We start from the raw sequence: 144,179 nt of genomic DNA on the forward strand, positions 1-144,179 counted from the left end.
GCATTCACTCATCTTCAAATGAAACTCCACTTGATAAAGCTGGTCCAATTACAAGAAGTAGAGCTAAACAATTGGAGAAGGAAATTCATTCTTAGGTGAACGCTAACCTTATGTTTAATAATCAGTTTATGTTGAATGAGCCTATGCTTTTGAGTTCTTGTTCCAATGTCCTTAGGAATGATGGAGTGTATGAACCAGCATGGGATGAAGATGGATTCAAGCCTCTGGACATTTGAACCAAGAAGCCTATGGTGTGCAAGAATAAAATGGTGGTTCATCACCTTTACATGGAAATGCAACCAGAAGCTAGATGACTGATACATGGTACGAATTCCAAGCATCACCGCGGACAGAATACAAGGAGTTAGACGGTGTTCTATATGTGGATGGAAGCGTCTTCAAGTCTACTTTCCAGCCCATCAAACGGCTCATTATTTGGACTTCCCAATAAAGAGTTATGCTCATTTTAGTAACTGCTATCAGAAGCTGAAAGACGCGCGAACCAGCCACGAAATCCACTGGTGCATGCGCATGCTGCCATTTACTCCAAGCTGAACGTCCCTATCCCTATATATATCTTGTACTAGACAATGAAAGGTCAGACCTTGATTAGCTGAATTCAGAATACACAAACTCGTGGAGTTTTGTTTATGCGTGAGTCTTGAGAGGCTTGCAAACTTGTTCTTTCGATTCCTGAGGGAGTTGTAGAACGCCGAACTGCGGTTCACCTAGTTCGTGCCTTCACGTCTATAGGGCGTGATTGCGTGGGCTGTTTCGTCGGTACGTGGAAGGGTGATTGTCTCGGTAGTTCGTCGCGTGGACAGCCTCGCGGTGCACTGCCTCTTCACCAGGTCACGCAGCGACAAGTTATCAAGTTCGCGGATCCTACGAGAAGATCGGGCCACAAAACTTGCTACACGCGTTGCATAGGCGTGTGCACATCAATCTCTCTTCTTTCCGTTTGGAGACCATGTTAGTGTCGGTGCAAGATAGGTGCATGGTTCAAGCTAGACATACCATAGGCTTAGAAATCGTTTTGGATGCACCCGATGGTACCACTAGGTGACGAGGCTCAAGTGGAAGCTCATTTTGGTCCATTTGGAGATAGTGCTAATCTTGACGCAAGATAGTTGCACGGTTTGCGTTGAATATACCATAGGCTCGGAAATTGTTTTGGACGCACCCGATGGAACTCCTAGGTGATGTGGGTCCTTTGGAATCTCACTTCTTTCTGTTTGAAGACACTGTTAGTTTCGGTGCAAGATAGGTGCATGGTTTGCGGTAGACATACCATAGGCTCAGAAATCATTTTGGACGCACACGATGGTACAACTAGGTGACGAGGCTCAAGTAGAAGCTCGTTTCGGTCCGTTTGGACATAGTGCTAATCTTGAAGCAAGATTGGAGCACGGTTTGCGTCGAACAGACCATAGGCTCGGAAATCATTTTGGACGCACCTTATGGCACTCCTAGGTGACGTGGGTCATATGGAATCTCCGTTCTTTCTGTTTGGAGATAGTGTTAGTGTTGGTGCAAGATAGGTGCACGCTTTGTGCCAAACGTACCAGAGGCTCAGAAATCGTTTTGGACGCACTCGATGGTACCACTAGGTGACGAGGCTCAAGTGGAAGCTCGTTTCGGTCTGTTTCGATATAGTGCTAATCTTGAGGCAAGATAGGTGCACCATTTGTGTCGAACATACCATTTGCTCAGAAAACATTTTGGATGGACATGACGGAACTCCTAGGTGACATGGGTCATATGGAATCTCTCCTCTTTTCTGTTTGGAGACAGTGTTAGTGTCGGTGCAAGATAGATGCATGGTTTACGCTAGACGTACCATAGGCTCATAAATCATTTTGGACGCACCCAATGGCAACACTAGGTTACAAGGATCAAGTGGAAGCTCATTTTGGTCCATTTGGAGATAGTGCTAATCTTGACGCAAGATAGGAGCACGGTTTGCGTCGAATGTACCATAGGCTCGGAAATCATTTTGGACACACTCGATGGAACTCTTAGGTGACGTGGGTCATTTGGAATCACGCTTCTTTCCATTTGGAGACAGTGTTAGTGTTGGTGCAAGATAGGTGTATGGTTCACGCTAGACATACCACTAGCTTAGAAAATGTTTTGGATGCACCCGATGGTACCACTAGGTGACGAGGCTCAATTGGAAGCTCGTTTCGGTCCGTTTGAAGATAATGCTAATCTTAACGCAAGATAGGAGCATGGTTTGCGTTGAATGTACCATAGGCTCATAAATAGTTTTGGACGCACCCGATGTAACTCCTAGGTGACGTGGGTCATTTGGAATCTCGCTTCTTTCCGTTTGGAGACAATGTTAGTGTCGGTGCTAGATAGTTGCATGGTTTACGCTAGACGTACCATTGGCTCATAAATCATTTTGGACGCACCCAATGGTAACAATAGGTTACAATGCTCAAGTGGAACCTCATTTCGGTCCATTTGGAGATAGTGCTAATCTTGATGTAAGATAGGAGCACGGTTTGCGTCTAACGTACCATAGGCTCGGAAATCATTTTGGACACACTTGATGGAACTCTTAGGTTGCGTGGGTCATTTGGAATCCCGCTTCTTTCCATTTGGAGACGGTGTTAGTGTCGGTGCAAGATAGGTGCATGGTTCACACTAGACATACCACTGGCTTAGAAATGATTTTGGATGCACACGATGGTACCACTAGGTGATGAGGCTCAAGTGGAAGCTAGTTTTGGTCCTTTCGAACATAGTGCAAATCATGAAGCAAGATAGGAGCACGGTTTGCGTCGAACGTACTATAGGCTCAGAAATCATTTTGGACGCACCCGATGGAACTCCTAGGTGACGTGGGTCATTTGGAATCTCGCTTCTTTCCATTTGGAGACAGTGTTAGTGTCGGTGCAAGATAGGAGCATGGTTTGCACTAGACGTACCATAGGCTCAGAAATTGTTTTGTACGCACTTGATGGTACCACTTGGTGACGAGGTTCTAGTGGAAGCTCGTTTCGCTCTATTTGAACATCGTGCTAATCTTGACGCAAGATAGGTGCACGGTTTGTGTCAAACGTACCATAGGCTCAGAAATCATTTTGACTCACTCGATGTAACTCCTAGGTGACGTGGGCCATGTGGAATCTCACTTCTTTCTCTTTAGAGACAGTGTTAGTTTTGGTGCAAGATAAGTGCACGCTTTGTGCCAAACATACCAGAGGCTCAGAAATCGTTTTGGACGCACTCGATGGTACCACCAGGTGACGAGGCTCAAGTGGAATCTCGCTTCAGTCCTTTCGGACATAGTGTTAATCTTGACACAAGATAGGTGCACGGTTTGCGTCAATCGTACCATACGCTCGAAAATCATTTTGGACGCACCCGATGGAAATCCTAGGTGACATGGGTCATGTGGAATCTCACTTCTGTCTCTTTGGAGATAGTGTTAGTGTCAGTGCAAGATAGGTGCACGGTTTGTGCCAAACGTACCATCGACTCAGAAACCATTTTAGATGCACCCGATGGTACCACTAGGTGACGAAGCTCAAGTGGAAGCTCATTTTGGTCCGTTTGGAGATAGTGCTAATCTTGATGCAAGAAAGGTGCACCATTTACGTCAAACATACCATAGGCTCAGAAATCGTTTTGGATGGACCTGATGGAACTCCTAGGTGATGTGAGTCATATGGAATCGCTCTTCTTTCTATTTGGAGACAGTGTTAGTGTCTGTGCAAGATAGGTCCATGGTTTATGCTTGACGTACCATTGGCTCATAAATCATTTTGGATGCACCCAATGGTAACACTAGGTTACAAGGCTCAAGTGGAAGCTCATTTCGGTCCGTTTGGAGATAGTGCTAATCTTGACGCAAGATAGGAGCACGGTTTGTGTCTAACGTACCATAGGCTCAAAAATCGTTTTGGACATAATTGATGGAACACTTAGGTGACGTGGGTCATTTGGAATCTCGCTTCTTTTCGTGTGGAGACGGTGTTAGTGTCGGTGCAAGATAGGTGTGTGGTTCAAGCTAGACATACCACAGGCTTAGAAATCATTTTGGATACACCCGATGGTACCACTAGGTGACGAGGCTCAAGTGGAAGCTCGTTTTGGTCCTTTCAAACATAGTGCTAATCTTGATGCAAGATAGGTGCACGGTTTGCGTCGGGCGTACCATTGGCTCAGAAATCATTTTGGACGCTCCCGATGTAACTCCTAGGTGACGTGGATCAAGTGGAATCTCACTTCTTTCTCTTTGGAGATAGTGTTAGTGTCGGTGCAAGATAGGTCCACGGTTTGCGCCAAATGTACCATCGACTCATAAATCATTTTGGACGCACCCGATGGTACCACTATCTGACAAGGCTCAAGTGGAAGCTCATTTCGGTCCATTTAGAGATAGTGCTAATCTTGATGCAAGATAGGAGCACGATTTCCGTTGACTGTAGCATAGGCTCGTCAATCGTTTTAGATGCACCAAATGGAACTCCTAGGTGATGTGGGTCATTTGGAATCTCACTTCTTTCCAATTGCATACACTATTAGTGTCAGTGCAATATAGGTGCATGGTTTCCGGTAGACGTACCATAGGCTAAAGAAATCATTTTGGACGCACTCGATGGTACCACAAGGTGACGAGGCTCAAGGGAAGCTCATTTCGGTCTATTTGGAGATAGTGTTAATCTTGACGCAAGATAGGTGCACGGTTTACGTCGAACGTACCATAGGCTCGAAAATTGTTTTGATTGCACCCGATGGAACTCCTAGGTGACGTGGGTCATGTGGAATCTCACTTCTTTTCATTTGGAGACAGTGTTAGTGTCGGTGCAAGATAGGTGCTTGGTTTGCGCTAGACGTACCATAGGCTCAGAAATTGTTTTTGACGCACCCGATGGTTCCACTAGGTGATGAGGCTCAAGTGGAAGCTTGTTTTGGCCCTTTCGGACATAGTGCTAATCTTGACGCAAGATAGGAGCATGGTTTGTGTGGAACGTACCATAGGCTTAGAAATTGTTTGGGACACACGCGATAGAACTCCTAGTTGACATGGGTCATATGGAATCTCTCTTCTTTCCATTTGGAGACCATGTTAGTGTCGGTGCAAGATAGGTGCATGGTTCAAGCTAGACATACCATAGGCATAGAAATCGTTTTGGATGCACCCAATGGTACCACTAGGTGACGAGGCTCAAGTGGAAGCTCGTTTCGATCCGTTTGGAGATAGTGCTAATCTTGACGCAAGATTGTTGCACGGTTTGCGTTGAACGTACCATAGGCTTAGAAATTGTTTTGGACGCACCCGATGGAACTCCTAGGTGACATGGGTCCTTTGGAATCTCGCTTCTTTCTGTTTGAAGACACTGTTAGTTTCGGTGCAAGATAGGTGTATGGTTTGCGGTAGACATACCATAGGCTCAGAAATCATTTTGGACGCACATGATGGTACCACTAGGTGACGAGGCTCAAGTGGAAGCTCGTTTTGGTCCTTTCAAACATAGTGCTAATCTCGACGCAAGATAGGTGCACGGTTTGCGTCGGGCGTACCATAGGCTCAGAAATCATTTTGGACGCTCCCGATGTAACTCCTAGGTGACGTGGATCAAGTGGAATCTCGCTTCTTTCTCTTTGGAGATAGTGTTAGTGTCGGTGCAAGATAGGTGCACGGTTTGCGCCAAATGTACCATCGACTCAGAAATCATTTTAGACGCACCCGATGGTACCACTATGTGACGAGGCTCAAGTGGAAGCTCGTTTCGGTCTGTTTTGAGATAGTGCTAATCTTGAGGCATGATAGGTGCACCGTTTGTGTCGAACATACCATTTGCTCAGAAATCATTTTGGATGGACATGATGGAACTCCTAGGTGACGTGGGTTATATGGAATCTCTCTTCTTTTCTGTTTGGAGACAGTGTTAGTGTCGGTGCAAGATAGGTGCATGGTTTATGCTAGACATACCATAGGCTCATAAATCATTTTGGACGCACCCAATGGCAACACTAGGTTACAAGGCTCAAGTGGAAGCTCATTTTGGTCCATTTGGAGATAGTGCTAATCTTGACGCAAGATAGGAGCACGGTTTGCGTCGAATGTACCATAGGCTCAGAAATCGTTTTGGACACACTCAATGGAACTCTTAGGTGACATGGGTCATTTGGAATCACGCTTCTTTCCATTTGGAGACAATGTTAGTGTTGGTGCAAGAAAGGTGTATGGTTCACGCTAGACATACCACTGGCTTAGAAATGATTTTGGATGCACCCGATGGTACCACTAGGTGACGAGGCTCAATTGGAAGCTCGTTTTGGTCCTTTTGAACATAGTGCAAATCTTGAAGCAAGATAGGAGCACGGTTTGCGTCGAACGTACCATAGACTCATAAATAGTTTTGGACGCACCCGATGGAACTCCTAGGTGACGTGGGTCATTTGGAATCTCGCTTCTTTCCATTTGGAGACAGTGTTAGTGTCAGTGCAAGATAGGTGCATGGTTTGCACTAGACGTACCATAGGCTCAGGAATTGTGTTTGGACGTACTTGATAGTACCACTTGGTGACGAGGTTCTAGTGGAAGCTCGTTTTGCTCCGTTTGAACATCGTGCTAATCTTGACGCAAGATAGGTGCACGGTTTGCGTCAAACGTACCATAGGCTCGGAAATCATTTTGACGCACCCGATGTAACTTCTAGGTGACATGGGCCATGTGGAATCTCACTTCTTTCTCTTTAGAGACAGTGTTAGTTTTGGTGCAAGATAAGTGCACGCTTTGTGCCAAACGTACCAGAGGCTCAGAAATCGTTTTGGACACACTCGATGGTACCACCAGGTGACAAGGCTCAAGTGGAATCTCGCTTTAGTTCTTTCGGACATAGTGTTAATCTTGACACAAGATAGGTGCACGGTTTGCGTCGGGCATACCATAGGCTCAGAAATCATTTTGGACGCTCCCGATGTAACTCCTAGGTTACGTGGATCAAGTGGAATCTTGCTTCTTTCTCTTTGGAGATAGTGTTAGTGTCGGTGCAAGATAGGTGCACGGTTTGCGCCAAATGTACCATCGACTCAGAAATCATTTTAGACGCACCCGATGGTACCACTATGTGACGAGGCTCAAGTGGAAGCTCGTTTCGGTCTGTTTCGAGATAGTGCTAATCTTGAGGCATGATAGGTGCACCGTTTGTGTCGAACATACCATTTGCTCAGAAATCATTTTGGATGGGCATGATGGAACTCCTAGGTGACATGGGTCATATGGAATCTCTCTTCTTTTCTGTTTGGAGACAGTGTTAGTGTCGGTGCAAGATAGGTGCATGGTTTATGCTAGACGTACCATAGGCTCATAAATCATTTTGGATGCACCCAATGGCAACACAAGGTTACAAGGCTCAAGTGGAAGCTCATTTCGGTCCATTTGGAGATAGTGCTAATCTTGACGCAAGATAGGAGCACGGTTTGCGTCTAACATACCATAGGCTCGAAAATCGTTTTGGACACAATTGATGGAACTCTTAGGTGATGTGGGTCATTTGGAATCTCGCTTCTTTTCGTTTGGAGACGGTGTTAGTGTCGGTGCAAGATAGGTGCGTGGTTCAAGCTAGACATACCACAGGCTTAGAAATCATTTTGGATGCACCCGATGGTACCACTAGGTGACGAGGCTCAAGTGGAAGCTCGTTTTGGTCCTTTCAAACATAGTGCTAATCTTGACGCAAGATAGGTGCACGGTTTGCGTCGGGCATACCATAGGCTCAGAAATCATTTTGGACGCTCCCGATGTAACTCCTAGGTGACGTGGATCAAGTGGAATCTTGCTTCTTTCTCTTTGGAGATAGTGTTAGTGTCGGTGCAAGATAGGTGCAAGGTTTGTGCCAAATGTACCATCGACTTAGAAATCATTTTAGACGCACCCGATGGTACCACTATGTGACGAGGCTCAAGTGGAAGCTCGTTTCGGTCTGTTTTGAGATAGTGCTAATCTTTAGGCATGATAGGTGCACCGTTTGTGTCGAACATACCATTTGCTCAGAAATCATTTTGGATGGGCATGATGGAACTCCTAGGTGACATGGGTCATATGGAATCTCTCTTCTTTTCTGTTTGGAGACAGTGTTAGTGTCGGTGCAAGATAGGTGCATGGTTTATGCTAGACATACCATAGGCTCATAAATCATTTTGGATGCACCCAATGGCAACACTAGGTTACAAGGCTCAAGTGGAAGCTCATTTTGGTCCATTTGGAGATAGTGCTAATCTTGACGCAAGATAGGAGCACGGTTTGCGTCTAACATACCATAGGCTCAAAAATCGTTTTGGACACAATTGATGGAACTCTTAGGTGATGTGGGTCATTTGGAATCTCGCTTCTTTTCGTTTGGAGACGGTGTTAGTGTCGGTGCAAGATAGGTGCGTGGTTCAAGCTAGACATACCACAGGTTTAGAAATCATTTTGGATGCACCCGATGGTACCACTAGGTGACGAGGCTCAAGTGGAAGCTCGTTTTGGTCCTTTCAAACATAGTGCTAATCTTGACGCAAGATAGGTGCACGGTTTGCGTCGGGCGTACCATAGGCTCAGAAATCATTTTGGACGCTCCCGATGTAACTCCTAGGTGACGTGGATCAAGTGGAATCTTGCTTCTTTCTCTTTGGAGATAGTGTTAGTGTCGGTGCAAGATAGGTGCAAGGTTTGCGCCAAATGTACCATCGACTCAGAAATCATTTTAGATGCACCCGATGGTACCACTATGTGACGAGGCTCAAGTGGAAGCTCGTTTCGGTCTGTTTCAAGATAGTGCTAATCTTGAGGCATGATAGGTGCACCGTTTGTGTCGAACATACCATTTGCTCAGAAATCATTTTGGATGGGCATGATGGAACTCCTAGGTGACATGGGTCATATGGAATCTCTCTTCTTTTCTGTTTGGAGACAGTGTTAGTGTCGGTGCAAGATAGGTGCATGGTTTATGCTAGACGTACCATAGGCTCATAAATCATTTTGGATGCACCCAATGGCAACACTAGGTTACAAGGCTCAAGTGGAAGCTCATTTTGGTCCATTTGGAGATAGTGCTAATCTTGACGCAAGATAGGAGCACGGTTTGCGTCGAATGTACCATAGGCTCAGAAATCGTTTTGGACACACTCAATGGAACTCTTAGGTGACGTGGGTCATTTGGAATCATGCTTCTTTCCATTTGGAGACAATGTTAGTGTTGGTGCAAGAAAGGTGTATGGTTCATGCTAGACATACCACTGGCTTAGAAATGATTTTGGATGCACCCGATGGTACCACTAGGTGACGAGGCTCAATTGGAAGCTCATTTTGGTCCTTTTGAACATAGTGCAAATCTTGAAGCAAGATAGGAGCACGGTTTGCGTCGAACGTACCATAGACTCATAAATAGTTTTGGACGCACCCGATGGAACTCCTAGGTGACTTGGGTCATTTGGAATCTCGCTTCTTTCCATTTGGAGACAGTGTTAGTGTCGGTGCAAGATAGGTGCATGGTTTGCACTAGACGTACCATAGGCTCAGAAATTGTTTTGGACGCACTTGATGGTACCACTTGGTGACGAGGTTCTAGTGGAAGCTCGTTTCGCTCTATTTGAACATCGTGCTAATCTTGACGCAAGATAGGTGCACGGTTTGCGTCAAACGTACCATAGGCTCAGAAATCATTTTGACGCACCTGATGTAACTCCTAGGTGATGTGGGCCATGTGGAATCTCACTTCTTTCTCTTTAGAGACAGTGTTAGTTTTGGTGCAAGATAAGTGCACGCTTTGTGCCAAACATACCAGAGGCTTAGAAATCATTTTGGACACACTCGATGGTACCACCAGGTGACAAGGCTCAAGTGGAATCTCGCTTCAGTTCTTTCGGACATAGTGTTAATCTTGACGCAAGATAGGTGCACGGTTTGTGTCAATCGTACCATACGCTCGGAAATCATTTTGGACGCACCCGATGGAAATCCTAGGTGACATGGGTCTTGTGGAATCTCACTTCTGTCTCTTTGGAGATAGTGTTAGTGTCAGTGCAAGATAGGTGCACGGTTTGTGCCAAACATACCATCGACTCATGATCATTTTAGACGCACCCGATGGTACCACTATGTGACGAGGCTCAAGTGGAAGCTCGTTTTGGTCCGTTTGGATTAGTGCTAATCTTGATGCAAGATAGGTGCACCATTTACGTCGAACATACCATAGGCTCAGAAATCGTTTTGGATGGACCTGATGGAACTCCTAGGTGACGTGAGTCATATGGAATCTCTCTTCTTTCTGTTTGGAGACAGTGTTAGTGTCTGTGCAAGATAGGTGCATGGTTTACGCTTGACGTACCATTGGCTCATAAATCATTTTGGATGCACCCAATGGTAACACTAGGTTACAAGGCTCAAGTGGAAGCTCATTTTGGTCCGTTTGGAGATAGTGGTAATCTTGACGCAAGATAGGAGCACGGTTTGCGTCTAACGTACCATAGGCTCGAAAATCGTTTTGGACACAATTGATGGAACTCTTAGGTGATGTGGGTCATTTGGAATCTCGCTTCTTTTTGTTTGGAGATGGTGTTAGTGTTGGTGCAAGATAGGTGCGTGGTTCAAGCTAGACATACCACAGGCTTAGAAATCATTTTGGATGCACCCGATGGTACCACTAGGTGACGAGGCTGAAGTGGAAGCTCATTTTGGCCTTTTCAAACATAGTGCTAATCTTGACGCAAGATAGGTGCACGGTTTGCGTCGGGCGTACCATAGGCTCAGAAATCATTTTGGACGCTCCCGATGTAACTCCTAGGTGACGTGGATCAAGTGGAATCTCACTTCTTTCTCTTTGGAGATAGTGTTAGTGTCGGTGCAAGATAGGTGCACGGTTTGCGCCAAATGTACCATCGACTCAGAAATCATTTTAGACGCACCCGATGGTACCACTATGTGACGAGGCTCAAGTGGAAGCTCGTTTCGGTCTGTTTCGAGATAGTGCTAATCTTGAGGCATGATAGGTGCACCGTTTGTGTCGAACATACCATTTGCTCAGAAATCATTTTGGATGGGCATGATGGAACTCCTAGGTGACATGGGTCATATGGAATTTCTCTTCTTTTCTGTTTGGAGACAGTGTTAGTGTTGGTGCAAGATAGGTGCATGGTTTATGCTAGACGTACCATAGGCTCATAAATCATTTTGGTCGCACCCAATTGCAACACTAGGTTACAAGGCTCAAGTGGAAGCTCATTTTGGTCCATTTGGAGATAGTGCTAATCTTGACGCAAGATAGGAGCACGGTTTGCGTCGAATGTACCATAGGCTTAGAAATCGTTTTGGACACACTCAATGGAACTCTTAGGTGACGTGGGTCATTTGGAATCATGCTTCTTTCCATTTGGAGACAATGTTAGTGTTGGTGCAAGAAAGGTGTATGGTTCATGCTAGACATACCACTGGCTTAGAAATGATTTTGGATGCACCCGATGGTACCACTAGGTGACGAGGCTCAATTGGAAGCTCGTTTTGGTCCTTTTGAACATAGTGCAAATCTTGAAGCAAGATAGGAGCACGGTTTGCGTCGAACGTACTATAGACTCATAAATAGTTTTGGACGCACCCGATGGAACTCCTAGGTGACTTGGGTCATTTGGAATCTTGCTTCTTTCCATTTGGAGATAGTGTTAGTGTTGGTGCAAGATAGGTGCATGGTTTGCACTAGACGTACCATAGGCTCAGAAATTGTTTTGGACGCACTGATGGTACCACTTGGTGACGAGGTTCTAGTGGAAGCTCGTTTCGCTCTGTTTGAACATCGTGCTAATGTTGACGCAAGATAGGTGCACGGTTTGCGTCAAACGTACCATAGGCTCGGAAATCATTTTGACGCACCCGATGTAACTCCTAGGTGACGTGGGCCATATGGAATCTCACTTCTTTCTCTTTAGAGACAGTGTTAGTTTTGGTGCAAGATAAGTGCACGCTATGTGCCAAACGTACCAGAGGCTCAGAAATCGTTTTGGACACACTCGATGGTACCACCAGGTGACAAGGCTCAAGTGGAATCTCACTTTAGTTCTTTCGGACATAGTGTTAATCTTGACGCAAGATAACGGTTTGCGTCAATCGTACCATACGCTCGGAAATCATTTTGAACGCACCCGATGGAAATCCTAGGTGACATGGGTCTTGTGGAATCTCACTTCTGTCTCTTTGGAGATAGTGTTAGTGTCAGTGCAAGATAGGTGCACGGTTTGTGCCAAACATACCATCGACTCATAATCATTTTAGATGCACCCGATGGTACCACTATGTGATGAGGCTCAAGTGGAAGCTCGTTTTGGTCCGTTTGGAGATAGTGCTAATCTTGATGCAAGATAGGTGCACCATTTACGTCGAACATACCATAGGCTCAGAAATCGTTTTGGATGGACCTGATGGAACCTAGGTGACGTGAGTCATATGGAATCTCTCTTCTTTCTGTTTGGAGACAGTGTTAGTGTCTGTGCAAGATAGGTGCATGGTTTACGCTTGACGTACCATTGGCTCATAAATCATTTTGGATGCACCCAATGGTAACACTAGGTTACAAGGCTCAAGTGGAAGCTCATTTCGGTCCGTTTGGAGATAGTGCTAATCTTGACGCAAGATAGGAGCACGGTTTGCGTCTAACGTACCATAGGCTCGAAAATCATTTTGGACACAATTGATGGAACTCTTAGGTGACGTGGGTCATTTGGAATCTCGCTTCTTTTCGTTTGGAGACGGTGTTAGTGTCGGTGCAAGATAGGTGCGTGGTTCAAGCTAGAGATACCACAGGCTTAGAAATCATTTTGGACGCTCCCGATGTAACTCCTAGGTGACGTGGATCAAGTGGAATCTCGCTTCTTTCTCTTTGGAGATAGTGTTAGTGTCGGTGCAAGATAGGTGCACGGTTTGCGCAAAATGATTTATGAGCCGATGGTATGTTTGGCGCAAACTGTGCACCTATCTTGCACCGACACTAACACTGTCTCCAAATGGAAAGAAGTGAGATTCCACCTGACCCACGTCAATTAGGACTTCCATCGGGTGTGTCCAAAATGATTTGCGAGCCTATGGTACACTCGACGCAAACCGTGCACCAATCTTCCGTCAAGATTAGCACTATCTCCATCGGGTGCGTTCAAAATGATTTGCATCGACGCTAACACAGTCTCCAAACAGAAAGAAGAGAGATTCCACATCACCCACGTCACCTAGGAGTTCCATCGGGTGCATCCAAAATGATTTATGAGCCTATGGTACGTTCGACGCAAACCGTGCACCTATCTAGCATCGACACTAACACTGTCTCCAAATGGAAAGAAGCGAGAGTCCAAATGACCCACGTCACCTAGGAGTTCCATCGGGTGCATCCAAAACGATTTCCGAGCCAATGGCATGTTCGACGCAAACAGTGCTCCTATCTTGCATCAAGATTAGCACTATGTCCAAAAAGGACCGAAACAACCTTCCACTGGAGCCCCGTCACCTAGTGGTACAATCGGGTGCGTCCAAAATGATTTCTGAGCCGATCGTACGTTTGGCGCAAACAGTGCACCTATTTTGTACTGACACTAACACAGTCTCCAAACGGAAAGAAGTGAGATTCCATATGACCCACGTCACCTAGGAGTTCCATCAGGTGCGTCCAAAATGATTTCTGAGCCTATGGTACGCTCGATGCAAACCGTGCACCTATCTTCCGTCAAGATTAGCACTATCTCCGAAAGGATCGAAACGAGCTTCCACTTGATCCTAGTCACCTAGTGCTACCATCAAGTGCGTCTAAAATGATTTCTAAGCCTACGGTACATCTAGCACAAACCTTGCACCTAGCTTGCACCGACGCTAACACAGTCTCCAAATAGAAAGAAGAGAGATTCCACATCACCCATGTCACCTAGGAGTTCCATCGGGTGCGTCCAAAATGATTTCTGAGCATATGGTACATTCGACGCAAACCGTGCACCTATCTAGCATCGACACTAACAAAGTGTCCAAACAGAAAGAAGCGAGAGTCCAAATGACCCACGTCACCTAGGCATTCCATCAAGTGCGTCCAAAACGATTTCTGAACCAATGGTATGTTCGACGCAAACCGTGCTCCTATCTTGCGTCAAGATTAGCACTATTTCCAAAAGGACCGAAACAAGCTTCCACTTGTGGTACGATCGGGTGCGTCCAAAATGATTTATGAGCCGATGGTATGTTTGGCGCAAACTGTGCACCTATCTTGCACCGACACTAACACTGTCTCCAAATGGAAAGAAGTGAGATTCCACCTGACCCACGTCAATTAGGACTTCCATCGGGTGTGTCCAAAATGATTTGCGAGCCTATGGTACGCTCGACGCAAACCGTGCACCTATCTTCCCTCAAGATTAGCACTATCTTCGAAAGGACCGAAATGAGCTTCCACTTGACCATAGTCACCTAGTGGTGCCATCAGGTGCATCCGAATTGATTTATGAGCCTATGGTTCATCTAGCGCAAACCATGCACCTAGCTTGCACCGACGCTAAAACAATCTCCAAACAGAAAGAAGAGAGATTCCACATCACCCACGTCACCTAGGAGTTCCATCGGGTGCGTCCAAAATGATTTGTGAGACTATGGTACGTTCGACGCAAACCGCGCACCTATCTAGCATCGGCACTAACAATGTCTCCAAATAGAAAGAAGCGAGAGTCCAAATGACCCACGTCAGCTAGGCGTTCCATCGAGTGCGTCCAAAATGATTTCTGAGCCAATGGTATGTTCGACGTAAACCGTGCTCCTATCTTCCGTCAATATTAGCACTATATCCGAAAGGACCAAAATGAGCTTCCACTTGACCCTAGTCACCTAGTGGTGCCATCAGGTGCATCCAAAATGATTTCTGAGCCTATGGTACATCTAGCGCAAAGCGTGGACCTAGCTTGCATCGACGCTAACACAGTGTCCAAACAGAAAGAAGAGAGATTCCACATCACCCACGTCACCTAGGAGTTCCATCGGGTGCGTCCAAAATGATTTATGAGCCTATAGTACGTTCGACGCAAACCGTGCACCTATCTAGCATCGACACTAACACTGTCTCCAAATGGAAAGAAGCGAGAGTCCAAATGACCCACGTCACCTAGGACTTCCATCGGGTGCATCCAAAATGATTTCTAAGCCAATGGCATGTTCAATGCAAACAGTGCTCCTATCTTGCATCAAGATTAGCACTATGTCCGAAAAGGACCAAAACAACCTTCCACTGGAGCCATCAGGTGCATCCGAATCAATTTCTGAGCCTATGGTTCATCTAGCGCAAACCATGCACCTAGCTTGCACCGACGCTAACACAGTCTCCAAATAGAAAGAAGAGAGATTCCACATCACCCACGTCACCTAGGAGTTCCATCGGGTGCGTCCAAAATGATTTGCGAGCCTATGGTACGTTCGACGCAAACCGCGCACCTATCTAGCATCGGCACTAACAATGTCTCCAAACAGAAAGAAGCGAGAGTCCAAATGACCCACATCAGCTAGGCGTTCCATCGAGTGCGTCCAAAATGATTTCTGAGCCAATGGTATGTTTGACGTAAACCGTGCTCCTATCTTGCGTCAAGATTAGCACTTTGTCCAAAAGGACCAAAACGAGCTTCCACTTGAGCCTCATCACCTAGTGGTACGATCGGGTGCATCCAAAATGATTTCTGAGCCAATGGTACGTTTGGCGCAAAGTGTGCACCTATCTTGCACCGACACTAACACTGTCTCCAAATGGAAAGAAGTGAGATTCCACCCGACCCACATCAATTAGGACTTCCATCGGGTGCGTCCAAAATGATTTGCGAGCCTATGGTACGCTCGACGCAAACCGTGCACCAATCTTCCGTCAATATTAGCACTATCTCCAAATGGACCGAAATGACCTTCCACTTGACCCTAGTCACCTAGTGGTGCCATCTGGTGCATCCGAAATGATTTCTCTGAGCCTATGGTACATCTAGCGCAAACCATGGACCTAGCTTGCATCGATGCTAACACAGTCTCCAAACAGAAACAAGAGAGATTCCACATCACCCATGTCACCTAGGAGTTCCATCGGGTGCGTCCAAAATGATTTCTAAGCATATGGTACGTTCGACGCAAACCGTGCACCTATCTAGCATCGACACTAACAAAGTCTCCAAACGGAAAGAAGCGAGAGTCCAAATGACCAACGTCACCTAGGCATTCCATCGAGTGCGTCCAAAATGATTTCTGAGCCAATGGTATGTTCGATGCAAATCGTGCTCCTATCTTGCATCAAGATTAGCACTATTTCCATCAGGATCGAAACAAGCTTCCACTTGTGGTACGATCGGGTGCGTCCAAAATTATTTATGAGCCGATGGTATGTTTGGCGCAAACTGTGCACCTATCTTGTACTGACACTAACACTGTCTCTAAATGGAAAGAAGTGAGATTCCACCTGACCCACGTCAATTAGGACTTCCAACAGGTGTGTCCAAAATGATTTGCGAGCCTATGGTACGCTCGACGCAAATCGTGCACCTATCTTCCGTCAAGATTAGCACTATCTTCGAAAGGACTGAAATGAGCTTCCACTTGACCATAGTCACCTAGTGGTGCCATCAGGTGCATCCGAATCGATTTCTAAGCCAATGGTTCATCTAGCGCAAACCATGCACCTAGCTTGCACCGACGCTAACACAGTCTCCAAACAGAAAGAAGAGAGATTCCACATCACCCACGTCACCTAGGAGTTCCATCAGGTGCGTCCAAAATGATTTATGAGCCTATGGTACGTTCGATGCAAACCGCGCACCTATCTAGCATCGGCACTAACAATGTCTCCAAACAGAAAGAAGCAAGAGTCCAAATGACCCATGTCAGCTAGGCGTTCCATCGAGTGCGTCCAAAATGATTTCTGAGCCAATGGTATGTTCGACGCAAACCGTGCACCTATCTTCCGTCAATATTAGCACTATATCCGAAAGGACCGAAACGAGCTTCCACTTGACCCTAGTCACCTAGAGGTACCCTCAGGTGTGTCCAAAACGAATTCTGAGCCTATGGTACATCTAGCACAAACCATGCACCTAGCTTGCACTGACGCCAACACAGTCTCCAAATAGAAATAAAAGAGATTCCACATCACCCACGTCACCTAGGACTTCCATCGGGTGCGTCCAAAATGATTTCTGAGCCTATGGTATGTTCGACGCAAACCGTGCACCTATCTAGCATTGACACTAACACTGTCTCCAAACGGAAAGAAGCGAGAGTCCAAATGACCCACGTCACCTAGGAGTTCCATCGGGTGCGTCCAAAACGGTTTCTGAGCCAATGGCATGTTCGACGCAAACAGTGCTCCTATCTTGCGTCAAGATTAGCACTATGTCCGAAAGGACCAAAACGAGCTTCCACTTAAGCCTCGTCAACTAGTGGTACGATCGGGTGCATCCAAAATGATTTCTAAGCCGATGGTACATTTGGCGCAAACTGTGCACCTATCTTGCATCGACACTAACACTGTCTCCAAATGGAAAGAAGTGAGATTCCACCTGACCCACATCAATTAGGACTTCCATCGGGTGCGTCCAAAATGATTTGCGAGCCTAAGGTAGGCTCGACGCAAACCGTGCACCTATCTAGCATCGGCACTAACAATGTCTCCAAACAGAAAGAAGCGAGAGTCCAAATGAGCCACGTCAGCTAGGCATTCCATCGAGTGCGTCCAAAATGATTTTTGAGCCAATGGTATGTTCGACATAAACCGTGCTCCTATCTTGCGTTAGCATTAGCACTATATCCAAAAGGACCGAAACCAGCTTCCACTTGAGCCTCGTCACCTAGTGGTACGATCGGGTGCGTCCAAAATGGTTTCTAAGCCGATGGTACGTTTGGCAAAAACTGTGCACCTATCTTGCACCGACACTAACAGTCTCCAAATGGAAAGAAGTGAGATTCCACCTGACCCATGTCAATTAGGACTTCCATTGGGTGCGTCCAAAATGATTTCGGAGCCTAAGGTAGGCTCGACGCAAACCGTGCACCTATCTAGCATCGACACTAACAATGTCTCCAAACAGAAAGAAGCGAGAGTCCAAATGAGCCACGTCAGCTAGGCGTTCCTTCGGGTGCGTCCAAAACGATTTCTGAGCCAATGGCATGTTCGACGCAAACGGTGCTCCTATCTTGCATCCAGGTTAGAACTATGTCCGAAAAGACCAAAACAACCTTCCACCTTTGCCCGTCACCAAGTGGTACAATCGGGTGCCTCCAAAATAATTTCTGAGCCGATGGTACGTTTGGCGCAAACAGTGCACCTATTTTGCACCGACACTAACACTGTCTCCAAATGGAAAGAAGTGAGATTCCACATGACCCACATCACCTAGGAGTTCCATCGGGTGCATCCAAAATGATTTATGAGCCTAAGGTTACGCTTGACGCAAACCGTGCACCTATCTTCCGTCAAGATTAGCACTATATCCGAAAGGACTCAAACGAGCTTCCACTTGATCCTAGTCACCTACCAACCATCAGGTGCGTCCAAAACAATTTCTGAGCCTATGGTACATCTAGTGCAAACCTTGCACCTAGCTTGCACCGACGCTAATACAGTCTCCAAACAGAAAGAAGAGAGATTCCACATCACCCAAGTCACCTAGGAGTTCCGTTGGGTGCGTCCAAAATGATTTATGAGCATATGGTACGTTCGACGCAAATCGTGCACTATCTAGCATCGACACTAACAAAGTCTCCAAACGGAAAGAAGCGAGAGTCCAAATGACCCATGTCACCTAGGCGTTCCATCGAGTGCGTCCAAAATGATTTCTAAGCCAATGATATGTTCGACGCAAACCGTGCTCCTATCTTGCGTCAAGATTAGCACTATGTCCGAAAGGACCAAAACGAGCTTCCACTTAAGCCTCGTCAACTAGTGGTACGATCGGGTGCGTCCAAAATGATTTCTGAGCCGATGGTATGTTTGGCGCAAACTGTGCACTTATCTTGCATTGACACTAACACTGTCTCAAAATGGAAAGAAGTGAGATTCCACCTGACCCATGTCAATTAGGACTTCCATCGGGTGCGTCCAAAATGATTTGCGAGCCTAAGGTAGGCTCGTCGCAAACCGTGCACCTATCTAGCATCGGCACTAACAATGTCTCCAAACAGAAAGAAGCGAGAGTCCAAATGAGCCACGTCAGCTAGGCGTTCCATCGAGTGCGTCCAAAATGATTTCTGAGCCAATGGTATGTTTGACGTAAACCGTGCTCCTATCTTGCGTCAACATTAGCACTATGTCCAAAAGGACCGAAACCGGCTTCCACTTGAGCCTCGTCACCTAGTGGTACGATCGGGTGCGTCCAAAATGGTTTCTGAGCCAATGGTACGTTTGGTGCAAACTGTGCACCTATCTTGCACCGACACTAACACTGTCTCCAAATGGAAAGAAGTGAGATTCCATCTAACCCACGTCAATTAGGACTTCCATCGGGTGCGTCCAAATGATTTCTGAGCCTAAGGTTGGCTTGACGCAAACCGTGCACCTATCTAGCATCGGCACTAACAATTTCTCCAAACAGAAAGAAGCGAGAGTCCAAATGAGCCACGTCAGTTAGGCGTTCCATCGGGAGCGTCCAAAACAATTTCTGAGCCAATGGCATGTTCGACGCAAACAGTGCTCCTATCTTGCATCTAGATTAGCACTATGTCCAAAAAGACCGAAACAACCTTCCACCTGAGCCCGTCACCTAGTGGTACAATTGGGTGCCTCCAAAATGATTTCTGAGCCGATGGTACGTTTGGCGCAAATAATGCACCTATTTTGCACCGACACTAACACTGTCTCCAAATAGAAAGAAGTGAGATTCCACATGACCCATGTAACCTAGGAGTTCCATCGGGTGCATCCAAAATGATTTATGAGCCTATGGTACGCTCGACGCAAACCGTGCACCTATCTTCCATCAAGATTAGCACTATCTCCGAAAGGACTCAAACGAGCTTCCACTTGATCATCACCTACCAACCATCAGGTGCGTCCAAAATGATTTCTGAGCCTATGGTACATCTAGCGCAAGCCTTGCACCTAGCTTGCACCAACGCTAACACAGTCTCCAAACAGAAAGAAGAGAGATTCCACATCACCCAAGTCACCTAGGAGTTCCGTTGGGTGCGTCCAAAATGATATATGAGCATATGGTACGTTTGACGCAAACTGTGCACTATCTAGCATCGACACTAACAAAGTATCCAAATAGAAAGAAGCGAGAGTCCAAATGACCCATGTCACCTAGGCGTTCCAACGAGTGCGTCCAAAATGATTTCTGAGCCGATGATATGTTCGACGCAAACCGTGCTCCTATCTTGCGTCAAGATTAGCGCTATGTCCGAAAGGACCAAAACGAGCTTCCACTTAAGCCTCATCAACTACTGGTACGATCGGGTGCGTCCAAAATGATTTCTGAGCCGATGGTACGTTTGGCGCAAACTGTGCACCTATCTTGCATCGACACTAACACTGTCTCCAAATGGAAAGAAGTGAGATTCCACCTGACCCACGTCAATTAGGACTTCCATCGGGTGTGTCCAAAATGATTTGCGAGCCTAAGATAGGCTCGACGCAAACCGTGCACCTATCTAGCGTCGGCACTAACAATGTCTCCAAACAGAAAGAAGCGAGAGTCCAAATGAGCCACGTCAGCTAGGCATTCCATCGAGTGCGTCCAAAACAATTTCTGAGCCAATGGTATGTTCGACGTAAACCGTGCTCCTATCTTGCGTCAGCATTAGCACTATGTCCAAAAGGACCGAAACCAGCTTCCACTTGAGCCTCATCACCTAGTGGTATGATCAGGTGCGTCCAAAATGGTTTCTAAGCCGATGGTACGTTTGGCGCAAACTGTGCACCTATCTTGCACCGACACTAACAGTCTCCAAATGGAAAGAAGTGAGATTCCACCTAACCCATGTCAATTAGGACTTCCATCGGGTGCGTCCAAAATGATTTGTGAGCCTAAGGTAGGCTTGACACAAACCGTGCACCTATCTAGCATCGGCACTAACAATGTCTCCAAACAGAAAGAAGCGAGAGTCCAAATGAGCCACGTCAGCTAGGCGTTCCATCGAGAGCGCCCAAAACGATTTCTGAGCCAATGGTATGTTCGACGTAAACCGTGATCCTATCTTGCGTCAACATTAGCACTATGTCCAAAAGGACCGAAACCAGCTTCCACTTGAGCCTCGTCACCTAGTGGTACGATCGGTTGCGTCCAAAATGGTTTCTGAGCCAATGGTACGTTTAGCGCAAACTGTGCACCTATCTTGCATCGACACTAACACTGTCTCCAAATGGAAAGAAGTGAGATTCCACCCGACCCACGTCAATTAGGACTTCCATCAGGTGCGTCCAAAATGATTTGCGAGCCTATGGTACGCTCGACGCAAACCGTGCACCAATCTTCCGTCAAGATTAGCACTATCTTCGAAAGGACCAAAATGAGCTTCCACTTGACCCTAGTCACCTAGTGGTGCCATCAGGTGCATCCGAATCAATTTCTGAGCCTATGGTTCATCTAGCGCAAACCATGCACCTAGCTTGCACCGACGCTAACACAGTCTCCAAACAGAAAGAAGAGAGATTCCACATCACCCATGTCACCTAGGAGTTCCATCGGGTGCGTCCAAAATGATTTGTGAGCCTATGGTACATTCGACGCAAACCGCGCACCTATCTAGCATCGGCACTAACAATGTCTCCAAATAGAAAGAAGCGAGTCCAATTGACCCATGTCAGCTAGGCGTTCCATCGAGTGTGTCCAAAATGATTTCTGAGCCAATGGTATGTTTGACGTAAACCATGATCCTATCTTGCGTCAAGATTAGCACTTTGTCCAAAAGGACCGAAACGAGCTTCCACTTGAGCCTCGTCACCTAGTGGTATGATCGGGTGCATCCAAAATTATTTCTGAGCCGATGGTACGTTTGGCGCAAACTGTGCACCTATCTTGCACCGACACTAACACTGTCTCCAAATAGAAAGAAGTGAGATTCCACCCGGCCCACGTCAATTAGGACTTCCATCGGGTGCGTCCAAAATGATTTGCGAGCCTATGGTACGCTCGACGCAAACCGTGCACCAATCTTCCGTCAAGATTAGCACTATCTTCGAAAGGACCAAAATGAGCTTCCACTTGACCCTAGTCACCTAGTGGTGCCATCAGGTGCATCCGAAATGATTTCTGAGCCTATGGTACATCTAGTGCAAACCATGGACCTAGCTTGCACTGACGCTAACATAGTCTCCAAACAGAAAGAAGAGAGATTCCACATCACCCACGTCACCAAGGAGTTCTATCGGATGCGTCCAAAATGATTTGGTACATTCGACGCAAACCGCGCACCTATCTAGCATCGGCACTAACAATGTCTCCAAACGGAAAGAAGCGAGAGTCCAAATGACCCACGTCACCTAGGCGTTCCATCGAGTCCGTCCAAAATGATTCCTGAGCCAATGGTATGTTCGACGCAAACCGTGCTCCTATCTTGCGTCAAGATTAGCACTATTTCCAAAAGGATCGAAACAAGCTTCCACTTGTGGTACGATCGGGTGCGTCCAAAATGATTTATGAGCCGATAGTATGTTTGGCGCAAACTATGCACCTATCTTGCACCGACACTAACTGATGCGCACACGCCTATGCAACGCGTGTAGCAAGTTTTGTGGCCCGATCTTCTCGTAGGATCCGCGAACTTGATAACTTGTTGCTGCGTGACCTGGTGAAGAGGCAGTGCACCGCAAGGCTGTCCACGCGATGAACTACCGAGACAATCACCCTTCCACGTACCGATGAAACAGCCCACGCAATCACACCCTATAGACATGAAGGCACGAACTGGGTGAACTGCAGTTCGGCATTCTACAACTCCCTCAGGAATCGAAAGAACAAGTGTTGCAAGCCTCTCAAGACTCACGCACAAACAAAACTCCACGAGTTTGTGTATTCTGAATTCAGCTAATCAAGATCTGACCTTTCATTGTCTAGTACAAGATATATATAGGGATAGGGACGTTCAGCTTGGTGTAAATGGCAGCATGCGCATGCACCAGTGGATTTCGTGGCTGGTTCGCGCGTCTTTCAGCTTCTGATAGCAGTTACTAAAATGAGCATAACTCTTTATTGGGAAGTCCAAATAATGAGCCGTTTGATGGGCTGGAAAGTAGACTTGAAGACGCTTCCATCCACATATAGAACACCATCTAACTCCTTGTATTCTGTCCGCGGTGATGCTTGGAATTCGTACCATGTATCAGTCATCTAGCTTCTGGTTGCATTTCCATGCAAAGGTGATGAACCACCATTTTATTCTTGCACACCATAGGCTTCTTGGTTCAAATGTCCAGAGGCTTGAATCCATCTTCATCCCATGCTGGTTCATACACTCCATCATTCCTAAGGACATTGGAACAAGAACTCAAAAGCATAGGCTCATTCAACATAAACTGATTATTAAACATAATGTTAGCGTTCACCTGAGAATGAATTTCCTTCTCCAATTATTTAGCTCTACTTCTTGTAATTGGACCAGCTTTATCAAGTGGAGTTTCATTTGAAGATGAGTGAATGCTAGGAATGTCCTCATTAGCCTCCCCCTCTTGACAAGGAGTCGTCCTCGACTCAGGCTCACCAACAAATGGAAGCAAGTCTTTGACATTGAATGTTGTACTCACATTGGAATATTCAGGTGGCAGCTCAATTTTGTAAGCATTATCATTTATCTTGTGTAAAACCTTTAACAGACCATCACCCCTAGGAGATAACTTACTCTTGCGCTGTTGGGGAAATCGATCCTTGCGTAGATGCAACCACACGAGGTCTCCGGGCTGGAATATAACCTTCTTCTTACCTTTGTTCGCTTGCTTTGCATATTGTGCTGATTTCTTCTCGATATTCCTTCTTGTCTCATCATGTAGCTTCTTGAGAAAATCTGATCTCTTTGTTGCATCCAAGTTAACTTGTTCCTGTAATGGTAAAGGCAAAAGATCCATGGGAGTATGCAGTTTAAACCCATAAACAATTTCAAATGGACAAAAGTTTGTTGTGGAATGGACTGCCCTATTATAAGCAAATTCAATATGTGGAAGGCAGTCTTCCCACTGCTTCAAATTCTTTTTCAACACAGCACGCAATATGGTGGACAAGGTACGGTTGACAACTTCAGTTTGCCCATCGGTTTGCGGATGACAAGTGGTGGAAAATAACAACTTTGTACCAAGTTTAGCCCATAATGTCTTCCAAAAATAGCTTAGAAATTTTGTATCCCGATCTGAAACAATAGTCCTTGGTACTCCATGTAAACGAACGATCTCCCTGAAAAACAAATCAGCAACGTGTGAAGCATCGTCGTTCTTATGACATGGAATAAAATGTGCCATTTTAGAGAATCGGTCAACAACAACAAAGATAGAATCCCTCTCCCTCTGAGACTGAGGTAACCCCAAAATAAAATCCATGGATATATCTTCCCAAGGTACATTCGGAACTGGTAATGGAGTATAAAGACCATGGGGATTAAGGCGGGACTTAGCTTTCAAGCAGATTATGCAGCGTGCAACATGGCGCTGGACATCACGTCACATATGTGGCCAAAAGAAATGATCAGAGAGCATGTCCAATGTCTTTTTGACGCCAAAATGACCAGCTAAGCCACCAGCATGTGCTTCCTGCAAAAGAACTTGACGAATCGAGCAGGCTAGAATGCATAGTTTGTTAGTCCAAAATAAAAAACCATCATGCACATAATACTTGTCCCAGCCTTTTCCAGCAATGCAATGAGAGAAAGGTTCTTTAAAATCAGAATCAGCTGCATAGAGTGTTTTAATGGATTCCAAACCAAGCACTTTTGTATCTAATTATGTAACCAAACCACATCTCCGTGATAAGGCATCGGCAACAATGTTATCTTTTCCACGCTTATGTTTACAACATAGGGAAATGTTTCAATGAACTCAATCCATTTAGCATGTCTACGGTTCCGTTTGCCTTGACTTTTTAGATATTTCAAAGCTTCATGATCAGAATGGATGACAAATTCTTTAGGTAACAAATAATGTTGCTAGACTTCCAAAACTCGAACTAAGGCATAAAGCTCTTTATCATAGACAGAATAATTCAGGTGTGGACCATTCAACTTTTTAGAAAAGTAGGCAACAGGTTTACCTTCTTGAAGTAGTACACCTCCTATGCCAATACCACTTGCATCACATTCGATCTCAAATGTCTTACCAAAATCAGGAAGTTGTAGCAGCGGTGCTTCACAAAGCTTTGTTTTCAGCTCATTGAAGGCTTGGTCTTGTTCATCACCCCACTTGAATGGAACATCCTTCTTTGTCAAATTGTTGAGGGGTACAGCGATGGTGCTGAAATCTTTAACAAAATGCCTGTAAAAACCTGCAAGACCATGAAAACTTCGAACTTGACTCACATTTGTAGGCGTTTAATTCCATCTGCAGAAACAACAAATCCAAGAAAAACAACACGGTCTGTGCAAAATGTGCATTTAGCAATGTTTCCATACAATTTGTCAGCTCTCAAAACAGCAAGAACTTGACGGATATGATCAAGGTGTTCATCAAATGATCTGCTATAGATCAGGATATCATCAAAATAAACAGCAACAAATTTGCCAATGAAAGCTCTTAACACATGATTCATCAAACGCATAAAAGTTGAAGGAGCATTTGTCAAACCAAAGGGCATCACAAGCCATTCATAGAGACCAAATTTAGTTTTAAATGCTGTTTTCCATTCATCACCTATTTTCATTCAAATTTGATGATAACCACTATGTAAATCAATCTTGGTGAAAATAGTTGAACCACTCAGCTCATCTAACATGTCATCAAGCCTTAGAATAGGGTGACAATATCGAACAGTTATAGCATTGATAGCACGACAATCAACACACATACGCCAAGAACCATCTTTCTTTGGAACTAACAAAACAGGAACATCACATGGTGATAAGGATTCACGAACATACCCTTTGTCCAAAAGCTCTTTTACCTATTGCTGAATTTCCTTTGTTTCTTCGAGGTTTGTGCGGTATGCTGGACAGTTGGGAAGAGAAGCACCAGGGACCAAGTCAATTTGATGCTCAATGCCGCGAAGTGGGGGAAGTCCAGCTGGTAGCTCATCAGGAAAAACATCCTCAAAGTCCTGTAACAAATCAAGAACAACACTAGGCAGCGAGCAAGGTAAGTCGTTAGTGGAAAGTAAAACCTCCTTGTACAACAGTACAAAGAATGAGGCTGTAGTGTTTGTCACATCTCTCAAATCACTCCTGCTCACAAATAAGCACTCAGTTTGGTGTGGCTGTTTTAAAGTGGAATGGGGCTTTATGTGGCTGGATGCTTTAGAACTATCTTCCTTACTAGTGTTGTGGGTCTCACTCAGTTTTCTTTTTTCAGATTCCTCTCTTTTCATGCGAGCCACATCTGAAACATGTATCTCCTCTAGAGATAATGGAACAAGAACCACCTTCTTGTCATTGGCAATGAAAGTGTATTTGTTAGACCATCCAAAATGCACCGAATCCACATCAAATTGCCAGGGCCGACCAAGCAGCAAATGGCATGCTTGCATGGGGACAATATCACAATCAACCTCTCCATGATAATCACCAATGGAAAATGACAAACGAATCATGGCTGAAACCTTAACTGTCCCGGAATTATTCAACCATTGCATATGGTATGGATGTGGATGGCGACGTGGCTGCAAACCAAGCTTCTCAATAAGCAAAGCACTAACAATATTATTGCAGCTCCCACCATCTATGATGAAACGGCACACTTGTCCTTTCACTTTGCATCGGGACTGAAACAAATTATGGCGTTGTCCTTGTTCAGCAGCAACAAATTGAGTGGAAAGAACTCGCCTCACCACCAAAGAAGGAGATGGTGTGTTCATTATAGAACGCGTCAAATCAGGAAAATCAGCAAGCAACTCATCAAAATCATCACTAGTAATCTCGTCGAAAGATGGAGAAACAACATCTTGTAATAGGTCATTGTGAGCAAAAGTTGGAATAGGTTGAATGGCTAAACAATTTAGACCTAGCTCAAATGTACCATCCTCTGCTAAATACTCACAAGTGTCAAGATTAAGATCTGCAAATACATTGTTAAACTCGTCCTCCTCTTCACTTTGGGAATCATAAGAACCATCAGCAAGTGCAATAATAGTACGACGATTGGGACATTTAGCTTGCTTATGCCCATGACCACCACACTTAAAACACTCAATCTTGCTTGTCTTGCGTTGGGTGGCTGCAGTAGAAGAAGTGGGCTGACTTGAACTCACAGCTTTACCTTTCACATCCAATTGTTTGGAAGAAGTTGGAAGATATCTATTTGCTCCACGAGATGAGGATTTGGGCGTTGCAGCTCCTTGCTGTTGGAATTGAGGCATGACATCCCCTTGCTGTTGGGAATGATGCCATGAAGCATTGTATTTGTAAGACGTAGCAATTTGCCTTTCAGCTCTCTTTGCAAAATGAACCAACTCGGTGAGACATGTGTAGGTTGTCATATCCACTTTATCAGCAATGGGTTTATTGAGGCCAACTAGAAACCGAGCCATTGTGGATTCCTCATCTTCAGTTATCCCTGTACGAAGTACACACATTTCCAATTCTTGAAAATATTCATCAACAGTACGAGTACCTTGCACAAGACGTTTCAGCTTCAAATGTAGATCACGAGAGTAATATGCTGGAACAAAACAACGTCGCATTTCTCTCTTCATGTCTTCCCAAGTTATACGAACATGCCCAACACTCTGATATTCAGTACGGACCTGATTCCACCAAGTTATGGCATAGCCTTTAAACTCAATGGCTGCAAGCTTTGCCTTCTTTTCAGCAGAGTATTCATACAAATCAAATATTTGTTCCACCTTGGTCTCCCATTCAAAATAAGCATCAGCATTCTCCTGTCCGCTTAAAGGGGGAATAGACACTTTCACGTTTCTTAAACCATCATCATTACGACGACGATGGCGGTCACGATAACCATGATGGACACCATGCCGATGATCATCCATGTCGGACAACATATCATCATCACCATCATAATCTCTACCTCCAACTAGAACGCGCCGAGCACGACCAAAACCATGGCCAAACCCACCATGTCCATGTCCATGACCAGCGGCACGACGTGGTGCCTCGTTATCCTCATTGTCATCATCCTCATTTGGTGGTGGTTCTCTATGAAGCATGTTCAATTGGAGAGTTTGTAGTTGTTGCATCAAATCATTCATTTGTGTATGCAGCTCCTAGAATTCCTCAACCGAAATAGCGACACCATCTCCACGTCCTGCCATATTAGTAGAGGGGGAAAAAAGGACAATATATATGTGGAATATATGTGGAATCACTCCCTCACCACTTGCTGAACAAGTTCTTTCTCTTCCTGGAAAGGGCAAGAACCGGGGCTGCAATCTGTAGTGGAAGAGTGAAGAGACTATGGTGCAACAGCTCACGGTGCTTTTAAGTGGAGCTTGGTGGGGTAATATGTAAATGGAAGGCGCTGAAATGTAGTAATGCAAAACCGAATGATGTGGACAAGGATAGCTCAACCTCAACTATGATTCAACAGTTTGTTACAGCTATACCTGCAAAACTGGGCCACGTTTCTGCATCCTTATTCCATATCAACAGAAAGATATTGAAGTCTAGTTTCCAACGCAACAAACCGTGCATCTTTTGGACTTCCGAGCTAAGAGTTATGATAGTTTTAGTGGAAGGTGCATATGCAGCCCAGCACCTACGCGAGAATTGAAGAGATTGCTTGAGTTCCCACTTCAGTTAGCCAAAAGTAAAGAGGACCTTTGGTATGGTGGTTAGCACCCAGATTAAGTGTCAACTTTTCACATACTTTTCGTCATTGTATAAATACCCATGTAATCCTTCTATGTAAGAGTCTCTTTTGGTTAAAATACAGCCACCTTGTGTGTGTGTTCTCCTCTCATGGAGAGAATATTTGGAATCTTTGGTAAGGCATGAGTGCTTTGCAACATTCATTCTTTCGACTCCTGAGGGGGTTGTAGAACACCGAACTTTGGTTCACCCAGTTCGTGCCTTCATGTCTATATGGCGTGATTGCGTGGACTGGTTTTGTCGGCGCATGGAAGGGTGGATGTCTCGGCAGTTCATCGCGGGTGCAAGATCTCGTGGTGCGCTACCTCTCCATCAGGTCATGCAACGATAGTTATCAAGTTTACTTATGCTCCACCATGAAGATTGGGCCATACACGTTGCAGTCGTGTGTTCCATACACGTACTCACATCACTAACACTGTCTCCAAATGGAAAGAAGTGAGATTCCACCTGACCCACGTCAATTAGGACTTCCATCGGGTGTGTCCAAAATGATTTGCGAGCCTATGGTATGCTCGACGCAAATCGTGCACCTATCTTCCATCAAGATTAGCGCTATCTTTGAAAGGACCGAAATGAGCTTCCACTTGACCATAGTCACCTAGTGGTGCCATCAGGTGCATCCGAATCAATTTCTAAGCCTATGGTTCATCTAGCGCAAACCATGCACCTAGCTTGCACCGACGCTAACACAGTCTCCAAATAGAAAGAAGAGAGATTCCACATCACCCACGTCACCTAGGAGTTCCATCGGGTGCGTCCAAAATGATTTATGAGCCTATGGTACGTTCGACGCAAACCGCGCACCTATCTAGCATCGGCACTAACAATGTCTCCAAACAGAAAGAAGCGAGAGTCCAAATGACCCACGTCAGCTAGGCGTTCTGATATGAACCCGCTAGGGTTTATGGATGATCTTTCGATGAGAGGCGTGAGACAACTCGATTTGGTGGATGAAGATGACGTTCACGGCCCGACTACAGCCTTCCAAGACTGCGCCTTAGCAACCGATACACCACCTCCAAAGGCCGTCACGATCTTGTGGAGCGCAACAACTAGCCACTAGGGCTCCCGTCCTGCAAGCAATCGAAGAACTAGCAAGAACAATGAAACAAGCACTGAATTTGCAAGATGAAATTGAAAGCCTCAAACTGAATCTTATTATGAGTGGGGTTCCGAAGACAAGGAGACAGGCGGCTGGATCAGCACGCGCGCCTACAAGCAAGTAGCAAAGGCTAAACTTGATCTAAACAAAACCCAAGTGTTCCTAGTGGCGGCTAAGGGGTATATGATGTGTGGAGGATGACCACAAGAGAGTTTGGGTCGTGCTCCAACCCTAGGATGCGTCCCTACTGGACTCTAAACGATACAAGCCCATTGGGCTAACTTAAGGTGGCGCAGCACCCTGGACAGAATAGACCTCTCGGTGATTTTTGGACTGTTGACGCCGCTTCTGAGCCGGTATGAGTACGAGGATCAGATCCGTATGAAAGTAGACTTTATTAGCTTTCCAACAAGTCCAGAATCACCCCAATCCGACTCCGTATGTAACCGTGGCGACCGTCGCAAGTTGGAGGTGTGCTGCAGTCCGAATCCAGCCTACGTGAAGTCCTTTTCCCTTTCGGTCTTCTCCTTGATTCCTAATCAAAACAAGAGTGCACGTGTCTCCAAGATCTAAACAGGATGGACAAGAGCTCAAGAAGGAACTCACTTGATGATTAACTTTTCGAGCACGAGCACAAGTAATAGGACCAGCAGATGTCGGCGTGGACGGCGTGGATGTATGATCGGTGTTGATGTCCTCATCATCCTCCCTTTCTTGAATTTAAGTCGTCCTCGACTCAAGCTCATCTTCCTCACCCAAATAAGGCTTCAAATCTGCAATGTTAAATGTGGGACTAACCCCAAAATCTGCAGGAAGATCAAGCTTATATGCATTCTCATTTATTCGTTGCATCACTTTAAAAGGACCATCCGCTCTAGGCATCAATTTAGATTTTCTTAATTCAGGAAACCTATCCTTTCGCAAATGCAACCAAACCAAATCTCCAGGTTCAAGAATCAATTCCCTTCTACCTTTATCTCCAGCAAATTTGTACTTAGCATTCATGCGCTCTATGTTTTCTTTAGTGGTTTCATATAGTTTTAGCATCAATTCAGCACGTTGCTTAGCATCAAAATTCAACTTTTCAGAACTTGGCAATGGCATTAAATCAATAGGAGCACGTGGTAACAAGCCATAAACAATCTCAAAGGGACACATCTTCGTAGTAGAATGCAGCGAACGATTATAAGAAAACTCAATATGAGGCAAACAATCTTCCCACATCTTAATATTCTTCTTTAAAATAGTCCTTAACATAGTAGACAAAGTTCTATTCACAACTTCAGTTTGACCATCAGTTTGGGGGTGACAAGTGGTGGAAAATAAAAGCTTAGTCCCCAATTTGGCCCCATAAAGTTCTCCAAAAATGGCTAAGAAATTTAGCATCACGATCAAAAACAATTGTATTTGGCACACCATGCAAGCGAACAACTTCTCGAAAGAACAAATCAACAATATTTGTAGCATCATCAGTTTTATGACATGGTATGAGATGTGCCATTTTAGAGAATCGATCCACAACCACAAAAACACTATCTCGCCCTTTCCTAGTCCGTGGCAATCCCAACACAAAATCCATAGAAATATCCTCCCAAGGAGCACTAGGAACAGGAAGAGGCATATACAAATCGTGTGGATTCAACCGAGACTTAGCCTTTTGACATGTTGTGCAGCGAGCAACAAATCTCTCCACATCTCGTCGCATCTTTGGCCAAAAGAAATGACCAGCAAGAATGTCCTCCGTCTTCTTCGCTCCAAAATGCCCCATCAAGCCACCTCCATGCGCTTCCTGCAGCAACAATAAGCGAACGGAGCTAGCTGGAATGCATAGCTTGTTAGCTCTAAACACAAACCCATCATTGACGATGAATTTGTTCCACGTTTTTCCATCTTTACAATACAGCAGCACTTCTTTAAAATCAGCATCATGAGCATATCGGTCTTTAATTGTTTCTAACCCAAAGATCTTGTAATCAAGTTGATTCAGCAAAGTATATCTCCTAGACAATGCATCTGTAATGATATTATCCTTCCCTTTCTTGTGTTTGATGACATAAGGAAAAGATTCAATAAATTCAACCCATTTTGCATGTCTACGATTTAGTTTTCCTTGACTACGAATATACTTCAAAGATTCATGATCAGAATGTATAACAAATTCTTTGGGCCACAAATAATGCAGCCATGTTTCTAATGTCCGCACTAGAGCATATAATTCCTTATCATATGTAGAATAATTAAGAATAGGCCCGCTCAATTTCTCACTAAAGTATGCAACAGGTTTGCCTTCTTGTAACAAAACACCACCCAATCCAATTCCACTCGCATCACATTCAAGCTCGAAAGTCTTATTAAAATCAGGGAGTTGTAGTAGAGGTGCATGTGTTAACTTATCTTTCAGCACATGGAAGGCGTGCTCTTGTGCTTTGCCCCAAGAAAAGGGCACTCCCTTCTTTGTAAGCTCATTCAATGGTGCAGCAATGGTGCTGAAGTCCTTCACAAAACGGCGATAGAAACCAGCAAGTCCTAGGAAACTCCGCACTTGTGTGACCAGTCGTGGGTACATGCCATCCTTGTATAGCTTCCACCTTGGCTTTATCAACCTCAATTCCCTGTGGAGTGACAACATAGCCAAGAAACGATACTCGATCGGTGCAGAAAGTGCACTTCTCAAGGTTACCAAACAAACGTGCATCACGTAGAGCATTGAAAACAGCACGTAAGTGATCAAGGTGTTCATCTATGGATTTGCTATAAATCAGTATATCATCAAAGTAGACGACAACAAATTTCCCAATGAAAGCACGCAAAACCTCGTTCATTAATCTCATGAAAGTACTAGGTGCATTAGTTAACCCAAAAGGCATGACTAACCACTCATATAGACCGAACTTAGTTTTGAAAGCAGTTTTCCATTCATCTCCCAATTTCATACGAATCTGATGGTACCCACTACGCAAATCAACCTTTGAAAACACAACAGCACCACTCAATTCATCAAGCATATCATCTAATCGTGGAATAGGGTGTCGATATCGAATGGTGATATTATTAATAGCCCTACAATCAACACACATGCGCCATGTTCCATCTTTCTTAGGCACTAAAATCACTGGAACAGCACAAGGACTAAGAGACTCACACACATAACCTTTGTCTAGTAGTTCTTGCACTTGTCGCTGAATTTCCTTCGTTTCTTCCGGATTGGTCCTGTATGGCGCACGGTTTGGCAAAGATGCTCCAGGGATAAGATCAATTTGGTGCTCAATCCCACGTATTGGTGGCAGCCCCGCTGGTATCTCAATGGGGAACACATCAGAATACTCCTGCAAAATGTTAGCAACAGCAGGAGGCAAAGAACGTTGCATATCCTCAAATGAAATCAAAGCATCCTTGCATACCAAAGCATAAGCAACAGAGGTGGATGCATTGAACTCATTAATATCAGATTTTGTAGCAAGCATACAACGTCCTTTCAATTTTATCTCATCTTTGTCATCAACAACAGATTTGTCATTTTTATTGCTCTCGCTCTTTGCTTTTGCAGCCTTAGTAACATCAGATTGCATAATAGCTTCAGGAGACATAGGATGCAACACAATTTTTTCGATCATGGTATAGAAACGAATATTGATTTGATCTACCATGATGCATCGAATCTCTATCAAATTGCCACTGGTCTACCTAGCAGAATATTGCAAGCTTGCATAGGCACAACATCACATTCAACAATATCTTTGTATGATCCGATGGCAAAATCGATTCGCACAAGTCTCGTTACCTTTGCCTTACCACTGTTGTTCAGCCATTGGATGTAGTAGGGATGGGGGTGTGGTTTGGTGGTGAGGGCGAGCTTCTGTACCATGTCGCTACTTGCCAAGTTGTTGCAGCTACCTCCATCAATGATCATGCGGCACGAACGCTCCTTGATGACACACTTTGTTTGGAATAAAGTGTGTCGCTGATTTTGCTCCGCCTTCTCCATTTGTGCACTAAGCACTCGCTTGTACAATCAAGCTCTCATAGTGCTCAGCGTCACCTGCATTAATGTGTTCTTCTATGTGTTCCTCACTACCTGCATAGTCAGCCGCAAGCAATGCAAGTGTATCTTCATCAAAATCACTAGCAGATGAGCACTCACCATCATCTTTGACAATCATAACACGCTTGTTTGGGCAGTCACGCATCATATGGCCATATCCCTTGCACCGATGACATTGTATGTTGCTTGTTCTACCTGTCGATGCCACGGATGAAGTACTCGCAGCCGGCTTTTGCGCTGTCTTCGCTACTGAATTGGTGGGGGCAGCTCGAGTCTTGTCACTAGATGATGGCGTAGGAGTACGTGTAGACGGAGTTGTAGACGTGCGCTGCTGCCATGAACTAGCTTTCCCTGCAGAAACATTAGTCCTTGCGCTAGCACGTCGTCCCTGCACTTCCCGTTCAGCTTTACAAGCAAGATGAAACAGTTTGGTTACGTTATTGTATTCTTTGTAAGCGAGGATATCCTGAATTTCCCGATTTAACCCACCTAAAAATCTAGCCATAGCAGGTTCCTCATCCTCCTCTAATTTACAACGCAACATACCCGTTTGTAATTCCTGATAGTATTCTTCTACACTTTTAGAACCTTGTCTCAATTGCTGCAACTTATTTATCATATCACGGGCATAGTAAGATGGAACAAATCTAGCTCTCATGGCTCGTTTCAGCGCATCCCAAGTTTTAGGTATGTTATTAGGATTTTTCTTGCCATATTCGATCCACCAAACAGAAGCAAAATCTGTGAACTCACTAGTAGCAGCCCTAACACGTGTGTTCTCAGGAAATTCATGGCATGCAAACTTTTGATCAACAGCAATCTCCCAAGTAATGTATGCATCAGGGTCATATTTACCATCAAAAGGAGGTATTTTAAATTTAATCTTACTGAAAGCATCATCATTATTGTGTACCTCGCGTCGGCGGCGGCCACCCATACCTCTACGGTTGTGACGTAGGCGACGTCGATCACGAGTGTCTCGATCATCATGTTCAGTATCACCTGTGTATTCTTCATCATAACTACCATCCTCTCGATCTTCCTCCTTCTTTTCTTCTTTATGCTGGTCTTTATCATTGTTGTGGAGGTCATCAAAACGCCTCAGCAGAGCAGCAAGGCTTTTGTCCACACTAGCAATGGACTTCTCCAAACCTGCAAGCTTGTTGTTTGCGGCAATCTGCATAGCCTCCAACTGCCCAAGTTTGTCATTTGTCACCTGCAAGTCATTATCAAGTCCCTCCGTGTGCAGCTTCACTTTCCTTTCAAAATGTTGTATGATGCCCTTTGTGCGAGGCGAATGTGGAATTTGGTTATCTTCCGTCGGACCCTGGCATGGTTCAAAGACAAAGACAACAAGAAGACAAGTGAAGAAATAAAAGCCCTACAACTACTAGGATGTAGCTACAGCAAGTCGCTCACTCTCCACCTATTACACAAGTTCTTACCAGTTCTTACCTTGCTCGACAGGAGGGGTCGTCTACCAACAAGTCTGCAGCAATGGATGAAGTGTATCGGTGCCGCAGCACGAGACCTATCAAGCTGTAGAATATGTGGAGCTATAGGTGGGCTGAAACAAGGAACGAACTAGCACCATGTTAGTTACAAAAAGCAAGCTGAATAATCGTTCAACCGGTGGTACTGTGCTGGTCCTAGTCTAGACCGTGCTAGAGACGCGAGCCTGGACACAAAGGAGAGCACAACACACCACCCAAAGTGAACGAAAAATCTCTAAGATCAGCCCCTTTCTCTTCTTTTCTTTTGCTTCTTTCTCTCTTTTTTTTCTTTCTATTTTTTTTTGAATATATATTTTTTTTTCAGGGGGCACTCAAAACTGATTATATGAACAAGAACACTCCCAAAGAGTAACTCAGCACACACACACACTCTCTCTCTCTCTCTAGAGTAAGCCACTCGTTTAGATATGAATACTTGCTGTGTGGTTAGTTTGATATTTGTAGCACAGGGTGAACTGATTCCTCGTCCGATTGGAACTTCCAATTCTACTCGGACTTGGCCAACAGCGAGGAATAACCGATTCCTTGATCCTGACTCAAACTTGAAAACCTACTTGGATTCGGCCAACAGAGAGGAACAGCCGATTCCTCGTCCGATTCAAACTTCAAACCCTACTTGGATTCGGCCAACAGAGAGACTATATGATAGCGCGTGTTGTGATAGGAAAGTGACAAGAACTCGAAACTCTAAGGGAATAAACTAAGACCAGCAATCCGACACACCCGATGCAACCGAATATTCAACAAGCCCTAACTAGGTAGCACTAGCCACGGCTCAAAGGTCTATAGGATTGCAGGAAACTAATCTACTATTTTTTTGGCTTTTCTGGACTATAGGAAAAATAAAACAGTGAAGGATTGGAAGTCTCTCACCGATAAACCTTGCTCTGATTACCAATTGATATGAACCCGCTAGGGTTTATGGATGATCTTTCGATGAGAGGCGTGAGACAACTCGATTTGGTGGATGGAAGATGACGTTCACGGCCCGACTACAGCCTTCCAAGACTGCGCCTTAGCAACCGATACACCACCTCCAAAGGCCGTCACGATCTTGTGGAGCGCAACAACCAGCCACTAGGGCTCCCGTCCTGCAAGCAATCGAAGAACTAGCAAGAACAATGAAACAAGCACTGAATTTGCAAGATGAAATTGAAAGCCTCAAACTGAATCTTATTATGAGTGGGGTTCCGAAGACAAGGAGACGGGCGGCTGGATCAGCACGCGCGCCTACAAGCAAGTAGCAAAGGCTAAACTTGATCTAAACAAAACCCAAGTGTTCCTGGTGGCGGCTAAGGGGTATATGACGTGTGGAGGACGACCACAAGAGAGTTTGGGTCGTGCTCCAACCCTAGGACGCGTCCCTACTGGACTCTAAACGATACAAGCCCATTGGGCTAACTTAAGGTGGCGCAGCACCCTGGACAGAATAGACCTCTCGGTGATTTTTGGACTGTTGACGCCGCTTCTGAGCAGGTATGAGTACAAGATCAGATCCGTATGAACGTAGACTTTATTAGCTTTCCAACAAGTCCAGAATCACCCCAATCTGACTCCATATGTAACCGTGGCGACCGTCGCAAGTTGGAGGTGTGCTGCAGTCCGAATCCAGCCTACGCGAATCCTTTTCCCTTTCGGTCTTCTCCTTGATTCCTAATCAAAACAAGAGTGCACGTGTCTCCAAGATCTAAACAGGATAGACAAGAGCTCAAGAAGGAACTCACTTGATGATTAACTTTTCGAGCACGAGCACGAGTAATAGGACCAGCAGGTGTCAGCGTGGACGGCGTGGATGTATGATCGGTGTTGATGTCCTCATCACGTTCCATCGAGTGCGTCCAAAATGATTTCTGAGCCAATGGTATGTTCGACGTAAACCGTGCTCCTATCTTGCATCAAGATTAGCACTATGTCCAAAAGGACCGAAATGAGCTTCTACTTGAGCCTCGTCACCTAGTAGTACGATCGGGTGTGTCCAAAATGATTTATGAGCCGATGGTACGTTTGGCGCAAACTGTGCACCTATCTTGCACCGACACTAACACTATCTCCAAATGGAAAGAAGTGAGATTCCACCTGACCCATGTCAATTAGGACTTCCATTGGGTGCATCCAAAATGATTTCCGAGCCTATGGTACGCTCGACGCAAACCGTGCACCTATCTTCCGTCAATATTAGCACTATATCCGAAAGGACCGAAACGAGCTTCCACTTGACCCTAGTCACCTAGAGGTACCCTCAGGTGCATCCAAAACGATTTCTAAGCCTATGGTACATCTAGCGCAAACCATGCACCTAGCTTGCACCGACGCCAACATAGTCTCCAAACAGAAATAAGAGAGATTCCACATGATGTGGACAAGGATAGCTCAACCTCAACTATGATTCAACAGTTTGTTACAGCTATACCTGCAAAACTGGGCCACATTTCTGCATCCTTATTCCATATCAACAGAAAGATATTGAAGTCTCGTTTCCAACGCAACAAACGGTGCATCTTTTGGACTTCCGAGCTAAGAGTTATGATAGTTTTAGTGGAAGGTGCATATGCAGCCCAGCACCTGCGCGAGAATTGAAGAGATTGCTTGAGTTCCCACTTCAGTTAGCCAAAAGTAAAGAGGACCTTTGGTATGGTGGTTAGCACCCAGATTAAGTGTCAACTTTTCACATACTTTTTGTCATTGTATAAATACCCATGTAATCCTTCTATGTAAGAGTCTCTTTTGGTTAAAATACAGCCACCTTGTGTGTGTGTGTTTCTCCTCTCATGGAGAGAATATTTGGAATCTTTGGTAAGGCATGAGTGCTTTGCAACATTCATTCTTTCGACTCCTGAGGGGGTTGTAGAACACCGAACTTCGGTTCACCCAGTTTGTGCCTTCATGTCTATATGGCGTGATTGCGTGGACTGGTTTTGTCAGCGCATGGAAGGGTGGATGTCTCGGCAGTTCGTCGTGGGTGCAAGATCTCGTGGTGCGCTACCTCTCCATCAGGTCATGCAACGATAGTTATCAAGTTTACTTATGCTCCACCATGAAGATTGGGCCATACAAGTTGCAGTCGTGTGTTCTCTACACGTTCACACATCATTTGGTATTCAGAGACTTGGTTGTCATGGTGTGAGCTGATTATCCTTACAAGCTTCCTTCGCAGATTGGTATTCAATTCCTAGATAGCGTTGAGTCAAGTCAGAATGCTGATAGGGTGCCTTGAGAGATTTAAACATTGGTTTCCTCTCATTGCGTCGGGTCAATTCGATGGTTTGGTTCTCACTATATGGAGTTGTTCTCAGTTTGCGCTCAAGTTTGTAGTTATCTTGCATCGTCAAGTCTTGTTTTTTTTGTTCTTTCTTGAGTCAAGTTTCCAATAATGTTCGTCCAATGTTGATGCTACGAGCACGAGTCGAGGACAACTCGTTTCGAAGGGAGAGAGAATGATGTGGACAAGGATAGCTCAACCTCAACTATGATTCAACAGTTTGTTACAGCTATACCTGCAAAACTGGGCCACGTTTCTGCATCCTTATTCCATATCAACAGAAAGATATTGAAGTCTAGTTTCCAACGCAACAAACGGTGCATCTTTTGGACTTCCGAGCTAAGAGTTATGATAGTTTTAGTGGAAGGTGCATATGCAGCCCAGCACCTGCGCGAGAATTGAAGAGATTGCTTGAGTTCCCACTTCAGTTAGCCAAAAGTAAAGAGGACCTTTGGTATGGTGGTTAGCACCCAGATTAAGTGTCAACTTTTGCATACTTTTCGTCATTGTATAAATACCCATGTAATCCTTCTATGTAAGAGTCTCTTTTGGTTAAAATACAGCCACCTTGTGTGTGTGTTTTCTCCTCTCATGGAGAGAATATTTGGAATCTCTGGTAAGGCATGAGTGCTTTGCAACATTCGTTCTTTCGACTCCTGAGGGGGTTGTAGAACACCGAACTTTGGTTCACCCAGTTCGTGCCTTCATGTCTATATGGCGTGATTGCGTGGACTGGTTTTGTCGGCGCATGGAAGGGTGGATGTCTCGGCAGTTCGTTGCGGGTGCAAGATCTCGTGGTGCGCTACCTCTCCATTAGGTCATGCAACGATAGTTATCAAGTTTACTTATGCTCCACCATGAAGACTGGGCCATACACGTTGCAGTCGTGTGTTCCATACACGTACTCACATCACCACATCACCCACGTCACCTAGGACTTCCATCGGGTGCGTCCAAAATGATTTCTGAGCCTATGGTACGTTCGACGCAAACCGTGCACCTATCTAGCATTGACACTAACACTGTCTCCAAACAGAAAGAAGCGAGAGTCCAAATGACCCACGTCACCTAGGAGTTCCATCGGGTGCATCCAAAACAATTTCTGAGCCAATGGCATGTTCGACGCAAACAGTGCTCCTATCTTGCATCCAGATTAGCACTATGTCCGAAAAGACCGAAACAACCTTCCACCTAAGCCCGTCACCTAGTGGTACAATCGGGTGCCTCCAAAATGATTTCTGAGCCGATGGTACGTTTGGCGCAAACAGTGCACCTATTTTGCACCGACACTAACACTATCTCCAGACAGAAAGAAGTGAGATTCCACATGACCCACGTCACCTAGGAGTTCCATCGGGTGCATCCAAAATGATTTATGAGCCTATGGTACGCTCGACGCAAACCGTGCACCTATCTTCCGTAAAGATTAGCACTATCTCTGAAAGGACTCAAACGAGCTTCCACTTGATCCTAGTCACCTACCAACCATCAGGTGCGTCCAAAACAATTTCTGAGCCTATGGTACATCTAGCGCAAACCTTGCACCCACAGTCTCCAAACAGAAAGAAGAGAGATTCCACATCATCCACGTCACCAAGGAGTTCCATCGGGTGCGTCCAAAATGATTTCTGAGCATATGGTACGTTCAACGCAAACCGTGCACCTATCTAGCATCGACACTAACAAAGTCTCCAAACGGAAAGAAGCGAGAGTCCAAATGACCCACGTCACCTAGGGGTTCCATCGAGTGCATCCAAAACGATTTATGAGCCAATGGTATGTTCGACGCAAACCGTGCTCCTATCTTGCATCAAGATTAGCACTTTGTCCAAAAGGACCGAAACAAGCTTCCACTTGTGGTACGATCGGGTGCGTCCAAAATTATTTCTGAGCCGATGGTACGTTTGGCACAAACTATGCACCTATCTTGCACCAACACTAACAGTGTCTCCAAACGGAAAGAAGTGAGATTTCACTTGACCCACGTCACCTAGGAGTTCCATTGGGTGCGTCCAAAATGATTTCCGAGCCTATGGTACGCTCGACGCAAACCGTGCACCTATGTTCCGTCAAGATTAGCACTATCTCCGAAAGGACCGAAATGAGCTTCCACTTGATCCTTGTCACCTAGTGGTATCATCAGGTGCGTCCAAAATAATTTCTGAGCCTATGGTACATCTAGCGCAAGCCTTGCACCTAGCTTGCACCAACGCTAACACAGTCTCCAAACAGAAAGAAGAGAGATTCCACATCACCTAAGTCACCTAGGAGTTCCATTGGGTGTGTCCAAAATGATTTATGAGCATATGGTACGTTCGACGCAAACCGTGCACTATCTAGCATCGACACTCACAAAGTCTCCAAACGGAAAGAAGCAAGAGTCCAAATGACCCATGTCACCTAGGCGTTCCATCGAGTGCGTCCAAAATGATTTCTGAGCCAATGATATGTTCGACGCAAACTGTGCTCGTATCTTGCGTCAAGATTAGCACTATGTCTAAAAGGACCAAAACGAGCTTCCACTTAAGCCTCGACAACTAGTGGTACGATCGGGTGCGTCCAAAATGATTTCTGAGCCGATGGTACATTTGGCGCAAACTGTGCACCTATCTTGCATCGACACTAACACTGTCTCCAAATGGAAAGAAGTGAGATTCCACCTGACCCACGTTAATTAGGACTTCCATCGGGTGCGTCCAAAATGATTCATGAGCCTAAGGTAGGCTCGACGCAAACCGTTCACCTATCTAGCATCGGCACTAATAATGTCTCCAAACAGAAAGAAGCGAGAGTCCAAATGAGCCACGTCAGCTAGGCGTTCCATCAAGTGCATCCAAAACGATTTCTGAGCCAATGGTATGTTCGACGCAAACCGTGCTCGTATCTTGCGTCAAGATTAGCACTATGTCCAAAAGGACCGAAACCAGCTTCCACTTGAGCCTCGTCACCTAGTGGTACGATCGGGTGCGTCCAAAATGATTTCTTAGCTGATGGTATGTTTGGCGCAAACTATGCTCCTATCTTGCACCGACACTAACACTGTCTCCAAATGGAAAGAAGTGAGATTCCACCTGACCCACGTCAATTAGGACTTCCATCGGGTGCGTCCAAAATGATTTGCGAGCCTGTGGTACGCTCGACGCAAACCATGCACCTATCTTTCGTCAAGATTAGCACTATATCCGAAAGGACCGAAACGAGCTTCCACTTGAACCTAGTCACCTAGTGGTACCCTTAGGTGCGTCCAAAATTATTTCTGAGCCTATGGTACATCTAGCGCAAACCATGCACCTAGCTTGCACCGATGCTAACACAGTCTCCAAACAGAAATAAGAGAGATTCCACATCACCCATGTCACCTAGGACTTCCATCGGGTGCGTCCAAAATGATTTCTGAGCCTATGTGATGTGCACACGCCTATGCAATGCATGTAGCAAGTTTTGTGGCCTGATCTTCTCGTAGGATCCGCGAACTTGATAACTTGTCGCTGCGTGACCTGGTGAAGAGGCAGTGCACCGCGAGGCTGTCCACGCGACGAACTACCGAGACAATCACCCTTCCACGTACCGACGAAACAGCCCACACAATCACGCCCTATAGACGTGAAGGCACGAACTGGGTGAACCGCAGTTCGGCGTTCTACAACTCCCTCAGGAATCGAAAGAACAAGTTTGCAAGCCTCTCAAGACTCACGCATAAACAAAACTCCACGAGTTTGTGTATTCTGAATTCAGCTAATCAAGGTCTGACCTTTCATTGTCTAGTACAAGATATATATAGGGATAGGGACGTTCAGCTTGGAGTAAATGGCAGCATGCGCATGCACCAGTGGATTTCGTGGCTGGTTCGCGCGTCTTTCAGCTTCTGATAGCAGTTACTAAAATGAGCATAACTCTTTATTGGGAAGTCCAAATAATGAGCCGTTTGATGGGCTGGAAAGTAGACTTGAAGACGCTTCCATCCACATATAGAACACTGTCTAACTCCTTGTATTCTGTCCACGGTGATGCTTGGAATTCGTACCATGTATCAGTCATCTAGCTTCTGGTTGCATTTCCATGTAAAGGTGATGAACCACCATTTTATTCTTGCACACCATAGGCTTCTTGGTTCAAATGTCCAGAGGCTTGAATCCATCTTCATCCCATGCTGGTTCATACACTCCATCATTCCTAAGGACATTGGAACAAGAACTCAAAAGCATAGGCTCATTCAACATAAACTGATTATTAAACATAAGGTTAGCGTTCACCTGAGAATGAATTTCCTTCTCCAATTGTTTAGCTCTACTTCTTGTAATTGGACCAGCTTTATCAAGTAGAGTTTCATTTGAAGATGAGTGAATGCTAGGAATGTCCTCATTAGCCTCCCCCTCTTGAGAAGGAGTCGTCCTCGACTCAGGCTCACCAACAAATGGAAGCAAGTCTTTGACATTGAATGTTGTACTCACATTGGAATATTCAGGTGGCAGCTCAATTTTGTAAGCATTATCATTTATCTTGTGTAAAACCTTGAACGGACCATCACCCCTAGGAGATAACTTACTCTTGCGCTGTTGGGGAAATCGATCCTTGCGTAGATGCAACCACACGAGGTCTCCGGGCTGGAATGTAACCTTCTTCTTACCTTTGTTCGCTTGCTTTGCATATTGTGCGGATTTCTTCTCGATATTCCTTCTTGTCTCATCATGTAGCTTCTTGAGAAAATCTGATCTCTTTGCTGCATCCAAGTTAACTTGTTCCTGTAATGGTAAAGGCAAAAGATCCATGGGAGTATGCGGTTTAAACCCATAAACAATTTCAAATGGACAAAAGTTTGTTGTGGAATGGACTGCCCTGTTATAAGCAAATTCAACATGTGGAAGGCAGTCTTCCCACTGCTTCAAATTCTTTTTCAACACAGCACGCAACATGGTGGACAAGGTACGGTTGACAACTTCAGTTTGCCCATCGGTTTGCGGATGACAAGTGGTGGAAAATAACAACTTTGTACCAAGTTTAGCCCATAACGTCTTCCAAAAATAGCTTAGAAATTTTGTATCCCGATCTGAAACAATAGTCCTTGGTACTCCATGTAAACGAACGATCTCACTGAAAAACAAATCAGCAACGTGTGAAGCATCGTCGTTCTTATGACATGGAATAAAATGTGCCATTTTAGAGAATCGGTCAACAACAACAAAGATAGAATCCCTCCCCCTCTGAGACCGAGGTAACCCCAAAATAAAATCCATGGATATATCTTCCCAAGGTACATTCGGAACTGGTAATGGAGTATAAAGACCATGGGGATTAAGGCGGGACTTAGCTTTCAAGCAGATTATGCAGCGTGCAACATGTCGCTGGACATCACGTCGCACATGTGGCCAAAAGAAATGATTGGAGAGCATGTCCAATGTCTTTTTGACGCCAAAATGACCAGCTAAGCCACCAGCATGTGCTTCCTGCAAAAGAACTTGACGAATCGAGCAGGCTGGAATGCATTGTTTGTTAGTGCGAAATAAAAAACCATCATGCACATAATACTTGTCCCAGCCTTTTCCAGCAATGCAATGAGAAAAAGGTTCTTTAAAATCAGAATCAGCTGCATAGAGTGTTTTAATGGATTCCAAACCAAGCACTTTTGTATCTAATTGTGTAACCAAACCACATCTCCGTGATAAGGCATCGGCAACAATGTTATCTTTTCCACGCTTATGTTTTACAACATAGGGAAATGTTTCAATGAATTCAATCCATTTAGCATGTCTACGGTTCAGTTTGCCTTGACTTTTTAGATATTTCAAAGCTTCATGATCAGAATGGATGACAAATTCTTTAGGTAACAAATAATGTTGCCAAACTTCCAAAACTCGAACTAAGGCATAAAGCTCTTTATCATAGACAGAATAATTCAGATGTGGACCATTCAACTTTTCAGAAAAGTGGGCAACAGGTTTACCTTCTTGAAGTAGTACACCTCCTATGCCAATACCACTTGCATCACATTCGATCTCAAATGTCTTACCAAAATCAGGAAGTTGTAGCAGCGGTGCTTCACAAAGCTTTGTTTTCAGCTCATTGAAGGCTTGGTCTTGTTCATTACCCCACTTGAATGGAACATCCTTCTTTGTCAAATTGTTGAGGGGTGCAGCGATGGTGCTGAAATCTTTAACAAAACGCCTATAAAAACCTGCAAGACCATGAAAACTTCGAACTTGACTCACATTTGTAGGTGTAGGCCAATCCTTTATTGCTTTAACCTTTTCTTCATCAACCTGAATACCATCTGCGGAAACAACAAAGCCAAGGAAAACAACACGGTCTGTGCAAAAGGTGCACTTAGCAATGTTGCCATACAATTTCTCTTCCCTCAAAACAGCAAGTACTTGACGGATATGATCAAGATGTTCATCAAATGATTTGCTATAGATCAGAATATCATCAAAATAAACAACTACAAACTTGCCAATGAAAGCTCGTAAAACATGGTTCATTAAGCGCATAAAAGTTGAAGGAGCATTTGTCAAGCCAAATGGCATCACAAGCCATTCATAGAGACCAATTTTAGTTTTAAACGCTGTTTTCCATTCATCACCAAGTTTCATGCGGATTTGATGATAGCCACTACGCAAATCAATCTTGGTGAAAATGATGGAACCACTCAATTCATCTAACATGTCATCAAGTCGTGGAATGGGATGGCGATATCGAACAGTTATAGCATTGATAGCACGACAATCAACACACATGCGCCAAGAGCCATCTTTCTTTGGAACTAAAAGAATGGGAACAGCACATGGTGATAAGGATTCACGAACATACCCTTTGTCCAAAAGCTCTTTTACCTGTCGCTGAATTTCCTTTGTCTCTGTGGGATTGGTGCGGTAGGCTGGACGATTTGGAAGAGAAGCACCTGGTACCAAATCAATTTGATGCTCAATTCCACGGAGTGGAGGAAGTCCAGCTGGTATCTCATCGGGAAAAACATCTTCGAAGTCCTGTAAGAGATCAAGAACAACACTAGGCAGCGATGAAGGTAAATCGTTAGTTGAAAGTAGGACCTCCTTGTGCAAGAGCACAAAGAATGGGGCTGTGGTGTTTCTCACTTCTCTCATATCACTCTTGCTCACAAAGAGACACTCAGTGTGGCATGGCTGTTTAGGATTGGCATGAGTCTTTATGTGGCTGGATGGGTTAGAACTCTCTCCCTTACTTGTGTTGGGGATCTCACTCAATTTTCTTTTGTTAGATTCCTCTCTTTTCTTGCGAGCCATATCTGAAGCATGTATCTCCTCTGGAGATAATGGAATAAGAACCACCTTCTTGTCATTGTGAATGAAAGTGTGTTTGTTAGACCGTCCAAAATGCACCGAGTCCACATCAAATTGCCAGGGCCGACCAAGCAGCAAATGGCATGCTTGCATGGGGACAATATCACAATCCACCTCTCCATGATAATCACCAATGGAAAATGACAAACGAATCATGGCTGAAACCTTAACTGTCCCAGAATTATTCAACCATTGCATATGGTATGGATGTGGATGGCGACGTGGCTGCAAACCAAGCTTCTCAACAAGCAAAGCACTAACAATATTATTGCAGCTCCCACCATCTATGATGAAACGGCACACTTGTCCTTTCACTTTGCATCTGGATTGAAACAAATTATGGCGTTGTCCTTGTTCAGCAGCAACAAATTGAGTGGAAAGAACTCGCCTCACCACCAAAGAAGGAGATGGTGTGTTCATTATAGAACGCGTCAAATCAGGAAAATCAGCAAGCAACTCATCAAAATCATCACTAGTAATCTCGTCAAAAGATGGAGAAACAACATCTTGTAATAGGTCATTGTGAGCAAAAGTTGGAATAGGTTGAATGGCTAAACAATTTAGACCTAGCTCAAATGTACCATCCTCTGCTGAATACTCACAAGTGTCAAGATTAAGATCTGCAAATACATTGTTAAACTCGTCCTCCTCTTCACTTTGGGAATCATAAGAACCATCAGCAAGTGCAATAATAGTACGACGATTGGGACATTCAGCTTGCTTATGCCCATGACCACCACACTTAAAACACTCAATCTTGCTTGTCTTGCGTTGGGTGGCTGCAGTAGAAGAAGTGGGCTGACTTGAACTCACAGCTTTACCTTTCACATCCAATTGTTTGGAAGAAGTTGGAAGATATCTATTTGCTCCACGAGATGAAGATTTGGGCATTGCAGCTCCTTGCTGTTGGAATTGATGCGTGACATCCCCTTGCTGTTGGGAATGACGCCATGAAGCATTGTATTTGTAAGACGTAGCAATTTGCCTTTCAGCCCTCTTTGCAAAATGAACCAACTCGGTGAGACATGTGTAGGTTGTCATATCCACTTTATCAGCAATGGGTTTATTGAGGCCAACTAGAAACCGAGCCATTGTGGATTCCTCATCTTCAGTTATCCCTGTACGAAGTACACACATTTCCAATTCTTGAAAATATTCATCAACAGTACGAGTACCTTGCACAAGACGTTTCAGCTTCAAATGTAGATCACGAGAGTAATATGCTGGAACAAAACGACGTCGCATTTCTCTCTTCATGTCTTCCCAAGTTATATGAACATACCCAACTCTCTGATATTCAGTACGGACCTGATTCCACCAAGTTATGGCATAGCCTTTAAACTCAATGGCTGCAAGCTTTGCCTTCTTTTCAGCAGAGTGAAGAGACTACGGTGCAACAGCTCACGGTGCTTTTAAGTGGAGCTTGGTGGGGTAATATGTAAATGGAATGCGCTGAAATGTAGTAATGCAAAACCGAATAATAATCCAAGAACTCAAGTCTAAGTTGCTGAATATAAAGGAAAAGATGCTCAAAGAAAGGAACAAGATGTAGGAAGTGGATAGATGAACACCAATTGCACCAACCGAAACTTGTTGCTGCCCAAACCCCTTTGTGGTGTGCTGAACACAATTCTCTTTTATTTCTTTTCTTTCCTTTTTTTTCTGAACAAGAACTCGTTGTTTTCAGTCCTTCTTTTGACCCATATACATCTTTTCTTTTAACCTTTGTGAGAAACGCAGCACCACTTTCAACTAAAGGGGCACATAAGGATCAACTAAGATGGACGGCGCAGCACAAAAACAAGAAACTCGGGTGGGAAATTTGTGGCGGGTAGAAAACAAGGGTGGAACGGGTGGGTTTTTTTTATTTATATATATGCAGCAAGCAATGACGATCAGAACAAGGGTGGGATGGGTGGGTACATGCAGCAAGCGATTTGATGATTAGAACAATGATAACAACTAGAATGATGTGGAAAAGAAAAATTCAGCAACTAGACAAATCTTAAAGGATTAAAACTCGATAAAGCAAACTACAAAATCAGTAGCACGTATGAATTTGGGCTGTAGGTTTTCTTTTTTGGCTATTAGTGGACAGTAGGTATATAAACTCTATCCTACCAAAAACAAGAACAATCCTAACGAGTAAACGGAGGCTCTGGTACCAGATGATGTGCACACGCCTATGCAACGCGTGTAGCAAGTTTTGTGGCCCGATCTTCTCGTAGGATCCGCGAACTTGATAACTTGTCGCTGCGTGACCTGGTGAAGAGGCAGTGCACCGCGAGGCTGTCCACGCGACGAACTACCGAGACAATCACCCTTCCACGTACCGACGAAACAGCCCACGCAATCACGCCCTATAGACGTGAAGGCACGAACTGGGTGAACCGCAGTTCGGCGTTCTACAACTCCCTCAGGAATCGAAAGAACAAGTTTGCAAGCCTCTCAAGACTCACGCATAAACAAAACTCCACGAGTTTGTGTATTCTGAATTCAGCTAATCAAGGTCTGACCTTTCATTGTCTAGTACAAGATATATATAGGGATAGGGACGTTCAGCTTGGAGTAAATGGCAGCATGCGCATGCACCAGTGGATTTCGTGGCTGGTTCGCGCGTCTTTCAGCTTCTGATAGCAGTTACTAAAATGAGCATAACTCTTTATTGGGAAGTCCAAATAATGAGCCGTTTGATGGGCTGGAAAGTAGACTTGAAGACGCTTCCATCCACATATAGAACACCGTCTAACTCCTTGTATTCTGTCCGCGGTGATGCTTGGAATTCGTACCATGTATCAGTCATCTAGCTTCTGGTTGCATTTCCATGTAAAGGTGATGAACCACCATTTTATTCTTGCACACCATAGGCTTCTTGGTTCAAATGTCCAGAGGCTTGAATCCATCTTCATCCCATGCTGGTTCATACACTCCATCATTCCTAAGGACATTGGAACAAGAACTCAAAAGCATAGGCTCATTCAACATAAACTGATTATTAAACATAAGGTTAGCGTTCACCTGAGAATGAATTTCCTTCTCCAATTGTTTAGCTCTACTTCTTGTAATTGGACCAGCTTTATCAAGTGGAGTTTCATTTGAAGATGAGTGAATGCTAGGAATGTCCTCATTACTATGGTACGTTCAACGCAAACCGTGCACCTATCTAGCATCGACACTAACACTGTCTCCAAACGGAAAGAAGCGAGAGTCCAAATGACACACGTCACCTTGGAGTTCCATCGGGTGCGTCCAAAATGATTTATGAGCCAATGGCATGTTCGACGCAAACAGTGCTCCTATTTTGCATCAAGATTAGCACTATGTCCGTAAGGATCGAAACAACCTTCCACTTGAGCCCGTCACCTAGTGGTAAAATCGGGTGCCTCCAAAATGATTTCTGAGCCGATGGTACGTTTGGCATAAACAGTGCACCTATTTTGCACCGAGACTAACACTGTCTCTAAACGGAAAGAAGTGAGATTCCACATGACCCACGTCACCTAGGAGTACCATCGGGTGCGTCCAAAATGATTTCCGAGCCAATGGTACGCTCGACGCAAACCGTGCACATAACTTCCGTCAAGATTAGCACTATCTCCTAAAGGACCGAAACGAGCTTCCACTTGATCCTAGTCACCTAGTGGTACCATCAGGTGCGTCCAAATCGATTTCTGAGCCATTGGTACATCTAGCGCAAACCTTGCACCTAGCTTGCACCGACGCTAACACAGTCTCCAAACAGAAAGAAGAGAGATTCCACATCACCCACGTCACCTAGGAGTTCCATTGGGCGCGTCCAAAATGATTTATGAGCATATGGTATGTTCGACGCAAACCGTGCACTATCTAGCATCGACACTAACAAAGTCTCCAAATGGAAAGAAGCGAGAGTCCAAATGACCCATGTCACCTAGGCGTTCCATCGAGTGCGTCCAAAATGATTTCTGAGCCAATGATATGTTCGACGCAAACCGTGCTACTATCTTGCGTCAAGATTAGCACAATGTCCAAAAGGACCGAAACAAGCTTCCACTTGAGCCTTATCACCTAGTAGTACGATCAGGTGTGTCCAAAATGATTTCTGAGCCGATGGTACGTTTGGCGCAAACTGTGCACCTATCTTGCACCGACACTAACACTATCTCCAAATGGAAAGATGTGAGATTCCACCTGACCCACGTCAATTAGGACTTCCATCGGGTGCATCCAAAATGATTTCCGAGCCTATAGTACGCTCGACGCAAACCGTGCACCTATCTTCCGTCAAGATTAGCACTATATCCGAAAGGACCGAAACGAGCTTCCACTTGACCCTAGTCACCTAGTGGTACCCTCAGGTGCATCCAAAACGATTTCTGAGCCTATGGTACATCTAGCGCAAACCATGCACCTAGCTTGCACCGACGCTAACATAGTCTCCAAACAGAAATAAGAGAGATTCCACATCACCCACGTCACCTTGGAGTTCCATCGGGTGCGTGCAAAATGATTTCTGAGCCTATGGTACGTTCGACGCAAACCGTGCACCTATCTAGCATCGACACTAACACAGTCTCCAAACGGAAAGAAGCGAGAGTCCAAATGACCCACGTCACCTAGGAGTTCCATCGGGTGCGTCCAAAATGATTTCTGAGCCAATGGCATGTTCGACGCAAACAGTGCTCCTATCTTGCATCCAGATTAGCACTATGTCCAAAAATACCAAAACAACCTTCCACTTGAGCCCATCACCTAGTGGTACAATCGGGTGCCTCCAAAATGATTTCTAAGCCGATGGTACGTTTGGCGCAAACAGTGCACCTATTTTGCACCGACACTAACACTGTCTCCAAACGGAAAGAAGTGAGATTCCACATGACCCACGTCACCTAGGAGTTCCATCGGGTACATCCAAAATGATTTATGAGCCTATGGTACGCTCGACGCAAACCGTGCACCTATCTTCCGTCAAGATTAGCACTATCTCCGAAAGGACTCAAACGAGCTTCCACTTGATCCTAGTCACCTACCAACCATCACGTGCGTCCAAAACAATTTCTGAGCCTATGGTACATCTAGCGCAAACCTTGCACCTAGCTTGCACCAACGCTAACACAGTCTCCCAACAAAAAGAAGAGAGATTCCACATCATCCACGTCACCAAGGAGTTCCATCGGGTGCGTCCAAAATGATTTCTGAGCGTATGGTACGTTCAACGCAAACCGTGCACCTATCTAGCATCGACACTAACAACATCTCCAAACAGAAAGAAGCGAGAGTCCAAATGACCCATGTCACCTAGGGGTTCCATCGAGTGCGTCCAAAATGATTTCTGAGCCAATGGTATGTTCGACGCAAACCGTGCTCCTATCTTGCATCAAGATTAGCACTATGTCCAAAAGGACCAAAACAAGCTTCCACTTGTGGTACGATCGGGTGCATCCAAAATTATTTCTGAGCCAATGGTACGTTTGGCACAAACTGTGCACCTATCTTGCACCGACACTAACAATGTCTCCAAACGGAAAGAAGTGAGATTCCACATGACCCACGTCACCTAGGAGTTCCATCGGGTGCGTCCAAAATGATTTCTGAGCCTATGGTACGCTCGACGCAAACCGTGCACCTATGTTCCGTCAAGATTAGCACTATCCCCGAAAGGACCGAAATGAGCTTCCACTTGATCCTAGTCACCTAGTGGTACCATCAGGTGCGTCCAAAACAATTTCTGAGCCTATGGTACATCTCGCGCAAGCCTTGCACCTAGCTTGCACCGACGCTAACACAATCTCCAAACAGAAAGAAGAGAGATTCCACATCACCCAAGTCACCTAGGAGTTCCATCGGGTGCCTCCAAAATGATTTCTGAGCCAATGGCATGTTCGACGCAAATAGTGCTCCTATCTTGCATCAAGATTAGCACTATGTCCGAAAAGGACCGAAACTACCTTCCACTAGAGCCCCGTCACCTAGTGGAACAATCGGGTGTGTCCAAAATGATTTCTGAGCCGATGGTACGTTTGGCGCAAACAGTGCACCTATTTTGTACCGACACTAACACAGTCTCTAAACAGAAAGAAGTGAGATTCCATATGACCCATGTCACCTAGGAGTTCCATCAGGTGCGTCCAAAATGATTTCTGAGCCTATGGTACGCTCGACGCAAACCATGCACCTATCTTCCATCAAGATTTGCACTATCTCTGAAAGGATCAAAACGAGCTTCCACTTGATCCTAGTCACCTAGTGCTACCATCAAGTGCATCTAAAATGATTTCTAAGCCTATGGTACATCTAGCGCAAACCTTGCACCTATGCACCTAGCTTGCACCGACGCTAACACAGTCTCCAAACAGAAAGAAGAGAGATTCCACATCACCCATGTCACCTAGGAGTTCCATCGGGTGCGTCCAAAATGATTTCTGAGCATATGGTACATTCGATGCAAACCGTGCACCTATCTAGCATCAACACTAACAAAGTCTCCAATCGGAAAGAAGTGAGAGTCCAAATCACCCACATCACCTAGGCATTCCATCGAGTGCGTCCAAAATGATTTCTGAGCCAATGGTATGTTCGACGCAAACCGTGCTCCTATCTTGCGTCAAGATTAGCACTATTTACAAAAGGACCGAAACAAGCTTCCACTTGTGGTACGATCGGGTGCGTCCAAAATGATTTATGAGCCGATGGTCGTTTGGCGCAAACTGTGCACCTATCTTGCACCGACACTAACACTGTCTCCAAATGGAAAGAAGTGAGATTCCACATGACCCATGTCAATTAGGACTTCCATCGGGTGTGTCCAAAATGATTTGCGAGCCTATGGTACGCTCGACGCAAACCGTGCACCTATCTTCCCTCAAGATTTGCACTATCTTGGAAAGGACCAAAATGAGCTTCCACTTGACCATAGTCACCTAGTGGTGCCATCAGGTGCATCTGAATCAATTTCTGAGCCTATGGTTCACCTAGCGCAAACCATGCACCTAGCTTGCACCGACGCTAACACAGTCTCCAAACAGAAAGAACAGAGATTCCACATCACCTAGGAGTTCCATCGGGTGCGTCCAAAATGATTTGTGAGCCTATGGTACGTTCGACGCAAACCGCGCACCTATCTAGCATCGGCACTAACAATGTCTCCAAACAGAAAGAAGCGAGAGTCCAAATGACCCACGTCAACTAGGCATTCCATCGAGTGCGTCCAAAATGATTTCTGAGCCAATGGTATGTTCGACGTAAACCGTGCTCCTATCTTGCGTCAAGATTAGCACTTTGTCCAAAAGGACCGAAACGAGCTTCCACTTGAGCCTCGTCACCTAGTGGTACGATCAGGTGCATCCAAAATGATTTCTGAGCCAATGATATGTTCGACGCAAACCGTGCTCCTATCTTGCGTCAAGATTAGCACTTTGTCCGAAAGGACCAAAACGAACTTCCACTTAAGCCTTGTCAACTAGTGGTACGATCGGGTGCGTCCAAAATGATTTCTGAGCCGATGGTACGTTTGGCGCAAACTGTGCACCTATCTTGCATCGACACTAACACTGTCTCCAAATGGAAAGAAGTGAGATTCCACCTGACCCACGTCAATTAGGACTTCCATCGGGTGCGTCCAAAATGATTTGCGAGCCTAAGGTAGGCTCGATGCAAACCGTGCACCTATCTAGCATCGGCACTAACAATGTCTCCAAACAGAAAGAAGCGAGAGTCCAAATGAGCCACATCAGCTAGGCGTTCCATCGAGTGCGTCCAAAATGATTTCTGAGCCAATGGTATGTTCAACGTAAACCGTGCTCCTATCTTGCGTCAAGATTAGCACTATGTCCAAAAGGACCGAAACGAGCCTCCACTTGAGCCTCGACACCTAGTGGTACGATCGGGTGCATCCAAAATGATTTTTTGAGCCGATGGTACGTTTGGCGCAAACTGTGCATCTATCTTGCATCGACACTAACACTGTCTCCAAATAGAAACAAGTGAGATTCCACCCGACCCACATCAATTAGGACTTCCATCGGGTGCGTCCAAAATGATTTGCGAGCCTATGGTACGCTCGACGCAAACCGTGCACCAATCTTCCGTCAACATTAGCACTATATCCGAAAGGACCGAAACGAGCTTCCACTTGATCCTAGTCACCTAGTGGTACCATCAGGTGCGTCCAAAACAATTTCTGAGCCTTTGGAACATCTAGCACAAACCTTGCACCTAGCTTGCACCGACGCTAACACAGTCTCCAAACAGAAAGAAGAGAGATTCCACATCAACCACGTCACCTAGGAGTTCCATCGGGTGCGTCCAAAATGATTTCTGAGCATATGGTACGTTCGACGCAAACCGTGCACCTATCTAGCATCGACACTAACAAAGTCTCCAAACGGAAAGAAGCGAGAGTCCAAATGATCCACGTCACCTAGGCGTTCCATCGTGATGAGGACATCAACACCGATCATACATCCACGCCGTCCACGCCGACACCTGCTGGTCCTATTACTCGTGCTCGTGCTCGAAAAGTTAATCATCAAGTGAGTTCCTTCTTGAGCTCTTGTCCATCCTGTTTAGATCTTGGAGACACATGCACTCTTGTTTTGATTAGGAATCAAGGAGAAGACCGAAAGGGAAAAGGACTCGCATAGGCTGGATTCGGACTGCAGCACACCTCCCAACTTGCGACGGTCGCCACGGTTACATACGGAGTCGGATTGGGGTGATTCTAGACTTGTTGGAAAGCTAATAAAGTCTACTTTCATACGGATCTGATCTCATACTCATACCGGCTCAGAAGCGGCGTCAACAGTCCAAAAATCACCGAGAGGTCTATTCTGTCCAGGGTGCTGCGCCACCTTAAGTTAGCCCAATGGGCTTGTATCGTTTAGAGTCCAGTAGGGATGCGTCCTAGGGTTGGAGCATGACCCAAACTCTCTTGTGGTCATCCTCCACACATCATATACCCCTTAGCCGCCACCAGGAACACTGGGGTTTTGTTTAGATCAAGTTTAGCCTTTGCTACTTGCTTGTAGGCGCGCGTGCTGATCCAGCCGCCCGTCTCCTTGTCTTCGGAACCACACTCATAATAAGATTCAGTTTGAGGCTTTCAATTTCATCTTGCAAATTCAGTGCTTGTTTTGTTGTTCTTGCTAGTTCTTCGATTGCTTGCAGGACGGGAGCCCTAGTGGCTGGTTGTTGCGCTCCACAAGATCATGACGGCCTTTGGAGGTGGTGTATCGGTTGCTAAGGCACAGTCTTGGAAGGCTATAGTCGGGCCGTGAACGTCATCTCCATCCACCAAATCGAGTTGTCTCACGCCTCTCATCGAAAGATCATCCATAAACCCTAGCGGGTTCATATCACATCGAGTGCGTCCAAAACGATTTCTGATCCAATGATATATTCGACGCAAACCGTGCTCCTATCTTGCGTCAAGATTTGCACTATGTCCGAAAGGACCGAAACGAGCTTCCACTTAAGCCTCGTCAACCAGTGGTACGATCAGGTGCATCCAAAATGATTTCTGTGCCGATGGTTCGTTTGGCGCAAACTGTGCACCTATCTTGCTCCGACACTAACACTGTCTCCAAATGGAAAGAAGTGATATTCCACCTGACCCACGTCAATTAGAACTTCCATCGAGAGTGTGCAAAATGATTTGCGAGCCTATGGTACGCTCGACGCAAACCGTGCACCTGTCATCCGTCAAGATTAGCACTATATCTGAAAGGACCGAAACGAGCTTCCACTTGACCCTAGTCACCTAGTGGTACCCTCAGGTGCGTCCAAACGATTTCTGAGCCTATGGTACATCTAGCGCAAACCATGCACCTAGCTTACACCGACGCTAACACAGTCTCCAAACAGAAATAAGAGAGATTCCACATCACTCTCGTCACCTAGGAGTTCCATCGGGTGCGTCCAAAATGATTTATGAGCCTATGGTACGTCCGACGCAAACCGTGCACCTATCTAGCATTGACACTAACACTGTGTGTGTGCTGAGTTACTCTTTGGGAGTGTTCTTGTTCATATAATCAGTTTTGAGTGCCCCCTGAAAAAAAATATATTCAAAAAAAAAGAAAAAAAAAGAAAGAAAAAAAAGAGAAAGAAGCAAAAGAAAAGAAGAGAAAGGGGCTGATCTTAGAGATTTTTCGTTCACTTTGGGTGGTGTGTTGTGCTCTCCTTTGTGTGCAGGCTCGCGTCTCTAGCACGGTCTAGACTAGGACCAGCACAGTACCGCCGGTTGAACGATTATTCAGCTTGCTTTTTGTAACTAACGTGGTGCTAGTTCGTTCCTTGTTTCAGCCCACCTATAGCTCCACATATTCTACAGCTTGACAGGTCTCGTGCTACGGCACCGATACACTTCATCCATTGCTGCAGACTTGTTGGTAGACGACCCCTCCTGTCGAGCAAGGTAAGAACTGGTAAGAACTTGTGTAACAGGTGGAGAGTGAGCGACTTGCTGTAGCTACATCCTAGTCGTTGTAGGGCTTTTATTTCTTCACTTGTCGTCTTGTTGTCTTTGTCTTTGAACCATGCCAGGGTCCGACGAAGATAACCAAATTCCACATTCGCCTCGCACAAAGGGCATCATACAACATTTTGAAAGGAAAGTGAAGTTGCACACGGAGGGACTTGATAATGACTTGCAGGTGACAAATGACAAACTTGGGCAGTTGGAGGCTACGCAGATTGCCACAAACAACAAGCTTGCAGGTTTGGAGAAGTCCATTGCTAGTGTGGACAAAAGCCTTGCTGCTCTGCTGAGGCGTTTTGATGACCTCCACAACAATGATAAAGACCAGCATAAAGAAGAAAAGAAGGAGGAAGATCGAGAGGATGGTAGTTATGATGAAGAATACACAGGTGATACTGAACATGATGATCGAGACACTCGTGATCGACGTCGCCTACGTCACAACCGTAGAGGTATGGGTGGCCGCCGCCGACGCGAGGTACACAATAATGATGATGCTTTCAGTAAGATTAAATTTAAAATACCTCCTTTTGATGGTAAATATGACCCTGATGCATACATTACTTGGGAGATTGCTGTTGATCAAAAGTTTGCATGCCATGAATTTCCTGAGAACACACGTGTTAGGGCTGCTACTAGTGAGTTCACAGATTTTGCTTCTGTTTGGTGGATCGAATATGGCAAGAAAAATCCTAATAACATACCTAAAACTTGGGATGCGCTGAAACGAGCCATGAGAGCTAGATTTGTTCCATCTTACTATGCCCGTGATATGATAAATAAGTTGCAGCAATTGAGACAAGGTTCTAAAAGTGTAGAAGAATACTATCAGGAATTACAAACGGGTATGTTGCGTTGTAAATTAGAGGAGGATGAGGAACCTGCTATGGCTAGATTTTTAGGTGGGTTAAATCGGGAAATTCAGGATATCCTCGCTTACAAAGAATACAATAACGTAACCAAACTGTTTCATCTTGCTTGTAAAGCTGAACGGGAAGTGCAGGGACGACGTGCTAGCGCAAGGACTAATGTTTCTGCAGGGAAAGCTAGTTCATGGTAGCAGCGCATGTCTACAACTCCGTCTACACGTACTCCTACGCCATCATCTAGTGACAAGACTCGAGCTACCCCCACCAATTCAGTAGCGAAGACAGCGCAAAAGCCGGCTGCGAGTACTTCATCCGTGGCATCGATAGGTAGAACAAGCAACATACAATGTCATCGGTGCAAGGGATATGGCCATATGATGCGTGACTGCCCAAACAAGCGTGTTATGATTGTCAAAGATGATGGTGAGTGCTCATCTGCTAGTGATTTTGATGAAGATACACTTGCAATGCTTGCGGCTGACTATGCAGGTAGTGAGGAACACATAGAAGAACACATTAATGCAGGTGACGCGGAGCACTATGAGAGCTTGATTGTACAACGAGTGCTTAGTGCACAAATGGAGAAGGCGGAGCAAAATCAGCGACACACTTTATTCCAAACAAAGTGTGTCATCAAGGAGCGTTCGTGCTGCATGATCATTGATGGAGGTAGCTGCAACAACTTGGCAAGTAGCGACATGGTACAGAAGCTCGCCCTCACCACCAAACCACACCCCCATCCCTACTACATCCAATGGCTGAACAACAGTGGTAAGGCAAAGGTAATGAGACTTGTGCGAATCGATTTTGCCATCGGATCATACAAAGATATTGTTGAATGTGATGTTGTGCCTATGCAAGCTTGCAATATTCTGCTAGGTAGACCATGGCAATTTGATAGAGATTCGATGCATCATGGTAGATCAAATCAATATTCGTTTCTATACCATGATCAAAAAATTGTGTTGCATCCTATGTCTCCTGAAGCTATTATGCAATCTGATGTTACTAAGGCTGCAAAAGCAAAGAGCAAGAGCAATAAAAATGACAAATCTATTGTTGATGACAAAGATGAGATAAAATTGAAAGGACATTGTATGCTTGCTACAAAATCTGATATTAATGAGTTCAATGCATCCACCTCTGTTGCTTATGCTTTGGTATGCAAGGATGCTTTGATTTCATTTGAGGATATGCAACGTTCTTTGCCCCCTGCTGTTGCTAACATTTTGCAGGAGTATTCTGATGTGTTCCCCATTGAGATACCAGCGGGGCTGCCACCAATACGTGGGATTGAGCACCAAATTGATCTTATCCCTGGAGCATCTTTGCCAAACCATGCGCCATACAGGACCAATCCAGAAGAAACGAAGGAAATTCAGCGACAAGTGCAAGAACTACTAGACAAAGGTTATGTGCGTGAGTCTCTTAGTCCTTGTGCTGTTCCAGTGATTTTAGTGCCTAAGAAAGATGGAACATGGCGCATGTGTGTTGATTGTAGGGCTATTAATAATATCACCATTCGATATCGACACCCTATTCCACGATTAGATGATATGCTTGATGAATTGAGTGGTGCTGTTGTGTTTTCAAAGGTTGATTTGCGTAGTGGGTACCACCAGATTCGTATGAAATTGGGAGATGAATGGAAAACTGCTTTCAAAACTAAGTTCGGTCTATATGAGTGGTTAGTCATGCCTTTTGGGTTAACTAATGCACCTAGTACTTTCATGAGATTAATGAACGAGGTTTTGCGTGCTTTCATTGGGAAATTTGTTGTCGTCTACTTTGATGATATACTGATTTATAGCAAATCCATAGATGAACACCTTGATCACTTACGTGCTGTTTTCAATGCTCTACGTGATGCACGTTTGTTTGGTAACCTTGAGAAGTGCACTTTCTGCACCGATCGAGTATCGTTTCTTGGCTATGTTGTCACTCCACAGGGAATTGATGTTGATAAAGCTAAGGTGGAAGCTATACAAGGATGGCCTGTACCCACGACGGTCACACAAGTGCGGAGTTTCCTAGGACTTGCTGGTTTCTATCACCGTTTTGTGAAGGACTTCAGCACCATTGCTGCACCATTGAATGAGCTTACAAAGAAGGGAGTGCCCTTTTCTTGGGGCAAAGCACAAGAGCATGCCTTCCATGTGCTGAAAGATAAGTTAACACATGCACCTCTACTCCAACTCCCTGATTTTCATAAGACTTTCGAGCTTGAATGTGATGCGAGTGGAATTGGATTAGGGTGGTGTTTTGTTACAAGAAGGCAAACCTTGTTGTATACTTTAGTGAGAAATTGAGCGGGCCTATTCTTAATTATTCTACATATGATAAGGAATTATATGCTCTAGTGTGGACATTAGAAACATGGCAGCATTATTTGTGGCCCAAAGAATTTGTTATACATTCTGATCATGAATCTTTGAAGCATATTCGTAGTCAAGGAAAACTGAATCGTAGACATGCAAAATGGGTTGAATTTATTGAATCTTTTCCTTATGTTATCAAACACAAGAAAGGGAAGGATAATATCATTGCAGATGCATTGTCTAGGAGATATACTTTGCTAAATCAACTTGATTACAAGATCTTTGGGTTAGAAACAATTAAAGACCGATATGCTCATGATGCTGATTTTAAAGAAGTGTTGCTGCATTGTAAAGATGGAAAAACGTGGAACAAATTCATCGTCAATGATGGGTTTGTGTTTAGAGCTAACAAGCCTATGCATTCCAGCTAGCTCCGTTCGCTTGTTGTTGCTGCAGGAAGCGCATGGAGGTGGCTTGATGGGGCATTTTGGAGCGAAGAAGACGGAGGACATTCTTGCTGGTCATTTCTTTTGGCCAAAGATGCGACGAGATGTGGAGAGATTTGTTGCTCGCTGCACAACATGTCAAAAGGCTAAGTCCCGGTTGAATCCACACGGTTTGTATATGCCTCTTCCTGTTCCTAGTGCTCCTTGGGAGGATATTTCTATGGATTTTGTGTTGGGATTGCCATGGACTAGGAAAGGGCGAGATAGTGTTTTTGTGGTTGTGGATCGATTCTCTAAAATGGCACATTTCATACCATGTCATAAAACTGATGATGCTACAAATATTGCTGATTTGTTCTTTCGAGAAGTTGTTCGCTTGCATGGTGTGCCAAATACAATTGTTTCTGATCGTGATGCTAAATTTCTTAGCCATTTTTGGAGAACTTTATGGGCCAAATTGGGGACTAAGCTTTTATTTTCCACCACTTGTCACCCCCAAACTGATGGTCAAACTGAAGTTGTGAATAGAACTTTGTCTACTATGTTAAGGACTATTTTAAAGAAGAATATTAAGATGTGGGAAGATTGTTTGCCTCATATTGAGTTTTCTTATAATCGTTCGCTGCATTCTACTACGAAGATGTGTCCCTTTGAGATTGTTTATGGCTTGTTACCATGTGCTCCTATTGATTTAATGCCATTGCCAAGTTCTGAAAAGTTGAATTTTGATGCTAAGCAACGTGCTGAATTGATGCTAAAACTACATGAAACCACTAAAGAAAACATAGAGCGCATGAATGCTAAGTACAAATTTGCTGGAGATAAAGGTAGAAGGGAATTGATTCTTGAACCTGGAGATTTGGTTTGGTTGCATTTGCGAAAGGATAGGTTTCCTGAATTAAGAAAATCTAAATTGATGCCTAGAGCGGATGGTCCTTTTAAAGTGATGCAACGAATAAATGAGAATGCATATAAGCTTGATCTTCCTGCAGATTTTGGGGTTAGTCCCACATTTAACATTGCAGATTTGAAGCCTTATTTGGGTGAGGAAGATGAGCTTGAGTCAAGGACGACTCAAATTCAAGAAAGGGAGGATGATGAGGACATCAACACCGATCATACATCCACGCTGTCCACGCCGACACCTGCTGGTCCTATTACTCATGCTCGTGCTCGAAAAGTTAATCATCAAGTGAGTTCCTTCTTGAGCTCTTGTCCATCCTGTTTAGATCTTGGAGATACGTGCACTCTTGTTTTGATTAGGAATCAAGGAGAAGACCGAAAGGGAAAAGGACTCGCGTAGGCTGGATTCGGACTGCAGCACACCTCCAACTTGCGACGGTCGCCACGGTTACATACGGAGTCAGGATTGGGGTGATTCTGGACTTGTTGGAAAGCTAATAAAGTCTACTTTCATACGGATCTGATCTCATACTCATACCGGCTCAGAAGCGGCATCAACAGTCCAAAAATCACCGAGAGGTCTATTCTGTCCAGGGTGCTGCGCCACCTTAAGTTAGCCCAATGGGCTTGTATCGTTTAGAGTCCAGTAGGGACGCGTCCTAGGGTTGGAGCACGACCCAAACTCTCTTGTGGTCATCCTCCACACATCATATACCCCTTAGCCGCCACCAGGAACACTGGGGTTTTGTTTAGATCAAGTTTAGCCTTTGCTACTTGCTTGTAGGCGCGCGTGCTGATCCAGCCGCCCGTCTCCTTGTCTTCGGAACCCCACTCATAATAAGATTCAGTTTGAGGCTTTCAATTTCATCTTGCAAATTCAGTGCTTGTTTCGTTGTTCTTGCTAGTTCTTCGATTGCTTGCAGGACTGGAGCCCTAGTGGCTGGTTGTTGCGCTCCACAAGATCGTGACGGCCTTTGGAGGTGGTGTATCGGTTGCTAAGGTGCAGTCTTGGAAGGCTTTAGTTGGGCCGTGAACGTCATCTCCATCCACCAAATCGAGTTGTCTCACGCCTCTCATCGAAAGATCATCCATAAACCCTAGCGGGTTCATATCACATCGAGTGCGTCCAAAATGATTTCTGATCCAATGATATATTCGACGCAAACCGTGCTCCTATCTTGCATCAAGATTTGCACTATGTCCAAAAGGACCGAAACGAGCTTCCACTTAAGCCTCGTCAACCAGTGGTACGATCGGGTGCATCCAAAATGATTTCTGTGCCGATGGTTCGTTTGGCGCAAACTGTGCACCTATCTTGCTCCGACACTAACACTGTCTCCAAATGGAAAGAAGTGAGATTCCACCTGACCCACGTCAATTAGAACTTCCATCGAGAGTGTGCAAAATGATTTGCGAGCCTATGGTACGCTCGACGCAAACCGTGCACCTGTCATCCGTCAAGATTAGCACTATATCCGAAAGGACCGAAACGAGCTTCCACTTGACCCTAGTCACCTAGTGGTACCCTCAGGTGCGTCCAAAATGATTTCTGAGCCTATGGTACATCTAGCGCAAACCATGCACCTAGCTTACACCGATGCTAACACAGTCTCCAAACAGAAATAAGAGAGATTCCACATCACTCACGTCACCTAGGAGTTCCATCGGGTGCGTCCAAAATGATTTATGAGCCTATGGTACGTTCAACACAAACCGTGCACCTATCTAGCATCGACACTAACACTGTCTCCAAACGGAAAGAAGTGAGAGTCCAAATGACCCATGTCACCTAGGAGTTCCATCGGGTGCATCCAAAACGATTTCCGAGCCAATGGCATGTTCGACGCAAACAGTGCTCCTATCTTGCATCAAGATTAGCACTAGTCCGAAAGGACCGAAACAACCTTCCACTAGAGCCTTGTCACCTAGTGGTACAATCGGGTGCCTCCAAAATGATCTCTGGGCCGATGGTACGTTTGGCGCAAACAGTGCACCTATTTTGCACCGACACTAACACTGTCTCCAAACGGAAAGAAGTGAGATTCCACATGACCCACATCACCTAGGAGTTCCATCGGGTGCGTCCAAAATAATTTCCGAGCCTATGGTACGCTCGACACACACCGTGCACCTATCTTCCGTCAAGATTAGCACTATCTCCGAAAGGACTGAAATGAGCTTCCACTTGATCCTAGTCACCTAGTGGTACCATCAGGTGCGTCCAAAACGATTTCTGAGCCTATGGTACATCTAGCGCAAACCTTGCACCAAGCTTGCACCGACGCTAACACAGTCTCTAAACAGAAAGAAGAGAGATTCCACATCACCCACGTCACCTAGGAGTTACATCGGGTGCATCCAAAATGATTTCTGTGCATATGGTACGTTCGACGTAAACCGTGCACCTATCTAGCATTGACACTAACAAAGTCTCCAAACAGAAAGAAGCAAGAGTCCAAATGACCCACATCACCTAGGCGTTCCATCGAGTGCGTCCAAAACGATTTCTGAGCCAATGATATGTTCGACGCAAACCGTGCTCCTATCTTGCATCAAGATTAGCACTATGTCCGAAAGGACCAAAACGAGCTTCCACTTAAGCCTCATCAACTAGTGGTACGATCGGTTGCGTCGAAAATGATTTCTGAGCCGATGGTTCGTTTGGCGCAAACTGTGCGCCTATCTTGCACCGACACTAACACTGTCTCCAAATGGAAAGAAGTGAGATTCCACCTGGCCCACGTCAATTAAGACTTCCATCGGGTGCGTCCAAAATGATTTGTGAGCTTATGGTACGCTCGACGCAAATCGTGCACCTATCTTTCATCAAGATTAGCACTATCTTTGAAAGGACCGAAATGAGCTTCCACTTGACCCTAGTCACCTAGTGGTGCCATTAGGTGCATCCGAAACGATTTCTGAGCCTATGGTAGATCTAGCGCAAACCATGCACCTAGCTTGCACCGACGCTAACTCAGTCTCCAAACAGAAAGAAGAGAGATTCCACATCACCCATGTCACCTAGGAGTTCCATCAGGTGCGTCCATAATGATTTGTGAGCCTATGGTATGTTCGATGCAGACCACACACCTATCTAGCATCGGCACAAACAATGTCTCCAATAAGAAAGAAGCGAGTCCAAATGACCCACGTCAGCTAGGCGTTCCATCGAGTGCGTTGAAAACGATTTCTGAGCCAATGGTATGTTCAACGTAAACCGTGCTCCTATCTTGCGTCAAGATTAGCACTATGTCCAAAAGGACCAAAACGAGCTTCCACTTGAGCCTCGTCACCTAGTGGTACGATCAGGTGCGTCCAAAATGATTTCTGAGTCGATGGTACGTTTAGCGCAAACTGTGCACCTATCTTGCACCGACACTAACACTGTCTCCAAATAGAAAGAAGTGAGATTCCACCTAACCCACGTCAATTAGGACTTCCATTGAGTGCGTCCAAAATGAGTTTCGAGCCTATGGTACGCTCGACGCAAACCGTGCACCTATCTTCCGTCAAGATTAGCACTATATCCGAAAGGACCGAAACGAGCGTCCACTTGACCCTAGTCACCTAGTGGTACCCTCAGGTGCGTCCAAAACGATTTCTGAGCCTATGGTACATCTAGCGCAAACCATGCACCAAGCTTGCACTGAAGCTAACATAGTCTCCAAATAGAAATAAGAGAGATTCCACATCACCCATGTCACCTAGGAGTTCCATCGGGTGCGTCCAAAATGATATATGAGCCTATGGTACGTCCGATGCAAATCGTGCACCTATCTAGCATTGACACTAACACTGTCTCCAAACGGAAAGAAGCGAGAGTCCAAATGACCCACGTCACCTAGGAGTTCCATCGGGTGCGTCCAAAACAATTTCTGAGCCAATGGCATGTTCGATGCAAACAGTGCTCTTATCTTGCATCAAGATTAGCACTATATCCGAAAGGACTGAAACAACCTTCCACTTGAGCCCGTCACCTAGTGGTACAATCAGGTGCCTCCAAAATGATTTCTGAGCCGATGGTACGTTTGGCGCAAACAGTGCACCTATTTTGCATCGACACTAACACTGTCTCCAAACGGAAAGAAGTGAGATTCCACCTGACCCACATCAATTAGAACTTCCATCGAGAGTGTGCAAAATGATTTGCGAGCCTATGGTATGCTCGACGCAAACCATGCACCTATCGTCTGTCAAGATTAGCACTATATCTGAAAGGACCGAAACGAGCTTCCACTTGACCCTAGTCACCTAGTGGTACCCTCTGGTGCGTCCAAAACGATTTCTGAGCCTATGGTACATCTAGCGCAAACCATGCACCTAGCTTGCACCGACGCTAACACAGTCTCCAAATAGTAAAAAGAATGATTCCACATCACCCACGTCACCTAGGAGTTCCATCGGGTGCATCCAAAATGATTTCTGAGCCTATCCAAAATGATTTTTGAGCCGATGGTACGTTTGGCGCAAACTGTGCACCTATCTTGCACCGACACTAACACTGTCTCCAAATGGAAAGAAGTGAGATTCCACCTGACCCACGTCAATTAGGACTTCCATCCGATGCATCCAAAATGATTTGCGAGCCTATGGTACGCTCGACGCAAACCATGCACCTATCTTCCGTCAAGATTAGCACTATCTTCGAAAGGACCGAAATTAGCTTCCACTTGACCCTAGTCACCTAGTGGTACCATCAGGTGCGTCCAAAACGATTTCTAAGCCTATGGTACATCTAGTGCAAACCATGGACCTAGCTTGCACAGACGCTAACACAGTCTCCAAACAGAAAGAAGGGAGATTCCACATCACCCACGTCACCTAGGAGTTCTATCGGGTGCGTCCAAAATGATTTCTGAGCCTATGGTACGTTCGACACAAACCGTGTACCTATCTAGCATCGACACTAACACTGTCTCCAAACGGAAAGAAGTGAGAGTCCAAATGACCCATGTCACCTAGGAGTTCCATCGGGTGCATCCAAAACGATTTCCGAGCCAATGGCATGTTCGACGCAAACAGTGCTCCTATCTTGCATCAAGATTAGCACTAGTCCGAAAGGACCAAAACAACCTTCCACTAGAGCCCTGTCACCTAGTGGTACAATCGGGTGCCTCCAAAATGATCCCTGGGCCGATGGTACGTTTGGCGCAAACAGTGCACCTATTTTGCACCAACACTAACACTGTCTCCAAATGGAAAGAAGTGAGATTCCACCTGGCCCACGTCAATTAGGACTTCCATCGGGTGCGTCCAAAATGATTTGTGAGCTTATGGTACGCTCGACGCAAATCGTGCACCTATCTTTCGTCAAGTTTAGCACTATCTTTGAAAGGACCGAAATGAGCTTCCACTTGACCCTAGTCACCAAGTGGTGCCATCAGGTGCATCCGAAACGATTTTTGAGCCTATGGTACATCTAGCGCAAACCATGCACCTAGCTTGCTCCGACGCTAACTCAGTCTCCAAATAGAAAGAAGAGAGATTCCACATCACCCATGTCACCTAGGAGTTACATCAGGTGCGTCCATAATGATTTGTGAGCCTATGGTACGTTCGACGCAAACCGCACACCTATCTAGCATCGGCACAAACAATGTCTCCAAACAGAAAGAAGCGAGTCCAAATGACCCACGTCAGCTAGGCGTTCCATCGTGTGCGTTGAAAACGATTTCTGAGCCAATGGTATGTTTGACGTAAACCGTGCTCCTATCTTGCGTCAAGATTAGCACTATGTCGAAAAGGACCAAAACGAGCTTCCACTTGAGCCTCGTCACCTAGTGGTACGATCAGGTGCGTCCAAAATGATTTCTGAGCCGATGGTACGTTTAGCGCAAACTGTGCACCTATCTTGCACCGACACTAACACTGTCTCCAAATAGAAAGAAGTGAGATTCCACCTAACCCACGTCAATTAGGACTTCCATCGAGTGCGTCCAAAATGAGTTGCGAGCCTATGGTACGCTCGACGCAAACCGTGCACCTATCTTCCGTTAAGATTAGCACTATATCCGAAAGGACCGAAACGAGCGTCCACTTGACCCTAGTCACCTAGTGGTACCCTCAGGTGCGTCCAAAATGATTTCTGAGCCTATGGTACATCTAGCGCAAACCAAGGACCTAGCTTGCACCGAAGCTAACATAGTCTCCAAACAGAAATAAGAGAGATTCCACATCACCCACGTCACCTAGGAGTTCCATCGGGTGCTTCCAAAATGATTTCTGAGCCTATGGTACGTTCGACGCAAACCGTGCACCTATCTAGCATTGACACTAACACTGTCTCCAAACGGAAAGAAGCGAGAGTCCAAATGACCCACGTCACCTAGGAGTTCCATCGGGTGCGTCCAAAACGATTTCTGAGCCAATGGCATGTTCGATGCAAATAGTACTCCTATCTTGCATCAAGATTAGCACTATGTCCGAAAGGACCAAAACAACCTTCCACTTGAGCCCGTCACCTAGTGGTACAATTGGGTGCCTCCAAAATGATTTCTGAGCCATGGTATGTTTGGCGCAAACAGTGCACCTATTTTGCACCGACACTAACACTGTCTCCAAACGGAAAGAAGTGAGATTCCACATGACCCACATCACCTAGGAGTTCCATTGGGTGCGTCCAAAATAATTTCCGAGCCTATGGTACGCTCGACACACACCGTGCACCTATCTTCCGTCAAGATTAGCACTATCTCCGAAAGGACTGAAATGAGCTTCCACTTGATCCTAGTCACCTAGTGGTACCATCAGGTGCGTCCAAAACGATTTCTGAGCCTATGGTACATCTAGCGCAAACCTTGCACCAAGCTTGCACCGACGCTAACACAGTCTCTAAACAGAAAGAAGAGAGATTCCACATCACCCATGTCACCTAGGAGTTCCATCGGGTGCGTCCAAAATGATTTCTGTGCATATGGTACGTTCGACGTAAACCATGCACCTATCTAGCATTGACACTAACAAAGTCTCCAAACAGAAAAGAAGCAAGAGTCCAAATGACCCACATCACCTAGGCGTTCCATCGAGTGCGTCCAAAACGATTTCTGAGCCAATGATATGTTCGACGCAAACCGTGCTCCTATCTTGCATCAAGATTAGCACTATGTCCGAAAGGACCAAAACGAGCTTCCACTTAAGCCTCATCAACTAGTGGTACGATCGGGTGTGTCGAAAATGATTTCTGAGCCGATGGTTCGTTTGGCGCAAACTATGCGCCTATCTTGCACCGACACTAACACTGTCTCCAAATGGAAAGAAGTGAGATTCCACCTGTCCCACATCAATTAGGACTTCCATCGAGTGCATCCAAAATGATTTGCGAGCCTATGGTACGCTCGACGCAAACCGTGCACCTATCTTCCGTCAAGATTAGCACTACATCCAAAAGGACCGAAATGAGCTTCCACTTGACCCTAGTCACCTAGTGGTACCCTCAGGTGCGTCCAAAATGATTTCTGAGCCTATGGTACATCTAGCGCAAACCATGCACCTAGCTTGCACCGACGCTAACATAGTCTCCAAACAGAAATAAGAGAGATTCCACATCACCTACGTCACCTAGGAGTTCCATCGGGTGCGTCCAAAATGATTTCTGAGCCTATGGTACGTTCGACGCAAACCGTGCACCTATCTAGCATCGACACTAACAGTGTCTCCAAACAGAAAGAAGCGAGAGTCCAACAGAAAGAAGCAAGAGTCCAAATGACCCATGTCACCTAGGTGTTCAATCGGGTGCGTCCAAAATGATTTTCGAGCCAATGGCATGTTCGACGCAAACAATGCTCCTATCTTGCATCAAGATTAGCACTATGTCCGAAAGGACCAAAACAACCTTCCACTTGAGCCCGTTACCTAGTGGTACAATCGGGTGCCTCCGAAATGATTTCTGAGCCGATGGTACGTTTGGCGCAAACAGTGCACCTATTTTGCACCGACACTAACACTGTCTCCAAACGGAAAGAAGTGAGATTCCACATGACCCACGTCACCTAGGAGTTCCATCGGGTGCGTCCAAAATAATTTCCGAGCCTATGGTACGCTCGACGCAAACCGTGCACCTATCTTCCGTCAAGATTAGAACTATCTCTGAAAGGACCGAAACGAGCTTCCACTTGATCCTAGTCACCTAGTGGTACCATCTGGTGCGTCCAAAATGATTCCTGAGCCTATGGTACATCTAGCGCAAACCATGCACCTAGCTTGCACCGACGCTAACACAGTCTCCAAACAGAAAGAAGAGAGATTCCACATCACCCACGTCACCTAGGAGTTCCATCGGGTGCGTCCAAAATGATTTCTAAGCATATGGTACGTTCGACGCAAACCGTGCACCTATCTAGCATCGACACTAACAAAGTCTCCAAACGAAAAGAAGCGAGAGTCCAAATGACCCACGTCACCTAGGTGTTCCATCGAGTGCATCCAAAACGATTTCTGAGCCAATGATATGTTCGACGCAAACCGTGCTGCTATCTTGCGTCAAGATTAGCACTATGTCCGAAAGGACCGAAACGAGCTTCCACTTAAGCCTCATCAACTAGTGGTATGATCGGGTGTGTCGAAAATGATATCTGAGCCGATGGTTTGTTTGGCGCAAACTGTGCGCCTATCTTGCACCGACACTAACACTGTCTCCAAATGGAAAGAAGTGAGATTCCACCTATCCCACGTCAATTAGGACTTCCATTGAGTGCGTCCAAAATGATTTGCGAGCCTATGGTACGCTCGACGCAAACCGTGCACCTATCTTCCGTCAAGATTAGCACTGTATCCAAAAGGACCGAAATGAGCTTCCACTTGACCCTAGTCACCTAGTGGTACCCTCAGGTGCGTCCAAAACGATTTCTGAGCCTCTGGTACATCTAGCGCAAACCATGCACCTAGCTTGCACCGACGCTAACACAGTCTCCAAATAGAAATAAGAGAGATTCCACATCACCCACGTCACCTAGGAGTTCCATCGGGTGCGTCCAAAATGATTTCTGAGCCTATGGTACGTTCGACGCAAACCGTGCACCTATCTAGCATCGACACTAACAGTGTCTCCAAACAGAAAGAAGCGAGAGTCCAAAAGGACCGAAATGAGCTTCCACTTGACCCTAGATTCTACATCACCCACGTCACCTAGGAGTTCCATCGGGTGCGTCCAAAATGATTTCTGAGCCTATGGTACGTTCGACGCAAACCGTGCACCTATCTAGCATCGACACTAACAGTGTCTCCAAACAGAAAGAAGCGAGAGTCCAAAAGGACCGAAATGAGCTTCCACTTGACCCTAGATTCCACATCACCCACGTCACCTAGGAGTTCCATCGGGTGCGTCCAAAATGAATTCTGAGCCTATGGTACGTTCGACGCAAACCGTGCACCTATCTAGCAGCGACGCTAACACTGTCTCCAAACGGAAAGAAGTGAGATTCCACATGACCCACGTCACCTAGGAGTTCCATCGGGTGCATCCAAAATGATTTATGAGCCTATGGTACGCTCGACGCAAACCATGCACCTATCTTCCGTCAAGATTAGCACTATCTCCGAAAGGACTCAAATGAGCTTCCACTTGATCCTAGTCACCTACCAACCATCAGGTGCGTCCAAAACAATTTCTGAGTCTATGGTACATCTAGCGCAAACCTTGCACCTAGCTTGCACCAACGCTAACACAGTCTCCAAATAGAAAGAAGAGAGATTCCACATCATCCACGTCACCAAGGAGTTCCATCGGGTGCGTCCAAAATGATTTCTGAGCATATGGTACGTTCAACGCAAACCGTGCACCTATCTAGCATCGACACTAACAACATCTCCAAACAGAAAGAAGCGAGAGTCCAAATAACCCACGTCACCTAGGTGTTCCATCGAGTGCATCCAAAATGATTTCTGAGCCAATGATATGTTCGACGCAAACCGTGCTCCTATCTTGCGTCAAGATTAGCACTATGTCCGAAAGGACCGAAACGAATTTCCACTTAAGCCTCATCAATTAGTGGTACGATCGGGTGTGTCGAAAATGATATCTGAGCCGATGGTTCGTTTGGCGCAAACTGTGCGCCTATCTTGCACCGACACTAACACTGTCTCCAAATGGAAAGAAGTGAGATTCCACCTGTCCCACGTCAATTAGGACTTCCATCGAGTGCGTCCAAAATGATTTGCGAGCCTATGGTACGCTCGACGCAAACCGTGCACCTATCTTCCGTCAAGATTAGCACTGTATCCAAAAGGACCAAAATGAGCTTCCACTTGACCCTAGTCACCTAGTGGTACCCTCAGGTGCGCCCAAAATGATTTCTGAGCCTATGGTACATCTAGCGCAAACCATGCACCTAGCTAGCACCGACGCTAACACAGTCTCCAAATAGAAATAAGAGAGATTCCACATCACCCACGTCACCTAGGAGTTCCATCGGGTGCGTCCAAAATGATTTCTGAGCCTATGGTACGTTCGACGCAAACCGTGCACCTATCTAGCATCGACACTAACAGTGTCTCCAAACAGAAAGAAGCGAGAGTCCAAAAGGACCAAAATGAGCTTCCACTTGACCCTAGATTCTACATCACCCATGTCACCTAGGAGTTCCATCGGGTGCGTCCAAAATGATTTCTGAGCCTATGGTACGTTCGACGCAAACCGTGCACCTATCTAGCATCGACACTAACAGTGTCTCCAAACAGAAAGAAGCGAGAGTCCAAAAGGACCGAAATGAGCTTCCACTTGACCCTAGATTCTACATCACCCACGTCACCTAGGAGTTCCATCGGGTGCGTCCAAAATGATTTCTGAGCCTATGGTACGTTCGACGCAAACCGTGCACCTATCTAGCATCGACACTAACAGTGTCTCCAAACAAAAAGAAGCGAGAGTCCAAAAGGACCGAAATGAGCTTCCACTTGACCCTAGATTCTACATCACCCATGTCACCTAGGAGTTCCATCGGGTGCGTCCAAAATGATTTCTGAGCCTATGGTACGTTCGACGCAAACCGTGCACCTATCTAGCATCGACACTAACAGTGTCTCCAAACAGAAAGAAGCGAGAGTCCAAAAGGACCGAAATGAGCTTCCACTTGACCCTAGATTCCACATCACCCACGTCACCTAGGAGTTCCATTGGGTGCGTCCAAAATGATTTCTGAGCCTATGGTACATTCGACGCAAACCGTGCACCTATCTAGCAGCGACGCTAACACTATCTCCAAACGGAAAGAAGTGAGATTCCACATGACCCACGTCACCTAGGAGTTCCATCGGGTGCATCCAAAATGATTTATGAGCCTATGGTACGCTCGACGCAAACCGTGCACCTATCTTCCGTCAAGATTAGCACTATCTCCGAAAGGACTCAAATGAGCTTCCACTTGATCCTAGTCACCTACCAACCATCAGGTGCATCCAAAACAATTTTTGAGCCTATGGTACATCTAGCGCAAACCTTGCACCTAGCTTGCACCAATGCTAACACAGTCTCCAAACAGAAAGAAGAGAGATTCCACATCATCCACGTCACCAAGGAGTTCCATCGGGTGCGTCCAAAATGATTTCTGAGCATATGGTACGTTCAATGCAAACCGTGCACCTATCTAGCATCGACACTAACAACATCTCCAAACAGAAAGAAGCGAGAGTCCAAATGACCCACGTCACCTAGGGGTTCCATCGAGTGCGTCCAAAACGATTTCTGAGCCAATGGTATGTTCGACGCAAACCGTGCTCCTATCTTGCATTAAGATTAGCACTATGTCCAAAAGGACCGAAACAAGCTTCCACTTGTGGTACGATCGGGTGCGTCCAAAATTATTTCTGAGCCAATGGTACGTTTGGCGCAAATTATGCACCTACCTTGCACCGACACTAACAGTGTCTCCAAACGGAAAGAGGTGAGATTCCACATGACCCACGTCACCTAGGAGTTCCATCGGGTGTGTCCAAAATGATTTCCGAGCCTATGGTACGCTCGACGCAAACCGTGCACCTATGTTCCGTCAAGATTAGCACTATCCCCGAAAGGACCGAAATGAGCTTCCACTTGATCCTAGTCACCTAGTGGTACCATCAGGTGCGTCCAAAACAATTTCTGAGCCTATGGTACATCTCGCGCAAGCCTTGCACCTAGCTTGCACCGACGCTAACACAATCTCCAAACAGAAAGAAGAGAGATTCCACATCACCCAAGTCACCTAGGAGTTCCATTGGGTGCGTCCAAAATGATTTCTGAGCCGATGGTACGTTTGGCGCAAACTATGCACCTATCTTGCATCGACACTAACACTGTCTCCAAATGGAAAGAAGTGAGATTCCACCTGACCCACGTCAATTAGGACATCCATCGAGTGCGTCCAAAATGATTTGCGAGCCTAAGGTAGGCTCGACGCAAACCGTGCACCTATCTAGCATCGGCTCTAACAATGTCTCCAAACAGAAAGAAGCGAGAGTCCAAATGAGCCACGTCAGCTAGGCGTTCCATCGAGTGCGTCCAAAACGATTTCTAAGCCAATTGTATGTTCGACGTAAACCGTGCTCCTATCTTGCGTCAACATTAGCACTATGTCCAAAAGGACCGAAACTAGCTTCCACTTGAGCCTCGTCACCTAGTGGTATGATCAGGTGCGTCCAAAATGGTTTCTGAGCCGATGGTACGTTTGGCGCAAACTGTGCACCTATCTTGCACCGACACTAACACTGTCTCCAAATGGAAAGAAGTGAGATTCCACCTGACCCACGTCAATTAGGACTTCCATCGGGTGCGTCCAAAATGATTTGCGAGCCTATGGTATGCTCGACGCAAAGCGTGCACCTATCTTCCGTCAAGATTAGCACTATATCTGAAAGGCCCGAAACGAGCTTCCACTTGACCCTAGTCACCTAGTGGTACCCTTCAGGTGCGTCCTCAATGATTTCTGAGCCTATGGTACATCTAGCGCAAACCATGCACCTAGCTTGCACCGACGCTAACACAGTCTCCAAATAGAAATAAGAGAGATTCCACATCACCCACGTCACCTAGGACTTCCATCGGGTGCGTCCAAAATGATTTCTGAGCCTATGGTATGTTCGACGCAAACCGTGCACCTATCTAGCATCGACACTAACACTATCTCCAAACGGAAAGAAGCGAGAGTCCAAATGACACACGTCACCTAGGAGTTCCATCGGGTGTGTCCAAAATGATTTCTGAGCCAATGGCATGTTCGACGCAAACAGTGCTCCTTTTTTGCATCAAGATTAGCACTATGTCCGAAAGGACCGAAACAACCTTCCACTTGAGCCCGTCACCTAGTGGTAAAATCGGGTGCCTCCAAAATGATTTCTGAGCTGATGGTACGTTTGGCGTAAATAGTGCACCTATTTTGCACCGAGACTAACACCGTCTTCAAACGGAAAGAAGTGAGATTCCACATGACCCACGTCACCTAGGAGTTCCATCGGGTGTGTCCAAAATGATTTCCGAGCCTATGGTACGCTCGACGCAAACCGTGCACCTATCTTCCGTCAAGATTAGCACTATCTCCTAAAGGACCGAAACGAGCTTCCACTTTATCCTAGTCACCTAGTGGTACCATCAGGTGCGTCCAAAACGATTTCTGAGCCTATGGTACATCTAGCGCAAACCTTGCACCTAGCTTGCACCGACGCTAACACAGTCTCCAAACAGAATGAAGAGAGATTCTACATCACCCACGTCACCTAGGAGTTCCATCGGGTGCGTCCAAAATGATTTGTGAGCCTATGGAACGTTCGACGCAAACCACACACCTATCTAGCATCGGCACTAACAATGTCTCCAAACAGAAAGAAGCGAGAGTCCAAATGACCCACGTCAGCTAGGCGTTCCAATGAGTGCGTCCAAAATGATTTCTGAGCCAATGGTATGTTCGACGTAAACCGTGCTCCTATCTTGCGTCAAGATTAGCACTATGTCCAAAAGGACCGAAATGAGCTTCCACTTGAGCCTCGTCACCAAGTGGTACGATTGGGTGTATCCAAAATGATTTTCTGAGCCGATGGTACGTTTGGCGCAAACTGTGCATCTATCTTGCATCGACACTAACACTGTCTCCAAATGGAAACAAGTGAGATTCCACCCGACCCACATCAATTAGGACTTCCATCGGGTGCGTCCAAAATGATTTGCGAGCCTATGGTACGCTCGACGCAAACCATGCACCAATCTTCCGTCAAGATTAGCACTATATCCGAAAGGACCGAAACGAGCTTCCACTTGATCCTAGTCACCTAGTGGTACCATCAGGTGCATCCAAAATGATTTCTGAGCCTATGGTACATCTAGCGCAAACCTTGCACCTAGCTTGCACCAACGCTAACACAGTCTCCAAACAGAAAGAAGAGAGATTCCACATCAACCACGTCACCTAGGAGTTCCATCGGGTGCGTCCAAAATGATTTCTGAGCATATGGTACGTTCGACGCAAACCGTGCACCTATCTAGCATCGACACTAACAAAGTCTCCAAACAGAAAGAAGCGAGAGTCCAAATGACCCACATCACCTAGGCGTTCTATCGAGTGCGTCCAAAACGATTTCTGATCCAATGATATATTCGACGCAAACCGTGCTCCTATCTTGCGTCAAGATTAGCACTATGTCTGAAAGGACCGAAACGAGCTTCCACTTAAGCCTCGTCAACCAGTGGTACGATCGGGTGCATCCAAAATGATTTCTATGCCGATGGTTCGTTTGGCGAAACTGTGCAGCTATCTTGCTCCGACACTAACACTGTCTCCAAATGGAAAGAAGTGAGATTCCACCTGACCCACGTCAATTAGAACTTCCATCGAGAGTGTGCAAAATGATTTGCGAGCCTATGGTACGCTCAATGCAAACCGTGCACCTGTCATCCGTCAAGATTAGCACTATATCCGAAAGGACCGAAACGAGCTTCCACTTGACCCTAGTCACCTAGTGGTACCCTCAGGTGCGTCCAAAACGATTTCTGAGCCTATGGTACATCTAGCGCAAACCATGCACCTAGCTTACACCGACGCTAACATAGTCTCCAAACAGAAATAAGAGAGATTCCACATCACTCACGTCACCTAGGAGTTCCATCGGGTGCGTCCAAAATGATTTATGAGCCTATGGTACGTCCAACGCAAACCGTGCACCTATCTAGCATTGACACTAACACTGTCTCCAAACGGAAAGAAGTGAGAGTCCAAATGACCCACGTCACCTAGGAGTTCCATCGGGTGCGTCCAAAACAATTTCTGAGCCAATGGCATGTTCGACGCAAACAGTGCTCCTATCTTGCATCAAGATTAGCACTATATCCAAAAGGACTGAAACAACCTTCCACTTGAGCCCATCACCTAGTGGTACAATCAGGTGCCTCCAAAATGATTTCTGAGCCGATGGTACGTTTGGCGCAAACAGTGCACCTATTTTGCACCGACACTAACACTGTCTCCAAACAGAAAGAAGTGAGATTCCACCTGACCCACATCAATTAGAACTTCCATCGAGAGTGTGCAAAATGATTTGCGAGCCTATGGTATGCTCGACGCAAACCGTGCACCTATCTTCTGTCAAGATTAGCACTATATCTGAAAGGACCAAAACGAGCTTCCACTTGACCCTAGTCACCTAGTGGTACCCTCTGGTGCGTCCAAAACGATTTCTGAGCCTATGGTACATCTAGCGTAAACCATGCACCTAGCTTGCACCGACGCTAACACAGTCTCCAAACAGGAATAAGAATGATTCCACATCACCCACGTCATCTAGGAGTTCCATCGGGTGCGTCCAAAATGATTTCTGAGCCTATCCAAAATGATTTTTGAGCCAATGGTACGTTTGGCGCAAACTATGCACCTATCTTGCACCGACACTAACACTGTCTCCAAATGGAAAGAAGTGAGATTCCACCTGACCCACGTCAATTAGGACTTCCATCCAGTGTGTCCAAAATGATTTGCGAGCCTATGGTACGCTCGACGCAAACCATGCACCTATCTTCCATCAAGATTAGCACTATCTTCGAAAGGACCAAAATTAGCTTCCACTTGACCCTAGTCACCTAGTGGTACCATCAGGTGCGTCCAAAACAATTTCTAAGCCTATGGTACATCTATTGCAAACCATGGACCTAGCTTGCACAGACGCTAACATAGTCTCCAAACAGAAAGAAGGGAGATTCCACATCACCCACGTCACCTAGGAGTTCTATCGGGTGCGTCCATAATGATTTGTGAGCCTATGGTACGTTCGACACAAACCGTGCACCTATCTAGCATCGACACTAACACTGTCTCCAAACGGAAAGAAGTGAGAGTCCAAATGACCCATGTCACCTAGGAGTTCCATCGGGTGCATCCAAAACGATTTCCGAGCCAATGGCATGTTCGACGCAAACAGTGCTCCTATCTTGCATCAAGATTAGCACTAGTCCGAAAGGACCGAAACAACCTTCCACTAGAGCCCTGTCACCTAGTGGTACAATCGGGTGCCTCCAAAATGATCTCTGGGCCGATGGTACGTTTGGCGCAAACAGTGCACCTATTTTGCACCGACACTAACACTGTCTCCAAATGGAAAGAAGTGAGATTCCACCTGGCCCACGTCAATTAAGACTTCCATCGGGTGCGTCCAAAATGATTTGTGAGCTTATGGTACGCTCGACGCAAATCGTGCACCTATCTTTCGTCAAGATTAGCACTATCTTTGAAAGGACCGAAATGAGCTTCCACTTGACCCTAGTCACCTAGTGGTGCCATTAGGTGCATCCGAAACGATTTCTGAGCCTATGGTACATCTAGCGCAAACCATGCACCTAGCTTGCACCGACGCTAACTCAGTCTCCAAACAGAAAGAAGAGAGATTCCACATCACCCATGTCACCTAGGAGTTCCATCAGGTGCGTCCATAATGATTTGTGAGCCTATGGTATGTTCGATGCAAACCGCACACCTATCTAGCATCGGCACAAACAATGTCTCCAATAAGAAAGAAGCGAGTCCAAATGACCCACGTCAGCTAGGCGTTCCATCGAGTGCGTTGAAAACGATTTCTGAGCCAATGGTATGTTCGACGTAAACCGTGCTCCTATCTTGCGTCAAGATTAGCACTATGTCCAAAAGGACCAAAACGAGCTTCCACTTGAGCCTCGTCACCTAGTGGTACGATCAGGTGCGTCCAAAATGATTTCTGAGCCGATGGTACGTTTAGCGCAAACTGTGCACCTATCTTGCACCGACACTAACACTGTCTCCAAATAGAAAGAAGTGAGATTCCACCTAACCCACATCAATTAGGACTTCCATTGAGTGCGTCCAAAATGAGTTTCGAGCCTATGGTACGCTCGACGCAAACCGTGCACCTATCTTCCGTCAAGATTAGCACTATATCCGAAAGGACCGAAACGAGCATCCACTTGACCCTAGTCACCTAGTGGTACCCTCAGGTGCATCCAAAATGATTTCTGAGCCTATGGTACATCTAGCACAAACCATGCACCAAGCTTGCACTGAAGCTAACATAGTCTCCAAACAGAAATAAGAGAGATTCCACATCACCCACGTCACCTAGGAGTTCCATCGGGTGCGTCCAAAATGATTTATGAGCCTATGGTATGTCCGATGCAAATCGTGCACCTATCTAGCATTGACACTAACACTGTCTCCAAATGGAAAGAAGCGAGAGTCCAAATGACCCACGTCACCTAGGAGTTTCATCGGGTGCGTCCAAAACAATTTCTGAGCCAATGGCATGTTCGATGCAAACAGTGCTCCTATCTTGCATCAAGATTAGCACTATATCCGAAAGGACTGAAACAACCTTCCACTTGAGCCCGTCACCTAGTGGTACAATTAGGTGCCTCCAAAATGATTTCTGAGCCGATGGTACGTTTGGCGCAAATAGTACACCTATTTTGCATCGACACTAACACTGTCTCCAATCGGAAAGAAGCGAGATTCCACCTGACCCACATCAATTAGAACTTCCATCGAGAGTGTGCAAAATGATTTGCAAGCCTATGGTATGCTCGACGCAAACCATGCACCTATCGTCTGTCAAGATTAGCACTATATCTGAAAGGACTGAAATGAGCTTCCACTTGACCCTAGTCACCTAGTGGTACCCTCTGGTGCGTCCAAAATGATTTCTAAGCCTATGGTACATCTAGCGCAAACCATGCACCTAGCTTGCACCGACGCTAACACAGTCTCCAAACAGGAATAAGAATGATTCCACATCACCCACGTCACCTAGGAGTTCCATCGGGTGCGTCCAAAATGATTTCTGAGCCTATCCAAAATGATTTTTGAGCCGATGGTACGTTTGGCGCAAACTGTGCACCTATCTTGCACCGACACTAACACTGTCTCCAAATAGAAAGAAGTGAGATTCCACCTAACCCACGTCAATTAGGACTTCCATTGAGTGCGTCCAAAATGAGTTTCGAGCCTATGGTACGCTCGACGCAAACCGTGCACCTATCTTCCGTCAAGACTAGCACTATATCTGAAAGGACCGAAACGAGCATCCACTTGACCCTAGTCACCTAGTGGTACCCTCAGGTGCATCCAAAATGATTTCTGAGCCTATGGTACATCTAGCACAAACCATGCACCAAGCTTGCACTGAAGCTAACATAGTCTCCAAACAGAAATAAGAGAGATTCCACATCACCCACGTCACCTAGGAGTTCCATCGAGTGCGTCCAAAATGATTTATGAGCCTATGGTACGTCCGATGCAAATCGTGCACCTATCTAGCATTGACACTAACACTGTCTCCAAACGGAAAGAAGCGAGAGTCCAAATGACCCACGTCACCTAGGAGTTCCATCGGGTGCGTCCAAAACAATTTCTGAGCCAATGGCATGTTCGATGCAAACAGTGCTCCTATCTTGCATCAAGATTAGCACTATATCCGAAAGGACTGAAACAACCTTCCACTCGAGCCCATCACCTAGTGGTACAATTAGGTGCCTCCAAAATGATTTCTGAGCCGATGGTACGTTTGGCGCAAACAGTGCACCTATTTTACATCGACACTAACACTGTCTCCAAACGGAAAGAAGTGAGATTCCACCTGACCCACATCAATTAGAACTTCCATCGAGAGTGTGCAAAATGATTTGCAAGCCTATGGTATGCTCGACGCAAACCATGCACCTATCGTCTGTCAAGATTAGCACTATATCTGAAAGGACCGAAACGAGCTTCCACTTGACCCTAGTCACCTAGTGGTACCCTCTGGTGCGTCCAAAATGATTTCTGAGCCTATGGTACATCTAGCGCAAACCATGCACCTAGCTTGCACCGACGCTAACACAGTCTCCAAACAGGAATAAGAATGATTCCACATCACCCACGTCACCTAGGAGTTCCATCGGGTGCGTCCAAAATGATTTCTGAGCCTATCCAAAATGATTTTTGAGCCGATGGTACGTTTGGCGCAAACTGTGCACCAATCTTGCACCGACACTAACACTGTCTCCAAATGGAAAGAAGTGAGATTCCACCTATCTTGCATCAAGATTAGCACTATATCCGAAAGGACTGAAACAACCTTCCACTTGAGCCCGTCACCTAGTGGTACAATCAGGTGCCTCCAAAATGATTTCTGAGCCGATGGTACGTTTGGCGCAAACAGTGCACCTATTTTGCATCGACACTAACACTGTCTCCAAACGGAAAGAAGTGAGATTCCACCTGACCCACGTCAATTAGGACTTCCATCGGGTGCGTCCAAAATGATTTGCGAGCCTAAGGTAGGCTCGACGCAAACCGTGCACCTATCTAGCATCGGCACTAACAATGTCTCCAAACAGAAAGAAGCGAGAGTCCAAATGAGCCACATTAGCTAGGCGTTCCATCGAGTGCGTCCAAAATGATTTCTGAGCCAATGGTATGTTCAACGTAAACCGTGCTCCTATCTTGCGTCAAGATTAGCACTATGTCCAAAAGGACCGAAACGAGCTTCCACTTGAGCCTCGTCACCTAGTGGTACGATTGGGTGTATCCAAAATGATTTTCTGAGCCGATGGTACGTTTGGCGCAAACTGTGCATCTATCTTGCATCGACACTAACACTGTCTCCAAATGGAAACAAGTGAGATTCCACCTGACCCACATCAATTAGGACTTCCATCGGGTGCGTCCAAAATGATTTGCGAGCCTATGGTACGCTCGACGCAAACCATGCACCAATCTTCCGTCAAGATTAGCACTATATCCGAAAGGACCGAAACGAGCTTCCACTTGATCCTAGTCACCTAGTGGTACCATCAGGTGCGTCCAAAATGATTTCTGAGCATATGGTACGTTCGACGCAAACCGTGCACCTATCTAGCATCGACACTAACAAAGTCTCCAAACGGAAAGAAGCGAGAGTCCAAATGCCCACGTCACCTAGGCGTTCCATCGAGTGCGTCCAAAACGATTTCTGATCCAATGATATATTCGACGCAAACCGTGCTCCTATCTTGCGTCAAGATTAGCACTATGTCTGAAAGGACCGAAATGAGCTTCCACTTAAGCCTCGTCAACCAGTGGTACGATCGGGTGCATCCAAAATGATTTCTATGCCGATGGTTCGTTTGGCGCAAACTGTGCAGCTATCTTGCTCCGACACTAACACTGTCTCCAAATGGAAAGAAGTGAGATTCCACCTGACCCGCGTCAATTAGAACTTCCATCGAGAGTGTGCAAAATGATTTGCGAGCCTATGGTACGCTCAACGCAAACTGTGCACCTGTCATCCGTCAAGATTAGCACTATATCCGAAAGGACCGAAACGAGCTTCCACTTGACCCTAGTCACCTAGTGGTACCCTCAGGTGCGTCCAAAATGATTTCTAAGCCTATGGTACATCTAGCGCAAACCATGCACCTAGCTTACACCGACGCTAACACAGTCTCCAAACAGAAATAAGAGAGATTCCACATCACTCACGTCACCTAGGAGTTCCATCGGGTGCGTCCAAAATGATTTATGAGCCTATGGTACGTCCAACGCAAACCGTGCACCTATCTAGCATTGACACTAACACTGTCTACACACGGAAAGAAGTGAGAGTCCAAATGACCCACGTCACCTAGGAGTTCCATCGGGTGCGTCCAAAACAATTTCTGAGCCAATGGCATGTTCGACGCAAACAGTGCTCCTATCTTGCATCAAGATTAGCACTATATCCAAAAGGACTGAAACAACCTTCCACTTGAGCCCGTCACCTAGTGGTACAATCAGGTGCCTCCAAAATGATTTCTGAGCCGATGGTACGTTTGGTGCAAACAGTGCACCTATTTTGCACCGACACTAACACTGTCTCCAAACAGAAAGAAGTGAGATTCCACCTGACCCACATCAATTAGAACTTCCATCGAGAGTGTGCAAAATGATTTGCGAGCCTATGGTATGCTCGACGCAAACCATGCACCTATCTTCTGTCAAGATTAGCACTATATCTGAAAGGACCGAAACGAGCTTCCACTTGACCCTAGTCACCTAGTGGTACCCTCTGGTGCGTCCAAAATGATTTCTGAGCCTCTGGTACATCTAGCGTAAACCATGCACCTAGCTTGCACCGACGCTAACACAGTCTCCAAACAGGAATAAGAATGATTCCACATCACCCACGTCATCTAGGAGTTCCATCGGGTGCGTCCAAAATGATTTCTGAGCCTATCCAAAATGATTTTTGAGCCGATGGTACGTTTGGCGCAAACTATGCACCTATCTTGCACCGACACTAACACTGTCTCCAAATGGAAAGAAGTGAGATTCCACCTGACCCACGTCAATTAGGACTTCCATCCGGTGCATCCAAAATGATTTGCGAGCCTATGGTATGCTCGACGCAAACCATGCACCTATCTTCCGTCAAGATTAGCACTATCTTCGAAAGGACCGAAATTAGCTTCCACTTGACCCTAGTCACCTAGTGGTACCATCAGGTGCGTCCAAAACGATTTCTAAGACCTAGCTTGCACAGATGCTAACACAGTCTCCAAACAGAAAGAAGGGAGATTCCACATCACCCACGTCACCTAGGAGTTCTATCGGGTGCGTCCAAAATGATTTCTGAGCCTATGGTACGTTCGACACAAACCGTGCACCTATCTAGCATCGACACTAACACTGTCTCCAAACGGAAAGAAGTGAGAGTCCAAATGACCCATGTCACCTAGGAGTTCCATCGGGTGCATCCAAAACGATTTCCGAGCCAATGGCATGTTCGACGCAAACAGTGCTCCTATCTTGCATCAAGATTAGCACTAGTCCGAAAGGACCGAAACAACCTTCCACTAGAGCCCTGTCACCTAGTGGTACAATCGGGTGCCTCCAAAATGATCTCTGGGCCGATGGTACGTTTGGCGCAAACAGTGCACCTATTTTGCACCGACACTAACACTGTCTCCAAATGGAAAGAAGTGAGATTCCACCTGGCCCACGTCAATTAAGACTTCCATCGGGTGCGTCCAAAATGATTTGTGAGCTTATGGTACGCTCGACGCAAATCGTGCACCTATCTTTCGTCAAGATTAGCACTATCTTTGAAAGGACCGAAATGAGCTTCCACTTGACCCTAGTCACCTAGTGGTGCCATTAGGTGCATCCGAAACGATTTCTGAGCCTATGGTACATCTAGCGCAAACCATGCACCTAGCTTGCACCGACGCTAACTCAGTCTCCAAACAGAAAGAAGAGAGATTCCACATCACCCATGTCACCTAGGAGTTCCATCAGGTGCGTCCATAATGATTTGTGAGCCTATGGTATGTTCGATGCAAACCGCACACCTATCTAGCATCGGCACAAACAATGTCTCCAATAAGAAAGAAGCGAGTCCAAATGACCCACGTCAGCTAGGCGTTCCATCGAGTGCGTTGAAAACGATTTCTGAGCCAATGGTATGTTCGACGTAAACCGTGCTCCTATCTTGCGTCAAGATTAGCACTATGTCCAAAAGGACCAAAACGAGCTTCCACTTGAGCCTCGTCACCTAGTGGTACGATCAGGTGCGTCCAAAATGATTTCTGAGCCGATGGTACGTTTAGCGCAAACTGTGCACCTATCTTGCACCGACACTAACACTGTCTCCAAATAGAAAGAAGTGAGATTCCACCTAACCCACGTCAATTAGGACTTCCATTGAGTGCGTCCAAAATGAGTTTCGAGCCTATGGTACGCTCGACGCAAACCGTGCACCTATCTTCCGTCAAGATTAGCACTATATCCGAAAGGACCGAAACGAGCATCCACTTGACCCTAGTCACCTAGTGGTACCCTCAGGTGCATCCAAAATGATTTCTGAGCCTATGGTACATCTAGCACAAACCATGCACCAAGCTTGCACTGAAGCTAACATAGTCTCCAAACAGAAATAAGAGAGATTCCACATCACCCACGTCACCTAGGAGTTCCATCGAGTGCGTCCAAAAAGATTTATGAGCCTATGGTACATCCGATGCAAATCGTGCACCTATCTAGCATTGACACTAACACTGTCTCCAAACGGAAAGAAGCGAGAGTCCAAATGACCCACGTCACCTAGGAGTTCCATCGGGTGCGTCCAAAACAATTTCTGAGCCAATGGCATGTTCGATGCAAACAGTGCTCCTATCTTGCATCAAGATTAGCACTATATCCGAAAGGACTGAAATAACCTTCCACTCGAGCCCGTCACCTAGTGGTACAATTAGGTGCCTCCAAAATGATTTCTGAGCCGATGGTACATTTGGCGCAAACAGTGCACCTATTTTACATCGACACTAACACTGTCTCCAAACGGAAAGAAGTGAGATTCCACCTGACCCACATCAATTAGAACTTCCATCGAGAGTGTGCAAAATGATTTGCAAGCCTATGGTATGCTCGACGCAAACCATGCACCTATCATCTGTCAAGATTAGCACTATATCTGAAAGGACCGAAACGAGCTTCCACTTGACCCTAGTCACCTAGTGGTACCCTCTGGTGCGTCCAAAATGATTTCTGAGCCTATGGTACATCTAGTGCAAACCATGCACCTAGCTTGCACCGACGCTAACACAGTCTCCAAACAGGAATAAGAATGATTCCACATCACCCACGTCACCTAGGAGTTCCATCGGGTGCGTCCAAAATGATTTCTAAGCCTATCCAAAATGATTTTTGAGCCGATGGTACGTTTGGCGCAAACTGTGCACCTATCTTGCACCGACACTAACACTGTCTCCAAATGGAAAGAAGTGAGATTCCACCTGACCCACGTCAATTAGGACTTCCATCCGGTGCATCCAAAATGATTTGCGAGCCTATGGTACGCTCGACGCAAACCATGCACCTATCTTCTGTCAAGATTAGCACTATCTTCGAAAGGACCGAAATTAGCTTCCACTTGACCCTAGTCACCTAGTGGTACCATCAGGTGCGTCCAAAACAATTTCTAAGCCTATGGTACATCTAGTGCAAACCATGGACCTAGCTTGCACAGACGCTAACACAGTCTCCAAACAGAAAGAAGGGAGATTCCACATCACCCACGTCACCTAGGAGTTCTATCGGGTGCGTCCAAAATGATTTCTGAGCCTATGGTACGTTCGACACAAACCGTGCACCTATCTAGCATCAACACTAACACTATCTCCAAACGGAAAGAAGTGAGAGTCCAAATGACCCATGTCACCTAGGAGTTCCATCGGGTGCATCCAAAATGATTTCCGAGCCAATGGCATGTTCGACGCAAACAGTGCTCCTATCTTGCATCAAGATTAGCACTAGTCCGAAAGGACCGAAACAACCTTCCACTAGAGCCCTGTCACCTAGTGGTACAATCGGGTGCCTCCAAAATGATCTCTGGGCCGATGGTACATTTGGCGCAAACAGTGCACCTATTTTGCACCGACACTAACACTGTCTCCAAATGGAAAGAAGTGAGATTCCACCTGGCCCACGTCAATTAAGACTTCCATCGGGTGCGTCCAAAATGATTTGTGAGCTTATGGTACGCTCGACGCAAATCGTGCACCTATCTTTCGTCAAGATTAGCACTATCTTTGAAAGGACCGAAATGAGCTTCCACTTGACCCTAGTCACCTAGTGGTGCCATTAGGTGCATCCGAAACGATTTCTGAGCCTATGGTACATCTAGTGCAAACCATGCACCTAGCTTGCACCGGCGCTAACTCAGTCTCCAAACAGAAAGAAGAGAGATTCCACATCACCCATGTCACCTAGGAGTTCCATCAGGTGCGTCCATAATGATTTGTGAGCCTATGGTATGTTTGATGCAAACCGCACACCTATCTAGCATCGGCACAAACAATGTCTCCAATAAGAAAGAAGCGAGTCCAAATGACCCACGTCAGCTAGGCGTTCCATCGAGTGCGTTGAAAACGATTTCTGAGCCAATGGTATGTTCGACGTAAACCGTGCTCCTATCTTGCGTCAAGATTAGCACTATGTCCAAAAGGACCAAAACGAGCTTCCACTTGAGCCTCGTCACCTAGTGGTACGATCAGGTGCGTCCAAAATGATTTCTGAGCCGATGGTACGTTTAGCGCAAACTGTGCACCTATCTTGCACCGACACTAACACTGTCTCCAAATAGAAAGAAGTGAGATTCCACCTAACCCACATCAATTAGGACTTCCATCGAGTGCGTCCAAAATGAGTTTCGAGCCTATGGTACGCTCGACGCAAACCGTGCACCTATCTTCCATCAAGATTAGCACTATATCCGAAAGGACCGAAACAAGCGTCCACTTGACCCTAGTCACCTAGTGGTACCCTCTGGTGCGTCCAAAATGATTTCTGAGCCTATGGTACATCTAGCGCAAACCATGCACCTAGCTTGCACTGAAGCTAACATAGTCTCCAAATAGAAATAAGAGAGATTCCACATCACCCACGTCACCTAGGAGTTCCATCGGGTGCGTCCAAAATGATTTATGAGCCTATGGTACGTCCGATGCAAATCGTGCACCTATCTAGCATTGACACTAACACTGTCTCCAAATGGAAAGAAGCGAGAGTCCAAATGACCCACGTCACCTAGGAGTTCCATCGGGTGCGTCCAAAACAATTTCTGAGCCAATGGCATGTTCGATGCAAACAGTGCTCCTATCTTGCATCAAGATTAGCACTATATCCGAAAGAACTGAAACAACCTTCCACTTGAGCCCGTCACCTAGTGGTACAATCAGGTGCCTCCAAAATGATTTCTGAGCCGATGGTACGTTTGGCGCAAACAGTGCACCTATTTTGCATCGACACTAACACTGTCTCCAAACGGAAAGAAGTGAGATTCCACCTGACCCACATCAATTAGAACTTCCATCGAGAGTGTGCAAAATGATTTGCGAGCCTATGGTATGCTCGACGCAAACCATGCACCTATCGTCTGTCAAGATTAGCACTATATCTGAAAGGACCGAAACGAGCTTCCACTTGACCCTAGTCACCTAGTGGTACCCTTAGGTGCGTCCAAAATGATTTCTGAGCCTATGGTACATCTAGCGCAAACCATGCACCTAGCTTGCACCGACGCTAACACAGTCTCCAAACAGGAATAAGAATGATTCCACATCACCCACGTCACCTAGGAGTTCCATCGGGTGCGTCCAAAATGATTTCTGAGCCAATCCAAAATGATTTTTGAGCCGATGGTACGTTTGGCGCAAACTGTGCACCTATCTTGCACCGACACTAACAGTCTCCAAATGGAAAGAAGTGAGATTCCACCTGACCCACGTCAATTAGGACTTCCATCGGGTGCATCCAAAATGATTTGCGAGCCTATGGTATGCTCGACGCAAACCATGCAACTATCTTCCGTCAAGATTAGCACTATCTTCGAAAGGACCGAAATTAGCTTCCACTTGACCCTAGTCACCTAGTGGTACCATCAGGTGCATCCAAAACGATTTCTAAGCCTATGGTACATCTAGTGCAAACCATGGACCTAGCTTGCACAGATGCTAACACAGTCTCCAAACAGAAAGAAGAGAGATTCCACATCACCCACGTCACATAGGAGTTCTATCGGGTGCGTCCAAAATGATTTCTGAGCCTATGGTACGTTCGACACAAACTATGCACCTATCTAGCATCAACACTAACACTATCTCCAAACGGAAAGAAGTGAGAGTCCAAATGACCCATGTCACCTAGGAGTTCCATCGGGTGCATCCAAAACGATTTCCAAGCCAATGGCATGTTCGACGCAAACAGTGCTCCTATCTTGCATCAAGATTAGCACTAGTCTGAAAGGACCGAAATAACCTTCCACTAGAGCCCTGTCACCTAGTGGTACAATCGGGTGCCTCCAAAATGATCTCTAGGCCGATGGTACGTTTGGCGCAAACAATGCACCTATTTTGCACCGACACTAACACTGTCTCCAAATGGAAAGAAGTGAGATTCCACCTGGCCCACGTCAATTAGGACTTCCATCGGGTGCGTCCAAAATGATTTGTGAGCTTATGGTACGCTCGACGCAAATCGTGCACCTATCTTTCGTCAAGATTAGCACTATCTTTGAAAGGACCGAAATGAGCTTCCACTTGACCCTAGTCACCTAGTGGTGCCATCAGGTGCATCCGAAACGATTTCTGAGCCTCTGGTACATCTAGCGCAAACCATGCACCTAGCTTGCACCGACGCTAACTCAGTCTCCAAACAGAAAAAAGAGAGATTCCACATCACCCATGTCACCTAGGAGTTCCATCAGGTGCGTCCATAATGATTTGTGAGCCTATGGTACGTTCGACGCAAACCGCACACCTATCTAGCATCGACACAAACAATGTCTCCAAACAGAAAGAAGCGAGTCCAAATGACCCACGTCAGCTAGGCGTTCCATCGAGTGCGCTGAAAACGATTTCTGAGCCAATGGTATGTTCGACGTAAACCGTGCTCCTATCTTGCGTCAAGATTAGCACTATGTCCAAAGGAACCAAAACGAGCTTCCACTTGAGCCTCGTCACCTAGTGGTACGATCAGGTGCGTCCAAAATGATTTCTGAGTCGATGGTACGTTTAGCGCAAACTGTGCACCTATCTTGCACCGACACTAACACTGTCTCCAAATAGAAAGAAGTGAGATTCCACCTAACCCACATCAATTAGGACTTCCATCGAGTGCATCCAAAATGAGTTTCGAGCCTATGGTACGCTCGACGCAAACCGTGCACCTATCTTCCATCAAGATTAGCACTATATCCGAAAGGACCGAAACAAGCGTCCACTTGACCCTAGTCACCTAGTGGTACCCTCTGGTGCGTCCAAAATGATTTCTGAGCCTATGGTACATCTAGCGCAAACCATGCACCTAGCTTGCACCGAAGCTAACATAGTCTCCAAACAGAAATAAGAGAGATTCCACATCACCCACATCACCTAGGAGTTCCATCGGGTGCGTCCAAAATGATTTCTGAGCCGATGGTACGTTCGACGCAAACCGTGCACCTATCTAGCATCGACACTAACACTGTCTCCAAATGGAAAGAATCGAGAGTCCAAATGACCCACGTCACCTAGGAGTTCCATCGGGTGCATCCAAAACGATTTCTGAGCCAATGGCATGTTCGACGCAAACAGTGCTCCTATCTTGCATCAAGATTAGCACTAGTCTAAAAGGACCGAAATAACCTTCCACTAGAGCCCTATCACCTAGTGGTACAATCGGGTGCCTCCAAAATGATCTCTAGGCCGATGGTACGTTTGGCGCAAACAGTGCACCTATTTTGCACCGACACTAACACTGTCTCCAAATGGAAAGAAGTGAGATTCCACCTGGCCCACGTCAATTAGGACTTCCATCGGGTGCGTCCAAAATGATTTGTGAGCTTATGGTACGCTCGACGCAAATCGTGCACCTATCTTTCGTCAAGATTAGCACTATCTTTGAAAGGACCGAAATGAGCTTCCACTTGACCCTAGTCACCTAGTGGTGCCATCAGGTGCATCCGAAATGATTTCTGAGCCTCTGGTACATCTAGCGCAAACCATGCACCTAGCTTGCACCGACGCTAACTCAGTCTCCAAACAGAAAGAAGAGAGATTCCACATCACCCATGTCACCTAGGAGTTCCATCAGGTGCGTCCATAATGATTTGTGAGCCTATGGTACGTTCGACGCAAACCGCACACCTATCTAGCATCGACACAAACAATGTCTCCAAACAGAAAGAAGCGAGTCCAAATGACCCACGTCAGCTAGGCGTTCCATCGAGTGCGCTGAAAATGATTTCTGAGCCAATGGTATGTTCGACGTAAACCGTGCTCCTATCTTGCGTCAAGATTAGCACTATGTCCAAAGGAACCAAAACGAGCTTCCACTTGAGCCTCGTCACCTAGTGGTACGATCAGGTGCGTCCAAAATGATTTCTGAGCCGATGGTACGTTTAGCGCAAACTGTGCACCTATCTTGCACCGACACTAACACTGTCTCCAAATAGAAAGAAGTGAGATTCCACCTAACCCACATCAATTAGGACTTCCATCGAGTGCGTCCAAAATGAGTTTCGAGCCTATGGTACGCTCGACGCAAACCGTGCACCTATCTTCCGTCAAGATTAGCACTATATCCGAAAGGACCGAAACGAGCGTCCACTTGACCCTAGTCACCTAGTGGTACCCTCTGGTGCGTCCAAAATGATTTCTGAGCCTATGGTACATCTAGCGCAAACCATGCACCTAGCTTGCACCGAAGCTAACATAGTCTCCAAACAGAAATAAGAGAGATTCCACATCACCCACATCACCTAGGAGTTCCATCGGGTGCGTCCAAAATGATTTCTGAGCCTATGGTACATTCGACGCAAACAGTGCACCTATCTAGCATCGACACTAACACTGTCTCCAAATGGAAAGAATCGAGAGTCCAAATGACCCATGTCACCTAGGAGTTCCATCGGGTGCATCCAAAACGATTTCTGAGCCAATGGCATGTTCGATGCAAATAGTACTCCTATCTTGCATCAAGATTAGCACTATGTCCGAAAGGACCAAAACAACCTTCCACTTGAGCCCGTCACCTAGTGGTACAATCGGGTGCCTCCAAAATGATTTCTGAGCCGATGGTACGTTTGGTGCAAACAGTGCACCTATTTTGCACCGACACTAACACTGTCTCCAAACGGAAAGAAGTGAGATTCCACATGACCCACATCACCTAGGAGTTCCATTGGGTGCGTCCAAAATGATTTCCGAGCCTATGGTACGCTCAACACAAACCGTGCACCTATCTTCCGTCAAGATTAGCACTATCTCTGAAAAGGACTAAAATGAGCTTCCACTTGATCCTAGTCACCTAGTGGTACCATCAGGTGCGTCCAAAACAATTTCTGAGCCTATGGTACATCTAGCGCAAACCTTGCACCTAGCTTGCACCGACGCTAACACAGTCTCCAAACAGAAAGAAGAGAGATTCCACATCACCCACGTCACCTTGGAGTTCCATCGGGTGTGTCCAAAATGATTTCTGTGCATATGGTACGTTTGACGCAAACCGTGCACCTATCTAGCATCGACACTAACAAAGTCTCCAAACAGAAAGAAGCGAGAGTCCAAATGACCCACATCACCTAGGCGTTCCATCGAGTGCATCCAAAACGATTTCTGAGCCAATGATATGTTCAACGCAAACTGTGCTCCTATCTTGCATCAGGATTAGCACTATGTCCGAAAGGACCAAAACGAGCTTCCACTTAAGCCTCATCAACTAGTGGTACGATCGGGTGCGTCGAAAATGATTTCTGAGCCGATGGTTCGTTTGGCGCAAACTGTGCGCCTATCTTGCACCGACACTAACACTGTCTCCAAATGGAAAGAAGTGAGATTCCACCTGTCCCACGTCAATTAGGACTTCCATCGAGTGCGTCCAAAATGATTTGCGAGCCTATGGTACGCTCGACGCAAACCGTGCACATATCTTCCGTCAAGATTAGCACTATATGATGGGACAAGGGGTTGTTCCTGATCTTTTGGTGAGTGTGGATAAACTCGATTTGGGGTGGATTCGACGTTGGCTGTCCGACTACAACGACCACAAGGTTGCTGCGCCTTAGCAACAGGTACACCGGCTCCGATTGTGATGTTCTTGCCGTGCCAAGAACACCATGAACCTGCAAGCAACCGAGAACAAGCAAGAACAAGATGAACAAGCAAATAACTCACGGATTTAAGCCAAAGGCCGAATCTGAATCACAAGTTGGGGTCTTGAAACAAGCAAATCGGGTGGTCTAGTCGACACACGCGTTTACAAGGAAGAAGCAGCAGCTATCTTGCATCTAAACAAAACCCAACCTCATTCTGATGGCTGCTGGCTCTATTTATAAGGAGGAGAGCACAAGGGGGAGTGGGAAACCCTAATCTAGGCGTCCCTCAATGGGCTGTAGGTCTGTGCGTCCTTTGGCTTGCTGCGCACAGATTCGGTAGATTCTGATAGTGGGGTTGGACCCATGTGAAAGAGGACGACGCGCTCTTTCCAACAAGTCAAAAACCAGCTTCATTGGATCTCGTATCAAGGAGTTATGGTACTTTTGATGGAGTGTTTCCTGCTGTCTCGAGATGAGCTGAGCGCCCCATTAATGATGATTCCCACTTGTTCGGCTGCTCCATCCTCATCATGGGGTCTAAACATGAGGCAATGGGGTCTTGACCAACATTCCTAAGAATAAGACAATCATCACCATGATTTAGTAGCATCCAATTCTGAGACGAGTTTGTATGAACAGCGAGGAACGACTTTACCTGATAATTAAGTTGTTGTGCTCGAGCTCTTGTCATCGGACCTTGTTGTGCAGCAGGTGTGGTTGTATCAATGGAAGGGATGTCCTCATCATCCTCCCCTTCTTGCATTTGAGTCGTCCTCGACTCTAGTTCATCCTCTTCTCCCAAATATGGTTTCAAATCTGCAATGTTAAAAGTGGGGCTAACCCCAAAAGCTGCAGGTAGCTCAAGTTTGTACGCATTATCATTAATCCTTTCTAACACTTTAAAAGGACCATCGGCTCTAGGCAGCAACTTAGACTTTCGCAAATCAGGGAACCTATCTTTTCTCAAATGGAGCCAAACTAGATCACCAGGTTCAAAAATGACATGTTTCTTCCCTTTGCTACCAGCTAGTTTATACTTTGCGTTCATGCACTCTATTTTCTCTTTAGTGGTTTCATGCAATTTTAAGATCAGTTCAGCACGTTGTTTAGCATCAAAGTTCACTCGCTCCGAGGTCGGAAGAGGTAACAAATCAATAGGAGCACGTGGCACAAACCCATAAACAATCTCAAAAGGGCTTTTCTTAGTGGTAGAATGCTGTGAACGATTATAAGCAAACTCAACATGAGGCAAGCACTCTTCCCACATTTTTATGTTCTTTTTCAAAACAGCCCTAAGCAAAGTAGATAATGTTCTATTGACAACCTCAGTTTGTCCATCAGTTTGGGGATGACAAGTAGTGGAAAATAAAAGCTTAGTCCCTAGCTTAGCCCACAAAGTTCTCCAAAAATGACTAAGAAATTTTGCATCCCGATCAGAAACAATGGTGTTAGGCACACCGTGCAATCGAACAATCTCACGAAAGAACAAATCAGCAACATGTGTAGCATCATCGCTCTTATGACATGGTATGAAATGTGCCATTTTAGAAAATCTGTCCACAACAACAAACACACTATCCCTCCCCTTCTTTGTTCTAGGCAGTCCTAAAACAAAGTCCATTGAAATATCTTCCCACGGTGCACTTGGAACAGGAAGAGGCATGTATAAACCATGAGGATTAAGGTGTGACTTAGCTTTCTGGCATGTTGTGCAGCGAGCAACGAACCTCTCCACGTCTCTCCTCATCTTGGGCCAAAAGAAATGACCAGCAAGGATGTCCTCTGTCTTTTTCACACCAAAATGTCCCATGAGTCCTCCTCCATGCGCTTCCTGCAACAATAACAAACGCACAGAGCTAGCTGGAATGCATAGCTTGTTAGCTCTAAAGACAAACCCGTCGGTAAGGATGAATCTGTTCCATGTTTTCCCCTCTTGGCAATTCAGCAATACATCTTTGAAATCATTGTCATGTGCATATTGTTCCTTAATAGTTTCCAAACCAAAGATTTTAAAGTCAAGTTGTGAAAGCATGGTGTAACGTCTAGACAAAGCATCAGCAATTATATTTTCCTTCCCCTTTTTGTGTTTGATGACATAAGGAAAGGACTCGATGAATTCAACCCACTTGGCATGTCTACGGTTCAGTTTTGCTTGACTACGGATGTGTTTCAAAGATTCATGATCAGAATGTATGACAAACTCTTTGGGCCACAAATAATGCTGCCATGTTTCCAAAGTCCGAACTAGAGCAAGCAATTCCTTATCATAAGTAGAATAGTTCAAACTAGGGCCACTCAACTTTTCACTGAAATACGCCACAGGTTTCCCCTCTTGTAACAGCACACCACCCAACCCAATTCCACTAGCATCACATTCAAGCTCAAAGGTTTTGTTGAAATCAGGAAGTTGGAGTAAAGGTGCATGAGTTAACTTATCTTTGAGCGTGTTGAAAGCATCCTGTTGGGTTGCAGCCCAAGTGAAGGTTGCACCCTTCTTGGTGAGTTCATGCAGCGGGGCTGCAATGGTGCTGAAGTCCTTCACAAATCGACGGTAGAAACTAGCAAGTCCTAGAAAACTCCGCACTTGTGTGACCGTGCAGGGAACAGGCCAGCTGTGTATGGCCTCAACCTTGGCTTGATCAACTTCGATTCCCTGCGGTGTCACAACATATCCAAGAAAAGAAACTCGATCTGTGCAAAAGGTGCACTTCTCAAGATTGCCAAACAAGTGTGCATCCCGTAGAGCATTGAAAACGGCACGCAAATGATCAAGATGTTCCTCTAATGATCTACTATATATCAAGATGTCATCAAAGTATACCACCACGAATCTGCCAATAAAAGAGCGTAAAACCTCGTTCATTAATCTCATGAAAGTGCTGGGTGCATTAGTCAATCCAAAGGGCATGACAAGCCATTCATATAAACCAAACTTAGTTTTAAACGCTGTTTTCCATTCATCTCCTAGCTTCATACGAATCTGGTGGTAACCACTACGCAAATCAATTTTAGAGAACACAATTGAGCCACTCAATTCATCAAGCATATCATCTAACCTTGGAATAGGATGACGATATCTGATTGTGATGTTGTTTATCGCTCTACAATCAACACACATGCGCCATGATCCATCCTTCTTAGGAACTAAAAGCACGGGAACGGCACAAGGGCTAAGAGACTCACGCACATAACCTTTGTTGAGCAATTCTTGTACTTGTCTCTGAATCTCTTTTGTCTCATCCGGGTTGGTCCTATACGGCGCACGATTAGGCAAGGAAGCCCCAGGGATGAGGTCAATCTGGTGTTCAATCCCTCGAATTGGTGGCAGCCCCGGTGGTACCTCCTTTGGAAAAACATCGGCATACTCCTGCAAAAGATTAGTGACAGCAGGAGGCAAAGAAATAGATGTATCTTCGAGTGAAAATAAAGTTTCTTTGCAAACCAAAGCATAGCAAACAGTAGTACTAGCATCAATCTCATCCAAATCAGATTTGGTGGCAAAGTAACAAGAGCCTTTCAGCTTGATCTCATTTTTATTATGATGAACAGATTTGCTAGACTTCTTATGTTTCTCAAGTTCATTAGCGACAATCTGATTTTCACTAGCAACAGCCTGATTCTTAAGTTTGCTAGCTCTAGCAAGTTCATCTCTTAGAATAGCCTCAGGGGACATGGGGTGCAACACAATCTTCTTGTCATTATGCACAAAAGAGTATTGATTTGTTTTACCAAAGTGCAAGGAATCTTTATCAAACTGCCATGGTCTACCTAACAACATAGAGCATGCTTGCATAGGCACAACATCGCAGTCAATGGAATCATGATAAGAACCAATGGCAAACTCTACCCTTACCAATCGTGTTACCTTCACCTTGCCGCTGCTGTTAAGCCACTGAATGTAGTAAGGCTGCGGGTGTGGTTTTGTGCTCAACAAAAGCTTCTTCACCATTTCAGCACTTGCCAAGTTGTTGCAGCTTCCTCCATCTATGATCACACGGCAAGAGCGTTCCTTGATCACACACTTGGTTTGAAACAAAGTGTGGCGCTGATTTTGCTCAGCCCTCTCCATTTGGGCACTTAGCACCCGCTGCACCACGAGGCTCTCATAGTGCTCAGCAGCTTCAGCCCCAATGTGCTCTTCGTCTTGTTGGAAATCATCTCCTTCCGCTACATTGTTAGCAGCAAGCAAAGCATATGTTTCTTCATCAAAATCACTAGCAGAGGAATACCCACCATCAGCTCGCACAACCATCACACGTGTGCTTGGGCAGTCCTTGCGTACGTGGCCATATCCTTTGCAGCGTAGGCACTGAATATCCCTTGTTCTCCCCGTGGATACCACCGAGGATGAACTCTTGGCAGATGTAGCCGTTGCTCCTCTAGTTGGTTCACTTGGGCATGGTACAGAATTTGTTGTAGAGGAGCGTGGCTTGATGGTCGAGGAAGATTGTGGGGGTGCACGCGTTGACGGTGCAGCAGCATTGGAGGGTGTCCACGGGCTAGCACGACCTGCAGGAATGTTAGCCCTCATGCTAGCTCGTCGTCCCTGCACTTCTCGTTCAGCTTTACAAGCAAGGTGAAATAAACGATTGACAGAATTATATTCCTTATAAGCTAGAATATCCTGAATCTCCCGGTTCAGCCCACCCATAAATCTAGCTATGGCACCATCCTCATTTTCCTCTAGCCTGCAACGAAGCATACCCATTTGTAGCTCTTGATAGTATTCTTCTACAGATTTGGATCCTTGCCTCAATTGTTGCAACTTATGTAAAAGATCACGGGAATAATAAGAAGGAACAAATCTGGCCCGCATGACCCGTTTCAAAGCATCCCAAGTTGGTGTGTTATTTGGGTTCTTACGATGGTATTCAGACCACCAAACAGAGGCAAAGTCAGTAAACTCACTAGTTGCAGCCCTAACACGTTTGTCCTCAGGGAAATCATGGCAAGTAAATTTCTGATCAACAGCTAATTCCCAACTAAGGTACATATCAGGATTATACCTCCCATCAAAAGCAGGTATGGTGAATTTAATCTTGCCAAATGAGTCATCGGCACGTACCTCTTGCCGTGGTCGGCGAGGACCTGTCTCATGGCGGCGGCGATGTTGTTCGATGCGTCGATGACCATTCAGCTCCTCATCAAGCTCAGTGTCCGCTGCATATTCTTCTTCATCATGACCAGCAGCACTGCCCATGGTGTTGTTGTTGTTGTGATTGCGTCGTTCGAAACCATCACAGCGATTCTGTTCCATCCTCTCCAATCGCTCCAAGACACCTACAAGAGATGTATTAACAGAACCAAGAGTGCCTTCCAAGGAAGCCAACTTGGTGTTGGTCTCAATCTGAGCCGTCTCCAATTGACCAAGGCGCTCATTGGTGACACGAACATCCTCATCAAGGTGTTCAGCATGGAGCCTCACTTTGCGTTCAAAGTGTTGCAGCAAGGCTTTTGATCGAGGTGATTGTGGAGGGGTCCTTTCACCTTCTCCTGCCATGGTTAGTATGTAGCAAGGGAATCACAAGAAAATATGTCCTACCAACTAACTGAATTAGGTGGCAACAATTTTCATTCTCTCAGCATGTGCAACCGAGTTCTTACAAGTCCTTACCTTGCTATGCAGATGGTGTTGGCGACGACAAGAACAACACAAGTAGTAGCAAGTAGAACCCTGTGACGTTGTAGATAATTTGTGGAGCTGTAGGTGGCTTAAAAAAAATCAAGGTACAGCTGGAACCACGTTAGTCAATGCAAGTTGAATAAGTGTTCAAAGATAGTACCGTGCTGGTCCTAGGCTAACCCGTGCTAGAGACGCGAGCCTAGACACAAATGTTGTCACCGGACAGTAGCAAACAATGGAAATGATGAGAGTAAATAGCATCAACTTAACCCTTCTTTTTTTTCTTTCTTTCTTTCTTTCCTCCTTTTCCTTTCTTTTTCTTTTCTATTTTCTTTTTCTTTTCTTTCTTTTCTTTTCTTTTCTTTTCTTTTCTTTTCTTTTCGACAAGTAGCACAAACTGAACTTTTGCAATATGATTATAACAAGAATGCAGCAAGTAGCATAGACTTTCTTTTACTAGGGATAAGGATTGCAACAAGTAGTACAAATATGCAATTTGAACTCTCTTATTTTCAGAACTGAGTGTACTCAGATTTGCACCAAAACGACAGGTGCATAAGGTAGTGTTTGTGTAGGCACGGCTGAAGGTGATGGTGGTGAGGGTTTCAGCGAAAAGGTCGAGAAAAACAGCGGTGCTTTTGCTGCTGGTTGTGGTGGTATTGGTGGAGATTGCAGCGGCTGAAGTGGGGGGAAAGGCAACAACGGATTGTGTGGTGACTGAAACGTGACAAGAACTCGAAACTCTAAAGGATTAGAACCTAAGAACCAGCACTTGACACCACGATGTAAACCACAAACTCAACAAGCAAAGAACTAAGCAGATCAGCAAGGCTCAAACTTGTGTTTGGAATTTCAGTTCTATCCTATTTTTATATTTCTGGACTATAGGTAAAGTAATGAACGGTAAATCACTCACCAAAGAACCTTGCTCTGATTACCACATGATGGGACAAGGGGTTGTTCCTGATCTTTTGGTGAGTGTGGATAAACTCGATTTGGGGTGGATTCGACGTTGGCTGTCCGACTACAACGACCACAAGGTTGCTGCGCCTTAGCAACAGGTACACCGGCTCCGATTGTGATGTTCTTGCCGTGCCAAGAACACCATGAACCTGCAAGCAACCGAGAACAAGCAAGAACAAGATGAACAAGCAAATAACTCACGGATTTAAGCCAAAGGCCGAATCTGAATCACAAGTTGGGGTCTTGAAACAAGCAAATCGGGTGGTCTAGTCGATACACGCGTTTACAAGGAAGAAGCAGCAGCTATCTTGCATCTAAACAAAACCCAACCTCATTCTGATGGCTGCTGGCTCTATTTATAAGGAGGAGAGCACAAGGGGGAGTGGGAAACCCTAATCTAGGCGTCCCTCAATGGGCTGTAGGTCTGTGCGTCCTTTGGCTTGCTGCGCACAGATTCGGTAGATTCTGATAGTGGGGTTGGACCCATGTGAAAGAGGACGACACGCTCTTTCCAACAAGTCAAAAACCAGCTTCATTGGATCTCGTATCAAGGAGTTATGGTACTTTTGATGGAGTGTTTCCTGCTGTCTCGAGATGAGCTGAGCGCCCCATTAATGATGATTCCCACTTGTTCGGCTGCTCCATCCTCATCATGGGGTCTAAACATGAGGCAATGGGGTCTTGACCAACATTCCTAAGAATAAGACAATCATCACCATGATTTAGTAGCATCCAATTCTGAGACGAGTTTGTATGAACAGCGAGGAACGACTTTACCTGATAATTAAGTTGTTGTGCTCGAGCTCTTGTCATCGGACCTTGTTGTGCAGCAGGTGTGGTTGTATCAATGGAAGGGATGTCCTCATCACTATATCTGAAAGGACCGAAACGAGCTTCCACTTGACCCTAGTCACCTAGTGGTACCCTCAGGTGCGTCCAAAATGATTTCTGAGCCTATGGTACATCTAGCTTAAACCATGCACCTAGCTTGCACCGACGCTAACACAGTCTCCAAATAGAAATAAGAGAGATTCCACATCACCCACGTCACCTAGGAGTTCCATCGGGTGCGTCCAAAATGATTTCTGAGCCTATGGTACGTTCGACACAAACCGTGCACCTATCTAGCATCGACACTAACAGTGTCTCCAAATAGAAAGAAGCGAGAGTCCAAAAGGACCGAAATGAGCTTCCACTAGACCCTAGATTCCACATCACCCACGTCACCTAGGAGTTCCATCGGGTGCGTCCAAAATGATTTCTGAGCCTATGGTACGTTCGACGCAAACCGTGCACCTATCTAGCATCGACACTAACAGTGTCTCCAAACAAAAAGAAGCGAGAGTCCAAATGACCCATATCACCTAGGTGTTCAATCGGGTGTGTCCAAAATGATTTTCGAGCCAATGGCATGTTCGATGCAAACAGTGCTCCTATCTTGCATCATGATTAGCACTATGTCCGAAACGACCAAAACAACCTTCCACTTGAGCCCGTTACCTAGTGGTACAATCGGGTGCCTCCGAAATGATTTCTGAGCCGATGGTACGTTTGGCGCAAACAGTGCACCTATTTTGCACCGACACTAACACTGTCTCCAAATGGAAAGAAGTGAGATTCCAAATGACACACGTCACCTAGGAGTTCCATCGGGTGTGTCCAAAATGATTTCTGAGCCAATGGCATGTTCGACGCAAACAGTGTGATATGAACCCGCTAGGGTTTATGGATGATCTTTCGATGAGAGGCGTGAGACAACTCGATTTGGTGGATGGAGATGACGTTCACGGCCCGACTATAGCCTTCCAAGACTGCGCCTTAACAACCGATACACCACCTCCAAAGGCCGTCACGATCTTGTGGAGTGCAACAACCAGCCACTAGGGCTCCCGTCCTGCAAGCAATCGAAGAACTAGCAAGAACAACAAAACAAGCACTGAATTTGCAAGATGAAATTGAAAGCCTCAAACTGAATCTTATTATGAGTGGGGTTCCGAAGACAAGGAGATGGGCGGCTGGATCAGCACGCGCGCCTACAAGCAAGTAGCAAAGGCTAAACTTGATCTAAACAAAACCCAAGTGTTCCTGGTGGTGGCTAAGGGGTATATGATGTGTGGAGGACGACCACAAGAGAGTTTGGGTCGTGCTCCAACCCTAGGACGCGTCCCTACTGGACTCTAAATGATACAAGCCCATTGGGCTAACTTAAGGTGGCGCAGCACCCTGGACAGAATAGACCTCTCGGTGATTTTTGGACTGTTGACGCCGCTTCTGAGCAGGTATGAGTACGAGGTCAGATCCGTATGAAAGTAGACTTTACTAGCTTTCCAACAAGTCCAGAATCACCCCAATCCGACTCCGTATGTAACCGTGGTGACCATCGCAAGTTGGAGGTGTGCTGCAGTCCGAATCCAGCCTACGCGAGTCCTTTTCCCTTTCGGTCTTCTCCTTGATTCCTAATCAAAACAAGAGTGCACGTGTCTCCAAGATCTAAACAGGATGGACAAGAGCTCAAGAAGGAACTCACTTGATGATTAACTTTTCGAGCACGAGCATGAGTAATAGGACCAGCAGGTGTCGGCGTGGACGGCGTGGATGTATGATCGGTGTTGATGTCCTCATCATCCTCCCTTTCTTGAATTTGAGTCGTCCTCGACTCAAGCTCATCTTCCTCACCCAAATAAGGCTTCAAATCTGCAATGTTAAATGTGGGACTAACCCCAAAATCTGCAGGAAGATCAAGCTTATATGCATTCTCATTTATTCGTTGCATCACTTTAAAAGGACCATCCGCTCTAGGCATCAATTTAGATTTTCTTAATTCAGGAAACCTATCCTTTCGCAAATGCAACCAAACCAAATCTCCAGGTTCAAGAATCAATTCCCTGCTACCTTTATCTCCAGCAAATTTGTACTTAGCATTCATGCGCTCTATGTTTTCTTTAGTGGTTTCATGTAGTTTTAGCATCAATTCAGCACGTTTCTTAGCATCAAAATTCAACTTTTCAGAACTTGGCAATGGCATTAAATCAATAGGAGCACATGGTAACAAGCCATAAACAATCTCAAAGGGACACATCTTCGTAGTAGAATGCAGCAAACGATTATAAGAAAACTCAATATGAGGCAAACAATCTTCCCACATCTTAATATTCTTCTTTAAAATAGTCCTTAACATAGTAGACAAAGTTCTATTCACAACTTCAGTTTGACCATCAGTTTGGGGGTGACAAGTGGTGGAAAATAAAAGCTTAGTCCCCAATTTGGCCCATAAAGTTCTCCAAAAATGGCTAAGAAATTTAGCATCACGATCAGAAACAATTGTATTTGGCACACCATGCAAGCGAACAACTTCTCGAAAGAACAAATCAGCAATATTTGTAGCATCATTAGTTTTATGACATGGTATGAAATGTGCCATTTTAGAGAATCGATCCACAACCAAAAAACACTATCTCGCCCTTTCCTAGTCCGTGGCAATCCCAACACAAAATCCATAGAAATATCCTCCCAAGGAGCACTAGGAACAGGAAGAGGCATATACAAACCATGTGGATTCAACCAGGACTTAGCCTTTTGACATGTTGTGCAGCGAGCAACAAATCTCTCCACATCTCGTCGCATCTTTGGCCAAAAGAAATGACCAGCAAGAATGTCCTCCATCTTCTTCGCTCCAAAATGCCCCATCAAGCCACCTCCATGCGCTTCCTGCAGCAACAACAAGCGAACGGAGCTAGCTGGAATGCATAGCTTGTTAGCTCTAAACACAAACCCATCATTGATGATGAATTTGTTCCACGTTTTCCCATCTTTACAATGCAGCAGCACTTCTTTAAAATCAGCATCATGAGCATATCGGTCTTTAATTGTTTCTAACCCAAAGATCTTGTAATCAAGTTGATTCAGCAAAGTATATCTCCTAGACAATGCATCTGCAATGATATTATCCTTCCCTTTCTTGTGTTTGATAACATAAGGAAAAGATTCAATATATTCAACCCATTTTGCATGTCTACGATTCAGTTTTCCTTGACTACGAATATGCTTCAAAGATTCATGATCAGAATGTATAACAAATTCTTTGGGCCACAAATAATGCTGCCATGTTTCTAATGTCCGCACTAGAGCATATAATTCCTTATCATATGTAGAATAATTAAGAATAGGCCCGCTCAATTTCTCACTAAAGTATGCAACAGGTTTGCCTTCTTGTAACAAAACACCACCCAATCCAATTCCACTCGCATCACATTCAAGCTCGAAAGTCTTATTAAAATCAGGGAGTTGGAGTAGAGGTGCATGTGTTAACTTATCTTTCAGCACATGGAAGACATGCTCTTGTGCTTTGCCCCAAGAAAAGGGCACTCCCTTCTTTGTAAGCTCATTCAATGGTGCAGCAATGGTGCTGAAGTCCTTCACAAAATGGCGATAGAAACCAGCAAGTCCTAGGAAACTCCACACTTGCGTGACCGTCGTGGGTACAGGCCATCCTTGTATAGCTTCCACCTTGGCTTTATCAACCTCAATTCCCTGTGGAGTGACAACATAGCCAAGAAACGATACTCGATCGGTGCAGAAAGTGCACTTCTCAAGGTTATCAAACAAACGTGCATCACGTAGAGCATTGAAAACAGCATGTAAGTGATCAAGGTGTTCATCTATGGATTTGCTATAAATCAGTATATCATCAAAGTAGACGACAACAAATTTCCCAATGAAAGCATGCAAAACCTCGTTCATTAATCTCATGAAAGTACTAGGTGCATTAGTTAACCCAAAAGGCATGACTAACCACTCATATAGACCGAACTTAGTTTTGAAAGCAGTTTTCCATTCATCTCCCAATTTCATACGAATCTGGTGGTACCCACTACACAAATCAACCTTTGAAAACACAACAGCACCACTCAATTCATCAAGCATATCATCTAATCGTGGAATAGGGTGTCGATATCGAATAGTGATATTATTAATAGCCCTACAATCAACACACATGCGCCATGTTCCATCTTTCTTAGGCACTAAAATCACAGGAACAGCACAAGGACTAAGAGACTCACGCACATAACCTTTGTCTAGTAGTTCTTGCACTTGTCGCTGAATTTCCTTCGTTTCTTCTGGATTGGTCCTGTATGGCGCACGGTTTGGCAAAGATGCTCCAGGGATAAGATCAATTTGGTGCTCAATCCCACGTATTGGTGGCAGCCCCGCTGGTATCTCAATGGGGAACACATCAGAATACTCCTGCAAAATGTTAGCAACAGCAGGGGGCAAAGAACGTTGCATATCCTCAAATGAAATCAAAGCATCCTTGCATACCAAAGCATAAGAAACAGAGGTGGATGCATTGAACTCATTAATATCAGATTTTGTAGCAAGCATACAATGTCCTTTCAATTTTATCTCATCTTTGTCATCAACAACAGATTTGTCATTTTTATTGCTCTTGCTCTTTGCTTTTGCAGCCTTAGTAACATCAGATTGCATAATAGCTTCAGGAGACATAGGATGCAACACAATTTTTCAATCATGGTATAGAAACGAATATTGATTTGATCTACCATGATGCATCGAATCTCTATCAAATTGCCATGGTCTACCTAGCAGAATATTGCAAGCTTGCATAGGCACAACATCACATTCAACAATATCTTTGTATGATCTGATGGCAAAATCGATTCGCACAAGTCTCGTTACCTTTGCCTTACCACTGTTGTTTAGCCATTGGATGTAGTAGGGATGGGGGTGTGGTTTGGTGGTGAGGGCGAGCTTCTGTACCATGTCGCTACTTGCCAAGTTGTTGCAGCTACCTCCATCAATGATCATGCGGCACGAATGCTCCTTGATGACACACTTTGTTTGGAATAAAGTGTGTCGCTGATTTTGCTCCGCCTTCTCCATTTGTGCACTAAGCACTCGCTGTACAATCAAGCTCTCATAGTGCTCTACGTCACCTGCATTAATGTGTTCTTCTATGTGTTCCTCACTACTTGTATAGTCAGCCGCAAGCAATGCAAGTGTATCTTCATCAAAATCACTAGCAGATGAACACTCACCATCATCTTTGACAATCATAACACGCTTGTTTGGGCAGTCACGCATCATATGGCCATATCCCTTGCACCGATGACATTGTATGTTGCTTGTTCTACCTGTCGATGCCACGGATGAAGTACTCGCAGCCGGCTTTTGCGCTGTCTTCACTACTGAATTGGTGGGGGTAGCTCGAGTCTTGTCACTAGATGATGGCGTAGGAGTACATGTAGACGGAGTTGTAGACGTGCGCTGCTGCCATGAACTAGCTTTCCCTACAGAAACATTAGTCCTTGCGCTAGCATGTCGTCCCTGCACTTCCCGTTCAGCTTTACAAGCAAGATGAAACAGTTTGGTTATGTTATTGTATTCTTTATAAGCGAGGATATCCTGAATTTCCCGATTTAACCCACCTAAAAATCTAGCCATAGCAGGTTCCTCATCCTCCTCTAATTTACAACGCAACATACCCGTTTGTAATTCCTGATAGTATTCTTCTACACTTTTAGAACCTTGTCTCAATTGCTGCAACTTATTTATCATATCACGGGCATAGTAAGATGGAACAAATCTAGCTCTCATGGCTCGTTTCAGCGCATCCCAAGTTTTAGGTATGTTATTAGGATTTTTCTTGCCATATTCGATCCACCAAACAGAAGCAAAATCTGTGAACTCACTAGTAGCAGCCCTAACACGCGTGTTCTCAGGAAATTCATGGCATGCAAACTTTTGATCAACAGCAATCTCCCAAGTAATGTATGCATCAGGGTCATATTTACCATCAAAAGGAGGTATTTTAAATTTAATCTTACTGAAAGCATCATCATTATTGTGTACCTCGCGTCGGCGGCAGCCACCCATACCTCTACGGTTGTGACGTAGGCGACGTCGATCACGAGTGTCTCGATCATCATGTTCAGTATCACCTGTGTATTCTTCATCATAACTACCATCCTCTCGATCTTCCTCCTTCTTTTCTTCTTTATGCTGGTCTTTATCATTGTTGTGGAGGTCATCAAAACGCCTCAGCAGAGCAGCAAGGCTTTTGTCCACATTAGCAATGGACTTCTCCAAACCTGCAAGCTTGTTGTTTGCGGCAATCTGCGTAGCCTCCAACTGCCCAAGTTTGTCATTTGTCACCTGCAAGTCATTATCAAGTCCCTCCGTGTGCAGCTTCACTTTCCTTTCAAAATGTTGTATGATGCCCTTTGTGCGAGGCGAATGTGGAATTTGGTTATCTTCGTTGGACCCTGGCATGGTTCAAAGACAAAGACAACAAGAAGACAAGTGAAGAAATAAAAGCCCTACAACTACTAGGATGTAGCTACAGCAAGTCGCTCACTCTCCACCTGTTACACAAGTTCTTACCAGTTCTTACCTTGCTCGACAGGAGGGGTCGTCTACCAACAAGTCTGCAGCAATGGATTAAGTGTATCGGTGCCGCAGCACGAGACCTGTCAAGCTGTAGAATATGTGGAGCTATAGGTGGGCTGAAACAAGGAACGAACTAGCACCACGTTAGTTACAAAAAGCAAGCTGAATAATCGTTCAACCGGCGGTACTATGCTGGTCCTAGTCTAGACTGTGCTAGAGACGTGAGCCTGGACACAAAGGAGAGCACAACACACCACCCAAAGTGAACAAAAAATCTCTAAGATCAGCCCCTTTCTCTTCTTTTCTTTTGCCTTTTTTTTCTTTTTTTTCTTTGTTTTTTTTGAATATATTTTTTTTTCAGGGGGCACTCAAAACTGATTATATGAACAAGAACACTCCCAAAGAGTAACTCAGCACACACACTTTTTCCGAAAGGGTAGGGGTATTCCAGTAAAAAAAAGATATGAATACTTGCAGCGTGGTTAGTTTGATATTTGTAGCACAGAGTGAACTGATTCCTCATCCGATTGGAACTTCCAATTCTACTCGGACTTGGCCAATAGCGAGGAATAACCGATTCCTTGATCCGACTCAAACTTGAAAACCTACTTGGATTCGGCCAACAGAGAGGAACAGCCGATTCCTTGTCCGATTCAAACTTCAAACCCTACTTGGATTCGGCCAATAGAGAGATTATATGATAGCGCGTGTTGTGATAGGAAAGTGACAAGAACTCAAAACTCTAAGGGAATAAACTAAGACCAGCAATCCGACACACCCGATGCAACCGAATATTCAACAAGCCCTAACTAGGTAGCACTAGCCATGGCTCAAAGGTCTATAGGATTGCAGGAAACTAATCTACTATTTTTTTTGGCTTTTCTGGACTATAGGAAAAATAAAACAATGAAGGATTGGAAGTCTCTCACCGATAAACCTTGCTCTAATTACCAATTTATATGAACCCGCAAGGGTTTATGGATGATCTTTCGATGAGAGGCGTGAGACAACTCGATTTGGTGGATGGAGATGACGTTCACGGCCCGACTACAGCCTTCCAAGACTGCACCTTAGCAACCGATACACCACCTCCAAAGGCCGTCACGATCTTATGGAGCGCAACAACCAGCCACTAGGGCTCCCGTCCTGCAAGCAATCGAAGAACTAGCAAGAACAATGAAACAAGCACTGAATTTGCAAGATGAAATTGAAAGCCTCAAACTAAATCTTATTATGAGTGGGGTTCCAAAGACAAGGAGACGGGCGGCTGGATCAGCACGCGCGCCTACAAGCAAGTAGCAAAGGCTAAACTTGATCTAAACAAAACCCAAGTGTTCCTGGTGGCGGCTAAGGGGTATATGACGTGTGGAGGACGACCACAAGAGAGTTTGGGTCATGCTCCAACCCTAGGACGCGTCCCTACTGGACTCTAAACGATACAAGCCCATTGGGCTAACTTAAGGTGGCGCAGCACCCTGGACAGAATAGACCTCTCAGTGATTTTTGGACTGTTGACGCCACTGCTGAGCAGGTATGAGTACGAGGTCAGATCCGTATGAAAGTAGACTTTATTAGCTTTCCAACAAGTCCAGAATCACCCCAATCCGACTCCGTATGTAACCGTGGCGACCGTCGCAAGTTGGAGGTGTGCTGCAGTCCGAATCCAGCCTACACGAGTCCTTTTCCCTTTCGGTCTTCTCCTTGATTCCTAATCAAAACAAGAGTGCATGTGTCTCCAAGATCTAAACAGGATGGACATGAGCTCAAGAAGGAACTCACTTGATGATTAACTTTTCGAGCACGAGCACGAGTAATAGGACCAGCAGGTGTCGACGTGGACGGCGTGGATGTATGATCGGTGTTGATGTCCTCATCACAGTGCTCCTATTTTGCATCAAGATTAGCACTATGTCCGAAAGGACCGAAACAACCTTCCACTTGAGCCCGTCACCTAGTGGTAAAATCGGGTGCCTCCAAAATGATTTCTGAGCTGATGGTACGTTTGGCGTAAACAGTGCACCTATTTTGCACCGAGACTAACACTGTCTTCAAACGGAAAGAAGTGAGATTCCACATGACCCACGTCACCTAGGAGTTCCATTGGGTGCGTCCAAAATGATTTCCGAGCCTATGGTACGCTCGACGCAAACTGTGCACCTATCTTCCGTCAAGATTAGCACTATCTCCTAAAGGACCGAAACGAGCTTCCACTTGATCCTAGTCACCTAGTGGTACCATCAGGTGCGTCCAAAATGATTTCTGAGCCTATGGTACATCTAGCGCAAACCTTGCACCTAGCTTGCACCGATGCTAACACAGTCTCCAAACAGAAAGAAGAGAGATTCCACATCACCCACGTCACCTAGGAGTTCCATCGGGTGCGTCCAAAATGATTTGTGAGCCTATGGTACGTTCGACGCAAACCGCGCACCTATCTAGCATCGGCACTAACAATGTCTCCAAACAGAAAGATGCGAGAGTCCAAATGACCCACGTCAGCTAGGCGTTCCATCGAGTGCGTCCAAAATGATTTCTGAGCCAATGGTATGTTCGACGTAAACCGTGCTCCTATCTTGCGTCAAGATTAGCACTATGTCCAAAAGGACCGAAATGAGCTTCCACTTGAGCCTCGTCACCTAGTGGTACGATCGGGTGCATCCAAAATGATTTTCTGAGCCGATGGTACGTTTGGCGCAAACTGTGCATCTATCTTGCACCGACACTAACACTATCTCCAAATGGAAAGAAGTGAGATTCCACCCTACCCACGTCAATTAGGACTTCCATCGGGTGTGTCCAAAATGATTTGCGAGCCTATGGTACGCTCGACGCAAACCGTGCACCAATCTTCCGTCGAGATTAGCACTATCTTCGAAAGGACCGAAATGAGCTTCCACTTGGCCCTAGTCACCTAGTGATGCCATCAGGTGCATCCGAAATGATTTATGAGCCTATGGTCCATGTAGCACAAAGCATGGACCTAGCTTGCATCAATGCTAACACAGTCACCAAACAGAAAGAAGAGAGATTCCACATCACCCACGTCACCTAGGAGTTCCATTGGGTGCGTCCAAAATGATTTCTGAGCCTATAGTACGTTCAACGCAAACCGTGCACCTATCTAGCATCGACACTAACACTGTCTCCAAATGGAAAGAAGCGAGAGTCCAAATGACCCACGTCACCTAGGAGTTCCATCGGGTGCGTCCAAAATGATTTCTGAACCAATGGCATGTTCGACGCAAACAATGCTCCTATCTTGCATCAAGATTAGCACTATGTCCGAAAAGGACCAAAACAACCTTCCACTAGAGCCCCGTCACCTAGTGGAACAATCGGGTGCGTCCAAAATGATTTCTGAGCCGATGGTACGTTTGGCGCAAACAGTGCACCTATTTTGTACCGACACTAACACAGTCTCTAAACAGAAAGAAGTGAGATTCCATATGACCCATGTCACCTAGGAGTTCCATCAGGTGCGTCCAAAATGATTTCTGAGCCTATGGTACGCTCGACGCAAACCATGCACCTATCTTCCGTCAAGATTTGCACTATCTCTGAAAGGATCGAAACGAGCTTCCACTTGATCCTAGTCACCTAGTGCTACCATCAAGTGCGTCTAAAATGATTTCTGAGCCTATGGTACATCTAGCGCAAACCTTGCACCTATGTACCTAGCTTGCACCGACGCTAACACAGTCTCCAAACAGAAAGAAGAGAGATTCCACATCACCCATGTCACCTAGGAGTTCCATCGGGTGCGCCCAAAATGATTTCTGAGCATATGGTACGTTCGACGCAAACCGTGCACCTATCTAGCATCAACACTAACAAAGTCTCCAATCGAAAAGAAGCGAGAGTCCAAATGACCCACGTCACCTAGGCATTCCATCGAGTGCGTCCAAAATGATTTCTGAGCCAATGGTATGTTCGACGCAAACCGTGCTCCTATCTTGCGTCAAGATTAGTGCTATTTCCAAAAGGACCAAAACAAGCTTCCACTTGTGGTACGATCGGGTGCGTCCAAAATGATTTATGAGCCGATGGTACGTTTGGCGCAAACTGTGCACCTATCTTGCACCAACACTAACACTGTCTCCAAATGGAAAGAAGTGAGATTCCACATGACCCACGTCAATTAGGACTTCCATCGGGTGTGTCCAAAATGATTTGCGAGCATATGGTATGCTCGACGCAAACCGTGCACCTATCTTCCCTCAAGATTAGCACTATCTTGGAAAGGACCGAAATGAGCTTCCACTTGACCATAGTCACCTAGTGGTGCCATCAGGTGCATCTGAATCAATTTCTGAGCCTATGGTTCACCTAGCGCAAACCATGCACCTAGCTTGCATCGACGCTAACACAGTCTCCAAACAGAAAGAACAGAGATTCCACATCACCTAGGAGTTCCATCGGGTGCGCCCAAAATGATTTGTGAGCCTATGGTACGTTCGATGCAAACCGCGCACCTATCTAGCATCGGCACTAACAATGTCTCCAAACAGAAAGAAGCGAGAGTCCAAATCACCCACGTCAGCTAGGCGTTCCATCGAGTGCGTCCAAAATGATTTCTGAGCCAATGGTATGTTCAACGTAAACCGTGCTCCTATCTTGCGTCAAGATTAGCACTATGTCCAAAAGGACCGAAACGAGCTTCCACTTGAGCCTCGTCACCTAGTGGTACGATCGGGTGCATCCAAAATGATTTGTTGAGCCGATGGTACGTTTGGTGCAAACGGTGCATCTATCTTGCACCGACACTAACACTGTCTCCAAATGGAAACAAGTGAGATTCCACCCGACCCACATCAATTAGGACTTGCATCGGGTGCGTCCAAAATGATTTGCGAGCCTATGGTATGCTCGACGCAAACCGTGCACCAATCTTCCGTCAAGATTAGCACTATGTCCAAAAGGACCAAAACGAGCTTCCACTTGAGCCTCGTCACCTAGTGGTACGATCGGGTGCATCCAAAATGATTTGTTGAGCCGATGGTACGTTTGGCGCAAACTGTGCATCTATCTTGCACCGACACTAACACTGTCTCCAAATGGAAACAAGTGAGATTCCACCCGACCCACATCAATTAGGACTTGCATCGGGTGCGTCCAAAATGATTTGCGAGCCTATGGTATGCTCGACGCAAACCGTGCACCAATCTTCCGTCAAGATTAGCACTATATCCGAAAGGACCGAAACGAGCTTCCACTTGACCCTAGTCACCTAGTGGTACCATCAGGTGCGTCCAAAACTATTTCTGAGCCTATGGTACATCTAGCGCAAACCTTGCACCAAGCTTGCACCGACGCTAACACAGTCTCCAAACAGAAAGAAGAGAGATTCCACATCACCCTCGTCACCTAGGAGTTCCATCGGGTGCGTCCAAAATGATTTCTGAGCCTATGGTACGTCCGAAGCAAACCATGCACCTATCTAGCATTGACACTAACACTATCTCCAAACGGAAAGAAGCGATAGTCCAAATGACCCACGTCACCTAGGAGTTCCATCGGGTGCGTCCAAAACGATTTCTGAGCCAATGGCATGTTCGACGCAAACAGTGCTCCTATCTTGCATCAAGATTAGCACTATATCCGAAAGGACTGAAACAACCTTCCACTTGAGCCCGTCACCTAGTGGTACAATCGGGTGCCTCCAAAATGATTTCTGAGCCGATGGTACGTTTGGCGCAAACAGTGCACCTATTTTGCACCGACACTAACACTGTCTCCAAACGGAAACAAGTGAGATTCCACATGACCCACGTCACCTAGGAGTTCCATCGGGTGCATCCAAAATGATTTCCGAGCCTATGGTATGCTCGACGCAAACCGTGCAACTATCTTCCGTCAAGATTAGCACTATCTCCGAAAGGACCGAAACGAGCTTCCACTTGATCCTAGTCACCTAGTGGTACCATCAGGTGCGTCCAAAACGATTTCTAAGCCTATGGTACATCTAGCGCAAACGTTGCACCTAGCTTGCACCAACGCTAACACAGTCTCCAAATAGAAAGAAGAGAGATTCCACATCACCCACGTCACCAAGGAGTTCCATCGGGTGTGTCCAAAATGATTTCTGAGCATATGGTACGTTCGACGCAAACTGTGCACCTATCTAGCATCGACACTAACAAAGTCTCCAAACAGAAAGAAGCGAGAGTCCAAATGACCCACGTCACCTAGGCGTTCCATCGAGTGCGTCCAAAACGATTTCTGTTCCAATGATATGTTCGACGCAAACCGTGCTCCTATCTTGCGTCAAGATTAGCACTATGTCCGAAAGGACCAAAACAAGCTTCCACTTAAGCCTCGTCAACTAGTGGTACGATCGGGTGCGTCCAAAATGATTTTTGAGCCGATGGTTCATTTGGCGCAAACTGTGCACCTATCTTGCTCCGACACTAACACAGTCTCCAAATGGAAAGAAGTGAGATTCCACCTGACCCACATCAATTAGAACTTCCATCGAGAGTGTGCAAAATGATTTGCGAGCCTATGGTACGCTCGACGCAAACCGTGCACCTATCTTCCGTCAAGATTAGCACTATATCTGAAAGGACCGAAACGAGCTTCCACTTGACCCTAGTCACCTAGTGGTACCATCAGGTGCGTCCAAAACTATTTCTGAGCCTAGGGTACATCTAGCGCAAACCTTGCACCAAGCTTGCACCGACGCTAACACAGTCTCCAAACAGAAAGAAGAGAGATTCCACATCACCCACGTCACCTAGGAGTTCCATCGGGTGCGTCCAAAATGATTTCTGAGCCTATGGTACGTCCGAAGCAAACCGTGCACCTATCTAGCATTGACACTAACACTGTCTCCAAATGGAAAGAAGCGATAGTCCAAATGACCCACGTCACCTAGGAGTTCCATCGGGTGCGTCCAAAACGATTTCTGAGCCAATGGCATGTTCGACGCAAACAGTGCTCCTATCTTGCATCAAGATTAGCACTATATCCGAAAGGACTGAAACAACCTTCCACTTGAGCCCGTCACCTAGTGGTACAATCGGGTGCCTCCAAAATGATTTCTGAGCCGATGGTACGTTTGGCGCAAACAGTGCACCTATTTTGCACCGACACTAACACTGTCTCCAAACGGAAACAAGTGAGATTCCACATGACCCACGTCACCTAGGAGTTCCATCGGGTGCATCCAAAATGATTTCCGAGCCTATGGTATGCTCGACGCAAACCGTGCAACTATCTTCCGTCAAGATTAGCACTATCTCCGAAAGGACCGAAACGAGCTTCCACTTGATCCTAGTCACCTAGTGGTACCATCAGGTGCGTCCAAAACGATTTCTAAGCCTATGGTACATCTAGCGCAAACGTTGCACCTAGCTTGCACCAACGCTAACACAGTCTCCAAATAGAAAGAAGAGAGATTCCACATCACCCACGTCACCTAGGAGTTCCATCGGGTGTGTCCAAAATGATTTCTGAGCATATGGTACGTTCGACGCAAACTGTGCACCTATCTAGCATCGACACTAACAAAGTCTCCAAACAGAAAGAAGCGAGAGTCCAAATGACCCACGTCACCTAGGCGTTCCATCGAGTGCGTCCAAAACGATTTCTGTTCCAATGATATGTTCGACGCAAACCGTGCTCCTATCTTGCGTCAAGATTAGCACTATGTCCGAAAGGACCAAAACAAGCTTCCACTTAAGCCTCGTCAACTAGTGGTACGATCGGGTGTGTCCAAAATGATTTTTGAGCCGATGGTTCATTTGGCGCAAACTGTGCACCTATCTTGCTCCGACACTAACACTATCTCCAAATGGAAAGAAGTGAGATTCCACCTGACCCACATCAATTAGAACTTCCATCGAGAGTGTGCAAAATGATTTGCGAGCCTATGGTACGCTCGACGCAAACCGTGCACCTATCTTCCGTCAAGATTAGCACTATATCTGAAAGGACCGAAACGAGCTTCCACTTGACCCTAGTCACCTAGTGGTACCATCAGGTGCGTCCAAAACTATTTCTGAGCCTATGGTACATCTAGCGCAAACCTTGCACCAAGCTTGCACCGACGCTAACACAGTCTCCAAACAGAAAGAAGAGAGATTCCACATCACCCACGTCACCTAGGAGTTCCATCGGGTGCGTCCAAAATGATTTCTGAGCCTACGGTACGTCCGAAGCAAACCGTGCACCTATCTAGCATTGACACTAACACTGTCTCCAAACGGAAAGAAGCGATAGTCCAAATGACCCACGTCACCTAGGAGTTCCATCGGGTGCGTCCAAAACGATTTCTGAGCCAATGGCATGTTCGACGCAAACAGTGCTCCTATCTTGCATCAAGATTAGCACTATATCCGAAAGGACTGAAACAACCTTCCACTTGAGCCCATCACCTAGTGGTACAATCGGGTGCCTCCAAAATGATTTCTGAGCCGATGGTACGTTTGGCGCAAACAGTGCACCTATTTTGCACCGACACTAACACTGTCTCCAAACGGAAACAAGTGAGATTCCACATGACCCACGTCACCTAGGAGTTCCATCGGGTGCGTCCAAAATGATTTCCGAGCCTATGGTATGCTCGACGCAAACCGTGCAACTATCTTCCGTCAAGATTAGCACTATCTCCGAAAGGACCGAAACGAGCTTCCACTTGATCCTAGTCACCTAGTGGTACCATCAGGTGCGTCCAAAACGATTTCTAAGCCTATGGTACATCTAGCGCAAACGTTGCACCTAGCTTGCACCAACGCTAACACAGTCTCCAAATAGAAAGAAGAGAGATTCCACATCACCCACGTCACCTAGGAGTTCCATCGGGTGTGTCCAAAATGATTTCTGAGCATATGGTACGTTCGACGCAAACTGTGCACCTATCTAGCATCGACACTAACAAAGTCTCCAAACAGAAAGAAGCGAGAGTCCAAATGACCCACGTCACCTAGGCGTTCCATCGAGTGCGTCCAAAACGATTTCTGTTCCAATGATATGTTCGACGCAAACCGTGCTCCTATCTTGCGTCAAGATTAGCACTATGTCCGAAAGGACCAAAACAAGCTTCCACTTAAGCCTCGTCAACTAGTGGTACGATCGGGTGCGTCCAAAATGATTTTTGAGCCGATGGTTCATTTGGCGCAAACTGTGCACCTATCTTGCTCCGACACTAACACTATCTCCAAATGGAAAGAAGTGAGATTCCACCTGACCCACATCAATTAGAACTTCCATCGAGAGTGTGCAAAATGATTTGCGAGCCTATGGTACGCTCGACGCAAACCGTGCACCTATCTTCCGTCAAGATTAGCACTATATCTGAAAGGACCGAAACGAGCTTCCACTTGACCCTAGTCACCTAGTGGTACCATCAGGTGCGTCCAAAACTATTTCTGAGCCTATGGTACATCTAGCGCAAACCTTGCACCAAGCTTGCACCGACGCTAACACAGTCTCCAAACAGAAAGAAGAGAGATTCCACATCACCCACGTCACCTAGGAGTTCCATCGGGTGCGTCCAAAATGATTTCTGAGCCTATGGTACGTCCGAAGCAAACCGTGCACCTATCTAGCATTGACACTAACACTGTCTCCAAACGGAAAGAAGCGAGAGTCCAAATGACCCACGTCACCTAGGAGTTCCATCGGGTGCGTCCAAAACGATTTCTGAGCCAATGGCATGTTCGACGCAAACAGTGCTCCTATCTTGCATCAAGATTAGCACTATATCCGAAAGGACTGAAACAACCTTCCACTTGAGCCCGTCACCTAGTGGTACAATCAGGTGCCTCCAAAATGATTTCTGAGCCGATGGTACGTTTGGCGCAAACAGTGCACCTATTTTGCACCGACACTAACACTGTCTCCAAACGGAAACAAGTGAGATTCCACATGACCCACGTCACCTAGGAGTTCCATCGGGTGCGTCCAAAATGATTTCCGAGCCTATGGTATGCTCGACGCAAACCGTGCAACTATCTTCCGTCAAGATTAGCACTATCTCCGAAAGGACCGAAACGAGCTTCCACTTGATCCTAGTCACCTAGTGGTACCATCAGGTGCGTCCAAAACGATTTCTGAGCCTATGGTACATCTAGCGCAAACGTTGCACCTAGCTTGCACCAACGCTAACACAGTCTCCAAATAGAAAGAAGAGAGATTCCACATCACCCACGTCACCTAGGAGTTCCATCGGGTGTGTCCAAAATGATTTCTGAGCATATGGTACGTTCGACACAAACTGTGCACCTATCTAGCATCGACACTAACAAAGTCTCCAAACAGAAAGAAGCGAGAGTCCAAATGACCCACGTCACCTAGGCGTTCCATCGAGTGCGTCCAAAACGATTTCTGTTCCAATGATACGTTCGACGCAAACCGTGCTCCTATCTTGCGTCAAGATTAGCACTATGTCCGAAAGGACCGAAACAAGCTTCCACTTAAGCCTCGTCAACTAGTGGTACGATCGGATGCGTCCAAAATGATTTTTGAGCCGATGGTTCATTTGGCGCAAACTGTGCACCTATCTTGCTCCGACACTAACACTGTCTCCAAATGGAAAGAAGTGAGATTCCACCTGACCCACATCAATTAGAACTTCCATCGAGAGTGTGCAAAATGATTTGCGAGCCCATGGTATGCTCGACGCAAACCGTGCACCTATCTTCCGTCAAGATTAGCACTATATCTGAAAGGACCGAAACGAGCTTCCACTTGACCCTAGTCACCTAGTGGTACCATCAGGTGCGTCCAAAATGATTTCTGAGCCTATGGTACATCTAGCGCAAACCTTGCACCAAGCTTGCACCGACGCTAACACAGTCTCCAAACAGTAAGAAGAGAGATTCCACATCACCCACGTCACCTAGGAGTTCCATTGGGTGCGTCCAAAATGATTTCTGTGCATATGGTACGTTCGACGCAAACCGTGCACCTATCTAGCATCGACACTAACAAAGTCTCCAAACAGAAAGAAGCAAGAGTCCAAATGACCCACATCACCTAGGCGTTCCATCGAGTGCGTCCAAAACAATTTCTGTTCCAATGATATGTTCGGCGCAAACCATGCTCCTATCTTGCATCAAGATTAGCACTATGTCCGAAAGGATCGAAACGAGCTTCCACTTAAGCCTCGTCAACCAGTGGTACAATCGGGTGCGTCCAAAATGATTTTTGAGCCAATGGTTCGTTTGGCGCAAACTGTGCACCTATCTTGCTCCGACACTAACACTGTCTCCAAATGGAAAGAAGTGAGATTCCACCTGACCCACATCAATTAGAACTTCCATCGAGAGTGTGCAAAATGATTTGCGAGCCTATGGTACGCTCGACGCAAACCGTGCACATATCTTCCGTCAAGATTAGCACTATATCTAAAAGGACCGAAACGAGCTTCCACTTGACCCTAGTCACCTAGTGGTACCCTCAGGTGCGTCCAAAACGATTTCTGAGCCTATGGTACATCTAGTGCAAACCATGCACCTAGCTTGCACCGACGCTAACACAGTCTCCAAACAGGAATAAGAATGATTCCACATCACCCACGTCACCTAGGAGTTCCATCGGGTGCGTCCAAAATGATTTCTGAGCCTATCCAAAATGATTTCTGAGCCGATGGTACGTTTGGCGCAAACAGTGCACCTATTTTGCACCGACACTAACACTGTCTCCAAACGGAAAGAAGTGAGATTCCACATGACCCACGTCACCTAGGAGTTCCATCGGGTGCGTCCAAAATGATTTCCGAGCCTATGGTACGCTCGACGCAAACCGTGCACCTATCTTCCGTCAAGATTAGCACTATCTTCGAAAGGACCAAAACAAGCTTCCACTTGATCCTAGTCACCTAGTGGTACCATCAGGTGCGTCCAAAACGATTTCTGAGCCTATGGTACATCTAGCGCAAACCTTGCACCTAGCTTGCACCGACGCTAACACAGTCTCCAAACAGAAATAAAAGAGATTCCACATCACCCACGTCACCTAGGACTTCCATCGGGTGCGTCCAAAATGATTTCTGAGCCTATGGTATGTTCGACGCAAATCGTGCACCTATCTAGCATTGACACTAACACTATCTCCAAATGGAAAGAAGCGAGAGTCCAAATGACCCACGTCACCTAGGAGCTCCATCGTGTGCGTCCAAAACGATTTCTGAGCCAATGGCATGTTCGATGCAAACAGTGCTCCTATCTTGCGTCAAGATTAGCACTATGTGCGAAAGGACCAAAATGAGCTTCCACTTAAGCCTCATCAACTAGTGGTATGATAGGGTGTGTCGAAAATGATTTTTGAGCCAATGGTTCGTTTGGCGCAAACTATGCGCCTGTCTTGCACCGACACTAACACTGTCACCAAATGGAAAGAAGTGAGATTCCACCTGTCCCACGTCAATTAGGACTTCCATCGGGTGCGTCCAAAATGATTCGCGAGCCTATGGTACGCTCGACGCAAACCGTGCACATATCTTCCGTCAAGATTAGCACTGTATCCAAAAGGACCGAAATGAGCTTCCACTTGACCCTAGTCACCTAGTGGTACCCTTAGGTGCGTCCAAAATGATTTTTGAGCCTATGGTACATCTAGCGCAAACCATGCACCTAGCTTGCACCGACGCTAACACAGTCTCCAAACAGAAATAAGAGAGATTCCACATCACCCACGTCACCTAGGAGTTCCATCGGGTGCGTCCAAAATGATTTCTGAGCATATGGTACGTTCGACGCAAACCGTGCACCAATCTAGCATCGACACTAACAAAGTCTCCAAACGAAAAGAAGCGAGAGTCCAAATGACCCACGTCACCTAGGCGTTCTATCGAGTGCATCCAAAACGATTTCTGAGCCAATGATATGTTCGACGCAAACCGTGCTCCTATCTTGTGTCAAGATTAGCACTATGTCCGAAAGGACCAAAACGAGCTTCCACTTAAGCCTCATCAACTAGTGGTAGAATCGGGTGCCTCCAAAAAGATCTCTGAGCCGATGGTATGTTTGGCGCAAACAGTGCACCTATTTTGCACGGACACTAACACTGTCTCCAAACGGAAAGAAGTGAGATTCCACATGACCCACGTCACCTAGGAGTTCCAACGGGTGCGTCCAAAATGATTTCCGAGCCTATGGTACGCTCGACGCAAACCGTGCACCTATCTTCCGTCAATATAAGCACTATCTCTGAAAGGACAGAAACGAGCTTCCACTTGATCCTAGTCACCTACCAACCATCAGGTGCATCCGAAACGATTTCTGAGCCTATGGTACATCTAGCGCAAACCATGCACGTAGCTAGCACCGACGCTAACACAGTCTCCAAACAGGAAGAAGAGAGATTCCACATCACCCACGTCCCCTTGGAGTTCGATCGGGTGCGTCCAAAATGATTTGTGAGCCTATGGTACGTTCGACGCAAACCGCACACCTATCTAGCATCGGCACAAACAATGTCTCCAAACAGAAAGAAGCGAGAGTCCAAATGACACACGTCAGCTAGGCGTTCCATCGAGTGCGTCGAAAATGATTTCTGAGCCAATGGTATGTTCGACGTAAACCGTGCTACTATCTTGCGTCAAGATTAGCACTATGTTCAAAAGGACCGAAATGAGCTTCCACTTGAGCCTTGTCACCTAGTGGTATGACCAGGTGCGGCCAAAATGATTTCTGAGCCGATGGTACGTTTGGCGCAAACTGTCCACCTATCTTGCATCGACACTAACACTATCTCCAAATGGAAAGAAGTAAGATTCCACCTGACCCACGTAAATTAGGACTTCCATCCAGCGCATCCAAAATGAGTTCCAAGCCTATGGTACGCTCGACGCAAACCGTGGAGCTATCTTCCATCAAGATTAGCACAATATCCGAAAGGACCGAAACGAGCTTCCACTTGACCCTAGTCACCAAGTGCTACCCTCAGGTGCGTCCAAAATGATTTCTGAGCCTATGGTACATCTAGCGCAAACCATGTACCTAGCTTGCACCGACGCTAACATAGTCTCCAAACAGAAATAAGAGAGATTCCACATCACCCACGTCACCTAGGAGTTCCATCAGGTGCATCCAAAATGATTTCTGAACCTATGGTACGTTCGACGCAAACCATGCACCTATCTAGCATTGACAGTAACACTGTCTCCAAACGAAAAGAAGCGAGAGTCCAAGTGACCCACGTCACCTAGGAGTTCCATCGGGTGCGTCCAAAACAATTTTCGAGCCAACGACATGTTCGACGCAAACAGTGCTCCTATCTTGCATCAAGATTAGCACTATGTCCGAAAGGACCGAAACAACCTTCCACTGGAGCCCCGTCACCTAGTGGTACAATCGGGTGCCTCCAAAATGATCTTTGAGCCGACAGTACGTTTGGCGCAAACAGTGCACCTATTTTGCACCGACACTAACGCTGGCTCCAAACAGAAAGAAGTGAGATTCCACATGACCCACGTCACCTAGGAGTTCTATCGGGTGTGTCCAAAACGATTTCCGAGCCAATGGCATATTCGACGCAAACAGTGTCCTATCTTGCACCAAGATTAGCACTATGTCCGAAAGGACCGAAACAACCTTCCACGGGTGCCTCGTCACCTATTGGTACAATCGGGTGCCTCCAAAATGATCTCTGAGCCGATGGTACGTTTGGCGCAAACAATGCACCTATCTTGCACCGACACTAACACTGTCTCCAAACAGAAAGAAGTGAGATTCCACGTGACCCACGTCACCTAGGAGTTCCATCGGGTGCGTCCAAAATGATTTCTGAGCCTATGGTACGCTCGACGCAAACCATGCACCTATCTTCCGTCAAGATTAGCACTATCTCCGAAAGGACCAAAATGAGCTTCCACTTGATCCTAGTCACCTACCAACCATCAGGTGCGTCCAAAATGATTTATGAGCCTATGGTACATCTAACGCAAACCATGGACCTAGCTTGCACCGACGCTAACACAGTCTCCAAACAGAAATAAGAGAGATTCCACATCACCCACGTCACCTAGGAGTTCCATCGGGTGCGTCCAAAATGATTTCTGAGCCTATGGTACGTTCGACGCAAACTGTGCACCTATCTTGCATCGACACCAACACTGTCTCCAAACGGAAAGAAGCAAGAGTCCAAATGACCCACGCCACCAAGGAGTTCCATCGGGTGCGTCCAAAACGATTTCTGAGCCAATGGCATGTTCGACACAAAGAGTGCTCCTATCTTGCGTCAAGATTAGCACTATGTCCGAAAGGACCGAAACAACCTTCCACTTGAGCCCATGACCTAGTGGTACAATCGGGTGCCTCCAAAATGATTTCTGAGCTGATGGTATGTTTGGCGCAAACAGTGCACCTATCTTGCACCGACACTAACACAGTCTCCAAACAGAAAGAAGAGAGATTCTATATGACCCACGTCACCTAGGAGTTCCATCAGGTGCGTCCAAAATGATTTCCGAGCCTATGGTACGCTCGACGCAAACCGTGCACCTATCTTCCATCAAGATTAGCACTATCTCCGAAAGGACCGAAACGAGCTTCCACTTGATCCTAGTCACCTAGTCGTACCATCGGGTGCATCCAAAACGATTTCTAAGCCTATGGTACATCTAGCGCAAACCTTGCACCTAGCTTGCACCGACGCTAACACAGTCTCCAAACAGAAAGAAGAGAGATTCCACATCACCCACGTCACCTAGGAGTTGCATCGAGTGCGTCGAAAACAATTTCTAAGTCTATGGTACGTTCGACGCAAACCGCACACCTATCTAGCATCGGCACAAACAATGTCTCCAAACAGAAAGAAGCGAGAGTCCAAATGACCCACGTCAGCTAGGCGTTCCATCGAGTGCGTCGAAAACAATTTCTGAGCCAATGGTATGTTCGACGTAAACCGTGCTCCTATCTTGTGTCAAGATTAGCACTATGTTCAAAAGGACCGAAACGAGCTTCCACTTGAGCCTCGTCACCTAGTGGTACGATCAGGTGCGTCCAAAATGATTTCTGAGCCGATGGTACGTTTGGCGCAAAATGTGCACCTATCTTGCACCGACACTAGCACCGTCTCCAAATAGAAAAAAGTGAGATTCCACCTGACCCACGTCAATTAGGACTTCCATCGAGTGCGTCCAAAATGATTTGCGAGCCTATGGTACGCTCGACGCAAACCGTGCACATATCTTCCGTCAAGATTAGCACTATATCCGAAAGGACCGAAACGAGCTTCCACTTGACCCTAGTCACCAAGTGGTACCCTCAGGTGCGTCCAAAACGATTTCCGAGCCTATGGTACATCTAGCGCAAACCATGGACCTAGCTTACACCGACGCTAACACAGTCTCCAAACAGAAATAAGAGAGATTCCACATCACCCACGTCACCTAGGAGTTCCATTGGGTGCGTCCAAAACGATTTCTGAGCCTGTGGTACATCTAGCGCAAACCATGGACCTTGCTTGCACCGACGCTAACATAGTCTCCAAACAGAAATAAGAGAGATTCCACATCACCCACGTCACCTAGGAGTTCCATCAGGTGCATCCAAAATGATTTCTGAGCCTATGGTACGTTCGACGCAAACCATGCACCTATCTAGCATCGACACTAACACTGTCTCCAAACGAAAAGAAGCGAGAGTCCAAGTGACCCACGTCACCTAGGAGTTCCATCGGGTGCGTCCAAAACAATTTTTGAGCCAATGGCATGTTCGACGCAAACAGTGCTCCTATCTTGCATCAAGATTAGCACTATGTCCGAAAGGACCAAAACAACCTTCCACTGGAGCCCCATCACCTAGTGGTACAATCGGGTGCCTCCAAAATGATCTTTGAGCCGACAGTACGTTTGGCGCAAACAGTGCACCTATTTTGCACCGACACTAACACTGGCTCCAAACAGAAAGAAGTGAGATTCCACATGACCCACGTCACCTAGGAGTTCCATCGGGTGCGTCCAAAATGATTTCCGAGCCAATGGCATCTTCGACGCAAACAGTGTCCTATCTTGCACCAAGATTAGCACTATGTCCGAAAGGACCGAAACAACCTTCCACGGGTGCCCCGTCACCTATTGGTACAGTCGAGTGCCTCCAAAATGATCTCTGAGCCGATGGTACGTTTGGCGCAAACAATGCACCTATCTTGCACCGACACTAACACTGTCTCCAAACAGAAAGAAGTGAGATTCCACGTGACCCACGTCACCTAGGAGTTCCATCGGGTGCGTCCAAAATGATTTCTGAGCCTATGGTACGCTCGACGCAAACCATGCACCTATCTTCTGTTAAGATTAGCACTATCTCCGAAAGGACCAAAATGAGCTTCCACTTGATCCTAGTCACCTACCAACCATCAGGTGTGTCCAAAACGATTTATGAGCCTATGGTACATCTAACGCAAACCATGGACCTAGCTTGCACCGACGCTAAAACAGTCTCCAAACAGAAATAAGAGAGATTCCACATCACCCACGTCACCTAGGAGTTCCATCAGGTGCGTCCAAAATGATTTCCGAGTACGCTCGACGCAAACCGTGCACCTATCTTCCATCAAGATTAGCACTATCTCCGAAAGGATCGAAACGAGCTTCCACTTGATCCTAGTCACCTAGTCGTACCATCGGGTGCATCCAAAACGATTTCTAAGCCTATGGTACATCTAGCGCAAACCTTGCACCTAGCTTGCACCGACGCTAACACAGTCTCCAAACAGAAAGAAGAGAGATTCCACATCACCCACGTCACCTAGGAGTTGCATCGAGTGCGTCGAAAACAATTTCTAAGCCTATGGTACGTTCGACGCAAACCGCACACCTATCTACCATCGGCACAAACAATGTCTCCAAACAGAAAGAAGCGAGAGTCCAAATGACCCACGTCAGCAAGGCGTTCCATCGAGTGCGTCGAAAACAATTTCTGAGCCAATGGTATGTTCGACGTAAACCATGCTCCTATCTTGTGTCAAGATTAGCACTATGTTCAAAAGGACCGAAACGAGCTTCCACTTGAGCCTCGTCACCTAGTGGTACGATCAGGTGCGTCCAAAATGATTTCTGAGCCGATGGTACGTTTGGCGCAAAATGTGCACCTATCTTGCACCGACACTAGCACTGTCTCCAAATAGAAAAAAGTGAGATTCCACCTGACCCACGTCAATTAGGACTTCCATCGAGTGCGTCCAAAATGATTTGCGAGCCTATGGTACGCTCGACGCAAACCGTGCACATATCTTCCATCAAGATTAGCACTATATCCGAAAGGACCGAAACGAGCTTCCACGTGACCCTAGTCACCAAGTGGTACCCTCAGGTGCGTCCAAAACGATTTCCGAGCCTATGGTACATCTAGCGCAAACCATGGACCTAGCTTACACCGACGCTAACACAGTCTCCAAACAGAAATAAGAGAGATTCCACATCACCCACGTCACCTAGGAGTTCCATTGGGTGCGTCCAAAACGATTTCTGAGCCTGTGGTACATCTAGCGCAAACCATGGACCTAGCTTGCACCGACGCTAACATAGTCTCCAAACAGAAATAAGAGAGATTCCACATCACCCACGTCACCTAGGAGTTCCATCAGGTGCATCCAAAATGATTTCTGAGCCTATGGTACGTTCGACGCAAACCATGCACCTATCTAGCATCGACACTAACACTGTCTCCAAACAAAAAGAAGCGAGAGTCCAAGTGACCCACGTCACCTAGGAGTTCCATCGGGTGCGTCCAAAACAATTTTTGAGCCAATGGCATGTTCGACGCAAACAGTGCTCCTATCTTGCATCAAGATTAGCACTATGTCCGAAAGGACCAAAACAACCTTCCACTGGAGCCCCATCACCTAGTGGTACAATCGGGTGCCTCCAAAATGATCTTTGAGCCGACAGTACGTTTGGCGCAAACAGTGCACCTATTTTGCACCGACACTAACACTGGCTCCAAACAGAAAGAAGTGAGATTCCACATGACCCACGTCACCTAGGAGTTCCATCGGGTGCGTCCAAAATGATTTCTGAGCCAATGGCATCTTCGACGCAAACAGTGTCCTATCTTGCACCAAGATTAGCACTATGTCCGAAAGGACCGAAACAACCTTCCACGGGTGCCCCGTCACCTATTGGTACAGTCGAGTGCCTCCAAAATGATCTCTGAGCCGATGGTACGTTTGGCGCAAACAATGCACCTATCTTGCACCGACACTAACACTGTCTCCAAACAGAAAGAAGTGAGATTCCACGTGACCCACGTCACCTAGGAGTTCCATCGGGTGCGTCCAAAATAATTTCCGAGCCTATGGTATGCTCGACGCAAACCGTGCAACTATCTTCCGTCAAGATTAGCACTATCTCCGAAAGGACCGAAACGAGCTTCCACTTGATCCTAGTCACCTAGTGGTACCATCAGGTGCGTCCAAAACGATTTCTGAGCCTATGGTACATCTAGCGCAAATGTTGCACCTAGCTTGCACCGACGCTAACATAGTCTCCAAACAGAAATAAGAGAGATTCCACATCACCCACGTCACCTAGGAGTTCCATCAGGTGCATCCAAAATGATTTCTGAGCCTATGGTACGTTCGACGCAAACCATGCACCTATCTAGCATCGACACTAACACTGTCTCCAAACGAAAAGAAGCGAGAGTCCAAGTGACCCACGTCACCTAGGAGTTCCATCGGGTGCGTCCAAAACAATTTTTGAGCCAATGGCATGTTCGACGCAAACAGTGCTCCTATCTTGCATCAAGATTAGCACTATATCCGAAAGGACCAAAACAACCTTCCACTGGAGCCCCATCACCTAGTGGTACAATCGGGTGCCTCCAAAATGATCTTTGAGCCGACAGTACGTTTGGCGCAAACAGTGCACCTATTTTGCACCGACACTAACACTGGCTCCAAACAGAAAGAAGTGAGATTCCACATGACCCACGTCACCTAGGAGTTCCATCGGGTGCGTCCAAAATGATTTCCGAGCCAATGGCATCTTCGACGCAAACAGTGTCCTATCTTGCACCAAGATTAGCACTATGTCCGAAAGGACCGAAACAACCTTCCACGGGTGCCCCGTCACCTATTGGTACAGTCGAGTGCCTCCAAAATGATCTCTGAGCCGATGGTACGTTTGGCGCAAACAATGCACCTATCTTGCACTGACACTAACACTGTCTCCAAACAGAAAGAAGTGAGATTCCACGTGACCCACGTCACCTAGGAGTTCCATCAGGTGCGTCCAAAATGATTTCCGAGCCTATGGTACTTTCGACGCAAACCATGCACCTATCTTCCGTCAAGATTAGCACTATCTCCGAAAGGACCAAAATGAGCTTCCACTTGATCCTAGTCACCTACCAACCATCAGGTGTGTCCAAAACGATTTATGAGCCTATGGTACATCTAACGCAAACCATGGACCTAGCTTGCACCGACGCTAACACAGTCTCCAAACAGAAATAAGAGAGATTCCACATCACCCACGTCACCTAGGAGTTCCATCAGGTGCGTCCAAAATGATTTCCGAGCCTATGGTACGCTCGACGCAAACCGTGCACCTATCTTCCATCAAGATTAGCACTATCTCCGAAAGGACCGAAACGAGCTTCCACTTGATCCTAGTCACCTAGTCGTACCATCGGGTGCATCCAAAACGATTTCTAAGCCTATGGTACATCTAGCGCAAACCTTGCACCTAGCTTGCACCGACGCTAACACAGTCTCCAAACAGAAAGAAGAGAGATTCCACATCACCCACGTCACCTAGGAGTTGCATCGAGTGCGTCGAAAACAATTTCTAAGCCTATGGTACGTTCGACGCAAACCGCACACCTATCTAGCATCGGCACAAACAATGTCTCCAAACAGAAAGAAGCGAGAGTCCAAATGACCCACGTCAGCTAGGCGTTCCATCGAGTGCGTCGAAAACAATTTCTGAGCCAATGGTATGTTCGACGTAAACCATGCTCCTATCTTGTGTCAAGATTAGCACTATGTTCAAAAGGACCGAAACGAGCTTCCACTTGAGCCTCGTCACCTAGTGGTACGATCAGGTGCGTCCAAAATGATTTCTGAGCCGATGGTACGTTTGGCGCAAAATGTGCACCTATCTTGCACCGACACTAGCACTGTCTCCAAATAGAAAAAAGTGAGATTCCACCTAACCCACGTCAATTAGGACTTCCATCGAGTGCGTCCAAAATGATTTGCGAGCCTATGGTACGCTCGACGCAAACCGTGCACATATCTTCCGTCAAGATTAGCACTATATCCGAAAGGACCGAAACGAGCTTCCACTTGACCCTAGTCACCAAGTGGTACCCTCAGGTGCGTCCAAAACGATTTCCGAGCCTATGGTACATCTAGCGCAAACCATGGACCTAGCTTACACCGACGCTAACACAGTCTTCAAACAGAAATAAGAGAGATTCCACATCACCCACGTCACCTAGGAGTTCCATTGGGTGCGTCCAAAACGATTTCTGAGCCTGTGGTACATCTAGCGCAAACCATGGACCTAGCTTGCACCGACGCTAACATAGTCTCCAAACAGAAATAAGAGAGATTCCACATCACCCACGTCACCTAGGAGTTCCATCAGGTGCATCCAAAATGATTTCTGAGCCTATGGTACGTTCGACGCAAACCATGCACCTATCTAGCATCGACACTAACACTGTCTCCAAACAAAAAGAAGCGAGAGTCCAAGTGACCCACGTCACCTAGGAGTTCCATCGGGTGCGTCCAAAACCATTTTTGAGCCAATGGCATGTTCGACGCAAACAGTGCTCCTATCTTGCATCAAGATTAGCACTATGTCCGAAAGGACCGAAACAACCTTCCACTGGAGCCCCATCACCTAGTGGTACAATCGGGTGCCTCCAAAATGATCTTTGAGCCGACAGTACGTTTGGCGCAAACAGTGCACCTATTTTGCACCGACACTAACACTGGCTCCAAACAGAAAGAAGTGAGATTCCACATGACCCACGTCACCTAGGAGTTCCATCGGGTGCGTCCAAAATGATTTCCGAGCCAATGGCATCTTCGACGCAAACAGTGTCCTATCTTGCACCAAGATTAGCACTATGTCCGAAAGGACCGAAACAACCTTCCACGGGTGCCCCGTCACCTATTGGTACAATCGAGTGCCTCCAAAATGATCTCTGAGCCGATGGTACGTTTGGCGCAAACAATGCACCTATCTTGCACCGACACTAACACTGTCTCCAAACAGAAAGAAGTGAGATTCCACGTGACCCACGTCACCTAGGAGTTCCATCGGGTGCGTCCAAAATGATTTCTAAGCCTATGGTACGCTCGACGCAAACCATGCACCTATCTTCCGTCAAGATTAGCACTATCTCCGAAAGGACCAAAATAAGCTTCCACTTGATCCTAGTCACCTACCAACCATCAGGTGTGTCCAAAACGATTTATGAGCCTATGGTACATCTAACGCAAACCATGGACCTAGCTTGCACCGACGCTAACACAGTCTCCAAACAGAAATAAGAGAGATTCCACATCACCCACGTCACCTAGGAGTTCCATCGGGTGCGTCCAAAATGATTTATGATCCTATGATACGTTCGACGCAAACTGTGCACCTATCTTGCATCGACACCAACACTGTCTCCAAACGGAAAGAAGCGAGAGTCCAAATGACCCACGTCACCAAGGAGTTCCATCGGGTGCGTCCAAAACGATTTCTGAGCCAATGGCATGTTCGACACAAAGAGTGCTCCTATCTTGCATCAAGATTAGCACTATGTCCAAAAGGACTGAAACAACCTTCCACTTGAGCCCGTGACCTAGTGGTACAATCGGGTGCCTCCAAAATGATTTCTGAGCCGATGGTATGTTTGGCGCAAACGGTGCACCTATTTTGCACCGACACTAACACTATCTCCAAATGGAAAGAAGTGAGATTCTACATGACCCACGTCACCTAGGAGTTCCATCAGGTGTGTCCAAAATGATTTCCGAGCCTATGGTACGCTCGACGCAAACCATGCACCTATCTTCCGTCAAGATTAGCACTATCTCTGAAAGGACCGAAACGAGCTTCCACTTGATCCTAGTCACCTAGTCGTACCATCGGGTGCATCCAAAATGATTTCTAAGCCTATGGTACATCTAGCGCAAACCTTGCACCTAGCTTGCACCGACGCTAACACAGTCTTCAAACAGAAAGAAGAGAGATTCCACATCACCCACGTCACCTAGGAGTTGCATCGAGTGCGTCGAAAACAATTTCTAAGCCTATGGTACGTTCGACGCAAACCGCACACCTATCTAGCATCGGCACAAACAATGTCTCCAAACAGAAAGAAGCGAGAGTCCAAATGACCCACGTCAGCTAGGCGTTCCATCGAGTGCGTCGAAAACAATTTCTGAGCCAATGGTATGTTCGACGTAAACCGTGCTCCTATCTTGTGTCAAGATTAGCACTATGTTCAAAAGGACCGAAACGAGCTTCCACTTGAGCCTCGTCACCTAGTGGTACGATCAGGTGCGTCCAAAATGATTTCTGAGCCGATGGTACGTTTGGGGCAAAATGTGCACCTATCTTGCACCGACACTAGCACTGTCTCCAAATAGAAAAAAGTGAGATTCCACCTGACCCACGTCAATTAGGACTTCCATCGAGTGCGTCCGAAATGATTTGCGAGCCTATGGTACGCTCGACGCAAACCGTGCACATATCTTCCATCAAGATTAGCACTATATCCGAAAGGACCGAAACGAGCTTCCACTTGACCCTAGTCACCAAGTGGTACCCTCAGGTGCGTCCAAAACGATTTCCGAGGCTATGGTACATCTAGCGCAAACCATGGACCTAGCTTACACCGACGCTAACACAGTCTCCAAACAGAAATAAGAGAGATTCCACATCACCCACGTCACCTAGGAGTTCCATCGGGTGCGTCCAAAACGATTTCTGAGCCTGTGGTACATCTAGCGCAAACCATGGACCTAGCTTGCACCGACGCTAACATAGTCTCCAAACAGAAATAAGAGAGATTCCACATCACCCACGTCACCTAGGAGTTCCATCAGGTGCATCCAAAATGATTTCTGAGCCTATGGTACGTTCGACGCAAACCATGCACCTATCTAGCATCGACACTAACACTGTCTCCAAACGAAAAGAAGCGAGAGTCCAAGTGACCCACGTCACCTAGGAGTTCCATCGGGTGTGTCCAAAACAATTTTCGAGCCAACGGCATGTTCGACGCAAACAGTGCTCCTATCTTGCATCAAGATTAGCACTATGTCCGAAAGGACCAAAACAACCTTCCACTGGAGCCCCGTCACCTAGTGGTACAATCGGGTGCCTCCAAAATGAACTTTGAGCCGACAGTACGTTTGGCGCAAACAGTGCACCTATTTTGCACCGACACTAACGCTGGCTCCAAACAGAAAGAAGTGAGATTCCACATGACCCACGTCACCTAGGAGTTCCATCGGGTGCGTCCAAAATGATTTCCGAGCCAATGGCATCTTCAACGCAAACAGTGTCCTATCTTGCACCAAGATTAGCACTATGTCCGAAAGGACCGAAACAACCTTCCACGGGTGCCCCGTCACCTATTGGTACAATCGGGTGCCTCCAAAATGATCTCTGAGCCGATGGTACGTTTGGCGCAAACAATGCACCTATCTTGCACCGACACTAACACTGTCTCCAAACAGAAAGAAGTGAGATTCCACGTGACCCACGTCACCTAGGAGTTCCATCGGGTGCGTCCAAAATGATTTCTGAGCCTATGGTATGCTCGACGCAAACCATGCACCTATCTTCCGTCCAGATTAGCACTATCTCCGAAAGGACCAAAATGAGCTTCCACTTGATCCTAGTCACCTACCAACCATCAGGTGCGTCCAAAACGATTTATGAGCCTATGGTACATCTAACGCAAACCATGGACCTAGCTTGCACCGACGCTAACACAGTCTCCAAACAGAAATAAGAGAGATTCCACATCACCCACGTCACCTAGGAGTTCCATCGGGTGCGTCCAAAATGATTTCTGATCCTATGGTACGTTCGACGCAAACTATGCACCTATCTTGCATCGACACCAACACTGTCTCCAAATGGAAAGAAGCGAGAGTCCAAATGACCCACGTCACCAAGGAGTTCCATCGGGTGCGTCCAAAACGATTTTTGAGCCAATGGCATGTTCGACACAAAGAGTGCTCCTATCTTGCATCAAGATTAGCACTATGTCCGAAAGGACCGAAACAACCTTCCACTTGAGCCCGTGACCTAGTGGTACAATCGGGTGCCTCCAAAATGATTTCTGAGCCGATGGTATGTTTGGCGCAAACGGTGCACCTATTTTGCACCGACACTAACACTATCTCCAAATGGAAAGAAGTGAGATTCTACATGACCCACGTCACCTAGGAGTTCCATCAGGTGCGTCCAAAATGATTTCCGAGCCTATGGTACGCTCGACGCAAACCGTGCACCTATCTTCCATCAAGATTAGCACTATCTCCGAAAGGACCGAAACGAGCTTCCACTTGATCCTAGTCACCTAGTCGTACCATCGGGTGCATCCAAAATGATTTCTAAGCCTATGGTACATCTAGCGCAAACCTTGCACCTAGCTTGCACCGACGCTAACACAGTCTCCAAACAGAAAGAAGAGAGATTCCACATCACCCACGTCACCTAGGAGTTGCATCGAGTGCGTCGAAAACAATTTCTAAGCCTATGGTACGTTCGACGCAAACCGCACACCTATCTAGCATCGGCACAAACAATGTCTCCAAACAGAAAGAAGCGAGAGTCCAAATGACCCACGTCAGCTAGGCGTTCCATCGAGTGCGTCGAAAACAATTTTTGAGCCAATGGTATGTTCGACATAAACCGTGCTCCTATCTTGTGTCAAGATTAGCACTATGTTCAAAAGGACCGAAACGAGCTTCCACTTGAGCCTCGTCACCTAGTGGTACGATCAGGTGCGTCCAAAATGATTTCTGAGCCGATGGTACGTTTGGGGCAAAATGTGCACCTATCTTGCACCGACACTAGCACTGTCTCCAAATAGAAAAAAGTGAGATTCCACCTGACCCACGTCAATTAGGACTTCCATCGAGTGTGTCCAAAATGATTTGCGAGCCTATGGTACGCTCGACGCAAACCGTGCACATATCTTCCGTCAAGATTAGCACTATATCCGAAAGGACCGAAACGAGCTTCCACTTGACCCTAGTCACCAAGTGGTACCCTCAGGTGCGTCCAAAATGATTTCCGAGCCTATGGTACATCTAGCGCAAACCATGGACCTAGCTTACACCGACGCTAACACAGTCTCCAAACAGAAATAAGAGAGATTCCACATCACCCTCGTCACCTAGGAGTTCCATTGGGTGCGTCCAAAACGATTTCTGAGCCTGTGGTACATCTAGCGCAAACCATGGACCTAGCTTGCACCGACGCTAACATAGTCTCCAAACAGAAATAAGAGAGATTCCACATCACCCACGTCACCTAGGAGTTCCATCAGGTGCATCCAAAATGATTTCTGAGCCTATGGTACGTTCGACGCAAACCATGCACCTATCTAGCATCGACACTAACACTGTCTCCAAACGAAAAGAAGCGAGAGTCCAAGTGACCCACGTCACCTAGGAGTTCCATCGGGTGCGTCCAAAACAATTTTTGAGCCAATGGCATGTTCGACGCAAATAGTGCTCCTATCTTGCATCAAGATTAGCACTATGTCCGAAAGGACCGAAACAACCTTCCACTGGAGCCCCATCACCTAGTGGTACAATCGGGTGCCTCCAAAATGATCTTTGAGCCGACAGTACGTTTGGCGCAAATAGTGCACCTATTTTGCACCGACACTAACACTGGCTCCAAACAGAAAGAAGTGAGATTCCACATGACCCACGTCACCTAGGAGTTCCATCGGGTGCGTCCAAAATGATTTCCGAGCCAATGGCATCTTCGACGCAAACAGTGTCCTATCTTGCACCAAGATTAGCACTATGTCCGAAAGGACCGAAACAACCTTCCACGGGTGCCCCGTCACCTATTGGTACAATCGGGTGCCTCCAAAATGATCTCTGAGCCGATGGTACGTTTGGCGCAAACAATGCACCTATCTTGCACCGACACTAACACTGTCTCCAAACAGAAAGAAGTGAGATTCCACGTGACCCACGTCACCTAGGAGTTCCATCGGGTGCGTCCAAAATGATTTCTGAGCCTATGGTACGCTCAACGCAAACCATGCACCTATCTTCCGTCAAGATTAGCACTATCTCCGAAAGGACCAAAATGAGCTTCCACTTGATCCTAGTCACCTACCAACCATCAGGTGCGTCCAAAACGATTTATGAGCCTATGGTACATCTAACGCAAACCATGGACCTAGCTTGCACCGATGCTAACACAGTCTCCAAACAGAAATAAGAGAGATTCCACATCACCCACGTCACCTAGGAGTTCCATCGGGTGCGTCCAAAATGATTTCTGATCCTATGGTACGTTCGACGCAAACTGTGCACCTATCTTGCATCGACACCAACACTGTCTCCAAACGGAAAGAAGCGAGAGTCCAAATGACCCACGTCACCAAGGAGTTCCATCGGGTGCGTCCAAAACGATTTTTGAGCCAATGGCATGTTCGACACAAAGAGTGCTCCTATCTTGCATCAAGATTAGCACTATGTCCGAAAGGACCGAAACAACCTTCCACTTGAGCCCGTGACCTAGTGGTACAATCGGGTGCCTCCAAAATGATTTCTGAGCCGATGGTATGTTTGGCGCAAACGGTGCACCTATTTTGCACCGACGCTAACACTATCTCCAAATGGAAAGAAGTGAGATTCTACATGACCCACGTCACCTAGGAGTTCCATCAGGTGCGTCCAAAATGATTTCCGAGCCTATGGTACGCTCGACGCAAACCGTGCACCTATCTTCCGTCAAGATTAGCACTATCTCCGAAAGGACCGAAACGAGCTTCCACTTGATCCTAGTCACCTAGTCGTACCATCGGGTGCATCCAAAATGATTTCTAAGCCTATGGTACATCTAGCGCAAACCTTGCACCTAGCTTGCACCGACGCTAACACAGTCTCCAAACAGAAAGAAGAGAGATTCCACATCACCCACGTCACCTAGGAGTTGCATCGAGTGCGTCGAAAACAATTTAAGCCTATGGTACGTTCGACGCAAACCGCACACCTATCTAGCATCGGCACAAACAATGTCTCCAAACAGAAAGAAGCGAGAGTCCAAATGACCCACGTCAGCTAGGCGTTCCATCGAGTGCGTCGAAAACAATTTCTGAGCCAATGGTATGTTCGACATAAACCGTGCTCCTATCTTGTGTCAAGATTAGCACTATGTTCAAAAGGACCGAAACGAGCTTCCACTTGAGCCTCGTCACCTAGTGGTACGATCAGGTGCGTCCAAAATGATTTCTGAGCCGATGGTACGTTTGGGGCAAAATGTGCACCTATCTTGCACCGACACTAGCACTGTCTCCAAATAGAAAAAAGTGAGATTCCACCTGACCCACGTCAATTAGGACTTCCATCGAGTGTGTCCAAAATGATTTGCGAGCCTATGGTACGCTCGACGCAAACCGTGCACATATCTTCCGTCAAGATTAGCACTATATCCGAAAGGACCGAAACGAGCTTCCACTTGACCCTAGTCACCAAGTGGTACCCTCAGGTGCGTCCAAAATGATTTCTGAGCCTATGGTACATCTAGCGCAAACCATGGACCTAGCTTACACCGACGCTAACACAGTCTCCAAACAGAAATAAGAGAGATTCCACATCACCCACGTCACCTAGGAGTTCCATTGGGTGCGTCCAAAATGATTTCTGAGCCTGTGGTACATCTAGCGCAAACCATGGACCTAGCTTGCACCGACGCTAACATAGTCTCCAAACAGAAATAAGAGAGATTCCACATCACAGACGTCACCTAGGAGTTCCATCAGGTGCATCCAAAATGATTTCTGAGCCTATGGTACGTTCGACGCAAACCATGCACCTATCTAGCATCGACACTAACACTGTCTCCAAACGAAAAGAAGCGAGAGTCCAAGTGACCCACGTCACCTAGGAGTTCCATCGGGTGTGTCCAAAACAATTTTCGAGCCAACGGCATGTTCGACGCAAACAGTGCTCCTATCTTGCATCAAGATTAGCACTATGTCCGAAAGGACCAAAACAACCTTCCACTGGAGCCCCGTCACCTAGTGGTACAATCGGGTGCCTCCAAAATGAACTTTGAGCCGACAGTACGTTTGGCGCAAACAGTGCACCTATTTTGCACCGACACTAACGCTGGCTCCAAACAGAAAGAAGTGAGATTCCACATGACCCACGTCACCTAGGAGTTCCATCGGGTGCGTCCAAAATGATTTCCGAGCCAATGGCATCTTCAACGCAAACAGTGTCCTATCTTGCACCAAGATTAGCACTATGTCCGAAAGGACCGAAACAACCTTCCACGGGTGCCCCGTCACCTATTGGTACAATCGGGTGCCTCCAAAATGATCTCTGAGCCGATGGTACGTTTGGCGCAAACAATGCACCTATCTTGCACCGACACTAACACTGTCTCCAAACAGAAAGAAGTGAGATTCCACGTGACCCACGTCACCTAGGAGTTCCATCGGGTGCGTCCAAAATGATTTCTGAGCCTATGGTATGCTCGACGCAAACCATGCACCTATCTTCCGTCCAGATTAGCACTATCTCCGAAAGGACCAAAATGAGCTTCCACTTGATCCTAGTCACCTACCAACCATCAGGTGCGTCCAAAACGATTTATGAGCCTATGGTACATCTAACGCAAACCATGGACCTAGCTTGCACCGACGCTAACACAGTCTCCAAACAGAAATAAGAGAGATTCCACATCACCCACGTCACCTAGGAGTTCCATCGGGTGCGTCCAAAATGATTTCTGATCCTATGGTACGTTCGACGCAAACTGTGCACCTATCTTGCATCGACACCAACACTGTCTCCAAACGGAAAGAAGCGAGAGTCCAAATGACCCACGTCACCAAGGAGTTCCATCGGGTGCGTCCAAAACGATTTTTGAGCCAATGGCATGTTCGACACAAAGAGTGCTCCTATCTTGCTTCAAGATTAGCACTATGTCCGAAAGGACCGAAACAACCTTCCACTTGAGCCCGTGACCTAGTGGTACAATCGGGTGCCTCCAAAATGATTTCTGAGCCGATGGTATGTTTGGCGCAAACGGTGCACCTATTTTGCACCGACACTAACACTATCTCCAAATGGAAAGAAGTGAGATTCTACATGACCCACGTCACCTAGGAGTTCCATCAGGTGCGTCCAAAATGATTTCCGAGCCTATGGTACGCTCGACGCAAACCGTGCACCTATCTTCTGTCAAGATTAGCACTATCTCCGAAAGGACCGAAACGAGCTTCCACTTGATCCTAGTCACCTAGTCGTACCATCGGGTGCATCCAAAATGATTTCTAAGCCTATGGTACATCTAGCGCAAACCTTGCACCTAGCTTGCACCGACGCTAACACAGTCTCCAAACAGAAAGAAGAGAGATTCCACATCACCCACGTCACCTAGGAGTTGCATCGAGTGCGTCGAAAACAATTTCTAAGCCTATGGTACGTTCGACGCAAACCGCACACCTATCTAGCATCGGCACAAACAATGTCTCCAAACAGAAAGAAGCGAGAGTCCAAATGACCCACGTCAGCTAGGCGTTCCATCGAGTGCGTCGAAAACAATTTCTGAGCCAATGGTATGTTCGACATAAACCGTGCTCCTATCTTGTGTCAAGATTAGCACTATGTTCAAAAGGACCGAAACGAGCTTCCACTTGAGCCTCGTCACCTAGTGGTACGATCAGGTGCGTCCAAAATGATTTCTGAGCCGATGGTACGTTTGGGGCAAAATGTGCACCTATCTTGCACCGACACTAGCACTGTCTCCAAATAGAAAAAAGTGAGATTCCACCTGACCCACGTCAATTAGGACTTCCATCGAGTGTGTCCAAAATGATTTGCGAGCCTATGGTACGCTCGACGCAAACCGTGCACATATCTTCCATCAAGATTAGCACTATATCCGAAAGGACCGAAACGAGCTTCCACTTGACCCTAGTCACCAAGTGGTACCCTCAGGTGCGTCCAAAACGATTTCCGAGCCTATGGTACATCTAGCGCAAACCATGGACCTAGCTTACACCGACGCTAACACAGTCTCCAAACAGAAAGAAGAGAGATTCCACATCACCCACGTCACCTAGGAGTTGCATCGAGTGCGTCGAAAACAATTTCTAAGCCTATGGTACGTTCGACGCAAACCGCACACCTATCTAGCATCGGCACAAACAATGTCTCCAAACAGAAAGAAGCGAGAGTCCAAATGACCCACGTCAGCTAGGCGTTCCATCGAGTGCGTCGAAAACAATTTCTGAGCCAATGGTATGTTCGACATAAACCGTGCTCCTATCTTGTGTCAAGATTAGCACTATGTTCAAAAGGACCGAAACGAGCTTCCACTTGAGCCTCGTCACCTAGTGGTACGATCAGGTGCGTCCAAAATGATTTCTGAGCCGATGGTACGTTTGGGGCAAAATGTGCACCTATCTTGCACCGACACTAGCACTGTCTCCAAATAGAAAAAAGTGAGATTCCACCTGACCCACGTCAATTAGGACTTCCATCGAGTGTGTCCAAAATGATTTGCGAGCCTATGGTACGCTCGACGCAAACTGTGCACATATCTTCCGTCAAGATTAGCACTATATCCGAAAGGACCGAAACGAGCTTCCACTTGACCCTAGTCACCAAGTGGTACCCTCAGGTGCGTCCAAAATGATTTCTGAGCCTATGGTACATCTAGCGCAAACCATGGACCTAGCTTACACCGACGCTAACACAGTCTCCAAACAGAAATAAGAGAGATTCCACATCACCCTCGTCACCTAGGAGTTCCATTGGGTGCGTCCAAAACGATTTCTGAGCCTGTGGTACATCTAGCGCAAACCATGGACCTAGCTTGCACCGACGCTAACATAGTCTCCAAACAGAAATAAGAGAGATTCCACATCACCCACGTCACCTAGGAGTTCCATCAGGTGCATCCAAAATGATTTCTGAGCCTATGGTACGTTCGACGCAAACCATGCACCTATCTAGCATCGACACTAACACTGTCTCCAAACGAAAAGAAGCGAGAGTCCAAGTGACCCACGTCACCTAGGAGTTCCATCGGGTGCGTCCAAAAGAATTTTTGAGCCAATGGCATGTTCGACGCAAACAGTGCTCCTATCTTGCATCAAGATTAGCACTATGTCCGAAAGGACCGAAACAACCTTCCACTGGAGCCCCATCACCTAGTGGTACAATCGGGTGCCTCCAAAATGATCTTTGAGCCGACAGTACGTTTGGCGCAAACAGTGCACCTATTTTGCACCGACACTAACACTGGCTCCAAACAGAAAGAAGTGAGATTCCACATGACCCACGTCACCTAGGAGTTCCATCGGGTGCGTCCAAAATGATTTCCGAGCCAATGGCATCTTCGACGCAAACAGTGTCCTATCTTGCACCAAGATTAGCACTATGTCCGAAAGGACCGAAACAACCTTCCACGGGTGCCCCGTCACCTATTGGTACAATCGGGTGCCTCCAAAATGATCTCTGAGCCGATGGTACGTTTGGCGCAAACAATGCACCTATCTTGCACCGACACTAACACTGTCTCCAAACAGAAAGAAGTGAGATTCCACGTGACCCACGTCACCTAGGAGTTCCATCGGGTGCGTCCAAAATGATTTCTGATCCTATGGTACGTTCGACGCAAACTGTGCACCTATCTTGCATCGACACCAACACTGTCTCCAAACGGAAAGAAGCGAGAGTCCAAATGACCCACGTCACCAAGGAGTTCCATCGGGTGCGTCCAAAACGATTTTTGAGCCAATGGCATGTTCGACACAAAGAGTGCTCCTATCTTGCTTCAAGATTAGCACTATGTCCGAAAGGACCGAAACAACCTTCCACTTGAGCCCGTGACCTAGTGGTACAATCGGGTGCCTCCAAAATGATTTCTGAGCCGATGGTATGTTTGGCGCAAACGGTGCACCTATTTTGCACCGACACTAACACTATCTCCAAATGGAAAGAAGTGAGATTCTACATGACCCACGTCACCTAGGAGTTCCATCAGGTGCGTCCAAAATGATTTCCGAGCCTATGGTACGCTCGACGCAAACCGTGCACCTATCTTCTGTCAAGATTAGCACTATCTCCGAAAGGACCGAAACGAGCTTCCACTTGATCCTAGTCACCTAGTCGTACCATCGGGTGCATCCAAAATGATTTCTAAGCCTATGGTACATCTAGCGCAAACCTTGCACCTAGCTTGCACCGACGCTAACACAGTCTCCAAACAGAAAGAAGAGAGATTCCACATCACCCACGTCACCTAGGAGTTGCATCGAGTGCGTCGAAAACAATTTCTAAGCCTATGGTACGTTCGACGCAAACCGCACACCTATCTAGCATCGGCACAAACAATGTCTCCAAACAGAAAGAAGCGAGAGTCCAAATGACCCACGTCAGCTAGGCGTTCCATCGAGTGCGTCGAAAACAATTTCTGAGCCAATGGTATGTTCGACATAAACCGTGCTCCTATCTTGTGTCAAGATTAGCACTATGTTCAAAAGGACCGAAACGAGCTTCCACTTGAGCCTCGTCACCTAGTGGTACGATCAGGTGCGTCCAAAATGATTTCTGAGCCGATGGTACGTTTGGGGCAAAATGTGCACCTATCTTGCACCGACACTAGCACTGTCTCCAAATAGAAAAAAGTGAGATTCCACCTGACCCACGTCAATTAGGACTTCCATCGAGTGTGTCCAAAATGATTTGCGAGCCTATGGTACGCTCGACGCAAACCGTGCACATATCTTCCATCAAGATTAGCACTATATCCGAAAGGACCGAAACGAGCTTCCACTTGACCCTAGTCACCAAGTGGTACCCTCAGGTGCGTCCAAAACGATTTCCGAGCCTATGGTACATCTAGCGCAAACCATGGACCTAGCTTACACCGACGCTAACACAGTCTCCAAACAGAAAGAAGAGAGATTCCACATCACCCACGTCACCTAGGAGTTGCATCGAGTGCGTCGAAAACAATTTCTAAGCCTATGGTACGTTCGACGCAAACCGCACACCTATCTAGCATCGGCACAAACAATGTCTCCAAACAGAAAGAAGCGAGAGTCCAAATGACCCACGTCAGCTAGGCGTTCCATCGAGTGCGTCGAAAACAATTTCTGAGCCAATGGTATGTTCGACATAAACCGTGCTCCTATCTTGTGTCAAGATTAGCACTATGTTCAAAAGGACCGAAACGAGCTTCCACTTGAGCCTCGTCACCTAGTGGTACGATCAGGTGCGTCCAAAATGATTTCTGAGCCGATGGTACGTTTGGGGCAAAATGTGCACCTATCTTGCACCGACACTAGCACTGTCTCCAAATAGAAAAAAGTGAGATTCCACCTGACCCACGTCAATTAGGACTTCCATCGAGTGTGTCCAAAATGATTTGCGAGCCTATGGTACGCTCGACGCAAACTGTGCACATATCTTCCGTCAAGATTAGCACTATATCCGAAAGGACCGAAACGAGCTTCCACTTGACCCTAGTCACCAAGTGGTACCCTCAGGTGCGTCCAAAATGATTTCTGAGCCTATGGTACATCTAGCGCAAACCATGGACCTAGCTTACACCGACGCTAACACAGTCTCCAAACAGAAATAAGAGAGATTCCACATCACCCTCGTCACCTAGGAGTTCCATTGGGTGCGTCCAAAACGATTTCTGAGCCTGTGGTACATCTAGCGCAAACCATGGACCTAGCTTGCACCGACGCTAACATAGTCTCCAAACAGAAATAAGAGAGATTCCACATCACCCACGTCACCTAGGAGTTCCATCAGGTGCATCCAAAATGATTTCTGAGCCTATGGTACGTTCGACGCAAACCATGCACCTATCTAGCATCGACACTAACACTGTCTCCAAACGAAAAGAAGCGAGAGTCCAAGTGACCCACGTCACCTAGGAGTTCCATCGGGTGCGTCCAAAAGAATTTTTGAGCCAATGGCATGTTCGACGCAAACAGTGCTCCTATCTTGCATCAAGATTAGCACTATGTCCGAAAGGACCGAAACAACCTTCCACTGGAGCCCCATCACCTAGTGGTACAATCGGGTGCCTCCAAAATGATCTTTGAGCCGACAGTACGTTTGGCGCAAACAGTGCACCTATTTTGCACCGACACTAACACTGGCTCCAAACAGAAAGAAGTGAGATTCCACATGACCCACGTCACCTAGGAGTTCCATCGGGTGCGTCCAAAATGATTTCCGAGCCAATGGCATCTTCGACGCAAACAGTGTCCTATCTTGCACCAAGATTAGCACTATGTCCGAAAGGACCGAAACAACCTTCCACGGGTGCCCCGTCACCTATTGGTACAATCGGGTGCCTCCAAAATGATCTCTGAGCCGATGGTACGTTTGGCGCAAACAATGCACCTATCTTGCACCGACACTAACACTGTCTCCAAACAGAAAGAAGTGAGATTCCACGTGACCCACGTCACCTAGGAGTTCCATCGGGTGCGTCCAAAATGATTTCTGAGCCTATGGTACGCTCAACGCAAACCATGCACCTATCTTCCGTCAAGATTAGCACTATCTCCGAAAGGACCAAAATGAGCTTCCACTTGATCCTAGTCACCTACCAACCATCAGGTGCGTCCAAAACGATTTATGAGCCTATGGTACATCTAACGCAAACCATGGACCTAGCTTGCACCGATGCTAACACAGTCTCCATACAGAAATAAGAGAGATTCCACATCACCCACGTCACCTAGGAGTTCCATCGGGTGCGTCCAAAATGATTTCTGATCCTATGGTACGTTCGACGCAAACTGTGCACCTATCTTGCATCGACACCAACACTGTCTCCAAACGGAAAGAAGCGAGAGTCCAAATGACCCACGTCACCAAGGAGTTCCATCGGGTGCGTCCAAAACGATTTTTGAGCCAATGGCATGTTCGACACAAAGAGTGCTCCTATCTTGCATCAAGATTAGCACTATGTCCGAAAGGACCGAAACAACCTTCCACTTGAGCCCGTGACCTAGTGGTACAATCGGGTGCCTCCAAAATGATTTCTGAGCCGATGGTATGTTTGGCGCAAACGGTGCACCTATTTTGCACCGACGCTAACACTATCTCCAAATGGAAAGAAGTGAGATTCTACATGACCCACGTCACCTAGGAGTTCCATCAGGTGCGTCCAAAATGATTTCCGAGCCTATGGTACGCTCGACGCAAACCGTGCACCTATCTTCCGTCAAGATTAGCACTATCTCCGAAAGGACCGAAACGAGCTTCCACTTGATCCTAGTCACCTAGTCGTACCATCGGGTGCATCCAAAATGATTTCTAAGCCTATGGTACATCTAGCGCAAACCTTGCACCTAGCTTGCACCGACGCTAACACAGTCTCCAAACAGAAAGAAGAGAGATTCCACATCACCCACGTCACCTAGGAGTTGCATCGAGTGCGTCGAAAACAATTTAAGCCTATGGTACGTTCAACGCAAACCGCACACCTATCTAGCATCGGCACAAACAATGTCTCCAAACAGAAAGAAGCGAGAGTCCAAATGACCCACGTCAGCTAGGCGTTCCATCGAGTGCGTCGAAAACAATTTCTGAGCCAATGGTATGTTCGACATAAACCGTGCTCCTATCTTGTGTCAAGATTAGCACTATGTTCAAAAGGACCGAAACGAGCTTCCACTTGAGCCTTGTCACCTAGTGGTACGATCAGGTGCGTCCAAAATGATTTCTGAGCCGATGGTACGTTTGGGGCAAAATGTGCACCTATCTTGCACCGACACTAGCACTGTCTCCAAATAGAAAAAAGTGAGATTCCACCTGACCCACGTCAATTAGGACTTCCATCGAGTGTGTCCAAAATGATTTGCGAGCCTATGGTACGCTCGACGCAAACCGTGCACATATCTTCCATCAAGATTAGCACTATATCCGAAAGGACCGAAACGAGCTTCCACTTGACCCTAGTCACCAAGTGGTACCCTCAGGTGCGTCCAAAATGATTTCCGAGCCTATGGTACATCTAGCGCAAACCATGGACCTAGCTTACACCGACGCTAACACAGTCTCCAAACAGAAATAAGAGAGATTCCACATCACCCACGTCACCTAGGAGTTCCATTGGGTGCGTCCAAAATGATTTCTGAGCCTGTGGTACATCTAGCGCAAACCATGGACCTAGCTTGCACCGACGCTAACATAGTCTCCAAACAGAAATAAGAGAGATTCCACATCACAGACGTCACCTAGGAGTTCCATCAGGTGCATCCAAAATGATTTCTGAGCCTATGGTACGTTCGACGCAAACCATGCACCTATCTAGCATCGACACTAACACTGTCTCCAAACGAAAAGAAGCGAGAGTCCAAGTGACCCACGTCACCTAGGAGTTCCATCGGGTGCGTCCAAAACAATTTTTGAGCCAATGGCATGTTCGACGCAAACAGTGCTCCTATCTTGCATCAAGATTAGCACTATGTCCGAAAGGACCGAAACAACCTTCCACTGGAGCCCCATCACCTAGTGGTACAATCGGGTGCCTCCAAAATGATCTTTGAGCCGACAGTACGTTTGGCGCAAACAGTGCACCTATTTTGCACCGACACTAACACTGGCTCCAAACAGAAAGAAGTGAGATTCCACATGACCCACGTCACCTAGGAGTTCCATCGGGTGCGTCCAAAATGATTTCCGAGCCAATGGCATCTTCGACGCAAATAGTGTCCTATCTTGCACCAAGATTAGCACTATGTCCGAAAGGACCGAAACAACCTTCCACGGGTGCCCCGTCACCTATTGGTACAATCGGGTGCCTCCAAAATGATCTCTGAGCCGA

At 46.2% G+C, this 144,179-nt stretch overlaps 1 protein-coding gene across 1 annotated transcript; it reads right to left on the reverse strand.

The window, feature by feature from the left end:
* Positions 1–48,160: 48,160 nt before the first annotated feature.
* Positions 48,161–98,127, reverse strand: LOC136460630 (uncharacterized). Its single transcript, XM_066460257.1, has 4 exons — positions 95,050–98,127; positions 94,795–94,887; positions 93,264–94,359; positions 48,161–48,170 (listed from the first exon to the last, which is right to left on the reverse strand). The coding sequence occupies exons 1-4, from the start codon at positions 97,700–97,702 to the stop codon at positions 48,161–48,163; spliced, it is 3,852 nt and encodes a 1,283-aa protein (XP_066316354.1). The 5' UTR covers positions 97,703–98,127.
* Positions 98,128–144,179: the final 46,052 nt, after the last annotated feature.

This window comes from Miscanthus floridulus, chromosome 6 (genome assembly GCF_019320115.1).
Source record: "Miscanthus floridulus cultivar M001 chromosome 6, ASM1932011v1, whole genome shotgun sequence".
NCBI classification, from domain to species: domain Eukaryota; kingdom Viridiplantae; phylum Streptophyta; class Magnoliopsida; order Poales; family Poaceae; genus Miscanthus; species Miscanthus floridulus.

Bases quoted from the DNA above. Each gene is read 5' to 3' on its own strand.
- LOC136460630 (XM_066460257.1), bottom strand. From the start codon at position 97,702: ATGGCAGGAGAAGGTGAAAGGACCCCTCCACAATCACCTCGATCAAAA. The intron at 94,888-95,049 runs GCTCTTTTATTG...GCACAGATCGAG, and splicing joins ATTAATGAACGAGGTTTTAC to TTTCTTTTCTTGGATATGTT. The intron at 94,360-94,794 runs TCACACAAGTGC...AACACATCCGTA, and splicing joins CTGGCCTGTTCCCTGCACGG to GTCAAGCAAAACTGAACCGT.